Source organism: Diplotaxodon limnothrissa, linkage group LG4, assembly GCF_057381915.1.
Source record: "Diplotaxodon limnothrissa isolate DT_005_m linkage group LG4, D_limnothrissa_male_GT1.1, whole genome shotgun sequence".
In the NCBI taxonomy this organism is placed as follows: Eukaryota; Metazoa; Chordata; class Actinopteri; order Cichliformes; family Cichlidae; genus Diplotaxodon; species Diplotaxodon limnothrissa.
In genome coordinates, this window is record NC_140599.1 from 19,924,135 (window position 1) to 20,032,973 (window position 108,839).

General features: G+C 41.7%; 5 protein-coding genes across 10 annotated transcripts in view; 3 read left to right on the forward strand and 2 right to left on the reverse strand.

Annotated features, from left to right (window-relative positions):
- The window catches only part of proza (protein Z, vitamin K-dependent plasma glycoprotein a), a 6,545-nt gene extending 2,940 nt beyond the window's left edge, over positions 1-3,605 (forward strand). The window contains exons 7-9 of the mRNA XM_085352420.1: positions 1,014-1,129; positions 1,240-1,357; positions 2,654-3,605. Coding sequence (XP_085208546.1) covers positions 1,014-1,129; positions 1,240-1,357; positions 2,654-3,186 — 767 coding nt within the window. The 3' untranslated portion in view covers positions 3,187-3,605. The remainder of the gene's footprint in view (positions 1-1,013; positions 1,130-1,239; positions 1,358-2,653) is intronic.
- Positions 3,606-21,217: 17,612 nt separating this feature from the next.
- On the forward strand, positions 21,218-38,284 carry gprc5ba (G protein-coupled receptor, class C, group 5, member Ba). 3 transcript variants are annotated; one of them, XM_085351604.1, is made up of 4 exons: positions 21,218-22,046; positions 30,450-31,469; positions 31,688-31,809; positions 34,869-38,284. In XM_085351604.1, the coding sequence occupies exons 2-4, from the start codon at positions 30,452-30,454 to the stop codon at positions 34,911-34,913; spliced, it is 1,185 nt and encodes a 394-aa protein (XP_085207730.1). In that variant the 5' UTR covers positions 21,218-22,046; positions 30,450-30,451; the 3' UTR covers positions 34,914-38,284. The 3 variants fall into 3 exon arrangements, with proteins under 3 accessions (XP_085207730.1, XP_085207729.1, XP_085207728.1); XM_085351603.1 differs by lacking the exon at positions 34,869-38,284 and adding an exon at positions 24,407-24,485 and having other exon boundaries at positions 31,688-32,754; XM_085351602.1 differs by lacking the exon at positions 34,869-38,284 and having other exon boundaries at positions 31,688-32,754.
- A 2,678-nt stretch (positions 38,285-40,962) lies between these two features.
- On the reverse strand, positions 40,963-56,282 carry iqck (IQ motif containing K). The gene is given in 10 exon segments (XM_085351878.1): positions 40,963-41,104; positions 41,522-41,795; positions 47,302-47,413; positions 53,964-54,048; positions 54,675-54,752; positions 54,893-54,945; positions 55,418-55,515; positions 55,617-55,761; positions 56,075-56,157; positions 56,231-56,282. Coding segments are annotated over 10 exon segments (1,122 nt in total).
- A 1,661-nt stretch (positions 56,283-57,943) lies between these two features.
- On the reverse strand, positions 57,944-83,460 carry sun1b (Sad1 and UNC84 domain containing 1b). 3 transcript variants are annotated; one of them, XM_085351606.1, is made up of 23 exons: positions 83,229-83,460; positions 80,812-80,909; positions 70,014-70,220; positions 69,044-69,288; positions 67,615-67,887; positions 67,350-67,484; positions 66,786-66,914; positions 66,042-66,125; positions 65,252-65,362; positions 64,984-65,103; positions 64,788-64,881; positions 64,002-64,060; positions 63,298-63,488; positions 62,887-63,162; positions 62,698-62,790; positions 62,241-62,332; positions 61,993-62,137; positions 61,566-61,880; positions 61,334-61,418; positions 60,179-60,294; positions 59,906-60,073; positions 59,720-59,812; positions 57,944-59,610 (listed from the first exon to the last, which is right to left on the reverse strand). In XM_085351606.1, the coding sequence occupies exons 2-23, from the start codon at positions 80,886-80,888 to the stop codon at positions 59,494-59,496; spliced, it is 3,225 nt and encodes a 1,074-aa protein (XP_085207732.1). In that variant the 5' UTR covers positions 80,889-80,909; positions 83,229-83,460; the 3' UTR covers positions 57,944-59,493. The 3 variants fall into 3 exon arrangements, with proteins under 3 accessions (XP_085207732.1, XP_085207731.1, XP_085207733.1); XM_085351605.1 differs by lacking the exon at positions 83,229-83,460 and adding an exon at positions 81,313-81,373; XM_085351607.1 differs by lacking the exons at positions 66,786-66,914; positions 67,350-67,484; positions 83,229-83,460 and adding an exon at positions 81,313-81,373.
- A 9,725-nt stretch (positions 83,461-93,185) lies between these two features.
- On the forward strand, positions 93,186-101,864 carry ccp110 (centriolar coiled-coil protein 110). Of its 2 annotated transcripts, none has more exons than XM_085352422.1 (13): positions 93,186-93,350; positions 93,963-94,091; positions 96,456-97,617; positions 97,783-97,904; positions 98,196-98,373; positions 99,855-99,964; positions 100,352-100,468; positions 100,606-100,707; positions 100,787-100,903; positions 101,246-101,319; positions 101,402-101,467; positions 101,587-101,646; positions 101,789-101,864. In XM_085352422.1, the coding sequence occupies exons 1-13, from the start codon at positions 93,186-93,188 to the stop codon at positions 101,862-101,864; spliced, it is 2,478 nt and encodes an 825-aa protein (XP_085208548.1). The 2 variants fall into 2 exon arrangements, with proteins under 2 accessions (XP_085208548.1, XP_085208547.1); XM_085352421.1 differs by having other exon boundaries at positions 93,204-93,361; positions 93,929-94,091; positions 96,456-97,623.
- The last annotated feature ends 6,975 nt before the right edge of the window (positions 101,865-108,839 follow it).

Consider the following 108,839-nt stretch of genomic DNA (forward strand, 5'->3'; position numbering starts at 1 on the left):
TCCATTCTTTGCATCCAAAATCTCATTCTTTCTGTGACTACAAAGATTTTGTGGCCGTGTGTGAGGGCGAGAATGTAAATCAATCAACACTTAACTGTGACACTTGGCTCTCTCTTCAGATATACTCATTTTACTTTCACTGCTGAAACTGCACCAATGCATCTGTCAGTCTCCCCGCTCCACCCTTATGAACAAGACCCTGACATATTTGAACTCCCTCTCTCAGGTACCAGTTTTTCCCTGACCTGAAGTGGGAATCGTGGCCTCAGACTAGGAGGTGCTATCTGTCATTTTTGCTGCTTCACACTTGGCTGCTAACTGCCCCAGTGCGAGATGCATGTCACCTACTAATGAAGCCAGAAGAGAGGTGATGCTGAGGCCACCAAAGGGCAAGTGGTGGAGGCCACCCTCCACCACTTGGCTGTGTTTAGAAATTCTGTGACCATTTTTACACTGCATAAAAATGAGGTCACACCAGGGTACCGCAGTTGATTTAGCATCTCTGCTTAATCTGACAATCTGTCTTTGGGTTGTGGGAAGAGGCTGGAATACTGGGGAAAACCCACAGGGACAGTGAAAATATGCCAGCTTGACACAGCCTCCAACCAACCAGCATTGTTGCCTCAAAGCAACATTGCTGTTATTAGGTACTATGGAGGACCCCTACACCTCCATAGTGCCTCATGAAGAGCTGAATTTATTACAGCACAAGGGTTTGAAGTGAAAATGGCGTTTAGAGCAGGAAAAAACAGTTTTCTCTTAGAGGGCATAGACAAGAGACCCATCTGCCCATGTTTGTTTACTTTTTCAGTCATTTTTCTAACATTGTATCGCTTACATGATGCTGTCAAAGATATAATCAAGACACCCATCCAGCCAGCTCAGATGAAAAGAGGATTTCTGATATTTCCCCACAGACTGCTTTTGACTACAAAAACTATTGCTAGATATGCCCGTCGTACTTCAAAAATAATGTAGTCAAAGAAATAATCATAATCATCTCCTTCTGTCAGTCGAGTACCCCTGCGGTAAGGCGGTCCGTCTACAACAGTTGCAAGGCAAATTGTCCAGAATCAGCACCAGCAACCCTGAAGGAATTGCCTGTTTGTCATCAGAATGTCCGTGGCAGGTAGGAGGACACTTGTTAACATAAAGACACAATGATTTCAGTGTGTGGGTGTGCGTTTCTCAAAGGTATGAAAAAGAGATGCAGGGTCTTAACTGTCGTGCTGTTTGCAGGCTGTTCTGGTGAGTTCAGAGTCTGCAGGTTTCTGTAGCGGAGTCATACTGAAGGAGAACTTTGTCCTGACTACAGCTCAGTGTGCCAAAAAATACTCATCCTTCCAGGCGGTTGTTGGTGAGTAAACAAAGATTATACAAACACTGCAAGTAGGTAGTGATTGATATGTATTGTACATTTTATAATACACAATTAGTTTTCCATTGCCCCCCAAAAATGTAATCTAAAATAATAATAAAAAATGTACATAATATGTATACAAAATGTTTAAGTATAGATTCAAAAGGGGGGTGTTTGCATTTGTAATGATTTCCATCCTGTATGAAGGAAATCCATAACATATCCTCCTGAGAACCAGCCAATTAGTTTATGTCCTCTGTAATGGACATTTGTTTTCTGTCTTTATATCTTCAGACTCATTTAAGCTATCCTACTAAATCCTGATGTGTTAAATAGAGGACATCTTGGGCTTTCCATTGATATCTAATGTGTTTGGGTGACCTCTTTCAGCTCCAAAGAGGAAGGACATCACAAAAAAATTAAATCCAACGATTAATTTTCCCCTCGGTTCTCAGGAGGATAAATAATAACAGTACCATAGATGTTACTGTGTGTGGAGGGACCTATCCAAGCTTTCCTTTCAGATTCAGAACAAATTTGTCTCTTTTTTGGTTTATGTTACATGTCCACCTGTGATGATATATTATAATTTTTTAATGGCATGAAAACACATACATGTCAGCACATTGTATAGAAGCCAGCATGTGCCTTAAAATATAAATATTTAAGTGAAAAGTCTTTTCAGTCAGCAGACGCAGCACAGTTTAGGTTTATAACTGAAGAAAGCACAAGACTTCTGGAAACAGACTAATAAGATAAAGGTGGAGATAACTGGCCAGAATGCACAGCATTGTGTTTGGTGAAAACCAAACACAGCATATCAGCACAAACACTCACAGTAAAAACTGTAAAAACTGTTTTATTATCAAAGACCGACATTTATTTAGCTCACATTGTCTGCTCAGAACAAATAGCATTTACCTAAATAAACACAAATCCACAAATTGAAAAATTCTACCATTTTATAATCGTTGTTAAATAAAATTACAGAATAAATCGATCAAAAAAAGAAGTTTCCAAAATTGTCATTTTATAAATCATGAATATTACATCAGCAAATTAGTGTTTATTTAAATATGGTTTCTTTTGCTGTTTTAAAATGTAATAAAATAATTATAATCTAATAATTATAATAATAATAATAATAATAATAATAATCAAGCTATTAATATAATTATTGCAACAGCTCTGCACTGAACTCGAGCACAGAAGTGCAGTAAATCTTGTGCTGCATGCCGGTTTTTCGATTTTTAGAACTTTTAACATCATCGCCCTTCCTTATCTCCTGCACAGGTAAAGACAGCAGCAGTAATACTGACCAACAGACGCTGTATGTTAAAGTGATTCATGTCCACCCGCGCTATGTGGAAGGTCGCCCTGAAAACGACCTGGCTGTGATTGAGCTCCGCGACCGCATCATCTTTAAAAGACACATGATTGCTGCCTGTCTGCCAGAACGAGACTTTGCTGAGAGCGTTTTGATGGCAGGTGACTACACAACGGTGGTCACTGGCTGGAAGGAACCACAGCAGGGGTCTGCTTTCCAGGGCTCGCTCACTCTTAACACCCTGGTGTACAACAAGCTTCCCATGTGTCTGGAAACTCACGGAAACTTGATGACCAACAAGATGGGCTGCACTGCACCTCGTGAGAACGCCGGCTGCACCATGAGCTCCGGCAGCCCCCTGCTCACCCTGTACAGGGACGTGTTCTTCCTCACTGGTGTGGTGAGTCAGCCAACAGGGGCCGACTGCAGCAAAGGATACATCTTCCAGAAGGTGTCGCGCCACCTCGGCTGGCTGCGGCAAAGAATAGGTTCACGTTAGGAGCGGTAGTCAGAGAGCACACTGAGGTTATTGATCATGGAATAGGATAATACAGGTTAATAAATAATAAAACAGGGAAACTGAATATTTTCCTCCTTCTAACTTAGTCTCTTCTTTATCCTTGTCCTTGTGTATTTAAAAAATTTAAATAACTAACATAACATATATGCTGTCATCTCCGTTCCTCTTTGGTGTGTCTCGTTTATCCACAAGGTGGCTCTCTGGTTACATAAAGACAGAAGCTTTCATTACATGTATCCTACAACTACAGCAGAAACGGTGAGAGATGTGTGAATTATTCAGCATGTGTTTTGTGATGTGGACGTACCGTTTTAATAACCTCTGAGCGCTGTACTCGTTGACATGCACCTTATAAGACTATTACTCATCACTGTTGTATGAATGTAATAAAGTGTAACACCACACCTACTGTCAGCGTTGTCATTGTGGTTATAAGAGGTTATAATTATTTCAGAACTTTACATATAAAGCTTGAGATGTGTCATAGTTTGTGGGAGATCATCAAACACAAGAACGTGGGCATTACTATTAATGTCAAATGAATATACACGACTGTGCAAAAGTCTTGGGCTGATCCCTGTTTCTTTATTATTCTTCAGCACAGTCTGAACTCTCTTAGGCTGTTTCTTCTAATTTCTTTAAGGAGTGTTCAGGAATAGGTCTCCAGGTTTCTTGAAGAACATTCAAAGCTCTTCTTTGGATGTTTGATTCCTTTTGTTCCTCTATCTGTCAAGAAGATAGCAGTAATGTTGAGGTCCAGGTTCTGTGGAAGCCAATCCATGACTGATAGTGTTTCAGTGTATGTTTTTTCCATCCAGTTATGCTTTTTACAGCATTGGCAGTGTATTTGGGGTCATTGTCATGTTTAAAAAGGAAATTGTTCCCAATCAGATACTTTCCAGATGGATGCATGATCGTACTTTTCTGTGTTCATACCGGTAATTCCATCAATTTTGACAAAATCTCCAACAAATGCAGTTCCAAACTATGACAAAGTCTCCGATGTTTTACAGATGGCTGTAGATACTCACTGTTCTATCTCTGTCCTGACTTTCTCTGTACAAATTGACCAAAAATGTCTAATTTGGATTAATCACACCATAAGACTTGTTGCCACTCATTTACAGTCCAGTTCTCCCCACTTCCCTTTCCTAAGTATCGCTGCTGGAGAGCCATCCTTGCATTGAGACCAACTGAAGGGCCAGATCCATCTCTCAGGTCCTGTTCATGCTTGGACAACTCCTAGGTCAGTGTTAAGAAACACTCCTCTGAAAATTATCAGGTACAACAAGTGTACTGAAAATCTGTAAAAAAGCAGCCAATGTCCAAAGAAAAACTTTGGAAGACCTTCAGAAAGCCTGGAGGATTGTTGCTCTGGCTCCTTGGGAGTAAAATATAAAGAAATGACGGGTGGCTCAAGACTTTTGCCCATTACTCTGTAATACATCAACAACAGCAAAGAATCTAAAATTACGAACTAATACTTAAAATATAATTCTGCCACACCAACCACATTTCCACCACGTTTCATATTGAAGCTCTGTGATGCTGTGCTTTGAACACATCTTTAAATCGGCATGCTAACACGGTAACAGCATGCTGTTTATCATGTAGAACCAAGACTGACATGTTAATTCAGCATATTAGCATAGTATTTGCTCATTAGCACTACCCACTCTGGCTGATGGGGGTATCATTAGTTTTGTGGCCATTTGGTTAGAAGCCAAAGTGTCATCAGGGTCATCGTCTTCATGGTCTGATGAAGAGCAGGTGTGCAAGTGGCTTCTTGCGGTATGCGAGCTTTCAGCCCAACACCTTTTCTGTTTTTTAAACATTAAAGTTGGCAATACAGAAACGCTCAAAATAACAACCACTGCAGCCTGAATTACTTTACTTTGATCAGTGATCAGCACACTATCTCAGAAAACTACTTGACTACATTTATGACGTCAGATCAAGACTTTTAGTTTCGTTATGAGGGATGATTTACACATTCGCTCGACAACCAAAAGGTCTCTGGATCGAATCCAGCTGGAGATGCAAATCTCTGTTGGGGTTACATCATGAAGGGGATCTGGTGTAAAAACTCATGTTGACCTAGGAGACAAGAGGAGAGCTGAAAGTATCTCATTCTTATAAAGAGGAATCATTACCTGTCTGTGTTTGTAGCAGGGGAAAACAAGGCGCACATGTGGTCAGGTTGCTTGTCCATCACAGGCTGACAGACAACCACAGAGCTGTGTGTATGGTTGTCTGTCAGCCTGTGATGGACTAGCATTGCTGGCTGGTGGACCACAGCCCGTTCAGAATCAGCTTGCCTTTGGACTTTAGTTAGGAAGCCAAAGTCCCTGGAGAGAAACCAAGCGTGGGAAGGGCACAAAAACATGCATGCTCTGCAAACAACATACAAACAACCAGATTAGCTATTTAATGCACTACTGTGCCATCCTCAGGGCAGAAGCTCCTCGGGAAGGGAGGAGTGAAGTGCAACATATTATACTGCTAAAACAGCTCCCAGTCCACACACAGAGTCACCATCTTCCACCATCCGCCATCTGCAAATAAATAAAAAATGCACAAGTCACATTAACTGTATGAAAAACAACCTGACAAGCAAAACCAAAATCAAAAGCTCAGAAAGTAGTGAGATTTCAAGACGTGATCTTCCCACAAAATAGCAGGATGTTTAGAAAATTAATTTCTCTAAAGTAAAATATTTAATGGGATCGTGAGGCAAAATTAAAAGTATGTTTGAGAACAAGTACAAAGTCTTGAAGCTGACAGACTTGAGGGAATCAGGGCAGTTATTTTATACGTAAACTAATTTACAGGCATGTTGGTTTGTGTTTAAATATGACGCTTTGGGGTGTGAGTTAAAGCGTTAAATTTGCAGTTTGCATAATTTACATACCACAGTAGCGGACTATTGACAATCTGACAATCTAAACGTCTAATATACCCCTTTCCCCCCACTTAGACAATATTAGCTTACCCTCGCTGTCACATACCCCTGTGTTGTCTGGCAACATTTTCCCACAGAGCCTCTCCCTCTACAGTCTTCTCACAGCCTCCCTGGTGAACAAGGCCAGGCCCATGTCACAGAGGCAGAGAAAAGGAGAGGCAGAAGAATGGCCAAGAGAGAGGGTAGGAGACGCCACATAACAACAAAAACCTGGCCTGCCACTTTTGATTGGAAGCTTGAAAAGGACAGCTCGGAAAGCTGGGGCCCACGTTGGCTGTTGCTATGGCACTCACCTAGGAGATGGCTCCTTGCTCCCAAAAATGGCAGCGCTCCTTTTGCTGGGCCATCCAGCGGAGATTCATGTGAGCAGAGCTCCTTCCTTCCTGAGTCTGGTCCCGCTCTCTCGTTCTGACAGTTCCGTTTATGTGATCGAGCTCACAGAGCCGTTCAAAAACACACACCGAGCAAGGTGTAGGCTAAGGAGTGCAGCTCTCCTCTGAGCTGCAGAACTGTGAAATGTATCAGTTACATATCAAACAGTCTCTGCATCTTACCCCGAGAATAAAACCTCAAATCTGAGCAAATGGGGAGACGAGGACGTGATGGGAATGCTGAGAGGGAGGAAGATGTTTGAGAAGTAAAGTGCTGAGGTGCAGAAATGGAGAAGGACGCAAAGATGAAGAGCAGCAGATGAAGAGATTTGCTGTGTTGATACAGAAGAGATGACTGCTATTGTGCTGATGGATTGATGGACTTAAAGTATATTAGATATGAATGAAACATTAACAGGGTTGTTATTACTTAGGGAAGCTTTTACTCTACACAAATCAAATGTTACTTTTATTGGACAGGTTTGCTGTGCACTGTTATTCAGACTACACTGTGTCAGTGGTGTGTGTTTGCATCTGGCCAGGGTACTAAATCAGTAACACCCCCAAACCCAAAGAGCATTTGCATGCTGTGACCCCAAATCCTTGCTAGTGTGTGCAAGAACATGCATGTAAGTATGCATAACACATGGATGCCTTTCTTGGGGATGGGGGGTCGACATCAAATGACAGACTTTAGGAAGGATTATCTGTCTGTGTGGTGTCTGATCCACACATGGGGGGTTAGCATTATGTCTGCACACTGAAAGCAGATTGACTGTGTTAAAATCTGATGGGCTTTGCATGCAATCTGTAAAGGCATCCCTGTGATCTCGTCCAATAATCCCCCACCCCAAAATCCATGTCCCCAATCTTTTCTCACTTCAGGACTTCACACATATGGAGAACTCTCCAGTCAGATTGGGTGAAAAAAAGGAAAAGAAAAACAAAAGCTTTCCCCCTCCACCCAACCCCGCCCCTAACCTACCCCTATGCAAACTCATCCGCACGCCAAACACAGTAGCTTCTACTTCATTGGGTAATTGTGCAGAAGAGTGGAGGTAACGTGAGACCTCGAGAGGTTACAGCAAGGGCTGAAAGAAGTGTTTGAAAGAGAAAATATGAGACAGGCTGTAGACTTTTATATAACTCTGCAGCAGTCTCCCTGATATCAGCTCAGCTGTTTGTGTACAGCCACGCTAGTGCTTCTGTGAGGCTGTTTGTGCTAAATACATCAGCGTGTTCACAGTGACTATAATGAGGGTATAATGCTTACTATGTTTACCATCATGCTCGCATGCTAACATATGCTGAACAGAAGAAATGCTACAATTATATAGTTACTAGGGGTGCAACAATACTCGTATCGATATTGAACTGTTCGATACAGTGCTTTCGGTTCGGTACGCATATGTATCGAACAATACAAAATTTGTAATTTATTTTATCAACTTTCCTTCTGACGATGCTGTCTGTGTTGAGCGCTCAGTGAATCTGCGTTCGACTACTAGGCCTAGGCTGCACTGTCGAGCGCAGATCCACTGAGCGTTCAACACAGACAGCATCGTCAGAAGGAAGAGCGCAGGGCAAGCTAGCAAGACAGAAGTTAAGCTCTCCTTGCAACATGGCAAATTGAACCTCCCCCACCCTCATTCAGATCTGGCGTTTGGAATTATTTTGGTTTTCATGTGACATATGACCCTGAAGGTAAGCGCGTCATGGACTAAAGTAAAACAGTATGTTGGATGTGCCACGCAATGCTCAATTACATGGGTGGGAACTAGTGTGTTAGCGCAGTTAGCTCATAAACGTGTTGGCTGTCTAGCCCCACGCAGGGGTAGCTCGTTAACGGAGATTTGCCGTGTTGTGGCGTTAACGTCATTTCAACGAGATTAACGCTGACAGCACTAGTGGGAACACAACCAATATGACTGCACATTTACGCCGACATCATCCTAGTGCAAAGACAAAAACAACAAGCATGCATACTACAAACTTTACCCGAGTCATTTAGACAGCCGTTAGCACATGATTCTCCTTATGGGAACCTGATATGTTTAATATTGTGGCGAGCTCAGACAAGGAGGAGACGGAGGTGTTGTTTGGTCTTGCTTCCCGTGAGCTAGCCAGGGAGCACAGCCGTTTATTGACATCTGCAGAAGAACACTGCCGCTAGCTAACTGCTCAGCGCAACCGCACAGCAACAACAACACACAGAACGCCCTCTGACCCCGGAAGGACACACCGTCGCAGCGAGAAGGCGTCACCCGTCACTATGGCAACATAAACAAAACATAACTGTACAAACAGAACCCCGAACAGCCCTGACCCGCTACATAGCCCCCACCTAAGGGGTCAGTCGTCCCCGACGACCCCATTACCCCACACAAAGTCCTGCAAATGTCCAGGTGCCTTCTTTTGGCGCACCGGCCGGTCACGACCGGCGGGGGAAAAGTCACTCGGGTCAGAACATGGGGTGCCACCATCATCCCACTTCTGACACCAATGTGGCGAGCTCAGACAACGAGATGGAGGTGTCGTTTGGTCTTGCTTCCCGTAAGCTAGCCAGGGAGCACAGCCGTTTATTGACATCTGCAGAAGAACACTGCCGCTAGCTAACTGCTCAGCGCGGCAACCGCACAGCAACAACAACAACAACACACAGGGCGCCCTCTGACCCCGGAAGGACACACCGTCGCAGCGAGAGGGCGTCACCCGTCACTATGGCAACATAAACAAAACATAACTGTACAAACAGAACCCCGAACAGCCCTGGCCCGCTACAATATGCTGCTGAGAATATAGCCCAGAAGAAGCGTATAGTATAGCTTTTATTTTGGAAAGAGCCATTTCTCTGTAATAAACTCTCTTTTCCAAAGATGAGTGATTCCTCAATCAGATGCAGGTGTTACCGCGCCAGATCCGCGGCCCCGAACCGTAGTAAGGAAACCTCTGGCAGTTACTTGAAGGTTCCGTAACTGACTCGTAGCCGGCAACAGCTTACTATACAGGTCAACTCCGCAAGCAAAAAGATCGAAGGAGGCGTAGGAAACTGCTTCACCGAACTTTATTTCTTCTCTAAGGCACGAACACCGCGTACAGTGGGCTGAAACAGTTTACTCACAGCGAGCATCGCCGACACAACTCTGGCTGTCGAGGGAGTTATTATAACAACAACAATCTTTATTTATAGAGCACATTTAAAAGCCTTGGGCATACCAAAGTGCTTTACATAAAACAATAAAAGGTTCAAACATTGATAACGGATAAAAAAAATAAATAAATAACGAGTTATGTTCATAGATAAAAGCTACCAATAAGAATGACTACAGCACATGGGTAATAGCAAGATAAAAGCTGTACCACCATAATAAAAGACACCAATAGAAAGATAGGAGGGAATTAATACAAGAGGTCAATAGGTCACAGCAACCAAACAAACAAACAAACAAACAAACAAACAAACCAGCAATTAAAAGGTGGAGAAGGCAAGTTTAAAAAGATATGTTTTAAGCTGTGATTTAAAAGAATGAATAGAATCAGATGCCCGGATGCCAATCGGGAGATTGTTCCACAGCACAGGTGCAACAAGAGCAAACGATCGATCACCTCTAGTCTTAAGTCGAGATCTGGGCTGAGCCAGCAGTAACTGTGACGATGACCTTAAAGCCCTAGCAGGAGCATAAGGGTTTAAAAGGTCCTTAAGGTAGCTGGGTGCAGTGTTGTTAGTAATTTTAAAAGTAAACAACAAAATTTTAAATTGAATACGATATTTGACAGGCAACCAGTGCAGATCGGCAAGGACAGGAGTAATGTGGGCAAACTTGCTGGTTTTGGTTAGAATGCGAGCTGCAGCATTCTGAACTGTCTGTAATCTCTGTAAAAGGGAAGAGTGGAGACCACAATAAAGTGAATTACAATAGTCTAGCCTCGACGTTACAAAGGCGTGGATGAGCTTTTCGAGATCTTTATGCGGGATATAGCGCCTAGCCTTAGAGATAAGACGAAGCTGGTAAAAACTAGATCTGACAACAGCAGACACTTGTTTGTCAAGTGAAAAGGAGCTGTCAAATAAGACACCCAGATTCCTGACAGTATCAGAGAGAGAACAACTAAGAAAACCAAAGGCATCCCGGAGTTTGGCACGAAGGGCATTACTACCAAAAATCATAATCTCGGTTTTCTTCTCATTAAGGATAAGAGAATTCGACAACAACCACTTCTTGGCCTCAGACATGCATTCTCGGAGGCTATTCAGAGACAGAGCAAGATCGTCGTTTAGCTCAAAATAGAGCTGGATATCATCTGCATAATAGTGATAAGCAATATGGTATTTCTCAAAGATGGCACTTAAAGGAAGCAAGTATAATGAGAAAAGGGTAGGGCCCAGCACAGATCCCTGGGGGACACCACAGCAAACAGGTACAGCCGAGGAAGAGGATGTAGCCAGATGTACCGTAGAGAGCCGATTGGAGAGATAGGATTTAAACCAATCCAGGGCAGCGCCCTTGATGCCTACAGTGTGCTCAAGTCTCGCTAATAAGATATTATGGTCAACCATGTCAAATGCCGATGATAGATCCAAAAGCACTAAGACTGAGGGGCGTCCATTGTCAGCCATTAGTAGGAGATCATTGAAAACACGAAGCAATGCTGATTCTGTGCTGTGATGTTGTTTGAAGGCCGATTGAAATTTATCATTTATATTATTCTCATCAAGGTAGGTCTGCAGTTGGAGCAGAACCACCTTCTCAAGTATTTTAGCCAGAAAGGGAAGCTTAGAAATTGGCCTAAAATTGGCAAAATCACTAAGCTCAAGGTTCCTTTTTTTTAGAACAGGTTGGATTATGGCATGCTTGAGAGCTGAAGGTACATAGCCAGAAAGCAAGGAGAAGTTCAATATGGACAATAAACAAGGTCCAATTACACTGAAACAATCCTTAACAATACGGGATGGGAGAGCATCATGTACACAGTTAGTATTGTTCAGTTTATCAATTAGACGCTTCAGAGTGGAGAGAGAAACGGGTTCAAATTGATAAAAAGTGGCCGAACAATCAGGAGTAGACATACAATCAGTCACCAGAGGAAGAGTAGATCTAAGGGATAAAACTTTATCTAAAAAATAGTTTGAGAATTTTCCACAAAGACCCGGGGAAGACAGCAGTGGCATAGAGGGACGGGGGTTCACCACAGAGTTAAAATTTTTAAATAGAATTCGTGGATTATCACCATTAGTGGTAATAATTTTAGAGAGAAAAGCCGCTTTAGCCGTTCTGGCAGCAGTTTGGAACTTCGAGCGGCTAATACGTAAAATATCATAAGAAGACTGAAGTCTATCACTCCTCCACTTCCTCTCATCACGCCGACATATACGTCGTAGGGCACGAACAGAATCATTTAACCAGCATTGTGAGAAAGTTCTAGGGCGTTTCATTTTGATGGGTGCAACAATGTTAAGAATCGAGGAACAGGTGGTAAAAAGAGTATTAGTAGAGTTCTCAAGTGTGTGTGGGGAAGAACAATCCAGCATACTAAATGGGGAGTTAACAAAAGACGTAGTAAAGTTGACCACAGTATTGGCATTAATAGTGCGCGTAGGATAAAGAGGAGAGTTTAGGTATTGTCCAGTATCACCCAGGTCTACATCGAAGATGACCGGGGAATGATCAGAGAGACCAGTATTCCTGATTTCCTTAATGCAAATGTCCACATTGAATGAAAAAACCAAATCAAGGGTGTGGCCTTGAACATGGGTAGGCTCATTCACCCACTGAATAAGATTAAAAGAATCAGTCAGCACAAGAAAGTCTTTAGCCAATTGGTCATTCATACAGCAGACATGAATGTTAAAATCTCCAGAAACAATAACAGAATCATATTTAAAAAGAACGGATCCCAAAAAATCAGCAAATTCAGAGATAAACATCTTATGATATTTAGGCGGACGATAGACCACGACACACAAAGTGGTCCGAGAGCCCGTCAGTTCCAATAGCTGAACTTCAAAACTGGAATAGGTTGGAGAGGATAGCAGCCGTGCATCATGTTTATTATTGAAAACCGAGGCTAAGCCACCACCTCTACCAGTTAGCCTAGGTGAGCTAAAGAAGGCACAGTCAGGAGGTAGAAGCTCAGAGAAGGGGATGAACTCACCCGGAGAAGTCCAGGTCTCCGTTAGAAATAGGACATCCAGTCCCGAGGTGCGAAAAAAGTCATTTAGGAGGAAGGCCTTATTTGAAAGAGACCTGACATTAAATAAGGCCATCCGAATCCGGGGGGCCAGGACCTTTGTAGTAGCCCGTCGCAAGGAGCAAAGGTTGTTATGTTGAACACCGCGGCCAGGCGGTGTTATCCAAAATCGGGCAGAGTGGTAAGCCACTGGGCGAGCAGGGTAGGTTTGAAGGCCGACGGAGCAAATCCAACGGTGGGTTAGCAATCTAGCCGCAGAGTGGCTGCTGAGATAGTGGAAGAAACAGGATAGCTCACGGCTTGTAGAAGGGAAGTCCATAGCCATGGCTCTGATATAAGCCTTAACGCGGACACGGACGCCGCTCCTCCTACCCCGTTTCCTGAAGCGTTTCCTACGGAGCATGGGAAGAGGAGGATAGGTCACATAGGTAGGGGAGACAGGCATCAGGGGGATAGCGGCACCGGCGGTCCCAAGGCAGTCAGGTCGTTGAGAACAGGAAAACCGAAGATTCAGGAGCGTGTCTCTGTCATAAGTTATTAGTGTACAATCACCTAGAGAACATAAAACCAAAGATAAAACAACGAGAAGTACAACGCCAAGGCGAAGACGTGGTCGGAGACGGTCAGCCATGCACACCGGCGCCATCTTGCTTCCACGTATATTCCTTTTATTTATTTTCTTTTCGTCTCTTCTGTAGCTAACCGTTACTTTTTCCCCTTCTCCGCTCTCTCTCTTCACACACACACCAGGCAGTCCCGCTACACACATCCCGAATACATTTTCCATCAGGTTTCATCCTTAAAGGGCCATGCCTGTAACACAGGGCTTGCAAAATCGCTAGCCCGACGTCCCGGGGCTAGCGATTTTTCCAGTCGGGCTACCAAAATCTATCTCTGCCCTGCCCGTCGGGCTATTGTAGGAAGGAAAAATATATGTCAATGCTTTTGCATTCTTTCGGAAATGTAGCTGGGTAATTATGTCATTGCATCGGTGAGCCACTGTCAATATGTGACATATTGAAATCGCGTTTGAATTTGCGCTTGTTTTTTGCTTTCACTTTGCAAATGTCCAGGTGCCTTCTTTTGGCGCACCGGCCGGTCACGACCGGCGGGGGAAAAGTCACTCGGGTCAGAACATGGGGTGCCACCATCATCCCACTTCTGACACCAATGTGGCGAGCTCAGACAACGAGGAGATGGAGGTGTCGTTTGGTCTTGCTTCCCGTGAGCTAGCCAGGGAGCACAGCCGTTTATTGACATCTGCAGAAGAACACTGCCGCTAGCTAACTGCTCAGCGCGGCAACAGCACAGCAACAACAACAACAACACACAGGGCGCCCTCTGACCCCGGAAGGACACACTGTCGCAGCGAGAGGGCGTCACTCGTCACTATGGCAACATAAACAAAACATAACTGTACAAACAGAACCCCGAACAGCCCTGACCCACTACATAGCCCCCCACCTAAGGGGTCAGTCGTCCCCGACGACCCCATTGCCCCACACAAAGTCCTGCAAATGTCCAGGTGCCTTCTTTTGGCGCACCGGCCGGTCACGACCCGCGGGGGAAAAGTCACTCGGGTCAGAACATGGGGTGCCACCATCATCCCACTTCTGACACCAATGTGGCGAGTTCAGACAAGGAGGAGACGGAGGTGTCGTTTGGTCTTGCTTCCCGTGAGCTAGCCAGGGAGCACAGCCGTTTATTGACATCTGCAGAAGAACACTGCCGCTAGCTAACTGCTCAGCGCGGCAACAGCACAGCAACAACAACAACAACACACAGAACGCCCTCTGACCCCGGAAGGACACACCGTCGCAGCGAGAGGGCGTCACTCGTCACTATGGCAACATAAACAAAACATAACTGTACAAACAGAACCCCGAACAGCCCTGACCCGCTACAATATGCTGCTGAGAATATAGCCCAGAAGAAGCGTATAGTATAGCTTTTATGGGAAACTGCCAAAAACTGGAATTCCTGCAATGGCCACACGAGGCTGGATCCAAAACTAAAGAATCATGTTAAAAATGGTCATATTTACAACAGAAATTAACATATCCAGGCACCCATCCATTTTTGTTAACTTCTTATCCAATCCATGTTAATCAGTTTAACTTCAGCGGCACACTAAATGATTTTGGTCACTAGAACTAATTATCCCAGTCACAACATTTGAATTATGGTTACATTTTAACATTTTGGAGCTGCTACAAGTTTATCTAGGCTTGTAGATATGCCTAGTTAAGGATGTGATTGCCTTGATTGACAAGTGGGTGTGATTTTATTTTGTTGACTATATTCGGTTGCACTAAAAACATTCAAGAGGTCTGCTGTTCAGCTTTTTCCAGTAAGTGTTTTTTTTTTTTATATTTTTTGTTCTTTTTTTCCCAGCTGTCTGAAGGCTTCAACATAGAGTAATGCCATAATGACAATATCCATCGTTTATATACAGTCTCTAGATAAACTGTAAACTACCATAAACTAAATAGAAACACTAAGAGTCAATTAACAAACTTTTCCGTTCTTATCATTTTGCTAACATTGTCAGATATGTGGGATAAACATGGAGCACAGCTGGGGAGGATGGCAGCATTGCAAGTTTTGTATTGTTTTCATTGTTTTCAGACTGCATGGGTCAACATGCCAAACAAGCACACTCATTTATAGAATACCTCATTCAGCAGCCATTTCCATTGTACCACATATCACACACATACATTACAATATGAATTATTTTTAACATATAAGAGGTAAAAATGTTCAATTCTGTAAACTACTCACAACATCAGACCACCATCCTTTAGTCCCTGTGTGCAGCAAATTCATTGACAGCACTGATCAAAGTCCTGGCAGTTTTCTCCTCCTGCTATATTCTCTCCTTCCTCTTTTGAGCACTACTTTATTTTTTTCTACTTTTTTACTACTCTGTGTTATTTCTGATAATAAAAGATCATCAACTTTAGGACACACCTACAAAAAACCAAACAAATTAAGACAAGATCTTAATGAATTTGACAGCACCGGCAACGTTTCTATATTTGCTTTTCTTTTGTCTACTCCCGTGGGCTTCCTGTAGTTGCAGGTCTTCTGAAACCAGACCCAGTCCTTGAAACAGGCTTTAAAAACAATATGTCACTTTCAGCATGTGGGCGCAGTGACTGTGGATGATAGAGGAGGAAAGGTAAATCCTGGAGCTGCCTTTATTCCCCTGACCTCACCCTGACCTTGCAAAGGTTAAACCATAAAGCCACTGAGAAACCCGAGGAGCTGAAAGAAAGATCTCCAAAGCTCACTGGGTGAAAACGAGCACACAAAAGTCCCTGTTGTGGTCTTTGAAGAGGTCAGATAAGAAGAGGTGTGTGTGTGTCTTTGTTCAGAGTATCCTGATATACTGTATTGTTTTAAGATGACATGACTAGTTGACATATAGATGATCTTTGCCATTAATCCTCTTTCTTCGGGGCAAGGTTACCTCAGAAGGCCATGACCTCTCAGGTTTAAGGAGGGTTTATGTCAATGTGGTGGACAGATAGGTCTGGATTATGTGCAGAATGTACAACCTTTGGTGATGTAGTTTGCAATTTGCTTAAAGTTAAGGCTATGATGAGAGCAGTATTTAAAAAATAAATAAATAAAGGAGGGGCTGAGATATCTTAATATTTATTCCAAAGTATTGGTTGAATATGAGTGATGTAATCCAACTGTTAAAAACCTGTCTTTACAAGGTGCAAAAACCACCCTTCTACAGCAGGCATTCTGTTGAACGTACACATTACAGGAACACTTTTTAATCAGAGTATAGCATCAAGCCAGCTAATCTTCTGGGATATTGATCTGGTTAGTTAAGAAGCAGAGGGGGTTGTTAATCAGTTTCAGCTGCTTTGGGGTTAATGAAATTAGCAACAGGTGCACTAGAGGAGCAACAATGACACGACGCCCAAATCAAGAATGGTTTTACAGGTGGAGGCCACTGATATTTTCTCACTGCTCGTGCTTTCTGGCTGTTTCTTCACTAGTATTGCATTTGGAGGTTGTACAGATAGTCCAACTCTTCCACCATGCTGCATTGATTAAGTGCCATTGTCAGAAGGTTTGCTGTGTTTCCCGGCACAGTCTCGAGAGCGTGGAGCTAGGAAACATTGTGTTGCCTGTAACATCAGTTTTGTGGTTGGTCGGTGATGGTCTGGGAGGCTTATTCATGTCATGATGCACAGACTGCAACAGGCATACTGCAACAGGCATTTGAAGGATGAAGTCCTTGGACCCGGTGTGCAGTGGGTCCTGGGTTCCTCGTGGTGCATAATAACACCCGGTCTCATGCTGCAATAAAAGTTTGGCAAAACAGACTAGCCTGCCTCATCCAGCAAGGTTTTTTTTCCTACTAAGGTCCGATGTGTTTTCAGGGTGTTCCTTTAATGTTTTTGAGTATATTTTTTGTTAGAAGCATTCAAGGCCAACTCCAAGGATTGGGTGTAGTTATACAGATAAACCAGAGGAGCAAAACTGTAACAAAACGACACAATATAGATCAACTTCAACATTTCACCTTCTGTTTAGAAGTTGTAGCTGTCGCATTGAAATGTAATTATTATGTGATTGCAATGTTGAAAAATTTGGTGTTTAATCTGGATTCATGTTGTGTTGTCGCCACCTACTGGTGGGCCTGAGTGTGGCGCTTTGTGGTGCGCATGCTTTGGGGTGAGGCTCAATTAAGAGCACGTGTCACCAGAGACTGAAGGCTCGAGCCACAAAGAGAATGCTGGCCTGTGTAAAGGGTGGAAATATAGAAAATATGGACTACAATTGCTCATGAATGTTCAGTAGAAAGGCGCACACGGTATGTTGGTGCATTTACTTTGTGTGTATGTTTTATTTGAGTTGTAATTTTTGTTCTGCTGATGTAATATCCGTGTTTTTCATTGATCATTTCACCATAGTTTTTCACGGTGTTTGCTGGTGAAAAGAAGATTAAAATACTGGCTGAACATCAGTTGGAGCATGGCCCTTTATTCTACTTCGAACATGAAAAACCTTCAGGAGCAGTTACAGAAGTTATTGAATAAAACCTCATAGATATTTGTAAATATACACAATGTAAGAGTTCAGCCAAGGTTTTTTCCTCACCAGACACCCCGCCTAGCACACTTCACATCCTTTGTCCCTGTTTGATATTTTTCAGCCAGTTTAAAATAAGAAGTGAGGCTGGAAACAAAGTGTTCTTTAAAATTAGACTCTTCCCGCTAATTTTGGACACCTGCATCCTGCCATAGTTAATACATCCTGTGTGGTCATGGACTCTCATTCTGACGCTCGTCACTGGAAACAGATGCAACACATGTTCTGTATGTCAGCCACCCTGCTGTCACTGTGAGGCTTATTGTGTGCAACCCAGCGGGGCCTTGACAAGGCAAAGCAATCTCTGACCAGCATGCAGGCACTGTAACATACTGTATATGCGATATAATGAGCAAACCAATAGGAATTATGACCGACACAAGGAGGATTATAACTCAGAGTCAGAGCCAAAGTTAGTCTAACTGCCTGTCAGTAATGTTATATCAGAGCACGATTGAGACTCACACTGATCCAGAGTTGCCTTGTCACCTTCTATGAATACTTAAGCAGGAATTTTCCACTGGGTGCTTTCATCTGAGCCTCACTGTAGATGTAACTGCACCTATTCTGTTACAGTCTTTGCTTAATTTATTCAGCAAGTTGTAGATCGAGACTGCGTTTGAAAAAGAGCGACTATAAAGCCTGCACAACATAACGTCAAGACAAATTACTCAGACAAAGCACTCACTGTACAACATCAATCACAAACTCAAAGAGATTCAAGGACCTACATACATAACGCAAAAGAATTAACCTAAACTCTTATAATTAGGTGCTATGGTTATCACCTCAACTGAAAAAAAGATGATAAATAAGTAAATCAGCAACATATAAACCACAACAATTTGAGTTTATTACATATAACAAATATAATAAATAGACCAAAATCAGGAAATTTAGTTTTTGGTTTGAATTTGTTTGAAATGTTGTGTCACATTTGACCTCTGACCTCTCCTTCAAGGTCAACAGTTGGATCTGAAGGGGAAAGTGACAATAATGCTATATAGAGCTATTTAAAACTATGTTTCTTACTGCTATTGTTTGTATTGTGAATATATGAGTATACAGGGAACGATATATGGGGATTCTAAATATCACGTTACTTATGACCTCTGACCTCTTCTTCAAGGTCAAATTAGGTCAAACTTTCATAAAATGCATTTTATCTTTAAAATTTGTCAGGGATTCTAAATATTGTGTCATAGTGTGCATCCGTATCATGTGACATTTGACCTCTGACTTCACTTTTACATTTCATATCTGCCTTTCCTTCAAACTGACCCCAAAATGTGTTATATCTTTAAAAAAGTATTGTCAACAGAAACTACTACTTAGGACTTACTAATATTATATAAAAAGCTCAAGTTATTCATGTATTCATGTTCTTATTTATCTACTTATCATACAAATCAATTCCTATTATCTGTTACCCTTTCAGCTGCAACGCCCTAACGCAATCAGCTATCATCTAATGATAATCTTAGTGCACACAACAGGAGGTGCCTCCCTACGCTCCTTATAGCCTTCCTGTTGCTCCCAAAGACTCTCAGCAGTTCCCAGATTATCTTACAGTACTCTAATGAAACTATGTTTAATTTTAGAGTGACAGACAGGTTTATCCCTTGGACTTTTTAGCCTACCACAATTAACGAATTCCTTGGGATCTCCGGTTTTGGCTTGGCAACAAGTTGCCAGAAGATTAGTCACGTACATAATTAGTCCCTGTGAGAATAAATCTAAATAGCTGCCGTTTGTGTTGAATAAATAAAAGACTTCTAGCGTGTTAACTACTTAATTTCGGAGTTGATGATAAGTTGATTTCATTCCACATATTTCTGAGGCTGACACGACAGAGGTATCAGTCTTCTCAGCACTCTCTTTTGTGTTTATGAACTCTGCGGCTCAAAATGGTGGCCTAATTACCCATCCCAGCTCCACACTCAGGAATTACATGGTAATAAACCTCTTAATTGGACTATTACTCTAACCAGATAAGGTATTCACATCGGGATGTTCTTTAAAATCCATTTCTTGTGATTAACTAGGTGTGATTATATAACGATTTCCCTGCCTGTTCGCAGTTGTCCATAAAAACGATGAGAATAAAGATGAAATTGATGTTGTCTGCGGATACCGGAGTGAGAGGACCGTTAATCTTCTCATTCCTTCTGTTTTGAGCTGTGACCCCCTTCCTCTTCCTCCACCCCCTCTTCCCATGCTGTCACTCTCCCAGCCTGCACCTGTCAGATTAGTCTCATATCCTCAGCTGCTACTCCATGTGATACGCCTCCTTACTGCCCAGAGCCTGCATGTCATTTTACTTTGCATGTATTTATGAGTCGGAGTGCATGTGAAAGGAAAAGCGGGGAAAAGGGGGAGATAGACCAGATAGAGGCCAGTCCCATGGAAAATGTATAAAATGTGAGTGTTGCTGGTTGTTTTTGCTTCCCAGTTTCTTCCTCGTGGTGCAGCAGGATTTGGCTTAGTACCATTAACATGCAGAAGCCAAAATTTAGATGAACACCGCCCCCCAAATTGCTGGATTACCTGCAATCTAATAAAACTAAACCTTTCTCTGTGAACGGATATTTTGCACCAGCTCCACACTGCAAGCATTACCGTCACCTGGTCAGACGTGTTAGGCTGCTTTTGGGGGTAGAATGTTTGTAAAATGGAAATCCTTCCCCATGACTCGCATCTTGCAACACTAATAAAACAGGGAATCCAAGACGAGGATGAGATGGTAGGAGCCAGTGGGGGTGTTCCACCAGTCCAAGCCTCCCTGGAAGATGGACTGGAGCAGCTGAGACAACAAGCATGTGATGTGAGCGAGAAATAATAATCACCACAATTTGTTACCGTCAAGATCCCCAAGATAACAAAAGGAATCCCGGAAAGTGGATCGTGTAACTGTAAAAATAAGAGTCACAAAAAAACGGTCCACGAGAACAGAAGTCGGAGAGATTTAAAAGTAGTTATTATATAGGGCTTTTCTACTCTACAAGGAGCACTCGGAGCACTTCGTAAAGCATGCCTCATTTTTACATTTCAATCTGCTTTGATGAATAAATTGAAGAGCAACTTAGGGTTCAAATATCTTTCCCTAGGATACTTTATGGCATGCAATCCCCCAACCTCCCAATTGGTAGATAACCCGGGATACCTAACGAGCTATAGCCATCAACCTAAATGCCATTTCATTCGTCATCCACGTTATTAAGCGTGTTTATTACTACTATTTATTACCTCTATTGGAATAGAGGACATTAGCTTGAGAACTTTATTCTGAAAGGCACAGTCGGAAACGCATTGGATAAGTTGACGTTGCATTGGTGTGTTTTCTGTGAGCTCGGAACAGTGCCGCACCAGCTGGATGTGACAGAGTTGCATGTAGAGGGTCCAATCTGTGCTCACAGGCTGAAACAGTGACAGAGATCTTAGGTGGAGTGGAGTGTGCGCGTGCACGCGCTCGAGTCTCGTCGTGCAGCGAGCTAATAAAGCGTGCACGTGTCAGTGATCAATTAATCTGTCACGGTTACAGTGAACGAGGACAGAGACGGCGGGGACTGTGGCGGCTGTGGAGAGCTGTCACTTTCTCTGTGCGCGTAGAAGGATTATCATTACGCACGTTATGCGGAGCGCAGCTTCGGTGATGCGCTGAGTCGGGAGAGGTGCAGCGGGGAGCAGCGAGAGTCAGCCCGGACATTCAGCGGCATAATCAGCGCAGTAACTGGAAGAGGGGGGATCCGTGTTGTTATGGGCATCGCAGGATTCCGACCGGCCGTCTGTTTTATTTATTCCGGTGAACACTCCGACGTTGGTGCCGAATCAAAGTCAAATATGCGCACTGCTGAACAAAGGATTTAAAGGGAAAACGATAAAGAATCTCTTAAATATTTCAACCCTTAAACCCGGTTTGTCTCATCCTCTCTCTTGTTTTTGGACTTCCATTCATGCACATTCTGCCGCTGAGGAAAACAGACACGGGCTGAATAACCGGGTACCTCTGGTGTGGAACCAGGAGCAGGAGGAATCCTCTGGTCTTATCTCATAAGGGTCCATGTGGATGGAGAGAGAATACGCAAACCCAGCGAGCGGAGCTCATTACGAAATGTGACATTTTTATTGTGTTTCCCATCAAACCTGACAACTGTGCACCCGTCTTCATCCTCGAACATCTTTAATTTACGTCGTTCAAGGTACGTGCTGCTCACCATGTCGCCTACAGATACTGATTTTTTAAGGGGAAAGGGGGGGGGGGGGGGCAGGGGGAGTTATCCTTGTGGAAATGTGTACGCACGACATTTACTGAGGGCTGTTTGGCTGAATACCCTACAGGGAATCACTGTTTATTTGAATGCACCTGCGTCTGTACTGTATTAAGGCCGATTTTTTTTAAAGGGGGGTTTATCAGCTGAGAAGGAAGTTGCATCACTGACAGCCGTAGAAAAAAAGGCGATGCACCAAATGCAGGTGTGGGGAGCAGAGGGCAAACATGGGTTGAGCATTTTTGCAGAAATGTATATTCATGCACGATGCTCAGCTCATACTGTCTCGAGCTTAAGGCAAATTAGGTAAAAACTAAAGAAAATGACTGAAGCAGTTCGACTGGTGAGACATTTGAGGTTTTTTTCTCACGAGGATAGAAACGCTGCTCTCTTTTAGTGGCAGCGACTCCATTTTCATCCCACAACACACTGGGATATTTTGGGAGTGTCAATCACTCCGCCGTGCTTTAGTTCGGAGGTTAGATGTCATTCTTTTATTTTTGGAATCACACACACATTCCCCCCACCCCCAGGATAACAATGGCCTTACTTCTGGTCCCTCAAACAAACACACTCTTCTGGAAGCCCCCAGGGATCCTCCCATGTGGTCGTATTGTTAAGAGAGAGGGGGATGCTGAAAAAAGGAAAAGAAGAAAAGGGCATTCTCTGAATTTGTGTTTGCATTAAGCTGCTTCTTTGGCCAGCTAAAACACAGGGGTGTCCCTTTTAGTAGACTTGAACCTCTCATGCTGGCCTTGCAGACAGGACACAGTGCCCTGGATGTCTAACTTGACAAGAAATCACACTTAAATGACCTCTTGAGCCCAATTAGAAAAAGGATCTTTGCATGGAAACTGATGCCAGTTTATGGATTACCCTCCTTATTGATCAGTAGATAGATGATACGCGAGCTCTGAGCGCAGGATTGTGTACCGAGTAAGCTCACTGGCCTGTTTTGGAGTGCTTTGTTTTCTATCATTAATCAATATTCAGCAGGCTGAAGCTGTTTATTGTCAGACTGTGAATTCATGAGTTACTTAGCATCCTCTTGGGGAAAAATAAAGCTACAGTTTGTCCTCTGGGAGGACGCCATATGTGCCGTGTTCAGATGATTGTAAACGTGTATGTGTGTTTGTGTGTGTAGCTTCATGTACACATGAAGCAGCTGACTGTATAAAATGGGGTATTTTTGTCACTTACATGGGAACTCCTTGCTTCTCCTTTTATATGTGTATTTGTGATCATGCACCTCCCACCCTTTCCAACATACACACACACACACACACCCACACACGCTCCAGGCAAGAGCCTCGCTCCAATTCTTCCTCCGCATATCCGGCTGTTCCTTCTTCCTCTTGCCTCTCTGATCACTATCACGCTCTCTAACCAAATCTGATCTCCCTGGGCCCCTGTGACCACCCCCACCCTCCAACCCCAGCCTCCTTCATCTCCACCCCGGGTCCCATCAAGTTATCTATAATGGATGCAGCTCATTCGTGTCACACGGAAGCAGAACACGTGACACCAGATGTCCGTGGCTCTAGTTTCAGGGTACACTTTGGGGTTTGGCATGCCTTCACATCTGACCCGTCACCTCACGCTTGTTGTTATTGTCGGAGGGAGAGAGACAAGATAGTCAAGGGAGGGGAGTAAGGGTTGAGAATAAACACTGGCGCTCTTAATTGCCAAGTCAATTAGCATATGGTCTCGCTGCGAGTCCAGTCACATGGTAATGAGGCCTAATTAGGGTGGCCAGGGATGTCTGAAGAGTCTTGGGAGAATACTTACACTGTCAGATTCTTCAGTATGGCACCCAAGAGCTTGGTGTGGCAAATGTATCACGTCTTTTCAGGCTCTTCTTTCAGGTTTTTTTTTATTCCTAAACCTGTTTATATATGTTGTCTTTGAGGGTTTTTTTCCCCCTTAACTTTGCCTTTCCAACTTCTTCCCACTGTTTTAGCACCCACATGTACATCACAGTGCAATAACACATCACTTCCCTCATTTTTCTCTTTAAATTTCCATTGTTTTGTCTGTTGCTACCAGCTGGATTATGATCGAGCTCACAAATGTCACAAGACTGTTGACAAACACAGTCAGATCAGATGATGGAATTCACTTTTGGCTATTTTATGTGAAGTAGGAGGTTGGATGCTTTCCAGCAAATCCATTCCCTCGCATTTGTTTATGATAAACCTTCATCAAAAAAATGGCGTCATGAATGGGTAACAGTTGACCGGCTACGACAAAAATCTTGTCGGAATAATGAAGAAAGCGTGCTGTACTTGCAGGATCAAAGCTGCTGTAGATGTCTCCAATCCATGCACAGGAAACTCTAGGATGTCTGCTGCTGTGTCGCTGGGATCTCAGGTCTGTTTATTTCAGCAGCCTTGCAGGAAGTACAAAACTTGGAAGTATAGAAATATATATTCGTGCATGAGACTCAGCATATAAATTGGCCACATATTGGCGGTTTTCATCATTGAATGTCTGTGACTCTGATTAAATGCACTGGTAGAGAGGTTGTCTCTGGTCATCTTGTCAAAGTGTTCTCAAGAGAGAAAGAAGACTCGTCGCTATAGGAAATAAAACCAAGTCCAGCCAAGCCAAGTTTAATTTAAAACCCTCTCAGATCCTCTAAAACTGGTTGATGAAAACTGGAAGGAAGAAGATGTTCGAGCCAGCCCTCTCACTCAGAACGTCTTCATCTGTAGACCATGTACAGTCTTAATATACTTTTACACTACAGCACTAGGTCCTTAGAAAGAATAGAATAAAACTAACTCTTATATTAACTGGTTATAATGTACTTCATTTAATAACTGAAAAAGTTACAGGAATAAACACCTGTTATTCAAATGGTCAGTATTTTAAGTAATTTATAGATTTTTGTCAATGCACTATCCTGACTTTATTTGTTTTTTTGGTTTTTTTTTGCTTGTCAGCTAGTTATTATGTAGCAAAGATTTTTATATAAACAACATTATCATTATTTTTAAAAAAGGCCCTGAAAGGATCTAATTGCAACCTTCATAATATTCTATAAGGATGAATCAGTGGAGAGGGACAAACACGAGTTGCTCTTTCAGACCAGGCTTTCATTCCTGAAGCCACTGCAGGCCTGGGTTCATATTATATATATAACCCCAGCTAATAATGTAAACGTATGCAGTGTTATAAGAAAAGGTGGATAATGCTGGCGTCATTGAGCGGTGTCACCAGCAAGCAGATGGCAGGACAAGACGTGCAGTTGACCCGCTCACCTCAACAGCTGGATCCATGCGTTTCCAGATGTATACCTATGCATTTAAGCCCTCGTACAGACACAGATTCATCCCCATTCAGATTCAAATTCTCGGCATAAGACTCAAAAAATGACAATTACTGCGGGTTGTCAAATCGTAATAATCCTCCCAATTATCACAAGGGTAATTAGAAAGCATCTGCTCGTGAGCTACGTCTGATAATTGTTGGAGCTTGTAATTGTACAGGACAGCTTGTTTCTACCCCCCACCCCCATCCCCCTCCCACCCCCATCCCTGCCTATCCAGCCTGGGGCAGATCTGAATGACTGCAGTGCTGCACATTTGCACTCTCATGCTTGTATTCCTGTTGCGTTTTAACAGCAGCGCTGTAAGGAATTGCATGCTGCATTCTTTCCACAATCAGTGTTGTGTCACAATGTGTTGCCTTCTCACACACACACACACACACACACACACACACACACACACACACACACACACACACACACACCCATAGTAAATGCCACCAAGCTGGATGTTGCGTGAACATAATGCCAGTATGTTTATGCGAAAGCAACACATGTAACACTGCTAGATGGGAAATGAAGGGGACTAAGATGGACCTCTGGTTGCCAGCAGGCTTCTTGGCACTGAGGAAGATGAAGCCTGAGAAACAGCAGCCATGCAGCAGAACTGGCAGGAGCTGGATCCTTCCCTCAGTTACATAAGATACACAGTGAAAATAAAAGGAAAGGAAAGCAGGGGGGATGAGGAGGTGGAGTAGGAAGGCGCGAGGGGGCACAAGCAGAAAAGGGGAAATGATGCCAAAATGGAAGCAAGACGGTGCATTAGGGATTAGACACTGGGTAGCAAAAGAGGGGGACTAGTCGAGGTGTACGAGGCGCATCTTTCACAGCACGTCTTTTTTTTTTTTTTTTTTTTTTTACTATTTAATTTGTAAAAATGTGTATACACACACACACACACACACACACACACACACACACACACACACACACACGTAGGAAAATATTTAGTATACACATCCAGAAATGCATACACTATTATATATTGTACATATATTTATTAGTTTCAGGTTGGCCATTCTTGTATTTTGCTCGTTTGTGTTGTTGTGTTTGCACATCTCTGTTGCTTGTGGGGCTCGCACACAAGAATTTCACTCGCATGTGCTGTGCCAGTGTGCCTGCACATGTGATGTGACAATAAAAGTGATTTGATTTGATTTGACGTCTTCAAATACAGCAAGTCGAGGCCGCTCTGGCTGCTCTGGAGGAGCGGTGGCATTGAAAATCCAACAGAATAGAGGATTTTTTTTTAAATGGAGGGGAGGGCAGAGATGGCTGCGTGATGAGTGACAGAGAGAGAAACACGTCTAGAGAGCGAGGGGAGGGCGAGACGGCGGCTACATCCTCTGTGCTGCACAAACCAAAAGGCCAGACAGTTTCGCTTCTAAAACCACTCGTGTAAAGCTGAAGTAAAAAAGAGGTGTCTGTAGGTGTGCGGCATATTCTGCGTAGCATTTTGCACATACACGTCTCGCTGCTTGTGCATGTGTGCAGCCATTCTCTCTGCGCATCCTTCAGCTTTGCAGCTTACCGGTCTGCCAAGCCACTCAAAAAGCAGCCAGAGCAACCATCTGTGTGAGAGGGGGGTGACGAGATGGCGAGCGAGTCAAAAAGTCACGAGTGTGCAGGCCACAAGCTCCAGTCCCTCCGTGTCCTGTTGTGATGTGCACTTATCTCGAGTGCAAAGCGTTAATGTCCCAGTAATTACAACGTGACAAAGGATGTGTGGAAGAAAGACAAAAAGAAGGAGGAGGAGCAGGCTGCTTGGCTTTTTGAGGATGAGCGAGTGAGGTTTTAATTCCTTGGCTGCTCTCCCTTGTTCTTGTAGTTTAGTGACGGAGCATAAAAAGCGGGATGATGTTAGGAGGAAACATGAGTGTTTTTGTGCATTGAGGCGTGCATGATAATGTCAGGTGTTTTTGTATGCACAAAAAGATCCAGCTCTGGATTTTTATGTGTGTGTGTTTTGGTGAGTCATTCCTCTGTAAGCACTGATTGATGTTAATATAGACCAATAATAACCAGCGGCTAAGAGCTGCTGCAGCAAGGAAGGAAGGATGGGATGAGACAACAGGAAATAACAAGCAGGAAATGAGGGAGCAAAGAATTTTATTAATGAGGAGGCATGAAGAAGAATTTTGGAGAGTGTAAATCTCTGAAGGATACATGAAAGGGCTCGAAACACATGAATATGCACAACGCACATATATATATATGCACACATCTTTCACTGTTATGCCCTCAGGGGAGGGGGGGGGGGGGGGGTGAGAAATAAATAATGCTATTTCGCAAACTTGTAAACAACTGCTCTCTTAAAAAATCCATCTTAAATGTATATGAGGAAAGAAACATCAAAAGCTTGTAAATAAATGGATGGTCCAACTATGCAGGCAGGGCGAGAAGGAAGGTCTGGAGAAGAATTATAAAGCAGTACATATTGTGTTTTTCAGTTTCTTATAGAAGATTAATAATCCTTTTTTTTTTTTTTTTACATCTTTATGACCTTTTTTGTGGCAAAATAGGTTTGAACATGGGTGTTATTGGTCTTTTTTAAATGATGTGTAAGCAATCTTAGCTACAGTTTATAATATAATTCAAAGATGTAGAGAATCTGGAGAAATCTCTTTCTGCAAAGGACAAGACAGAAAACTAAAACAGTGGTGACCTTTAGGGCCTCAGCCTGTACTTCATTAAACTTAAACTGCAGTACTAAAAATCACTGCATGGGCAGTAAATATATTTTCTATGTGATGTAAAACTGTACCATTAGAAAAAAAGACCTTGACTAGTGGGTGCTGGTACAACTCACCAAGCAAACCGCATGCCATAGGGCTACTGCTCTTTTTCTCTCTGTCTCAGCTTTAGAGACAGAGTGTCTGTCTGTCCCCCCACCCCCATCAAGACCTTGATTAACCACTGGCTCCTCACTGAAGAGAGACCACTTGGTTTGTTATCAGCACACAGTTCAAAAGTCAGCATCCTTGATGGTATGGAGGTACATTAGTGCACATGTCACGGGTGACCTGCACACCTAAGAAGACACTGTTAAGACTAAGTGACATATGACGTCCACCCATCCATGTCCAAACACATTCTGCGTGTGTTAGAACAACACGGCTGCATAGGAGAAAAAAGAGCGCAGGCAGTTAGCCTGACCCATCCTACAGTCCAGATCTGTAATGCACTGAATTAATTTGGAGCAACACAAGAACTGTTAAGTCTCAGATGATTTATTTGTATTAATACAGCATTTAAATTATTTCAAATCTGCTTGTTTTTATTGAGATTTTAGAGCACGTCCAATGTTGCGCTCTAAGCTGTGACAAACATGTGAGCAGTCAATTTGAGCTTATCTACACATCCAGCCATTATGAAGCAACTTAATCATTAGTTTAGAGTCAACCTGCTATATTTAAATCTACTGTTGAGTGTCCTTTTGTCAAAGGAGAGTTAGAATGAGCTCTTGTTAGAAGCTAAAAGTAAATGGCACCGGTAAAGTGGCAGACAGACATCTGAACAATGAGCTGAAAGTCAATATAGAGCAGCAGAGAGCTGCAGGACTCCATGGGAATATGAGCGATGGTTTTTATTTAATGCAATGTTGTTAAAAAATATTGATTGTAGCTGGTTGCCTCTTTACTGTCATACCTTACAGGAAAGTCAAAATGTCACAAAGACAGTACAGCCCAAAGTGGGGCTACACTGCTACTTATTGACTAGACTTCCAAATGTCTTGAGTCTATTTCTCTCTTCTTCCAGTCTGCTCTATTTAATAACTGGTGTGTTTAAACCTAGTACTCTCCTCTATCGCCCCAACCATATGACTCATCCCAACTTACTTGATATAGAGAGACAGAGGACATGAAGCTGAAAATATCCAGTGTTCACTATGTGGTATGCAAACACTGTCTATTCGTGGACACAGCGAGACGTTCGTGGCGGACTCGCACTGTGACTAAAGTTCTCTGAAATAAACAATCCAACGTGCAGCTGTAAGCATGGAGAGGATAGAAAAGAGCAGTGTGCATGAGCCAGCCTGGAAAGAATGCCCGAAAGCTTAGTGACAGCAGCCTGGCAGGAAGATATGTTTGTGCGCGCGGTGTTGTGGCGCCTTTAAATACAGATCAACCTCCCATAAAACACACAGCTTTGTCAGGTGAAACGACAGCGCTGATCATCCCAGCAAAGCCCACAATGAAATGAAAGCTTGTGTATTTTTATGTGTGTTTGTGTGGCTGACAACTGTGATGAATAAAGGAAAAGGGAGACTGAGACGGCATTGATTTTGCAGAGTGCTTATGTGGGTTTTTTTGTTTTTTGTTTTTCCCCTCACTGGGACACTTTTCTCAAAAGTACACAAATGTTTGTACTTGTGCTCGAGGTTCTGTTGCTGTTGTCTACAATAGATTGTCGCTAGGTGCCCTTAGATGCCTGATAGTGAGCCAAACTGAGTGTACAGTAGTTCCTTTCTCTGTTTCTCTTGTTTTTTTTCATAAAAATATGCATGATGCTGCAGCTCCCCTGTCTGCACTCCAAAGGCTAGTGTGCTGGATAAGACTAGACAAATCACACCCCAAAAACTCTGTTGTTGTGTAGGTAGGTTGTGTAGGGCTCTTTTGTATTTTTCATTGCATGGGAGGGTTGCTGTTTTTATTTGAAGCCATTTACCTCAGAAATGAACCCTTTAAAAAACTTCTAAAAGGTTCAAAAAAGGTCTGGCTAAAGGCTATTATTGGTGAAACAGGACGTGTGTGTGTTAGAAAGGCTTCAGTCATTCACCCTGCACGAACTACTGTCTTTTGTTCCCTCTCTAAAACACAGCAGTGGCCGATTGTCTTTATTGTCACACAAAGGAATGATTGCTGTGGGAGTGACTGCTCAGCTCTACAGCTTTGCAAATGTTATTGACCAGAATGACTTACTGACTTTCTCTCCCCTACTTTTCTCCACTCTCCCTCATTGCCCCTTACCTCTGCATCATCTCGCTATCTGTCTTCTCTCAGAGATGGCGTTCCCACCAGTTCTCCTCCTGCTGCTGCTGACTGTTGCTCACTGTGCCAACAGCGAGCCAGAGCCGCTCCCTAGAGGCTGTGGCTGGGGCCTTGTGCGTCCGTACACCCTCCTCTGTGACCTGGACTCCATATGGGGGGTGGCCGTTGAATCTGTGGCTGCCGGTGGGGTGCTGGCTGCCATCTTGCTCGCCCTAGTCCTGCTGTGCCGTTTACGCCACATCAGTGAGGGCGAGAAGCGCAGCGGCGTGGGACCTATCCTCCTTCTGCTTCTCGGTATCCTTGGCTTGTTCGGCCTGAGCTTTGCTTACCTGATTGAGCGGGATGAGTCACTGTGTCTTCTTCGCAGGGCCCTATGGGGTCTCCTTTTTGCTGTTTGCTTCTCCTGCTTGCTGGTTCAGGGCGTCCGCCTGCGCAGGCTTGGCAGGGAGCGTCGCAGCCCTGGTGGCTGTGCCTTAACCGGCCTGGCACTGGGTTTGAGTGCCGTACAGGGCATCATTGCTGCAGAGTGGCTGCTTCTGACCGTGCTGAGGGAAGGAAAAGCTGCCTGTCAGTATCTTCCTCTGGACTTCGCACTGGCATGCAGCTACGTGCTAGCCCTCCTACTAGCTGCGCTGACCGCAGCCTCCCTGGCCCTGTGTGGCAAGACACGTCAGTGGCGCTGCAGTGCCATCTGGCTGCTGGTCACCTGCCTGATGTCACTGCTGCTGTGGGTGGCCTGGGTGGGCTTCTATCTGTATGGAAACAACTGGCTCGGCAGGTCCCCAGAGTGGGATGACCCAGCGCTGGCTATTGCTTTGGTTGCTCAGGGCTGGCTGCTGCTGATCTTCCATGCCATTCCCGAATCTCACGTCTGCCTGAGACCCCCACCCCAACCCACTGCCCCGGATTATTTCGACACATCCCAGAACTCAACGCGGATGAGGGAGACGAGCTTCGACGATGACACCCCTCTATCTCACAGGCAGTTTGTGGAGAACCAGGGCTATGGATATAATGACGAGAACACTGCAGGTACAGCACAATCTGATACTTTTGAGCAAACAGGCGTAATTTAGCTTTGTAGGAGGAATGTAGGCCAAAGTGACTAATGCAACTCTTGGACACATTTGTATGCTTGGCTAGTAATAACTGCAGGAGGACATTTCTGCAAGTGTTTCTTTGGTTCCTCCAGACAGTAAGCCGAGTGGTGAGTCAGGGTGAGTAATCTCTGTCCGTCTCTTCCACGCCAGGCTTGAGGAGCGGTGGCGGTGCCGGGCAGCACAGCAGCAACACCGGTGCCAGGCCAAGCGCTCCTTTCCGCAGCAACGTCTACCAGCCCACCGAGATGACCATGATCCTGAACGGGGGAGCGGTGAGTACATCCTCCCAGTCACAGGTACACGCCGCTTACACGCCGCTCTCTCATTCGACCACGCCGACAAGACTGCATGCACATTTGTGCGTTCTGGACCATACGTCATTGCACAAGAATGAGGGAGAGGTGTGAGAGTGTGTGCGTGCGTACTCAGTTTGTGTTTGGAAACTCTCAAGCGACTGTGTTTGTTCCACGTGCATGGACGGATTTGTCACAAATGGTCACTCATCTGACATTGATCTGTGTAAGGGTGATTGTGAGGAAGCTTCTGCTTCTTATTCTGCTGTCTGTGTAAAAATATAATACCAATTGTCCCCTTAATGATGCCACCGTCAGGTGACCCAGCAAGATTCATTGTGCAGGATGAATGGTCACCATGGCTGGTGCAGGTAAACTGCTTTCCAGCCACTGTGCTATGAATTAAGCAAACCCAACAACACCTAGCATATTACAGGAGTCTAAAAAGCTGAAACGACACTCTGCTGACAGAGATAATTTGTAGTCACTATTCCTAGAAATTGCAGCTGGGCGTGCTGATCGAGCTGACAAAGGGAACGGAGAGGCGTCTCCTTAAGCTGCTTTGCATAAAATATCACTAGTCTGCATGAACGGTGTTGTTGTGCACCCCCATTAAAGGCAGGCAGCGTTTATTTGTACAGCCGGCTCAGGGCGCTCTGAAGGAACCGATTTGCAGAAAGCATGAAATAAAGAACCTTTAACAGCAGTTTTAAAGGATACTAAAACAAATACGAGCACAAAGAATTAAATAGAAAACTGCAGGATTGTATTGCAAGGTTGATAATGGTCTAAGTACAGTTTGACATTTTAGGAGACTGGCACATTCCCCATCTTACAGCAAGTAAAACAGGAAAATCAATACCCCTCCATTCTTTACAGTAAATATCAATCATCTGCCAGGCTGAAAGTGGAAACATGGAAACATTTAGCCTTTTTTAATACATTAAATCAGTCTTTGTACTAAATTAATAAGCTCCTGCTTAAACCCACATATTTACACTTAACATAAGTGTAACTTTAGCTAAAGTGCAAGCTAAGTTGCATTGGCTAAATGTGAAGGTGGCCTGTGCTGGAGGTAAAGCTTTATTTCTAATTCTCTCTGTGTGATGAGTCATGTTCGCCCATTTGTCACTGCAGCACTATTTTTGTATAAAGCCTCACTTTCAGATCCACTCCACTTTCTGTTAAGTTACTCCAATGATAAAAACACAGCACTTTCCAAAACCCTTTATTCCTAAATAAGAGTTTTATTGTGAACCATCTGAAGGAGTAGGCAACCATATGTGACGACATCTGGCTGGTATTAATGGATGACAAACCGAAATGGATCAGAATCAACAAATTAAACACGACAAAAAGCAACAATATGATTGTACCGTTGGATTTTTTTTTTTTTTTTAATTGGAATGCACATTTTATGACAGGCACTTTGTTTTTTTCCCGGAGGCTGGTCATTATTGGAGACCAGGCTATTAACTGACCACAGTGCATTTGGGGAAATATAATAGCTGCTATAATTGGATTCGTGTGGCTTTAAAATTTAATAGCAATACAATAATATGAGCCATTATTTTCCATCAATAAAAACATTATACTTTTTGACGGATAAATATTGCATTTGTTCCCTTACGGCAGAGAGCAGTATCATTTACTGCAGTATCTTTGTTAACACTTTCCACAATGACGTCCCCTGTTTCCTTAATGACTAGTTCTGACACCTCAGGATAGATCACTAAAGATGTGGTTTCACAACCATTAGAACAGTTTCTGGGGGGGTTTAAGGGTAGCTGCACAAGCTAACTTCTTCTGATGCGCACCTACTCATTTTGTTCTACAAGCAGGCCTGAAAGATGTTCATAAAAGAGCTTCAAAGGTTACTCCTAGTAGGTTTTCAAAGGGTGAAGAGTTAAATAGCATTTTTATAGGGAATATTAATTATGCATTTACAAGAAAAAGAAATGCAGTTTTTAGCTTTTCTGGAGCCCTGAATACAGCCTGCAGGTTTTCCACTCAGGTTTCAGGGTACAGCTAGTCTCTGGCTACGTCCACACTAATGCGTTTTCGTTTGAAAATGCATAGTTTTCTCTCCGTTTTGGCCTCCCGTCCACACTGAGATGGCGTTTTCCCCAAGGAAAAACGCAGCGTTTTCCCCAAGGAAAAACGCAGCGTTTTCCCCAAGGAAAAACGCAGCATTTTCAAAACCCTCTCAAAAATGCATACATTTCAAAATGGAGCTGTCCTGTTGCAGTGTGGACACTCAAAAACGATGAGCGGAGTGCATTATACAGCAGTTGTTTTGTTTGCTCTCAATTTTGACAGCCCTAAAACAGATTAATATCGGTCTGTACATGCTCCAAATAGCTTTTCTTCAAATTCTTTAATTCTCACTCGCTTGGCAACTTTGTACTTTTGTGTTACTCGCAGCAACAACTCCACCTCATTGTTAGTCCATTTAAAAAACTCGGTGCTTTTCCTCGACATTTTGCCGCGACGTTTCAACGAGCCCGAAAGTAAATAAACGGCAGACAGAAACGAGGCAGGCCGAATCTTCTTGCGTTTCATGCATGTGCAGTACTGGAACGTTAGAGTTTTCTGCCGTTTCAATGTGGACGCACAACTCTGTGAAAACGACTGAAAACGCTAGTGTGGACGCGGAGCGTTTTCAGACGAAAACGCCGTTTTCAAATCTATCCGGGCTAGTGTGGACGTAGTCTCTGTGTCACCTGAGAGGTCAATAACAGGGCAAAAAAGCCAAAGTAGCTTCAATTCTGTGAATGGCATAAGATATTTGCAATTTACCTGGATTGTGGCAGCTCGATAGCCTGAAGAGAGAATTCATATAGACTGGTTTTAGTGTGTAAATACATCTGCAATGGCAAAAACATAGGCATTTTGTTTTAAAACACAGAGAGGTGTCCACATAAAGTGTGAATGGAACGTATGCAGACCCTGTAACCATGTGAATTAACATGCATGTCTAAAAATGAGATGCTTTCTCGACTGCTGACGGTTAACAAACGTAACTTTTTCACCTACAGGTGCCCTCTGCCCCTCCTACCTACACGGGGAGGCAGCTGTGGTGAGCGAGAGGTTTGGAAAGAGGCTGTGTGATTTAAAAAGGAAAAAAAAAGGACGAGATGAAGAGGGTGAGGAGGGAGAATGAGGGGGGTCCAGGACGAAGGGCCCACCTCCCTGTCTGGCTGGACTGGACTAAAAGCACGGATGCCTACATCGACCTTTCACTCTGTGTACAGACTTTAACACTGACTGTGTGCCAATCAACTACTGTTTGAGTGTGTGTGAGATTCAGAGAGAGCAGGATATGGAGGACAGAGCTGAAGGTTTTCTAGAAGAGTGGAAATATGAAAGAAAGTAGCAAAAAAAGAAAAGAAAAAGACTGATCTGAAAATGCCGACATGCAGTATTCCTTTTTAGGTATCATTATCTCCTGTGACACTACAACATTGTAGGCATCCCTGAAAACTGTGAAATAGATTGCTTTTTCCTGCTCACTCTCTCTTTCTGTCAGGCAGGATGTCTTTTCTGCAGCTCCACACAATGAAGGCGTTCGAGTGGAAACATTTGGCTCTGTCCTCCATCCCTCCACACCGTAGGTGTAGACAGAGCACATGGGCAAACTGTACAAGTTGAGCAGAGCCCTCCTAAAATAACCCTGCCTCTGTAGGTGTGAATGTACAGCATATAAGAGGAAAGTGTGTGTGTGTATGTGTGTGGTCCCTATAACACTCCAGCAAACCTTTCCTCTCCAGACTGTTACCCCCCACCCGACAACTCTCAACACCCCAGACCTGTCTCCTCCCTCTCTCTCACCTCTGTTAGGGTTAGGGTTGCGATCAGAACCATCTGTGAATAAAACACATAACTCTTCTCACCTTCCGCCATCCTCCCACCTGCATGGACACTTTGCAAACACAAACTCTGAAGCCTGAACTGTGACTGGAAAGGAAGTTTCCCCAATGACCACAGCTGCACCTGAACAGCGCTGCCCACAAACCGCTTTTAGATGTACGATAAAGCAGAGCGGATTATGATTGGACAAAGGGAACGTCAGTCATGACCGGGCGAGGGGGGGGGAGAGGCGCCGCTTAATGAATCGAGGTCAGACAGCTGTACGCACCCACATCTCCAGAGCCACTGGCGTTTTGAAGCAGCCAGGAGAAACTGTCACTTTATATCAGCAAGAAACGGAGCGAGGAAATGAAATGGTCTCCCGTTCTCGGTTCCTGTATTTGTGTTTGTGTGTGCGTACGTGAGTGTTGTGATTTCACGAGTGTCGACAGGGGAGAAAAAAAAAAATCTAAGTCCAGGTACATTTCTGGTGCTAAATATTCCTCGACCCTCCAGTGAGGCACGGAACTACAAAAACAACACTTATATTGATACAGTAGTCAAGCTGTGAGTGACAAGACTATATTTAGAGCTGTGGCTGGTGTTTGGAGATATCCTAGAGCCTCAGAAAGATCAGATTAACAGTGCAAGGTAGAAAGAGGGGGATCAAATGGAAAAGGAGGAGGAGGAGGGTGGCGGTGAGTAGGAATGAGATAGCACGAGACGGCCCCAAAGGGAAGTCTGTGTGACAGTGAAATCTCTGAGACTTCCTTCACTCAGCCTCCAATCTGTATGAGAAAATGGCTCCCACGTCTGTACGTTTGTATCCATGTTCCTCTTCTCTATGTCGTTGTCTTCATTTCTGTTTTCTTTTTTTCTGGTGGAGCGTCTCTTCCTCCTCCTCCTCCTTCCTCTCCTCCTCCAGACTCTTTCTGTGGACAGCTATAGCTCAAGTCTCTGTGCCAAGAAGGACTCTTGTTTCACTGGAGTCTCTGTTTCACGCCCTTTCCCTTCATCATGGCACCAGCTCTCTCTTTCACCCGAGGAGCTGTGTACATAGTAGTGCTGTAAAGCTTTGCTTGCTTGTTTACCTTTTTTTCCCTTTTTTTTAAACTGTAGGCTGAGTTTAGATATCAGTGATTCATTGGAGAACTGACTGACCACTGCAAACTGATTTTATCTTCTTTTTTTAACTGGTTTGCTTTGTGTTTATACATTTGCCTGTTTGTTACATTATGCTTGTATTTTTTAAACTATAGCATTTTGGAAATGTTTCGCCAACACTAGATGTGCTTTTATTTTATTTTATTTCATTTTGAATTTTTTTGTTTGTTTGTTTGATTAAGGAAAAAATGTGAGTTGTCAATTATCAGGATTTATGTTGGTTGTACCTCCCACACTTTGCTGTTACGGGGATGCAAACGTGATTATGTTCAAATTTTCAAAAAGACAACAATGCCTATTGATAATTTTGCCACTTCATGCAGTAAATCATGACTTAGTCTGTGATATATTAGGGATAGCTATAAAAAAAAAAAAGAAAATGCAAAGCAGGCAGGGCTCAAGCCCACCAATAGTCAGTGCGCTGGCCCCTGATCTTACTAAGAAAAGACAAGGGGTCAATCCTTGACTACTGCTGTATGTTTATGTCTTACACACTGGCTATTCTAAAATAGGACTGCTACTTGCAGGCCAGCTTCATGCCCAAAGACAGCTTGTCCTGTTATACCAGGCTCTGTTTGGGCAGGCCTGGTCTGAAACAGGCTACAAGCCTCATATCCATGCAAGAAGAACTGTCCTCAGGGTTTTAGATGGTCAGCAGCAAAGAAACAAAGCTCCTGAGTATCAGCACTCAGAGCTGAGGGGGAGGGAGGTTTCAATTCTTGTGATGTTTTCACTCTATGTGGAGTACATAAAAAAAAAAAGAATAACATGATGTGACTTTGTAGACTTTGCACTCGTCAACTACCTATCTGTGCATGCTTATCACCATTTCTACATATATGACCTTTCTCAGACCTACTTTTGAATACTAACTATTTATGTAAAAGGTCATGTGGCAACAATCATACTTTCAGTGTATATCAGATGACACACTTAATGTCTGTGCGAGCTGGTTCTTGAGAAACAAAGGGAAATGGTCCAAAGCAGTATGATTCCCCAAAAGGAACAAAATGCCATCATCACTGGACCTAATAATAACTTCCTCTGTTAGTTTAAAGAGTTGAGGGTAAAAAAAAAAGTACAAAAAAAGGAGAATCGTCCGACTGATATTGTCTATGTTTAAAATCAAATAGACTGTGGTGAGATTTTGCACACAACTTCTATGTTAAGTTTGTCGTCCCTGGGTAGCCCATTTGAAAACCCTTACTCCCTGGGGTTGACATGTCCTTGCCTGTACTCTCCTGATTTGTCTTGCCTTCAGACTGCTCCAGTGGGGCAGCTGACAGGGGTAATATTGGTTTTCACAGCTATGACTGTGCAGTGACGCAGCATGCCTATGTATAGAACTTGATTCCCCTGGTTAGAAAAAGACAAAAAAAAAACCCCAACAGTTAACTCTCTTGTTTCTGTAACCAATTCAGGACAAAAAAAGTTAAATAAAGGTGTCATATTTGTAGTTAACTTTTAATTGGATGTTGTGTTTTTTTCCTGATGACACATGGTAACAATAACAGCCAGGTATTATGGAAGAATAAAAAACTGCATGTGCTTTTCCCATTTTTGTCAAACCTTCGCAACGTTTCTGTCCATACAGATAAACCATTGAGTCATTGAATGTTTTTGCTTCTCATTCTGTAACCTAAAGCAGTTGGTTAGCCTAGCTTAGCTTAGCACAAACATGCGCAAAAAGGATGAAACCATTAGCCTGAACAAAAACGTATTCATGTGAAGTAATTTAATGAGATGCAACATGTTCAATTGTAAGCTTTAAGCATGTTTTTTGTTACCTTTGAACATGGACAGGCTAGCATAAAGAATTAGCATAGTCTTTATGCTAATTAGGCTAATAGGCATACAGATTCCATCTTTAACAGATAAACTACCCAATCAGACTCTTGACAAAAAATGTTCACTAATATCTGTAGCAAATTCTTGAATCACCCCTTGAATTCTTTACATTTTGCTTCCAGGAAGCTACTTTCTTGTAATATTTTAAAATTGTCTTGAGCAATAATTCTCCAAGTTCTTCTTTGGACACTGGTTGCTTTTTCACTCATTTAGTCCAGTCCTTGTACCTAACCATTTTCAGAGGAATTTTTTTGTTGTTGTTTGTTTTTGTTTGTTAAGCTACTTAACTCAACCTACAAGTAATTAAGCATTACAAAAGGCACCTAACTCAAAGGATGAACCAGAGGTTTGTCTATACATAACAGACAACTTCACAAAGAATTCTTTTACAATTTCTTTAGGCATCTTTAGGCACTTTGTTACTATTGCAAAAACACATAATTAGTTTAAATTTCTTTACTTGAATCTAGAAAAAAATTGCAAAGACAACACAGTTTGACTGGCATAAAATATTATTTCTCAACCAACAAGATGACTTACAAAGAGCTGTTAGCTGAACATTTGGCATATCCCAGTAGTTTGCAGTGTGTCCTCAAAAAAATGAGAAAACTGGAGTGGATAGGAAAAAATCCAGCAAATACCTCCCATGTGAGCAATGCATCTGACCCTTGATCCATCTACCATTCACCAAAGCCTCATCAGAAAAATAAAGTTCCATCAGATTTTGAGCTACAATGCAATGCTATGTGGAAAGCATCTGATTGGCAGCAGCTACATTTTTTAGCATGACAATGATCCCAAACACAATGCCAGTGCAGTAAAACCATACAAATAGAAAAGCATTGTGGAACACAGTCCGTCATGGATTAGCCTCTCCAGAACAACTTTGTTGAAGCAGTGTGGGGTCATCTTCACATCTTCAATGTGTTGAAAAATAAAGGGGGTTTTATAAAACACTGACTTTCATGCTCACCCCTATCCTGCACAGATTTCAATAAAATCATATAATCTACTTCCCATTTTCCCAGCAAAATATAAAGAAATGAGGGATGGCTCAAGTCTTTTGCACAGTATTGCATTTTCATAAATGCCTACTTTGTCCTTTGATGATAAAGATGGAAATATGAGTCTGTAGTTTAACTTTGGGCTACATGTTCTGGGTATTTGTCTGTCTGACATAGGCTTCTTTAATACATTCAGTGCATTCATAAGATCTTTTTGTTTTTACATTTTAAATGTGTAAACAAAGTTTTAACTAACACATCAGCCTGGAATCACAACCCAGAACCAGTTGTTATTTGTCTATGCTCTGACAGCTTGATGCCGACACTACCTTCTGCTGCTGTGTGATCGGGTTTCAGTTGGGTACAGTTCTGCCAGACTTCATGGAGCTGGCTCCTCTATCAGATGTCCCCAGAATTAAATGGGCCGTTTTATCTCCTCACCCAGTGGCAGCTGTCTTCCAGGCATCCACATACCTGCAAAGGGAGATACATGACCCTCCCCATGACTCACTCTGAGGTGGTATGCTTCACTTGGTCAAGAAGCAGTTCATCATGAAACAGAAGATCAACCATCAGTACCCTCTCAGGTACGCTGGGTTTGTGGCGAGATGGAAAAATGCCAGGAGTGCACTTTATTCTTTCACTTTAATTGACACCCATAGTCAAGAGAAAACAGCTATAACCCGGACAGTCTTACAGGAAGAAGAACTGTAGAGTCACTTGAGCAGCAGTCTTTTAATTTTTGCAAATCAAATTTCATGATTTCTGAGGCTGATTCAAGATAAATATTTGAATGCCAACAGCTAGTAAAAACAAACAGCTGAAGGTGGCAGACTCAATGGGGATGATGCAAAATGTGCGCCTATTCGACACATTAGGCAGAAGACCAAAACAGCAGTAGGAAAATACTCCTACTAAGTAAGAATAAACAAAAGTTAAATACACCTCATACATCTATTTTTATGGCGTTATTTCATGTTGTGCGTGTAATGAGTAGCCAAGCCATCCCATGTTTCTGTGGCAGAAATGTTAAGTGACTTACTGATTAACAGGGTTTTATTTTTTAATCTCCTCAGCTGTGTTATTATATAACTATACATATATATGCACATATTCTCATATGTATTGTTATACAGGGCAAATTTACTTTAACCCTTTAATGTAATAAAAATCTAAGCATAATATTAGAGATTATTGTTTTTTTGTCAGATAGTTGCCAAATACAAACCAGTGATCTAAGTGATGTTTTTCCAATTCTCTTTTATTCTCAGCTGTCTGACATGTCATTTCCTTTCCTGATAAACAGGATATAAAGCGGTGTGCCGTGTGCCGAGCCACCTTTGACTCTGGCCTCAATTTCTGGCTTGAATGGAAATGCTATGACCTCTTTTGTGGAGTGATGTCTATTGCTAAGGAAAGAGGAAAGGACAGATCAAGGAAATATGGTTATCTTCCACTGAGCTGTCATCCAGAGGTGCGGAGAGAGAAATTATGACGCCCGTTACAAGAGGTTTCACTCCTGACAGTATAATATGTGAACCGTGCTATATGGTGTTCATTGGCTGGGTGAGACTCGTGAAGGGAAGTGATCCATCAAAAAGGCAATGAAAGCAATAAACTAATTAGACACGGATCTCAGACCATAAATCCTGGCCTGGCCATATCAAATTGGTTACAGGCATCTTTTTTATTCTTTTCTTTTTTTTCCTTAAACAGGGCTTGTTTGACTGATCACTTTAGGTCAATTTGACATCAGCCTAACAGAGTTTAATAGTGTTTAAACAGCAGAAAAAAAGCTTTTACACAAGGCTAATGATTCCAGTTACCAAGTCCCACCAGGGTAGCTCAGGTTGTGAGTTCCTAGTAACGATGGAGACCCTGCGATTAGTTTGTTGGACACAGACAGGAAATTAGTCAGACATGTAGAGGCTACTTCTTCCTTGACGTGCAGGCTGGGTCTGAGCCACTCACCAGGCTGTGGGCTCATATGGGTGGTGGGTGTGTGGACCGCGGTGCTCTGGGGAGTGGGGGAAACCACCTGGATGGACACATTGTTTCCAGGCTGGGGGCTTTCTGGAAGATCTGTCATAGCCGAACCCACTGGAGACAAACAAGAGATGTTCGGATATGTTTTCCAGGCAAAAAAGATCCTTACAATCTTTTAGGAATTTGACAGATTAGCTCATTTAAATAACAGGTTAAAAAATCTTGAATGTGTTAGCCTTTAAAGAATTTAGCAGAATTATCTGTTCCTTGCATAAAGGTTTTAATGATATCAAGCGAGTTCTTTTCAAGTGCAGTTTTTTAAGCAGAATAACTTGAAAAATTATGAACAGAACACGACTGAGACAAGTGCTGACACTTTCTCACTTTCACAGCTACAACGCTACTCTGGTTGCCTCTGCTGCTGCTATTGTTGTTATCAGTCAGTAAAGAGTGACAGCTTTGACACTGTTAAAGTAAGCATATCTATGAAAAACAAAAGCCGGTATCACTTTATAACAAATAATGCTATGAAGCATTATTAACGTATTAGTAAGGTATGTGTAGTTGCTTAATTTATCATTTATATAGCATTACTACTCTTCAGTATGCCATTTATAAATATAGATATATCATTATGACTAAAATTAGGATAATTACTAGCAGTGATAGCTGTACACAGTGTAAGAGTAACAGATGGATAAACACATCTGTATTTATAAATGTCAAACTAAGGAGGACTAATGATATATAAATGATGAATTAAGCACTCGCTAATACCTTACTAATGCCTAATAGTATGACATTATTATCAAGTGCTACCCAAGAGGCTGTCATGGAGTGCAAATTACGGTATCGTTTGCCCCTCACTCCAACCGGTCATGGCAGATGGCCACCCCTCCCTGAGCCTGGTTCTTCCTGTTAAAAGGGAGTTTTTCCTTCCCACTGTCACCAAAGAGCCTGCACATAGAGGATCATATGATTGTTGGGGTTTTCTCTGTAGTATTATTGTAGGGTCTACCTTACAATATAAAGTGCTTTGAGGTGCTTTGAGGTGACACTGTGATTCGGTGCTGTATAAATAAAATGGAATTGAATTGAACTGTTTTATTTACAAGCTAATTATTGAAAAAGTGTGATGGAATTGCGGTTTGGAAAAAAAATAACTTTTTTTTTTTTTTTAAGATTTCAAAATGCATCCGTACATATAGAGAATCCAAATATGCAGTGATGGAGCCCTTCAGTATTTTTTTTGTTTTATCATCTGAGAATCATTTCCCTGATTCAGATCCCATGACTTATCTTTTAAAAAGCTGTAGTTTGGCATGGCGGGTGAAGAAAACCAAACCAAACAAAACAAAACAAGGGAGAAGGCCAAAACAATTAACAGATTTCTGTTGCTACTTCATTTCATGTTGATCTATTCAAAACAATGTCACCAACCACGTGATGTCACAAGCTGTTTTAACAGGGCTTAAACTGACGGTAAACAAGCACCAGTCAAGGACAGTCGAGGTGATTCATGAACTGCTGAGAGCTGCACCTGTCTAGTGCGATGTGACCTTTTGACATATCAGTGTGTGCATGTTCTTTGCTCTTTGCCTCATTGTTTTTCTCTCCATCTCTGACTAATTCTGATTTCAGACTATGAAGCGGCAGAGGAGGTATTGTACGCCGGCTTTCTCGGGTCAAATGAGATGAGCACAGCTGTTGTGGGACTTACAGTTGGAAGGGGAGCTTCCCTAAATTATTTCTCGCTCTCTTTTTAACTCTGCAAGTGCACCAAACATGGGTCATTTATGTGTCACAGTGCAGGAAGGCGACTTCTATAACATCCAAAAAACAAAAACAGAAGAAGCCGGCAAACAAACTGCAACTTCTGTCACTTTCTGTCTTTTTTGTTCTCTCCTATTTTCATCCATTGTAGACTCAGTTGAAAAGGTTGGAAAATGGTTTCCATGCAGGCCGACAGTCTGGACAGACGCTCATGCACTCTCTTACGCATGCACACCCATCCCCAGGCCCCCAGCTAGAATGTCAGGTCAGCAGTAGCAGCAGCGGCGGCGGTTAGCAGTGGCAGTGTGGCATGGCTGTCACACGCCCGTGGAAGAATGTTCGTCGGCCGCAGAGAGCGCCTTTGTTGTGTGGAATGCGTCTGTGGAAACAACCTGTGCTCATGATGCCACTGTTCTTTGTTTCTGAGCGACAAAAACTGAAACACTACCATGACTAGCGTTATTAGAGGGTGTGTGTGTTTATCATGACACACCGCCACACCCCCGTCAGATGGGCTGAAGCACGCCTCAGTGTATGAATGCTCCTGTATCTGGGTTAAATGCGAAGAGCAGAATAGATTAAATATAGATGTAATTGCTTCTTGAGGGTTTCTTTTTTAAAAACTATTTTCATATATTATTATCATATATTATTATTTTACAAAGCTTACATCTGGCGGTTATTTTTATCCTCCCATCTATAAAAAGTTCACCACAAAGTGCAGTAAATTATCAGGCAATTACACAGATTAGAGCACCAAACAGAGTAAAATGTAGAGATTGTAATTATTTATGGATTCATTCAAGAAGACAATTCCCAGTATTGCTCCAAACAGTGTGATGTTGACACACATCCATCCCTATTTATTTGTGGGTAGAAGATGAGTGTTGCCTCGTTGAATATATCAGTTCCCTAAGGGGGAGACAATACGACAACATTACTGTTGAGCTGTCTGCTGTAAGCACGGTGTAATCGGATTTCTTTCCTTCTGTGTCATTAGTCCTATTGTGCATGTAGGAGTTGCACCTTCTGTATCCTTATTAACTAAATGTTTGAAATCATTTACGTGGACCCGCTGGAAAAGTAGACAGCTGCAACAATGCAAAGTAGAGAGAAGCTTCTTTTAGTCATCTTTTGTTCTTTGCCATGTGTTTTGATTTTTCTGTCCACTTGCTAACTTGTTGTGATGCACCATGATGGTACAGCGTTCCAGTAGGCGCGTGGAAAAATAAATACAATGTCCCTAAAAAAAGACCAAGAATCTACCCCCGCTAGCTGCACAAAGACAGACAACTATTCGCACACATTCAATCTGGAAGTGCCAATTAACCTAACTGCACTAAGTGTGTATGTCTTTGAGTGTGGGAATAAGCTAGAGTACCCAGAGATAACCCACAAAGACACAGGCAGAACATGCAACTCTGCATGCAACACCCCAACCAGATTGCAGATTCAAACCAAGAACCTTTTTGCTGTGAGGCTAGAATTCTGATCATTGTGCCACCATTGCTGCTCTGCTGTTTGATGCATATTCAAAAAAATGTGACTTGATTTGCATTTTTAGTAACTTCTGGAATCAGCAGGGGCAGGATGCACCTAAAGGTGTTTTTAGCTATGCTCACATTCTGAAGAAGATGAAGCGAGGACAGCAAAAGCTACACATGGATGATGGTGCATTTAGTGGTCTGCCCCCAGTTGTTTGTAAGAAAGGTCTGGGTCTGCACTGCAGGCAGGCCGTGTTTCTTCTACTACAGTGCTGGCACAGTGCTGTTATAGAGGCAGTATGTGGTTTGGCATTGTTTTGCTGAAATATGCAATGGGAGAATGTGTTGCTCTAAAACCTGTATATACCGTTTAGTATTGATGGTGCCTTTCCAAATGTGCCAGCTGTCAATTCCATACACACTGATGGGACCCCCATGCCATCAGAGATGCAGGTTTTTGAACTTAGCACTGGTCTTAAGCCGGGTGGTCCCTCTCATCTTTAGTTCACGGGATGCGCCATGTTCCAAAATAAATGTCCAATTTCAGTTTGTCTGACCACAGAGCAGTTTTCCATTTTTTCTCAGTCCATTTTAAATGAGCTTTGGTCCAAAGATGACAGCAGCATTGTTGGGTCATGTTCATATGTGGCTTCCTTTTTTTGATGATGGAGCTTTAATGTTTCTTTCATGTCCATCAAAGAATCATGCCTGTTTTTAATGCCTGGGTGACCTGAAGATCACAGGCATCCAATGCTGGTTTTCAGCCTTGTCCCTTGTACACGGAGATTTCTCTTGATTGAAGTCTTTACAATTTTACATTTAGGAACATTATTCTAAAATTGGTCCACAATTTGTAGAAACAGTTTTTGGTAAACCTCTGCCCAACTTTACTTCTGAGAACCTCTGCCTCTCTAATATGTTCTTTTTAGACCCACTCCTGTTACTGACCTGCTGCCAATTAACCTAATTAGTTGCAAAATGTTCCTCCAGCTGTTTTTGTTTAGCACAGCTTCCTTTTCCAGTCTTTTTTCCCCAACATCGCCAATTTTTTAAGATGTGTTGCTGTCATGAAATTCAAAATGAGCTAAGATTTACTTAAAATGGTACATGTTATACCTCATAGGAATGTTAGTAGGTTACTCTGCAACCATCCTGACATTTCAGTCTATGTCCTGTCAAAAAAAATACAGCATTAAAATTTGAAATAAACACTCGACCATATCATCTATTTAAAATGACTTTTTGATAAAGGAGTTGTTGTTTGAGTCCACTGTATACTCAGTTTGTTTTGGTATCAAATTAGGTATCTGTATTGGTATTGTGGCATCCTCATTGGTGACTATATCAGTGAATTCAGCTCAGTATGCTAATTTGTACAAAGCACAAAGATGATAAGAATTTCATTATACTAGCCAAAGGTATCAAGGGTATGGTGATGTTAGAAGAAAAAAGTTGGAGGTTCTCCAAAGTTCTTTGGCTTCTTATGAAGCCCCCACAGAAAATCCTGTTTGTGTGCTTTTTTTTTTTTCTCTATTCTTTATTAGTACAAATAAATTTCTTTTGCTGAACTTTGCAACAGTCGTGTTTTTTTCCCTGCAAGCCTACTTGGATTTAAGAAAGTGCATGTACAGTGTACCACTCTGTTCTTATGCAAGCTTCCAAAGACAACGTGTAGTCATCATCCTTTAACTCTAATGCTTGTCAGTCACAGTGGACATGGGTCTGCATTCTCAGCTGCTCTTCCCTGTCCTTCATATGTGCACAGTGCACACATAGACACACACACTCGCCACAGGCAAAGACGTACACATCACTTTACCCTCGTCTCAGACTTCATCCCCTTCCCCTCTACACTCTGTTACTCCGCTCTTTCCACACATGAATCCCCCCCCCCCATCATCTGCCGTCGCTGTCACACAAGCATAGCCTGAGCCCTCAAGACATTTTCTTTCTCTTTTTCATTTGCAATCTTCTCTCTCAATTACTTACTTTCTCCCCATGTCTGCTTCTCTTTCTCCGTCACTGCCCTCATTCTCTCTGTGTGTCACCGCTCCCAGAATCCTCGTCTTTCAGCTTTAAAAATCAAAGCCCTGTTGGCGTGAATATCTCTGCAGCCGTTTATATGTGTGAAACTCTATTTGTGCACAGGCTGACACACCGCACTGTATGCGTATTTATTTTTGTAAATCTGAATATTGTATGGACTGATTTCTATGCAGTCTAGTACCTTTGTATGAATATCAGCAGCTTTTGTCAGGCACTGAAGAGAATTTGATAGTAGTAGATATAATGCTACTAGCAAGCCTGAGGGCTGGCATTCAGTGATATCATGTGAGTGTGTGTGTAAGCGTATGTGGGCTTACCTCGTCTCTCTTGTTTCGCCCAGAACTGCTTGACAGTTTTGCCAATGTCACGGGTCTCTCTCAGTTTTTTCTGCCACTGGCGCATCTCCTGAACATCTGGCTGTGCCCTGATCTATAACAATCACAGGACACGTGCAAAGGGCGCACATGCATAAATTCACATGAGCAAACATCATCAATAACTTAATTGAGCCACAAGCTAATCAGTGTTAGTAAGCTGTTAGGACTGTTTAAAGAAGGTTATTTAGAAAGTCTGTTACAGTATATGCTTTAGTTACTAACATTAAGAACATTTCCAGGGAGGGTTAAGTAAATAAATGTTCTTTTTAAATGATTATTTCATTTATTATTGGAAAAAAATATCCAAACCTACCTGAATTTTTGTGAAAAAGTCACTCCTTAAACTAGTTGTGCCACACTTGGCAGCAAGAACTACAGTCACACTTTTGCGATAACTGGCAAAGAGTCTTTTTCACTGTGGAGGAATTTTGGCCCACTTTTCTTTACGGAATTGTTTTAATTCAGCCAAATTGGAGGGTTTTTATGAACGGCCTGTTTAAAGTCATGCCAAAGCATCTCAATCAGATTCAACTCTGGACGTTGACTAGGCCACTCCGGACATTCTACTTCAGGATTTTCTGGTACAGAGCAGAATTCATGGCTCCATCAATTGTGCCAAAACCTGCTTATGTAAGCCATTTGGTCAGATCTCCATGCAAATATGTGGTCCAGTAATACTGATTGCACTGTGGTTGAAACACATACTGCAACTTACACATCTTGCCTACACCATGCTGCAAAAATAAATGAAAACAATAAGCCAAGCAAGTGATAAAATCCTATTTCCTATTTTAAATTTAATTAATTAATTAATTTTAATGCATTTTAAAATGTTAGGCCTTACTATGAGGTTAATGAAGAGCTTCTAAGGATTCACAGGAACCCTGATTCAGCCTAATCCAGGCTGTATGAATTATGCTTCTGTTCTTGGATGAAACTACTGCAGCTGTTGTGTTTGGTTTTGTGTGTGTGTGTGTGTGTGTGTGTGTGTGTGTGTATGTGGGCTGCAGGACTTCCTGAAAGATTACCGAGCAAGTTTGATGTTGCAAATGTGAATAAAATATCTGTAAAGGGCTTCACCTCCTGTTCATATTTATCCCTCCTCCTTCTATTCTTCTCCCACTAACTAGTCCTCCTACTCCTCCTTTTTCTTTCCTCTATGCTCTTTGTACTCAACTATCTCTGACAGGCTTCTTTCTTCCCTGGGTGGTAGATCTCTCCTCAGATACTGTCTTTCATACTAACACATTACTCTCCCTTGATTCCCCAACACATCAGTATTTCTTCCCTCTCCATCCACCTCTCTTCACTCTGAATTCTCTCCCACCTCTCTTCTCACCAGTCTCCTTTCACTCTGCTCCATTCAACCCCAACTTTCTCCTAAGTGCCTGGTTATGTGGCAACAAAAGTGTTGCTATTGTACAAAAGTGGGTCTGTTATATAAGCCTGGTGATAGGTTTAGGAATGGGTAAAACTAGAGCGCTCCAATAGTTCATTCACGGGGTGTCACAGTGCTGCAGCAGCCTCTCTGCTGATGGGAGCAAACCATAGAAATGGAAATGAGGGGTGAGGGTCAGAGGGAGGATGGGTGGTTAAGTCTGTTGTGTTTGCTCACCATCGCTTGTGTGCTTTATTTGTGTCTGTGTGCCATTTCTTCTCTGTCACTCTTCACTGATGTCCTCCATAAATCTTGTATTCTCCCTTTCTGCTTCTGATGCTGTCAGCTTCTCCGAAATGATGGAAATGGAGCAAAAATCAAAGTCAGTTCTTGGAAAGCTGACTTTATGAATACACTAGCTTTCTGCAGGATGCTGACAGCTTGTGTATGACAGCAGGAGACAAAGGGCTGAGTTGTATGTGTGTGTGTGTGTGTGTGTGCGCCTGAGTTTTCTGAAGCCTGTCTGTGTGCATCAGGCACAGCTGATTTGCAGGGCTAAGTTATTTTGACCCTGGGCACGAAGCCTGGTTAAGAATGTTGACGTTTTACTTGTACTGCGTGTTAGAATATATGCATCTCAACTTCATCGTTTTTCACAGTTATTTATACTCATTTGAATTCTTAGTGAAACTTCGCTAACGCATTATCTTCTTGATATAATCATACGTGCTGATGCACTGCTCACGTGGCAGAGCCTGGTTTTGTGTGCATGTGACTCAGTCCTCTCATGCTGTATGTTTGCATGAAGGCTGGGATTAGAGTGATTAGAAAAATTACCGAGACACTGCAAGGGCCACTGTTATCACACACCACATTATCCACAATTGCATACAACATTATGGTGTGCACGCACACGTTGCAGTCTCGTAACTCAGCCTTTCAAGCTGCATTCCTTTCCAGTGTAAAGCTGACTGTGAGACTGAGCTCCTCACCCGGGGAAGTGGCTGCACGACCAAGTGCAGAAAGACACAGCCACAGTCTGCTTTATTTTCCCTTCACACTCCACCCATCCATCATCTTTGTGTTCACCACAGCTTCCTTCAAGGCTTAACCAGCCCAGTGACCTGTGGCCTGTATTCATGCCCCTGTAGACTGAGTCACAATAAGCAGTTGCACTGCCACCCTACTGTCCTAAAGGTAAAAAAATACTTACATTTAAATAAGAACTAAGACAAATGTAGGCACAGATAAATGCACAAGTGAAAATATGAGACATCAGCCCATTTACAGGAGGGTAAGCAAGGACCAAGCCTGAGACATATCTTCTGCATGAGTGTCACTGCACGTGGTACATCAAATTGACTTAACAGCGAACCACATTTAAAACCATTCATCTATTGCTGCCCTTGGACCATTGAACTGGAATCATAGACCTACTTCTACTGTTGACTATGCAGTACTCTGGGGAGGGGCAAGTGTGTGTGTGTTGTGTTGTGTGTGTGTGTGTGTGTGTGTGTGTGTGTGTGTGTGTGTGTGTGTGTGTGTGTGTGTGTGTGTGTGTGTGTGTGTGTGTGTTTCTTTCAACCAGCTCTATTCGTTTATGTCAGGAGGAATACAACTCAGCAAGTGCCCCATTTCTTAATATCTGAAGCTGCAGTACAAGAAGGAAGGAAAGGTCTATTAAAAGGCCTATGAGAAAGAAAGCCGATGAAACCCAAGATTTTTGCTATTCTGTTGAATTAATTCTACTTATGTGGTGCCAATTTACAACAACAGTCACCTCAAAGCACTTTGTATAAAAATGTCAAGACCCAAGAGAGAAATAGAGAGAAAACACTTTTGAAAAGTAGCACTCCATTTTCACAAGCAGAGACCTCAGGCAGAACCAGGCTCAGGAAGTGGCAGCCATCGACCACGACCAGCTGCCGGCTGGGGATAGAGGTGACAGATAGGAGAGGAAAAGTAGAGTAGGAAAAACGACACATTCTGGAAGCAGACAAAAATTAATGCATGAGGAATGTAAAAAAAGGGAGTATCAGTGAGAAAAAAGATGTATGAGCCTTTTAAAAAAGTTTTTAAGATGACATCATCAAACATTGTTGAAACATGCACAAGAAAGAACGTTTTTCACTGTTTGGTTGCAAAGTTGTATAAAGCCTACTATATGTCATATACGTGGTACAGTGTATACACTGCATAATGACACCAACGCTGTCTTGGACTGGACAAAGCTAGAAGTATTCTGGCTGGTTGCAGCTAACTAACTAACTGCCTTACATCACCCTTCACTAGAAAACATCAAGTTTACTTTTTACATTTTAGCCATTCTAAGTGTCACAAAACCAGATTTATCCAGGAGGTGCACATTGGGTAACAGGATAGGGCTGGCAATTAGTTAGCCAATGAATGCCGAATTTCACGGTCAGCTCTGGCCAATGCTTATCACATCTGGTTTCAAAACAACAAAATCATGACAATGAAAACACTTCGAAGTTTCAAAATAGGACAGGTGATGTCACGGTGGCTACATCCTTGTTTTATACTGTGTGTGGTTGTATCAGACTTTTCATCTACCAAACTCTCCAGTGGAAATCAACTGATGGTATTTGTTTCAAGTTTTCACTACAGAAAAAGGACCCTCCCCCTCCCCCCAAAAAACTGACTTAGGTTTGATTTTTTTTTTTCCAGTCAGATAAAAGGTGCGCTGCAGCTGAGATAAGGCCAGCCACATAAATAAATCTGCAACTGGAGCCAGTGGAAATGGCAGTGATGATGATAAAGGGCAAAGCTACCAGACCACAACCCACTAATATTGACAGTCTAATTGCAATGGGAATTTATTACACTACAGCCACACTACTCTAGCTCAGCTGAATAATCCTGAGAAGTCTTAGTGATCAGAGGAGACTGTGTATGTGTCCATGCTTGCACATCAGTGTGCATTAGAGTAGCAGGCATGGATGAATGGATTATAGTTAGGTTAAGGTACACAGTGTAAAGAAGATTATATAATATGTTTAGACCTAGGAGCTCTTAACAGTTATACGTGAGTGAAACAAAAGACAAACGCACTGTCTGGGTCATGAGTTTGCATCTGTGTCTATGTGTGTTTGTGTGTGCGTCTGTGTGCGCTCCAGCACTGCTCTGCTTCAGCCCTCAGCGTTTTGATGAAAGAGATTAATAATAGAGGGATAAAATTCCACTCTACAAAAATACTCTCATGCCCCTTCCTAGTCTTCAGTCTGTCTGTCTTTCTTACCAGAACACTCACTCACGCACACACACACACACACACCCTCTGCAGTCAGCGCTGCGTCAAGCTGGTTATATAACGGCCGAGGGTGTAAGTGTGAGGGGGGGAATGGGGTGCGTGTGGAGGCAGATGGGGGTGAAGTGAACAGAGTGCACTGATCTTATACTGACTATATATTACAGGAAAATCCCACAATCCTATTATGCTCTAATAAACTATCCTCAAGCACATAAAATCAGACAGAGAGGCAGATTTGAGTGAAACATTCCTTGGAATTCTTTACTTAGAAATTAGATTTGTGAGCTACGACATCTTGATTGCACGCTGGTGTAAGAATAATTCTGTAATAGTTATGTTTAATGATCCCAGTAGAAGTTTAACAAGGCACTGGTGCTTTACAGTTCACTCGGTTTGTGCTGACGTGCTCGTCCCTCCTCTGCTGCCCACTCCGCTGTTAACTGCCGTTTTTCTCAAGTCAAGGTGAGAGCAGTCGAAACACACTACAGTGCCTGTCAGGACCAAACAAAAATTCTGCTCCGCTCCATGTAGCCTAAATAAGTCATGATCCTAGAGGCGTCTTCCAAGAGGCCAACGCTCAGCTGCAGACCCTGATTGTGCTGCATCTCTCTCCCTTTTCCCACCCCCTAGAAGAACTGCATCTTCCTACTCTGACACCACTTTGCAACATCAGCTCGCCTCTTTCCTCCCGTTTGCCATCCATGCGAAAGTGTTCCAAACATAGACCAACCATCATCCTTCCTCATAATCCTCCCATTCCCTCACTCTGTCTCTACCCACTCTCTCTCTCTCTTTCCCTGAATCCCTTGGGGTGTTCAGCTGCAGTCCTATCAGTGGCCCTGCTGAACCTCTTATTTCAGGGTAAACATACAGCAAGGAGTGACAGACAGCTGGCTCACTGCTGCCACCACATGTGGGCAGAGATCAATTATATTTTGTTGTTCATGGAGAAAATAAAAAAGGCAAATAAGAGGGAGTGCTGCCCTCTGCTGGTGCCCCAGCAGTTCACGACACACATTCGATCCATCTTTTTTTATGCCCGCATCCACACTTTTATCTTCAGGCCCACATGTGCAAGAACATTTTCAAATCATTCAAATGTAATGCAATTGTCCACGTCGGTGCAGCTGGCATCTTTTCCTCTCAGTGGTTTGTGCAGCCACACTAAGGCTGAATCCTCCCACAAGCACTTCGGATAAGAAACGCACAAAAGAAGAGGTTCTGTCAAGACAAACAAAACATGACCCTTGCTTATCCTTACACCACAGGAGCTGGCGTTTATCTGTGTGTGTGTGCGTGCGTGCGTGTGTGTGAGGGAGAAAGAGTGACAGAGAGAGATGCTGCTGTTTGCCTCTGGAAGTGTCTGTGCATATCTATTTATATCACAGCACAGAGTGCTTCAGACCACAACACCCACACAGGAGGGATTTAAAGCCTGGCATCACTGATGACATAATCAAGCTGCTGAATGAAACTGCAGCCCCTGTGGAAGAGGGGGCTCTTTAAGGGGATGGGATTATACAACAAGACTGACAACAACAAGACTGTTGGCCGATGCACGCTTAGCGGGAGCCTATTGTAGCCTAACAGACACGCACACACACAGGGTCGCTGTGCTCTTGTGGGATGATTGCCGGACTCCTACACACTTTCTTCTTCAAAATGTTATCTTATGTCCACACTGTGAATTCTTTGATGAGTTTGTGAAGTTGGTCAAGGAGGCAAAGTTAAAGTTGTGTGTCAGTGAAATGTAAAATGCATCCAAGACTATGCAATGCAACCTCTTCATTCCATAAAACGTCCCTCAGTTCTTAAAGTTTAGGTTTCCTGTTTATTTTTTCACACTTTTTGGTGCTTTTCAGACCTGTCATTCTGCAAACCCCAGCCCTTTTTATAAATGTTGGGACAGAAAGCCTGTAAAAAGCACTCAGCTTCCAGTCATGTCCAACATACCTTGTATCCTCTCCAGAAAGCCTGGATGAGCAGAGCAGCCTCGCACTCAGTGAGCCGCAGAAACAGAGGAGTGGGCGGCCTGGGACTGGAGGATGGAAGGAAATGGAAAAGAAAGAGTGATGAGACAAGAAAGGAGAGCGTACATGGAGTTTGTGTGTGTGTGTGTCATAGCTTATAGTTGCTTTGTGCTATAAACCATAGATGTCAAACATATTTTACATCGTGGGCCCATTACATCCCACTTTGATTTTAAAGTGGGCCAAACCAGTGAAACGTGGTGTTGTAAGATTGGCCATGGGGGAGCTCTTTATCATGCTGCAAAACGTTGGAAGATAGAATTAAAAGTCCTAAATTTATGCTCACCTTCACATTTTCTAGAATTGCCCATTGGGCCAGATTGAAGTCTTTGGAGGGCTGATTCTGGCCCTCGGGCCTTATGTTGGACACCTCTGCTACAGACACTGGATTAAAAACTGTACACTGTATGTTTTTGTACAATAACTTCAGTACATGTTGTGAAAATTTCACGTTATTTTACAAATACTAAAGCTAAGAATATTCCCTTGAAATGTTTATTCTATTTTAGTCAGTTTTGCAACTCCTAGCATTTTTATTTTATTCTCGTTTACTAAAATGTTTTTTCACACCCAGTTTTAGTTTTGTCTTTGTTAGCTATAATAACCATGGTGTGCAAACTGAAGAGATACTCACTGCATCCCAAGCCAGTCCTTGACAAAGGGGATGTCATGAAAGCTCACTGGTTCCTGTCCACTCCTGCGAGGGTTATGGCTGAGGAAGGATGAAAAACGTGAAACGTGCAGTGTTTCACATACACAGCACTTTCAATGTGACATCAGAGAGAATCTATGTGGTGAGGTGAGGGTAGTACTACAGAGTGCAGAGTGAGGTGTGTGTAGGAGGACTCTTACTTGTAGAGCCACTCAGTCAGAAAGTCACATGGGTTAAACGCTGTTATTTTCCTCTGAAATAAAAAAGAGACTGCCCTATATTCAGCATCTCCCTTGACTATAAAGCAGCAAAATGTACAAGCGTTAAAACAACAAAGCTCCCATTTTGGTGTCTGTAAGCACTGAATTGTTTTTTAGATCCCTCTACTGGCTAATTATTCCTGTACAGCATTTAAATTGATCAGACTACCGCCCAATGTCAGGTTCATGGCACAGATGCACTAAACTAATTACTCTTAAATATTAAAATATTATTGTTGTTATCCGTGAACTTTCAAATTTACCATTTTCCTAAAGGAAAGCAGAAAAAAAACCAATAAAATTAATTATTAGCTTTTGATTAAGATGTCAAATTATGGTTATTTACTTCCTGAACAGAAAAAAAAAAAAATATTTTAGTGGTTGATTTTTATCCTTGATTAATTTCTGATTTCTCAGAGGTCCAATTGTAGGATTACAATTGATTTTTATTAAAGACACTTAGACCTTAAAGCAGCCATTTTTCTGGGCTTCTCTTAGCAAAGCCTCCAGTCCAGGTACCAACACTGGAAACACTTTCTTCTCCAAGAAACGCGTGACAGGATCTGACACAAGCACAACATTTTAAAGACAGAATTATAATGATGGCAAATATGTATTAATACTTACAGTTTCACATTACAGGGAGAGCAGCTATGTATCTTACTTTCAGGGACTTGGGGAAAAGGTGTAGTTTCAGCAGTTGGGGGGCGATTCTGCCGTGAAGGATGAGGTCCTTCTAATGCAGAGTATCCAGGGAGAGCACAGCAAACATCGGGCTCAAAGTCTCTGAGAAGATCATCCATAAGTACCTAACCAAAGCAATCATTCAACTTTCATGAACAATTTAGACTTCAAAAATAGTTTAAAAAAATAATTTATTTTATAGTTTTCTGTTATAAACCATATAAAAATGGAGGAGCTATTTTGCACTTCAAGCAATATTTATAAATCCCCATCAGTTAGGTTCACATTTTCACATGTATGTGTTAGGGTTTTGCGCATGACGGAGAATGCATTTGAATACCCAGCTGGCCCAGTTATCTCAAACGAGGCTGACACAGGATCCAGATTAAATCCCACAGATTTGTATTTTCACACATCACGTCGTCTGTGTGTACTTACGCTGTGCCGGGAGAGCTGGGTGCTCACAGAGCTGGCCTCTGTCCACGCAGGGCTGGGACCGCTGTGCTGTTCGGCCTCAAACTCTACAAAGACACAGTGAACACGTGAACCTTTGTTTTTCTGTTTCACCACAGGGACAAACAGATCAGGCCGTACCTTCACACATTTTCTGCAAAAATTATTTCTTAGTACAGATGATCTCTGCCATTATCTATGTTAACTCAAGCGGTTGCCATGGAGTCACCGGTAGGTGTGCTCACGTGACTTCCGGTGTAAACAAGTCCGACACAGCGAAAATATACTGAAACGATGCAATGCATAGAAAATAAACCGAGTCGGGGAGGGGGGTTGGCCCTAAAATGCTACTGCTGCTTTTGTGGTTCTCATATCTTTGTTTTAAACTTTCAGCTGTTGCAAAATTAGGAAAATGACTTCTAGTTTCCATGTAACCACTGGAGGGCAGCAGATAACTACATACATGTATCGATCATATAACTCTTAGATTAATGATAGGAGTTAAGGAGAAATAATCCTATAAAGGAGTATTTACCTAACAATACTGCGAGACTCAGAAAGAAATAGTTCAGCAAAGACACACTGAATAATGGCAGTCACTAAAGAGTATGCCGTGTTTTTTTAGTTTGTTTCCTAACAATAATAAAGGAGTCAACGTGCGTAAAAAAAAGAAGAAGACTGTTTTTGAATAATAAAGTACTATGCAAGTTTTGAGAGACCACTCATTTCTATAAATCTTGCTTCCAAGGAGACAGGCTTTCTTGTACAGGTTATCAGAAAGTCTTTCAAAGCTTTTCTTTAGACACTGGCTGCTTTTTCACTAAACACAGACCTATGATTCATTCACAACCCTAACTCCAGGGATGAACCAGAGCTGTGCCTACAGTTGATTCTAAAAAAATGCCAAAGATAACACAGCTTAGCATTTTTGCACCAGCAAGGTGACTCCCAAAGAGCAACTGGCCAAAACTTTCTATCTGTAAAATACAGATAGTATTTGGGGTCAGTTTCAGCCAATGATGTTGAAGATCTTGTCAAAACTGATGGAATTATGAATGCAGAAAAGTACAATCCGATTTTGATCTACAATGCAATACCATCTGGAAAAAACTTGGCAGCAGCTTCATTTTTCAGCATGACAATGATCCAGAACACACTGCCAATGCAGTACAAGCGTACTTGGATGGACAAAAAAACCCCAAAAAAACAAAGACACACAATGAAACACTATCAGTCATGGATTGGCCTCCCCAGAGCCCAGAGGTCAACATTATTGAAGCAGTGTGGGATCATGTCAATAGATAACAGAACAAAAGGCAGCCAACATCCAAAGAAAAGCTTTGAATGTCCTTAAAGAAGCCTGGAGAATTATTCCTGAAGACTGATTAAACAAAATTACAAGAAACCTTGGCTCAGAGAGATCAGGTGGTCATACCAAATATTGACGTTCAAGCTCATTAGAACTGTGCAAACTCTGTTTTTGCCTCATACTCTATTTTTGCATTTCATGCATTTCTAATTTTCCTCTTAAAATATGAAGAGATGAGCAGTAAAGACTTTTGTACGTGATTATATATGCCTCAAAAGTATTAAGGTAAAACACATGCATATTATTTTTGGTTAACTCAGAATTACTCAGGCCTGTTGATCCTCAGATTTTTGCTTGTAGATGCTCCTGCTAAATGATGATGTAAAAGATCAAACAAACAACAACATATTCACTTAACCGTTTCCGCTGTGAATATAAATGAGGAAAAGTTAGAGCTCATCATAGTAATTTTTAGCCATGATGTATTTATTTCTTCAAAATTAAAGTCTTTATTGGAATATAATCCAAAGCAGTTAAGTCATCTCATGACTGAACAAAAATAGCCATTTATCTTTAAAAAAACAAAACAAACAAACAAACAAACAAACAAACAAAAGAACTAAGATGGTTCCAAAATGCACTGAACAGCTTTTAACAAAATATACATTGCAGGAAGTCTTACCTTGCAGCCACTAATTGACTTGTTAATAAATAAGATTGTGAACAAAAGTCTTTTTTTTTTCCTTTTTACACATAACAATTTAGACTTTCCCGTATTTTGAACCAAAATTGATGAGAGAACCCTTAATTTTAAAGAAATTGTGAAGACCCGTGCCACAAACATTTGTCTAACAAGTTCTTGCAGAGCACCCTCTAAAATGAACACCCCCAAAAATCAAATCAAAGAAGTAAAACACCACGAGTAACAGAAGAAATAATAGTAGTACAATTATAATGACAGGATGTTGGTTTTTTATAAAGCAACACTGATAAAAGGAGATATTATAAAGGATCAGCTATCAACAATAAAATATACAGATTACATTCCTTCAGGGTTTTCAGAATAGTGGGAGCTCATGTGAGGAGGACGATTAACTGAGCTAGAGGGAGACAGTGAACCTCTTCTTGATAGAAGCAGAACAGAAAAAGCGAAATTATTGACAGGAGTAGTTCAACATTGGTAATTTCATGGTGTAAAAACTACGAGTCTCTACATAATGAGACGTATAGTGAGTATCCTCCTAATACTTTAGTCACATAGAGCTCAGGTCAGTGGTTTTATAATGTTGCTGTGTAGTTAAAGGAAACTTGCATCAAAGCCGCCGCTTCAGAAAACATTCAGCGCTTATCCATAGGCAGCATGTTCAGTTCCAAAATAAAAGTCTTAGTTATGGCTATATGGAAGCATGAAGCCAAGATTAGAATGTAGTGGATATAACGCGTCGAGTGCAGACCTGCAGACTGCCCAAAACAGTTCTGTAGGAGTCACTGTGGAGACATGACAACAAATTGAAGTGACATGCCTGGATATCATCTCAGGCAAAGGTGCAGTGGTCTTCATCCTGAAAATAGTACTCTGATGTGAAACATTAAAAAATAAAAGTTAAACAGAGATAAGAAGAAAAATCAGACAGATACGGTGTGTGAAGAATTGGTGGAGATGAGTCTGTAACCCCGCCCCCCTCCTTATGTCAAGCATCCACCTTCTTGTCGAAGGTGTTGAGGAGGGACTGGTGGGTTTGTTGGCTCCCGCGAGCCTTGGTGCCCTCAGGGGTGGGGGCTGATTCAGTGCAAGAGGCCTTGAAAAGGGTAGCAGTGGGACTTAGCTTCTTCTGTGGTTCAAATTCTCCCAATCTTTAACAGTCTTCATCCAAACTTTCCTGTGATTCTTTCAAAATTACGCAAAAAACTACGTTCATGACTCGGTCTGAGCACAATGCTTTAAACAATCCACATCTTCTTTGCTTTTCATACAAAAACATCCACAAACTTCCTGCAGAGTCCCTTCAGTTTTACGGGTTTAAGTCAGTGAGAGCTATGTACAGATGGGGTGGTGCATCATATATAAGTGAGTATGGTTGTGGTGGTGGTTGGTTCAGTGAGGTCTAGGTTCTCCGTGGACTCTGAAGCGGTACAGGCAGGTGTATTCGGGGTGACCCCAGTTGGACAACACCCTCACTTCGATTATCTGGAACGTCTTGTCATTCTCCTCCTGAGGGGAAAAAAAGTGGAAGATTTCAGGAACTGCTGACAAACATTGAGGTGATTATTATTACTATTTTTACATTTCTAATCATGTTAAGAAGTGCCTCTAAAGTTACCATAACCGGGAAGATCTGCAGTGACTCCCCATCGTCCTGGTATGTGTAGTGTCCCAGCAGCTTTCCCTCTTCTTGGTACTCATCATCTAGACCCTGAACACAAACAAGCAGCCTGTGATCACCTGGGATGTTTGCTTTAGAGTAGAAGGTGTCTCATTACATGGTTTTCGTTGGTGTGTTTCTTACAAAGACGGTGAAGTTGCGTGGGGCGCTGGTGATGTTTCCAGTTGGGGAGAGGGTCTTGGGGATGTGCTCCACAGCAAAGGATGTGGGCAGGATCCTCAGGGACAGCCGGATCACCAGATAGCCCTGAGAGCCTTTAAACGCCCAGCAGTTTCCAGGATACACATCAGGCTAGTGGAGGAGTGAGAGAGACTGGCTTTTAGATCAGCAGATTCTATCTATTTACTGGTTATATTTGGTGCAACGCAACTTTATTCAGCTCATGGCGAGGCTCACCTGAATGACAACACGTGGAGACTGGGAGAAGTACCAGAGTGGCAGGCCAAACAGACTCATGAGGGCCGTCTTGGTTTCGTAGGTCTCAGAGCAGCGGGTACTGAGGATGCTGCCACCTTAACACACACACACACAGACACACAATCAGAAATTATACTAAACCGGAAGTTTTCGTTCTCAAGTCCACAAAAAAAATCATTAATATTAAAATACACCATACACAGTGCTGTGAAAAACCTAAACCTTTCCAAACCTTGCTGTCAGTTCCTAACAGTTTTCAGACAGCGTGGAGCTTATTGCAATGAAAATTTTACTTTTAAAAAAATGTCTTGCTACTTTGCTTTAAGGCAAACTAGTGGTAGCGGTAACAATTATTTCAGACATGTCTGAGCTCATTTATGGAACTGATCCCAACCTAATATACTGGCATGTTGCAATCCTGGGTAAAAAAAACAAAACGAGATGCCAGTCATGCACATTAAGGAGGCAATGTGTGGCGAGACAACAGGATGAATTTATTGCAGCAATCACCAGCAAACTGTGATGCTCTCTGCAAACTAGTTGCCCGGGGGAACTCTCCAACCACTGATGTTACGTGAACTTTAAATCTTTGCACAGTGTGTGAGCCCTATAGTTAAAGTTGAGGACTGCGACTCAGTCTTGGCGATACCGCTTTTAACAGTTAGAACATCAACACAACACCAGGACTGCTTTTACTGATCGCCATTACTTCTATGCAACTAGAGCATTACAATTAAATAATGTGCATTTTTCTTCTATGAAAGTGTTACAATGTTTCAGTGCACACACACGCTGAAGTCACCGGCCCATATAGGTCAACACTCTGCTTAGTGGCACATTTCACAATGGAGATTTTGGCATTAATACCCTGGTGTCCTTGAGCTTGCTAATGCCTGCACTCGTATTGCATAAGAGACGTGTTGCAATTAAATATAATGTGATTTATGCAGCATTCAGATTTTACAGTGTACTTTACCTTGCAACCTAAAGTTTTTATAAGAGTAGTCATGTACCAAACATCAGTTTGTTGATACATTACTGCACAGACGTGAGTTATGTAATAACCAGCCTGATGAGCCGCACTGGCTTAGCTACTGACTTGTGTAAAGAATGGAAAGATTTCCTCCTTCTTACCTCCAGACTCCAGGGCATAGTCCACCTGGCCTGTCCGATCCTGGGAGTAGAGCTTCAGAGCATTCTGCACAATCAGCTTCACTTGCTAATAAGAAGCAGAGATAAAAATGACATGTGAGCCTAAAAAAACAAAACAAAAAAACCATTGCAAAGTAACAGTCTTCAAGACTGAGCTCAACTAGGATTATGTAAATGCAACTGATGATGCTGATGGTAAGTGTGCACACATTACCTCTTCTGTCAGTCCCTCGGCAGCAGAAGCGTGCCGGACAGTTCCGGTTACTGTCTGAACAATGCTCTTGGCTTTGGACTCAGCCTCAACCACCGTCTGGGTCCTGCTGACCTCCAGCTGCTGGGATATGTTTCTCAGGATGCTAAGCTCCAGTGAGGCCAGAGAAGCCTGCAGGTCAGGCGTGCTCACGTAGCGCTGGGACAGCCAGTGGATCAGAGACTCGGGCACCTTGCCCTGCTCCTCTCCGGAAGCACCAACACCAAAGAACAGAGCCTGCAACTCCTTACGCAGCTGAGAGGACACCTGGGCTGATATCTGGGAGCGGGACGGGGACAATTTTAAAAACTCATACAAGAGGATTCACAGAACAAGCAGGCTAAGCTTTTATTGTCTTACAAAGCCAAACAAAAGTCAATATTTGACTTACAGTGTCTTGCAGCGTGTCCAGCTGCTCACACCTGCCCTTGCATCCTGCAACGCCCTGCAGGTCCTGTCTGATTTTACTCAGCTCTACCTCAAGTCTCTGTACTTCTGTTAGCAGAGCGTCATGGTCCTCCTGCTTCACGCCCACACTGATCGGGAGACAGAAACTCAAAATGTAAACAGCACAAACAACAAAATAAAGGGAAAAAAGTGGACTGTAAGGTTTATTTATTCTCCTTTTTTTTCTTGTACCTCACAGGAGCCGTGTCTGCAGCTGAAGTGACAGCTTCTTTCTCTCTTTTCTTCTTCTCATGTTCATACTGCTGCTGCTTCTGCTGCACCTCCTGCCGCACACATATAAAACAGTTATGGAAGCAGTGAAGAAAATATAAAAACAGGAGGATTCGGTTAGCATATTTAAAAAACTGCAAGTGACAAGATACATACTGGATACTATTTTTTCAAGGAGGACATGTGATTTTGTCCTGTTGGCTTTCACAGTGAGAAAGTGCAAGTTTAAATATTTCACGTTGCACCACTGTTCCCTTTATACAGACTTAACACCAGGGCTGCATTCTTACCAGCTTGGCTGTCTAACCCATTTTTCCAACACTATACAAATATTATAGTATTTTAACTGTTTGGCACTTAGTGTTTAATGCTCTTTTATAAGTTCTCAGTGGCAAAGCAGCAAACCTGCAGTACATACCTCAGTCTTGGCAGACAGAGCTTTGAGCAGTAACTCTAAATCAGCCAGTCGTGCTGCCTGACTCTCTTGCTGTTGTTTTTGCAGCTCTGCACCCTGCAAAAAAATAAAATGAAAAAATGTAACTCTTGTAACTCTGTTCTTGAGCTTTCAGCACTAACTTGCGTTTTTGGCACTGTGTCATCCACCTACCTGCGCTCTCTGTGTGTTCTCCTGCTCCAGCTCTCCTCGCAGCACACCGATTCTCTGGTCCAGCAAGGAGGCCACCCACAGTCCTAGGCTGTCCCTGTCAGTCTGCGTATGGAGCTGCTCCCTCAGGGTGCTGTAGAGACCCAAAATGTTATCATGGCGCTGCTCCTGCTTCTGGTTACCCTGCTGGACTCGCTCCCAAAGCAGGGCTAGCTGACGCTCGACGCGTTCAAGACGCTCCATGTCCACACTGGAGACTGCCACAGGGGGAAGGACTGGCTGAGGAGGGAAATAAATCAATGAACATCAATCAGTGATTATAATCATGTTGTAGTGACATGTGTGTATGTATGTATATATATATATATATATATATATATATATATATATATATATATATTCATTCTCCCTTACCGATACTTGTGAGACTGGGGTGGCTGGGGTCTGCTCCATGGGAGCCTCTGGTGCAGGGCCAGGTACAGAGGCAGGAACTGGTACCAAGTTTGACAAGAAGGTGAAGGGTGACGCAGGACGCCACTCTGTTAGGTTTATGGCTGGCAGGTAGGCAAACAGGGCAGCAGTGGACGGACCCCACAACCACAAAGCTGCACACAAATCACAGATAACACTGTTAAATCTTATTCAACACACTGATATGAGCCTAAACCCTACAGAGTCAACATATCAACATTGTGGATACAAAATAGTCCAAATTGTGGGTCATGTGTATAATACAAGGCATGAGATATTTGAATATTCACATTTATAAGTGAAGCTGCAAGACTACAGTGTCTAAATATTTCCTTCCCTCATTTACAGAAGCAGCAGTAAGCAAGCCCATCGTGATGACAATGTAAGGGCTAAGCCATGTACACTAAGGAGTATTTCAGCAAGTAAACAAAGGATTAATAAAATGTGCTTGTGATTTACCGTTATGTGAGTAGAGCTTGTGTGAGCAGAGCTCAACCACAGCACAGCCCTGAAAAGGCTGACCTGAATCTGCTACTTGATTTGTCCCACACTCTGGGGATGCGTGCTGGTTATAACATCTACCGCCACACGATCACTTTTTCTATATGTGCTCGCTAAATAGGTTAGATATTTGATAAGGCACTCACCAAGGAGAAGCAAAAGGGGCAAAAGCAACAACAGGAGCTTCCAGAGTTTGGGAAGGCATCTGAAACACAGAACATACATACATCAGAGCAACGCACAACTGACAGGAGGACATGTGGCATGAATGCAAAATCCCCAGGTAATAACTCAATATGTTCTCACAGCTCAGGAAATGTGGCTTTATGAGAACTGCAAATGTCTTACTCAGTGCAGTCACTACTGCTTGAAGATTATGAGCTGTGGTCACTCGATGGGAGTGAAAATAACAACATAATAACCTAACTTGGCTTTAGAGAGTTCATAGAGTTTGTTAACAGAACTTCCAGCACTTTCAATTAGATATGCAACGTGTATCTGCACTGCTGAGGAAAGCCTAGGATAAAGTTGTCACATACTTAATTGCTAGTGGAGGTCAGACCTGATCGTACTCACTATAATGATTCTCAGTTGAGCCTGACAGCTCTTTGTTTGACCAAACTGTGTACACAGCAGTTACAGGGCATCATTAGCATTTATCTGGTGTCTTGTTTCTGGCTGCATGATGAAAGTCCAGTGTTCACTCTCTTTTAACACCGTGTTTGGCCTCTACTACCTCCTGATGAAAATAAGTTCACCTTTAGCAGCTAAAATGCAGAAATCCATCCCATTATATTATTGCACAGTTTTATCTTAGAAAAATCAAATGTAGATATTTTAGTATTTTGAAAGCTGTTCAACAGATTAAATGTTAAACTCTGTTCTATTCCTTGCGAGATTCTGAAAGACAGCTGAGGAAGGACGACTCTTACCGGGTTAGAAAGAAGACGTTGAGCAGAGACATGAGAGACACCAGCTGGTACCATCCTGTTGCAAGAAACCACAGAAGTCCTTTGCCTGCCTTCACTGTTGAGAAAGAAAAATACAAAACACACAGAATGAGAGGGCAAGAAAGAAGTAGAGAATGAACATTTCTAAAAAGATGAAATAAAAACAAGAGCTACTGACCTGGAGCCGCCAGGAGCATCCAGAACAGTGAGAGCACCCTTTGTGCTGCCGTCCCTACACCTGAACCTAAAGCTTTGCCTGCTCTCATCACACAGTAACCTGGCTGGAGGAGGCAGTGACCTGCAAAACAGGGTAAAAGAGGGAAATGTTTAATTCACTAAACTCAGCTAAAGCAATAAACTGATCGAGCTGCAACTGAATGATCAAAACATACATGTTCCTGTAAATTTATACGGTGTGATCAACAATAAGAGAAGTGCTGGTTAACCTGCATAAACTAGGACGCTCCACAGTGCCCCCGCCAGTCGGCGGGACCTAGACGACTGTTTGAGGAGGACGGTGTGTGTCTCAGAGACCTGCTTCCCTTTACAGTCATCACCTGTGTAAGCCCAAATGATGGACAGCAGGCACGCAGAATGAACAGAAAAAAAGCATGTGTGAATGAAATCATACAAAAAAAAAGAAAGAAACGCAGTCGGGCAAATTATCAAAGCAAAGCAAATTAAAATAAAGAAAATGAAAAACAAATTATATTATAATTTTTTAAAAAGCCATGAGCATGCATATTCTATATAACTCTGCAATGCATGAGATGCTGCACCATGCAAAGCTGCGTTTCCTGACATAAAGGTCGTCTCTAATTATTTAAGAATTTATTCAGACTCAGAAGAACAACTGAAAATGGTATTTGTCATATTTGTTTCTTTTATTCTTAATTTTAAAGACCATTGTGAAATCCAGCAGCTACTTCACCTATTACTAGTCTAAAACAAGATGCTTTTCAACCAGTAATTTGCTTTATTTCTTGGACCATGGTCAGTCGTGTGACGTTTTTGTGTAAACTGATGGCTCGACATTAGTCTGAGGCACACATTTAAGACAAAGAAACATCTGCAGGTCACGTCGGTCAACGGGCTTCAGACCAGCTAAATCAGTTCACACAACCTTTGCTCGCTGATCTAGACACAGGTCACGCATATCATTAACTCTGTCAATCATGCTACGTGTGAGAAAATGAGCACATGCATGTGTGTGAGTGTGTGTGAGTGCCTGCTTACACAGGGAGCCATTGAGATTAAGATGTGACGCATCTTCAGTAACCAGATCCTTCACATTCATGCTTCCACAGTAGCTCGAGTGAGCTGCAATATACACACAGGGCATGTATTAGCAATATTATCAGTTGTGTGAGAAAGTTATGATGAAAAGGAAGGCGGAGTGTGAGGATGGCAAAATGCACGCCACTAATGTGACGATGAGGAGTCCTCGTGAAGGAAATGAAGAGCAGTAGATAGAAGAGTGAGGAGAAAACACATGTAGTGAAAAGGTCACAGTTGATAAAGTTCTGCAGCTGTGAAAAAAAACAGCTTAGATCAGCAGCAGAGTTGGAAATAAATTTTTTTTGCTAATTAAAACTTTTGATTGCACATTGATAAAGTGGCTGGAGTCAAAGAGCCTTGTTAGTTCTGCTTGACCAGCCACATACTCGACACTTGACAATCAGGCGATGGTTGTTTTGATTTTAATTTTGTGTTTAGTTTACTTCCTCCTTCAGAAACAGAAGCCAAAAGTGTGAAAGTGAAGGTTGAGACATAAACACATGAGGAAGAGATTCTTGAACGTCAAAAAAAAATCTCCATTTGAGGCGCCTTTCTCCTTAAACAAACAAAACAGTAAGAGCTGAAGAAGGAAGGAAGTGATAAAAAAGAAATTATAACAGGAAAGTTTATTAACACAAGAGCAGGTGAAGATGTCAGGAGCTGCGACCTTTAACCTTTGCCCTTAGTAGTAACAGTGGGTACCTTGTCCTTCATATCCATTAGCCCCATGGCCCATCATCCTGTGGAGAGTGGTCTGCTTTAATAGCCACAGTTGGGATAAACTTGAGGACGTCGCTTGTCTCACCGAGTCCGAAAACGATGTCAAGGCACCTGGTGACACACCGGTCCGCATTCTTAGTGTTAGTCAAAAATGCACACACTCAACAAAAAGCTACAGATAAATATTGGTGATAAGACGAGGAAGAAGTGACATTAATGATAGAGGAGTTTCCCCAAAGATGCACTTGGATAAAAACAAAACAGGAAGCTATGGAAAGAGTCCAGCAAGAGGAAAAGGTAATAAGGTTACACATGAAACACAAAGAGAGTGAGACAGAGTGATGGTGACAGGGCTGGTGAGGTAGAAATCACGAGGTTTCAAATTAGCTGCACACATCTCTAAAAGCTCCTGGAGTCAGTTCTCTCTCAAGATCACCAAGAGTCTCACTCTGAGCGGCTCAGGAAGTTGGGACAAACGATGAGAGAGGAAAATGTGGAAATGACGGGAAAAGAATGAAGAACAAAAGAATGTCTCTTTTTGTGTACCTTTTCCTGTTTGGCTCTTGGCCCTTGAACCCAGCCAGACCACACTGTTGAAGAGCACAGTGACTAAGGACACTATGGGGGCCAAGGCTTGTTTGCTGTAGCGTATACACGTGTTAGACATGGAAGCCAGGACACCTGTAGAGAAACACCACTACTGATTACATTCTCATCATTTCACAACTTAGTGAAAACATGCATTTAACCTCCCAGCTCAGTTATCCAAGCAATAAAAACAATGGCTGTATTTAAGTATGACATTTCTCACCCGTCTTGTTCCTTCGACTCCTGTCTCTGCTGTAAATACTGGTGAAAGGTGATGATGTTGACGAGAGGGCATCGGTGGAAGGTTCGGCAGCTTGAAATGTTGACGACGATGATGACGATAATAATGACGATGCGGACTGTGTGACAAAGGAGTCCGTCTTCTGAGAGTGTACAGAGCAGTCTCTGCAAATGTAGCCATTGGAGAGCGCGGCGTGGGACTTTGACGTACTGGCATCGCCGTTGACACTTGATAAACTGTGGCTGGGAGTCTGCCCTGTAGGAGGAGAGCGTGTTCACATGTTTATGAATCATTCATTAACAAACACAAAGGAAACCATTAAACTACTAGCTACATATTCTTTTCCTGGTGTTAAAGTAGTTGACTGCACACAGCAACATTAAAAACCTACTGTAGCAGAATAAGGATTAAGATCTTTTACTCTCTCTTGCAAGATTGCATAAATCTGCAGTAAGTGTGCTGGAGTACACTGCTGTTAAGATACATTTTTTGGTATGGAGTTCTGGAAAAGTCCTCTTAAAACAAAAAACAGGTCTCTCCAGATTACAGGCTTTTGCGCCCCTCAGACTCAGTGATAGTCAACAGTGAATATCTGAAGCTTCCGCGAGCATTAATGATAATGTCTGAAAGTGATTTTACGTCAGATGTCTGAGTGGAAATGATCAGTCAGAGAGAAAGTTAGAAGCAACAGAATGTCTCCTGTTATTCTCTCGCACAGTAAGCGGCCTCCATCTGGATGCTTTAGCTCGCTGAACGATAGAAAGGAAGTTAGAAATGTGCCTCACTCTGTGAGAGACGTTTTTGTAGAAAAATGAAATTTGAAACGATACCATCCACAGATCTGTGTGCAGCTGCTTTTGAGGGAGTTTCAGGGGATCTCAGGTGCCCACGTGGAGCATGTAAACATGTTCACATTCAAAAATAAAACTGATACTCAAATGTCTGAATTAAGTAAAAAAATTAATAAAACAAACAAACAAAAAACCCTGCAATTACCCAAACATAAATATTTGTTTTATATATTCTCATTTGTGTTGTAATAACATATCTTTTACTTGACTGAACATTTTGTTTTACCATTACTCCGCCTCATTTTCTCAACCAACTCAGCAGTTTCACTTCATCCTGTCGTATCTCCACTCCTGAGCAATTATTCTGGGTATGCAAGATTATCTAATATAGGGTCAACAAAGAGCAGTTACCCAAGATAAGCCTCAAATTCTTTTTGATAGAGTCTTTAGGAACTTAAAAAAAAAATAACATCTGTCATTTTATTTTTTCAGAGAGGAAGTTCAGTTGTATATTCTGCCCTGTGGAATCAAATAAAATGCTTAATTAAAGGAGATTTTTCAGAAGTATTCTCTTTCGCGATTGAGTCTTTATTGTTATGTAGCTATTTATTCCAACTTACCCCAGTGTCCATCCACACAAGTTGTTGTTGTGGTAGTGACAGTGCGTTGCCTCAGATGGGGCTGCTCCACGATGGCTGTGATCTGAGCAGCATCAGACGCTGTGCTGCTTTGCTGCAAGCTGCTGCTGCTGTTAATGGGGGTACTAGCAGCTGAGAAGGCGAGGGTTTTCCTTGGTGTGGCGGCCTGGCTCAGGGATAAAGACAGGGAGTTGGAACTGGACTGTTGCTTTCTGCTCCGCAGCGTCCTGTGTTAGCAGAGAGGGGAAACAGAGCTGTGAGTTTGGTAATTGCGTGGGAATAAAGAAGTCAAAAAGTGCTGCAGAACAAAATAAAACTATAAATACCCAGCAATAATCACAAGAGACATACAATAGAAAATTAAAACACAGCAAACAGCAATACAAAACTGCATTAGAAAACAAATTAAATACAGATAATAAAAATTACATGATAAGAAAAGTCCACAGAATCAGCTTAATGTAGATGGAGTGGCAGACTATTCTGAAGCTAAGCCATGAGACACAAATCAGTCTGTGTTGGTATTCAGAATGACCAAACGTAAATAAACAACATAAATAAAGCCACGATCGCCACGCTCAAGAGTTGTGTGTTCGTCTTGTAATCGGAAGGTTGCCGGTTCGAGCCCCAGCTCGGACAGTCTCGGTCGTTGTGTCCTTGGACAAGACACTTCACCTACCGCCTACTGGTGTTGGCCAGAGGGGCAGATGGCACGATATGGCAGCCTCGCCTCTGTCAGTCTGCCCTCAGGGCAGCTGTGGCTACAACTGTAGCTGCCTTCACCAGTGTGTGAATGTGAGAGTGAATGAATAGTGGCATTGTAAAGTGCTTTGAGGGGTCCCGAAAAGCGCTATATAAATGCAATCCATTATTATTATTAAAATTCTTCTTTTACTCTTTGGTAAGTTAAATGTTAGAGTCAAAGAGGAAAAGTGCCCATTGCTGGTCTCACCGTGTCTCTCTCCTGGTGCTGGTGTAGCTGCTGCTGCTGCTGCTGCTGCTGTGGTGGTTCTGGGAGTAATCAGCCAGGTTCTCGTTTCCATAGTGACTGGCACTGGTCTGGAGACGCAGGCTCCGTCGTGACATCCTGGGCGACTCGTACACAGGAGCTATCTGGTGCTCTTTCTCAAACTCTAACGCTGCTGTTGAATAGCTGGAGCTGAGAGTGAGAGCGGACAGAGAAAAGCAGGAAGAACAGAAAGAGCGGGAATGTTAGAAAATTGGGAAGGAAAACAAAACTGTTCTGTGAAAGAAGGCACTGCATGACAGTTAATTACAAAGAGGGCGTTTCTTTTATCCACTGCATGGGAATCCTTTTGGAGACAAACAAGCCTCGAGAGTGCCTTTATGCTTCAAATCAATACTGAATGGGGATATCCTGCCTTTTTACTCATGTCTGTCCCTCAGTTAGTCAACTTAGAGACACTTTTTAAAAAAACAAAAAACAAACCCAGTCCTTTTTACAGAGCTGTGATGCTTTTGTTCCCTGCAACTGGCAGAGCTCCTGACAGGAAGTGACTCACTCACCACGGAGAGAGAAATATAAGAACAGGCACAGAGTGTCTCTGAAAGTAAAATTAGACAAACAAACCCAGTAAACATCCAAAGTATGCGAGAAGGCTAAACACGAGACTCTTACTCCCCTCCCTGTAAAACCAACTGAAAGTCAGAACACACTATGAATGTTGTTTGCCGTGCTTCGCTGTGACTCACAGGGCCACACCCACCTGGAAGAGTAGGCACTAAGCCAGGACAACATTCAAACAACTGCAGACTACACTGGAACACTATGGAACTTGCTAATGCCTCTGGGCTGGTGCGAAAAGAAAATACCTTAAAGTACAACTGTTCCATCTTTCTCTGTAATAGTAGAGGCACTAATGCTTTACAAGCACCACAAACATGACTGTAGGGTCTGAATGACTCATCAAGGAACTCGATTATAACAAAACCCTCAGTGCAAAGTTTTTGCTACATCTAAAGAAGCGCTGGTGTACTGGACTGGACTCATTTCAAGGCTTTAATAACAATATTTTTAAAATTTGCATTAACATAAAATATTTGTTTAGGCATTTAAGAAAATGTTTCCTTCTAAAAAAAATCTCATTTTAATATGACACATATGAAATGAAAGGTTTTTTTTTTGACAGAATTTACAGTATTCAAAAGGCGTCTCTTTTAAATATTTATTATTGCTGATTAATGAGACAAAAGCATTTTATTCCTCCTTTAATTTATGAAATAATCTATTAAATATTAGATTCCAGCACGATCTGTAAAGTCTGTCCACAAGTGGGGAGGGTGGAGCTCTGGACTGAGCCTCTCAATGGAGGACGGGGAATAAACTTCCTGTTACACTTCAACAAGGAAACTCTGTAAATGTGTAAACACGAGTTTTATGGCCTGTCCATATCTCTTGCAGAGCACACGCGGCATATGATTTCAGAGGAGACTGACCAAGCCAGCAGTATGTGCATGCATTTGTGCACGTTTATATCTTATGCAGGTTGCTCTGTGTCCCTCCCTCGGTCTCTAAAACCCAGAGGATTACACACTCCCACTGAGAGCCAATTAAGTGCTTTTGTCCTCACTCTGCCTCTCGCCTGCTGATCCAACTGGCCCTTCTTTGAACACATGACCACCGGGGCAGTATCCTGCTGATCTGAAATTAACCTATCTTCTAATGCAAAGCATATACACAGGATTGGTAGCAAGGAGAGGTTTCTGTAAAACACCAAAAAGTAAAAAAAATGTTACAAATCTTTCAAAGCAAAATAGGTTTTAAAATGCTATAATGAGCACTGTCATTAGTGCACTAATTAGTAGGAGGCAAGAGTAAAATTTGAGTAAAATCCAAACTAGAATCAAAAGTTGGAAACATTTTTGTCTCAAATCATTGTCCACTTATGCCTACAGCACTGATATCCCTGAATAAGCATCTGTGCTGTGAAAATGACCAAACAACAGACCCAACAGAGCTTCAGTAGAGACTATAAGGACTCTGCTGGACACTGTCTAAACAAAGGCCTGAGAAAATAGTGCGTACCGTAACACAGGCAGGCTAAATATCAAAATAACAATCAGTTTTCCATCACACCTGCACCTCTTTTTATCTTATTCAAATTTTAAATTTAAATATTGGGAAACAGCTGCGTGGCAGTCGAGCATTTGCCTTTCCAAATCAACTGCGAGTCCCAAACTCTGACAATTCTCTTTTTTAAAGTGATCCAAAAATGACCGAAAGGAGTTAATCCAGTGATTCCGGTCCACAGCGAGAATGTCTGAATGCCACACTTCAACAGCTGCAACATGGAGTGGATAAAATGTAATAACTGTTGCTTCCAGGTTACATTCTTATCAAAACACAACTTCATTCCTATTTATACAAGAACTCACGCACACACAGAAGTGTGTTTTTCATACCAAAGCATAATGATTCAGGTTTGATTAGTAACGTTTCTGTGGGGTGTGGAAGCAAGTGTTACAGGGCAGATCAGGGTGTGTGCACGAGGAAACTGTCTGCATAGCCTACAGCCAGGTAGAAGCTTCCTAATAACCTTCTGTTCTACCTGGAAACCCCATGTGGGCATATTTTAACAGAACAAACACCATTTGGGTTTTTATAAAAACAAAGCTTTTACCTCCAAACAGAGCTGGTTACCACCCCCTCCTTTAGCAAATTTAAAAAAAGTTTAAAAACAAGCGATTCGTTTCATCGGGTATCCAAATTCATCCATGTGCCGCTCTCTCCCAGGCGGCTTCCACGGCCCACATCCGTGACAAAAATAGAGATGGACACAGCAAAGGAGACAAAGATGAAGAGCCATGCAGTACATTACAGAGAGAAGACACTTCCATCCTGACATTCAGCTTCCTGGAATCTCTCCTTACATAAGACTAAAGCTTTATCTTCCCACACTCAGTGGGCGCAGCCAAACTTTCTTACAGCGCACAACTGCACATCCAATCTGATCAGACTGGAATCTACATTTAACCAGCTTAAGTTTGCCTTGTTGTTACTTTGGACATTTGTTATGCAGTCGAGCCGTTTATATTTGTTATAGATTACTAAAGCTCAGCCTTCAATCAAGTAAAAATCACAAAATATATATTTTATGTCATGACATTCATTCATCCGGGTGTAAATGTAGCTGGGTGAGTCTGTTTACTATGCATGATCAGTGCAAGGAACTTACAGCTCATACAGGAAGCATTCGTCCATGGGACGAAAGACAGGTCTCCACTGATCCCACTTAATAAAATAATCAACTGAAACAGAAAACCAATTGTTTTTTTAGGGTTTTTGTTTTCTTTTATGACAGTGCAGAAATCGCAGAAGCTGCCAAAATAACTCAGGAAATTGTCACTTCTGGTTTCATCTTCATCTATCCAGTGATATATGATCCCGCCACACCAACAGAAAAAAAGTTACTCCTGTGACATCACCACAGGTGAGTCTACACCCCCAGTGCTAGAATTTGTTTCCCATCTCTAAATAGCCTCCCACATGAAGCCTGCTTTGCGTAGTGTATGCAAAAGTATGAAATCTCATCATACAAAATACAAAAGGAGACACTTTGTTGACACCAAGCAAATAAAATGAGCATATCCATTCAGTTATTATAAAAATAATAATTCCGAATACTGGAATGAATACATAAAGTCATTTTTGTGATCAAGCATCATGCATTCACATACAGCAAGTAAATGTCTGTAAGTAAATGTGGCCATCTTCACTACTAAAGAAGTTATGAGGGCTCAGAAATGCTGGCAGCAAATAAAAAAATGACATAAATAAAACCCCAAAACGTATAAACCCATTAAAAGCCCCATGTCACTTGGCTCATGTGAACCCAGCCCAATTTTTACTCTTTAAGTGTGCGTGTGTGTGTGTGTGTGTGTGTGTGTGTGTGTGTGTGTGTGTGTGTGGGGGGGGGGGGGGGGGGGGGGAGATATGTGCATTCACATCATTTATGTTAATGAGAGTGTGGGGAGTGAGTTGGAGGGTGGGGTGGGCTGCTTTTAACTATGTAAGGCACTTTGTGCTACATTTTTTGTATGAAAAGTGCTTTATAAATAAAGATTGATTGATGTTCTCCAAGGGCCTTTAATCTGGAAAATATTGATACCATCAAAGTCAAATTTTGCATGGTTTCATTAAAAACACTAAAAACTTATTGCACAAAAAAGAAAAAAAAAAGATCAGCTGGGAGGCACTAATTAGTTTTTTCCCTTCGTTTTTCATTAACCTTGTTTAAAGTCCAGCAATGAATGATTTAGCCCACCTTGTTTAAGGGACATATGTGAACAGATGTAAGCTAAGGGCTAAAAGTTGTATTATACTGTAACGTTTGTCTAGTTCCTTTATCACTTTTTAACTTCTTTATAGTTTTTTTGAGCCTTTATAGGAACGGTTAGCTTGTAAGACATTAAAACTAGGGCTGGGCCATATTATACCGTTCACGGTAATACCGGTATAATGTTAGGCAACGATAGGAAAATGAAATATCGCGATAGAATGGGAGTAAAACGCGCATGCGCAGTGCCTTTGTTTTCATACGCACATGGCCGATTGTTGAGTGAAACAGATGAACCAGAATTGGTTTGTAAAAATGGTGCAACTTCCGTGATGTGGAACTGGTTTGGTGTTTGTCCGTCAGATACACAACAAAGCACATTTTTTTGCAGAACATGCAAGCGGCCGTTGTCATTGTCATATTTGTCGGACTAAGATGCTCTTAAATCTGGGAGTAATCTGGGTCCTAAACTCCGTATTCTTCAGGTCAAACAACACTGCAGCATCACTTAGAGTTAAAACCTGTCTAAATTCTTTCATCTTTAATAAAACGATCAGCATTGCTGCTTTACCAGGTGTAACTATAAAGTTTAACTTCCAGGCATCCATGAAAACAAAAGTTATTACATTTAACGGAGTTAGAAGTTAGCAGGAAGCTAGCGGAAGTTAGCTCGCTAGTTTCGCTAGTTACCTAAGCATGATATTGCATGTTCTGACCGAGAGATTTCTGAAAAAAATCAAACGTACAGCTCTGCTATCACTTCCAACATAAATGAAGACAGGAAACTAAACAGCAGTGACGTTTGTAGGGTTACTGAAGTTGGGCTAGCTGGTATATAATGATGTGCTACGTGATCGCTAGCGATACAGCTATGTTAGCATAACATAAACAGTGAAGCTGGAGGACGAACACTAACACTTTTCCACTTATAAAAGTTAACGTGAAGGTTCTTCATGGTTAGAGACAAATGCAATCGCATGGCAGGATGCTGTAAACGGACCAAACTTCAGTCAGGAGAACAACTGAGATAATCCATCCACAATACGAGGTTAGTCATTAATATACTGCAACAACATGGGAATAGAACAGCTGCCAGAGAATTCAACATTAATGAATCAATGGTACAGAAGTGGAGGAAGCAAGAAGAATGAGTTTAATAAAGTTTGATTTATCTGACTGCTTTGTTTCGCTTAATGTGCCTTATAATCCCGTGCACCTTATGGTCCGAAAAATGCGTACTGCACACTGCAGTTTAATGTTGCAAAGCACCTATTTTTAACTTCAGTGGATATTATACATGGTTATGCTCAGGATATGTCAGCCCATTTCTACTGGAAATGCCTTTTGGTTAAACTTTCAGCAAGGAATTTGCATTTGCACTGTTACATTTTTATAAAGCTTTAATGTACATAAAAACCAGCTTCTTGTTTAAGTGAAAATAAATGGAAGGTTGTCTTTTTGCGCTAGTAATGTTGTGGAGTTGTATTTTGTCTCGCATCAATTATATCGTCGGTTATATCGTTACCGCAAATTTTCAAATATATATCGTGATAAATATTTTTGGCCATATCGCCCTGCTCTAATTAAAACTATAAAAATGTAACAGTTGTAGTTTTTTAAAAGTAAAAGAAAAATGTCATTTTTACCAATGGCATTCAGACCTCAAAGATATCTCAGTTTCATCTGCAGGAGAAAATGTGAACACAGCATAAAAGAGATCAAAGCAATTGTGATAAGTGCAGAAAAAAAAAAAACAGTTAAACACAGCAGGAAGTCAGCTGAAGTCTGCTGCAATATGTCCAGTTAGTAAGAACCCTGCCCCATGATGGCTACCATTTGCACCCTCTGTCTAACACTAACACACACACACACACACACACACACACACACACACACACACACACACAAATCTTCAACAGAGGTTATAAAAACCATTTGGGTTGTAAATCTCAGTGTGGAAACCACAGTTGTGGCTGCAATGCTTTGTCAAAAGCTTGCCAGGAGGTTTATACACCAACACACACGCACAATAATAAGAGGGGCATGCTGACCTGATTTAAACTTTCAGAAAAATGAAAAGTCCTAGTTAAAGTCGTCCAAACAAATATTTTGTTAGTTGCCCAGTGCACACCTGAATGTCTTAAGTACTGTCCTACCACGTAAAAGAACCATTTACATAGAACATCACTTTCGAAAGGAAAAAGGTGGATTCAGACATCAGATTTTCTAATTGAATTTGTCCAATTTCCATCCGCAATCTCATAAATCAAAATTTCTTTGGCTGGCACTTTAATCTAATCACAGCTAAACATTACATCTCTTGTAAACAACACAAAATGTGTTATATGGGAATGCTGCAAGCCCAAGAAAATTGAACCTACTGCAAGTTCTACTACTGAATGTTCATGGGTTATTAGATTGGTGCCAACAGCAAACTATTTTAGAGACTTGGGATGCAGTTATTTGGCTGACGCTCGTTTCTATTTCGTTTCCATTATTCAAATCTCCTCCCTGTGATATTACAGGATTGTGTTGATTGTGTTTAAATTGTATTCCTCTCAGTTTTTTCAGTTGGAAATTCAGTTGTGCGAGCCTTCGAAAGGCTGTGGGGAGAATATGAAATCAGAGCACAATTGTAGCCCCCTCTGTCTTCCTGTTTTGTTCAACTGAGCCCTTTAAGTGCCAAGGCCTATAGTTACCAGAATCCAGGATCTGAGAGTCTTCAAATTTCCATCCAAATATGTTTGGGTGGGTTGGATTTGGCACTGAGATTAGGATCATTTGAGCCCACCCACAGACAGTACCTCCCTCTGCCCTGCTGTGTGGTGTCCTTTTCCTATCCGTGCTATAACACCACAGTGTGCCAATTTATGTTGCTGTTGCTGCCACAGAGACCGTCCTAAACAAATCTCTGGCTGGAGAGAGACTCATCAGAAGCAGAAGCTAGATATTTACCACGTCCACAGACAGATGCTGTGATGCAAAAACACAATACAGGCCAGAAACAGAAGTGCTTCTTTTATGCAGAATCAAATTCATCACGCACTTAAGATTTAAGGTTCAAATTTCTACTTTTATTCGTTTAAAGAAACAGAAATGTTTGGATAACACTCACAAGAAAAGAGGAAAGCTAACTCTTAAACTCTTAAAAATCCAGCTGCTGTCATTTACTTGGCACTTGTGAAGCAGTGCATGTAGTTAAAAAAAAAACAAAAAAAACAGACCACATGTCAAAACAACTGCAGCAGCACGGTGAGCAACAACTGTCCAGCTTACTCTCAGTGCACTCAGCCCCACCCTATTCATGTTGTATTCCTGAACCTGGTCTTGCAGAGCATGACTAGCAGGCACAAATCTGATGAGAAAATGTGCTTTGTATGTTCTTGCAGATTTATGTTTGCATCAATTTGCTTAACCAAATTAATAATAATAAAAAAAATCTGTTTAAATCTGTATTTAAAAAAATGTTTCCATGGCTAGAAGGCTGAGTTTCTATCTGTTATTGTCACATTTATTTATTTATTTTTCATCGCTTATGTGTAGCTAATGTTTGCAGATAGCACTATATAGTATCAGAGTACTCAATCAAGCCTGCTGCTTACGGTTTACACACTTCAACCATCACTTGATGGAGAAAAAGCCCCCAAACAGAAGCCCCAGCCCTACTGACCTACTTCCACTTCTATAAAATATGGAGGGTCTCTAAGAGTCAACACTTACAAACACACCTGCTTTCAGTGCATTTTTCTGGAGGTGGTGCAACTAAATTCTCAGTCACAGCCTGTAAAGTGCAATTGTTCTTGTTTGCCATTTATCAAGTCAAAAGGCTGAAAAATGTGCAAAAAAAATCTATGATGTTAAACCTTCAAGCTTAGAATATGCAGTTATCTGAAAAGGCTTCAGAAATAACAAAGAGGACTGAGTCTACATCACTATTCCTGGGCTAGTCACATAAATATCACCCAACTCTAAACAATATTTCAAGAGAAGACATAACACAAAGTCTGTGGTGTTTTGTACTTCAGCCTTGTTCACACATGCAAAAGCTGTTTTTTTTTTAAGCTTACCTTTACCGTTTTCCCTCTTCTCAACAGTTTTAGGACACTGAATATGGACCTTTTAAAAAGTCCTTCAGCTGTGGTTTTGGTTTGCTGTGTCACTCCTAACAGCATGCTCTAAGCTTCAATTGTATTTTTGCATTTTTATATGGATGGAGGGTTTTTCTGTTTGTTTTTTGAACAAATGTTTGTTTACATTTTTTAATATTGATGACAGCAGGAAAACCCTGGTTAAACTCTCCAGGAAGTTGATTCTGATCATCTAAAACAGTGTCAAAAAGAATGGAACCAATTTTCTGAGGTATCATAATCAGGATTACGGAGCATGAATCAAAGTATCCTGGTTTAGAACATAAAAGAAAAGACTATTGAGAAGTCTCTTTTTACTGGACTGAGGCTCACTCTACATTGTAGCAGCTGTGTAGGCACTGGGGAATTCCCCAACTTAAACCTTGTCTGGTGATAAATTAGATTTGCACGAGCATTTCTCTCATTGGGAGCACATACAGTATTACTCAGACTGCTGGGTCCATGTTGTAACAGTCTCTTCCTGGTAAGAGGGAAGCCCCTTCCTCTAGCACTATCAACTGCTACAAAACTTGTCTCTGCTCTTTTGAGTTTTGACAACAGATGGGCCAACGGTTTCTGTCACCTGACCCTGTCCCTCTCTGTGCTATTCTCTTGCATTCACTGTAGACCATGCACACTCAAACACACACACACACACACACACACATTGAACACATGAGGGGCTATTTGCAAGCGCCAACATTTAGTGCCTCTGAGCTGCAGTAGACACAGGCTAATAAAAACAACAGATCAGTCAACTAGCTAGTCAAGCAGCATAAACTGTTAGCCTAATCCTGAGATCACGGGCACGGCTTTGACTGGGAGGTTCATTAATAGCTCCCCAGCTGACTGCATTCAAAGGAACATGATTAGCGTGTTTGAGCCCTTCAAGTCTACCTTGCAGACTTGGGTGAGGAGTCAAACAAGCTTTTGTACATTCTTCTTATTTGGCCTCAGTCTAGAGACTGTGACTCATGAGACTTATTACTAGGAAAGGATTTCACACAACTTGAAAACACACCCTGTGTGCCACAATCCCGACCTGAAATCTGAAGAATGTTAATATTTTGTCATTTTCATTATAATACAGCATCAGAGATTACTTGCTACTCTAAAAGCTTAACGTAAAAAACATCTAGTCAGCCAACTACCACTGTCCATAAATACCAATCCCACCTGCTGACACATCAAATACATAATGAAAACAACACAACTTAGTGTGACACACATTTACTGAAGCTGCTGTTGACTTTGTCTTGCTGGCTGGGAAAGAGCACATGGATCTGCTTAGTGCACTTCTCACCATGTGATTTGCATTTCTGCAAGAGAAGCTGTAAACCAAATGAGGGGTCTTTGTTCGAACATGACTTTTTACAAGACTCTCTCATACTCTCATATTCAATTGAGAAGCTCCTAAAAGTCATGCAATCACTCTCCCATTGCCTAAAGCGAGGAAAGGCACAATGAAGTTACAATTTCTTGCTCTGCAAATGCTCCTCTGTTCTGAAAGCAATGAGTCGTAGATTCCTCCACATACCTTACTGATGTAATGTCAACCACGCCCAAGCCAGGATGACTGACAAGAAACAAGGTGTGGAAGAGGACCACGATGGGAGAGGCTGGTGTTACATGCATGCACACGTATGGACAGCATCCTCTCCGACAATAAATTCAAAACACCACGACTTCTTCTCTTTTCTTCTAAAAATCATTGAAAAGTTTTAAACTGCCACGCTGATTTTGCAATATAGCGAAAAGTGCGTACAGACAAGACAATATATTTCTGCGCAAGGCTTCTCAACTGCTCACCAAGCACGAAATGCACAACTGAACTGTGAGGCTGACTCATCAAAACCACAACCAGATGATATTTTTACAGCCACAGATTTACTAAAACCTCAAGTTCAAGCACAGAAATGTACTGAGGAGCAAATACACTTAACAATCTCATGCTGTTCTTATAAATGAAGGCATTTCTATTTTAAATGAAAAGCAAATCATGTGCATATTCTCAACTTTCAAACAGCTGAGGGACAGATGGATATTTTCAGTAAGGAAATAAAATCGGATAAAATGCAAGTCATAACCAAGTAGACAGAAAAATTATTACATGAGAATTAGAGTTTGACTTCAAGCATATTCTGTTCATGGACTAGAGCAAACAGAAGAGAGAGTATTTGGACAACTCTGATTAAAATGCACCAGTAGGATCTCAGCAGCCACAAATGACATGCAAGGTGTGAATGAAATGCTGTGGGCCTGAATGTTTGATGCTGCAGCAAGAGTACCGCAGCGAGTCTACGGCAGCGCAGCGCTGAAGTCTCACCTGAGAGAGTAAGTATAGCCGGTGTTCTCTGGAGCACACTGTGGTGGCGTGTATGTGTGCAGCTGGGAAAAATCCATGTTCAGACTTCTTTGTTTAGACTGCAAGAGTTAGGATTCAAGGCAAAGGACTATTTTAGCCAAGGACAACAAGAACAGACCAACTTCACAGACACACAAAACAAAATGCAAAACGCTTTGTTCAGTTTGTCTCTGGCAGAAATGATGAGCTCGAGTTGCGCCACAGCTTAACTGCATTTCGAGTACAGATTCAGAACTGCATCTACATTTTATAAAATAACACAGCACTAGCAAATTTCCTGCCTCTTCCCAAATCAATTCAAGCTCCATTCACTGGGCTGTTCTCCAAGAAAACACAACCGCCAGTAAGTGCTGTGCTGCACAGCCATGTGCAGGCAAGACCCTAATGAGAGCTGCTGGACATTCCTTTTCCTCTGAAAAACAATACTACTGTGTTTCTGCCTGTGGTTGAGAGTTGGCCAACCTCTTCCTCCATGCTGGCTCACGCTGGTAGATGACAGAAGCTACGGACACCAGTGAAGCTGTAGCGAATGACTCGTCTCTTCTCCTCCGGACACAAAGAAAACAAGCAGCTGATCGAAAAGGCTGGTAGAGACAGGCCAAAGAATGACGATCCTCTTCCCCTTTGTAATAGGAGGACTCCTCACCAGCACAGCTACAGCTACAGTGAGCACTTGAGTAAGCTGAGTATTATGAAACCCAGTAAAACACAAAGGGGTGGGGCTGATTTATAAGGCAATGGGCGGGAAGTCTAAAGCCAAACGGCTGGTCTTCTTAGTGAAACCTGCATTGTGTGAACTGCTGAACAAATACTTCGTTCCACATGCTCACAGTTGAAAGTTTCTCAGGTTAACCAAGGTAAGATTAATGCATTCCAACACAGCAGTTCTGCAAATATTCCTACTTTGGTGAACAGTTTGAAGAGTTGTGTATTGTTGCGAGCATGTCAATATTAAAGTGGACCCAATGTGTCCGTAGCTTAGATTTGCATTATCATGCAGAATTCAAATACTGGGCTGTGATGAAAAGCTGCAGTCCATCCACGGCCTGAAACAAGCCATCTTAGCTCCATTTTTAAGCCTGCTTTCCGTCAATGGCCTCACACTTGCATACGAAAGGTATGACTGGCAAGTGGGTGGGACTGCTGAGTGTCCCTGATTGCTGTAGTAGGGATATGCACTCTAAATGATATCATACAGAGCCAAGGGTAGAAAAAGCTGCCTGCAACAGAGCATTTAAGCAAGCTGAAGAGTGAGATTTTGGCTCAAATGGATCACTTCCACGACCTCACCACACAAAGCTACATGCAGAGTATAAGGTGCCTCAGACAGCTTTAAATGAGATAACTGATGCAATAACAGTGTCCGATTGGAGGTTTCTGGCCACAACAGAGCAACTATTCTAGATGGCATTCTGTGCATGTGGCAGTCTGACTCAAACTTCTGTTCAACAACTCAAAGACAGAGCAGCAGAATAAAACAGATGGCCAAACTCTCAACACCATAATCTTAATCATGATTTCAAATCCACATCCAAGTCTCCAAGCCGAAAAGCGGGATAAAAGGAAACAAATTCCCAAAAGCCAAGGGGACTACTTAAATTCAGCCAGGATTAGTTTTGGGTTGTTGTTTTTTTTCTTTCTTTCCTTTTTTGCAACATGTCAGCACTGCGCTGAATCATGACGCAGGCGCTGAATGTGGACACTCCGAAATTAAATAATAATCTCCCCTACGGTGCATTAATCCACCAAGAGACAAGCTGAACAGTAACAAGAGAAACAAACACATGCAACACAGTGACACCTTTACACCTTTCCCACAGTACTATCGCACATCTCCCTTTTTATTTTTTTGCTGCCTCCTTTACGCAAACTGTGTGCGACGAACAGCGCAAACAGCTGAGTCCTGTGACTGCTCCAGCTACTGTCAAAACACAGTAATACACTAACACTGTTTACAGCACATGTGTACTCCTGTTCTAACTGTATTGCGCTCAGGCCCGATGACATATCAGCCCCGTTACATTCGTGCTAAATTTAGAAGCTGGATGTATTTAGACAGCGCGGTCACTGACTTACAGGCTTGTGCAACGACGCGCTAATCACACTGCTCATCGTGCAGGTCAACTTGAGATTTATCTGTAAAAACAACACGCATTTACTGATCACTACTAACCACTGAGAACGCGTCTAACGTTTGATACTGTCGCAGATGTAATAAAACGACCGTAGAAAATCAGGCCTAAAATTGCGCACACTGTCAAAACTGTTGGCAAAGGAGCGCAGCGAAGATCCGAATTTAAAAAAAAAAAATGCAAACACACTGTCACTAAAAACAGTTTCTACATTAATATGATTTTCAAAGCAGCTGGTCAACTTGCCCGCGTTGTTAGGCTCCATTTATGCTGTTATTCTTTAAGAGCGTAATCCAAATGAGTAAGATCCACACAGTACTATCAGGGAACATGCGCAAACTTCTGCCAGCATCCCGACGCGCGGAACCCCCAAAAGGCTTATTTATGACTGCGGATCCACAAATCCTTCAACGCTATTTTCTCACAGAAATACGCCAAAGTTTACAAGTGGCGAGAGACTGCTGTGCTAGTGCACAACAAGCAGATTTCCAAAATGGCTTCCCGGGCGTAACAAAGCCAGAAGGATCGCTGCTGAGCTGATCCTCCCACTCCCAGACCATCCATTGTCGGCCAGAGCGCACACTTTAAATCTATTGGAGGAAAAGCGGCGTTGCAACGGCATCTGCTGAGCCACTGCTCGGTGTTCCGTGCACTGACGGAGATCACGCTTTTGTTTCAACTAGAAATCCCTGCATGACACCTGCCGCTTAAAGGAAGCTCGATCCATTCATGACAGCGCTGCTGAGGCTCTCTTTATAATAATTTTGTAATATGAAATATTAAATAAGAAAAATAAGACTCGCTCATTTTCACTGACCTCCATATAAGTTATTGTTTAACATTTTATTCCACCACTTGTATTTTTTGCTCCATGTGAAGGGTGAAAGAGTGGAGATGAGCAGGTGACAAGGGGGGGGGGGGGGGGGGGGGGGGGGGGGGAATAGCCAATCCTGACGAGGCTGGTGAAGGAAGTGAGAAAATGCGGATCTTAACGATTATATTTAAAAGCACCAGACTTTTGAGAAGCCCCGTCTTTTTTTATGCACCATTAACAAACTTGTGAAGGGAAAGGGAAACGCTGGCACTTGCTGCTGTGCTGTTACTACAAACCCTCTAAAGCAGGATTACACCAAAGTTATTAAGGTGTTTTTGTGCATTCAGTCATGTTGAAACAGCACAATGACTAATGCCAACACAAAAAAGTGTTAGTCTGGAAATGATTAAGTGCATAAAGTCACTGCTTATAACAGCCTGCATGTCTGCACGGGTTTTCTATTCAGGATATTTCACCCTGACTAAAAGAAAGAGTCGGTATGGTTGCATATCTGGAGCTGAATTTATCTAATCTATCTATCATTTACACAAACCAATACTATCAAGTGAAGGTCCACTGGTAGCTTGCCTCATAGGCGTAATAAAGACAGTGTGGAAATGCATGACACTTGTAGATGTATGGAAGCAAATAAACTCGTTAAAATACTCATAACTAAACAAAATAACCCAACCACCAGCTTGTAAAGCAAATCCCACACTTTCTACATGCAAAAATCAAAGATCAGCCATTTTTATTACTTTATTGAGCCTCGTGAAGCTCAGTGCTTCACAAGTCTCATGCAGTAAAGAGTTAAAGTGAAAGGGTGTGGCTCATTTTAGGCACAAGAATAAGAGAAGTGAGAATATGGCAAGAAAACCTACAAACAAGTTGTAGGTTTTCAGAGACATAAGCTTCATCACTACCAATACAGTCACTCACACTGCCAAATCAAACAATCCACTTTACAATCAAATCCGGATCATGAGTACCGTATTTCCCGGACTACAAAGCGCACCTGAATATTAGCCGCACAAGCTAAAATCAGGGGAAAATCCTGTTTTGTACATACATTAGCCGCACCTGACTAAAAGCCGCAGGTGTTTCAATATTGACTTATCATATGTAAGAGAATATGCACAAAGCGAATTGTCAGGAAAGAGATGGCTGTTTGGAGACACACCCCTTTTATTAATATTTTGAAAATCAAGTTATGGGTACATATTTGCACATGTGCTGTGCTTCATAAATGAGTAACAAATGTAGTACATAACAGTAACCTACAGCACACCAGAAAAATAGATTCGGACTACCTTTTAGGCTCAGGTGCAGTGACACGGCTTTAACAAGAAGAAAAGTCAGTCATTCACCACCATCTTCCTGCGTACTAAAACCACCAAAGTCCTCTTCTCCAGTGTCGGAAACGAACAGGCTCAGGATGGCTTCGTCATCCACTCTCAGCTTCTTTCCTTCGTTGTCACTTTCAAAACCAAAGATAATCCTCATTGTCATTGTCAGTGTCGGAGTCGAACACCCTCTGAAGGGCCGTGGCGGTGTCCTCTTCATCATGCAGCAGTCCAGCCCTTCGAAATCCGTTGGTGATCGTGGATGTTTGCACACTTTTCCACGCTGTCAGAATCCACCGGTAGAGTTGAGCACAACTTGCTTTTCGCAAGTTTATCGCCGCTCATCATCCACGACTCCAGCTGAACGCGTAGGGCTACTTTGAAGTTTGTTTTTCGCGCTACTTGTACGGCACTATGTTGCCTGGCGGATGGACATGTGACCAACATACCACTCTTGAACCCCGATCCTTCCGCCAGGCAACGTAGTGCCGTACAACAGCGGAACAAACAAAACAAATCGTCTTACGATATCACAAAAATCATGGACAATCCATAGAAAAGCCGCACCTGACTAAAAGCCGCAGGGTTCAAAGCTTGTGCAAAAAGTAGCGGCTTATAGCCCGACAATTACGGTAATTACACTGCTAAGAACCTTGTTACCGTTTAATGCAGCATGCGGCAAAGAGAGGAAATAAAACACAGCCCAATTCACAGCAAAATGGAAAGGTTACTGTAAGGGGGATTCCTACAAAGAGTCAGGTTTGCACGATATATACTGTAGGTTCTCAATTTGTATAAGACAAATATCCCCAACCCAACCCCCCTTCAAAAAAAATGAACAGGTGCATATATATATATATATATATATATATATATATATATATATATATATACACACACACACACACACATACATACACACACACACACACACCAACCATTATAATTATTATATAACCCTATATATATAATATATAACCCTATTCCTCTGTGGGGCAACCTGCATATGGCCAATAAAGCATTCATTCATTCATTCATAATGTTTGTTAAATAAGTTTTACTCTTCTCAGAGTTGTTCAGAGCCATACTGAGGATTTTGTGTTTCAACATGCCCTAGAATTATTATGTTCCTGTATGAAGCCACCGAAGTTTCCAATCATGTCCAACAGGAGTCTGGGTTAGATAAGAGAAACAGTAGACATAAAGCTAAATACTATACTGTGCAAAAAGAGGGGATTTTGCACCATAATCACTTTTACCTTTGATTTTTTAAAACTAAAACCTACCTGTATAATGCATGTTTTGGAAGCTAGTGGCACTTATCATTCAACATCATAGTCTTATCTCTGCAGACGATAAGCTGAAAGAGAAAGCTCCCACAGAGGCATATCAGACACCTAAAATCTCTATCCCATTCTGAACAGGCGTGCTTTAGAGAGGCACCATCTGCTGGACAGTCTGCTGCACAGCAACAGTGTATTCACCTTATGGGAGCTTTCGATACGATCTAATTGTAAGTTTTAGCGTCAAGGGCGACAAAAGGTGGGCTCAAGAACTAAGGAGCAAGCCCACTCACTTCCGGTTTCATCATTAAATATTAATGATTAATTACTATGTCTCGTGCAAGTGCGTTTGAGATCAGGAAATAGAAAACAAAACTTGTAGAAAATGTGAGTGTGGAGGACCCATGAGCAAGTCAGAAGTGGTTGTCGTAAAATAAAAGGGGTTCGACAAAAAAAAAAAGAAAAAAAAAAGAAAACAAAGTCCGAGTGTCTGGCCACTTCCTACGAAAACGGAAGTGTACACTTGTCAAGTCTCTCGCTTCTTCACGTGGATCCTTTTTGCTCTGCTAAAGGTTTGTGGAAGTGTTGGTTTAACTACGCCTGCGTGGAAAGCTCCTGATAATATGCAGTTGGTCTGTGTTCAGTTCACGGACCAACTGCCCACAATCACCATTGTGGAAAGAAAAGAAGAAGTTAGCCTCGCTTGTCCTGATGTGAGCCTCTATAATAGTCAGTCGTGCCCACAGGCGTCATTTACAGTGCATACATTATTTGTATTATTATTTTTCTTTTACGACTAAATATTTCCCACCAGTAAAATTCTCCACAACGCAAAACACCAGATGGATGCAACACGGAAGCAAGTTTAATACTAGAGATCATCTGTGTAGCTTCCCATGAGAGCTGAGAACAGCACGCCTAAAAGCAGCACACATCATTCGCAGGGCAGAGTGTACTCACATGCTGAGAGTGACTGCGGGTTACTGACGGTAAACTCGTGGATGGTCTATTCATGCAGCCGGCTTACAGCTTTCACAGTTGTACCTTCACATTCCCGAAAAGAGGACCCAGCTCTAACGTTCGCCTTTCCCGCACACGGTCACTTTTTCCGTTGCAGCACGCGCGTCACCACCGTCACTCCATATATGGTAAAAATGACCATATACGGGAGCCAGCTCGACCGCCCATTCAATGGGCGGTTGAAAATAGCGTCACTTAGTGGCCACGTGCGTGGATAAGAAAGTTAAAGCTGTAACATTTGCCCTGTTTAGTTTAAAGGAATTCGCTTGTCAAGCAACTTACTGAGTAACTTATTAACAAAATCGGTGCTTAATACTAACTTTTTCAAGGTGAAGTGTTAGTGATACAATTGCTTATTTAATCTAAACTGTACAACAGATAACATAAAAAAGGGGACACATTTTGGTCCATTAATTTTTATATTTACTTTTAAATACTGATGAACATTAATCCACAATCTCTCTCTGTGGTCTTCCTCGTTTCTAGCTCCATAGTCAACATCCTTTGTCCTGAATATATCAGATATATCAGTATATATCATATCTGATATATGCTGATCAGATATATCACATATAGTATCTATCTATCTATCTATCTATCTATCTATCTATCTATCTATCTATCTATCTATCTATCTATCTATCTATCTATCTATCTATCTATCTATGTGTGTGTGTGTGTGTGTGTGTGTGTGTAGATAGATAGCTAGATAGATATAGATATATCAGTGTGCAGTAGCTTTTAATCAGACTGTGCAGTGCTCTATGCTCTGTCTTACTATTAACATTCAACCATTGTACTATGCAGTATTCCATCTTGCTGCATACACACACACACACACACACACACACACACACACACACACACACACACACACACACACACACACACACACACATATATATTGTAAAGTGTACATTTGTCTCCACTGAGGTATAGTATTACTCATATAGGTTATTTTTTTTATTCCTGCTCTATTCATTTTGCTGCTGTAATAACAGGAATTTCCCAACCATGGGACAAATTCGCTTATCTTATCTTCATTTCTAATCCTGTCTCTGGGTGCAAAGACTTATAATTAGCATTGTCTATCAGTGTTGAAACAAATTTTTTAATAGAGTTTAATTTACTCTTTTTGTTGTAAAAAAAACCCATGAATGATGATGAAAACATGAATAGCAAATGATCAATGAACAAATGCACCCACCCCACACCTGTTATTAAAAGTACTGTACCTCTTAATTCATCTTTTGACATTTAATATTGCATGCATTTATCAAGCCTATGCTAAACTGTGTTCTTCACAGACCCCTATCCAGAGCAGAGTGAAGACTCCGGGCAATATTTTTAGAAAAGGAAAACCTGAAAAACAAGACACCTGTCACTTGTGGAATGGTGGTGATGTGATCCCATTGTCTCTAAGATCACGTGACAACATTTTATGAAAGGGAAGACAGCTGGGTGCAGTTGACTTCTTCTTGTCTGTTTCATAGTGTGCAGATAGCTGCTACAGTGTTCACAGTTTACATGTTTGGTGTACAGTCACCATGAAAATTGCTATTTTTGTGCTGTTTGTGTGCCTTCTTCTTCCTGTGCAGCCTGAAGAGATAGATCACTGTAAGTAAACACTACAGTCACCTTGGTTTCCTCAGTCATCAGATAATATGTAGTTCGGTTTCTGCTGAAGAGTGCCTCTGTTAACTGTTCTATTATTAACAGACACCTACTGTGAGACTTGTTTAACAGTGGCACAAGGTATGTTGGACAATAAATCATTATGGCTAAGAGCTTTTTTATTAATGGTTTCTGATAACCCAGTAGCACAATCTAACAAATGGGATAGCCAGGAATACAAATAGAAAACAAAAGACAAAAGAAAAGGGGAAAGCAAGTCACAGTCTATAAATACCTTACAGAGCTTGAGAAATCCATCAAGGAAGCCCCAGTTAAGAGCAGAAACACGGTTGTTAAACGCCTCATCAGTGGGGCGTTGTGTGAGAAACCTCTGCCTCACAGTCACCATGTCTCTAAGGACAAACTGACATCAGCCTGCAGACACTTGTTAGGTAAGGTAACATCAGATATGTCAAGTAATTTATCTTGTATTCAAGAACTTATTCTGGATTTGCCATTCAGAGTCTCACCGTGGCCAGTTCTATGAAGCGCTGGTGAACAAAGAGCCGAAGAATCTGGATATAGCTCTGTGTTATGAGCACTCCAACTCATGTGTGGGGGTTAAACGCCAGACTTTTGAGGTAAGCTGTCAGTGAGCGAGTAGCCAGTTGTGAAACGTGAACTTCGTGTTTTTCAAGTACACAAATTTGCTCTTAACATTTTGCTTTTGTGGCAGGATTCTAAAGGCGCTTTTACTGAAAGTGACATTGATGCTTTACTTCGGGACAACAAGGAAAATGTTCGCATTGCTCAGCCGATACATTCAGGTTCCCCTGTGCACACAGGAGATGAACTCTGAGAATTTCAGCATCATTTACTGTTTACTACTGTAAATTCTGGACATCAGTAAAATAAATAAATCACTAAAAAAACATAAACCAATAATTTTGTCTTTAAATTATACCTTATGCTGTGTTGAGTTGTTACTTTTCTAAAGAATTTATTCAGCCTCAGATAAGGAGTGTATATTCATTAATGAACAAATTATATAAAATTGATAAAGGGGAAGTTTATATTTCAAGCCTTGGGAAGCCCTCACTTTTCTCTGACAGAAATAGGAACTTCCAAAGTGCATCTGAAGTGATTTAGCCTGTTTTCCTATGTCTTTATTAAGATAATACGAGGTCTGTTGCCTGCTGGAAAATGAATCTATTCTTTGCCATTTGCAGTCACCTGTTTACAATAGGAATTCTAAAACATTTTTAAGGTGCTCCCACTTGTCTTCATTCTTTTCTTCTTTATTATTCTTCGGGATGTTACTAACCATTAAAACAACAACAATTTCTAATGCACTTCTTTCAGAAAATTCATAGAAAAATGCAAAACTCCAAAAAATAAAAAATAAAAGTGGGACACAAAGGAAGACATAAGGATGTATTATTGCACTATAAGCAATTTCATCACAAGTGTGCAGATTCAATATCTTCTTCAGAAAAGTAGTTTGCCTTTTGGACACCAAAAATCCAGGCCAGGCAAATACAACCACAACAATTAAGAAATTCAGAAATTCAAGGTATTAACAATAAGTAATAGTAAAAACAAACCACAGCTGTGTGCAAATCACACCCATATAATATCAGCTGTGTTACCTTGGGATGGTTGTAACTAAGGTGGCTCAGGTAAACTACTAACCGGAAGGTTGGTGGTTCGATCCCAGTCTGCTCCATGCCAAATATCCTTGGGCAAATACTAACATCATGGTGCTCTCTGATGCATCTATTGGAGGTGTGAATGTCTGATATGAAGCACTTAGGAACAGCATAGAAAAAAGTGCTTGTGTGAATGTACAAGTTGCTCAGATAGAGTAAAAAAGCGCTATAAGAACCAGTCCATTTACAAGGTATAAAAGTCCTCTGGGCACACGATACATACAAAAGTGGTACCCTGTACTTCTGTCATGATGTTAGCAAGGTGTCTTCACGATGAAGAAGGTGTGACACATTGCTAAGGATACATCACCCCTTATTCACCACTCAGGACTCCCAAAGGTGAATCGTACTGTGTTGTAGCTGACCTCAAATCTTTCTGTCCATGTTTGTAATCCTACTCAGTTTGTTCTTGTTAACTACAGACAGTGAAAAATACCATGCAATAAAACAAGAAGTTAGAATGCTCTCTGCAAAAAAACAAACAAAAAAGAAAAAGAAAAAAAGAACCAGCGTATGTCTGTCTCAAACTCCTCTTGAAGTATAATCATTGTAATCTAGCTTTTGAATCCTGCCAGTTTTTCTTCAGTCACTGTCCCTAAGTACTTGTATTCTTTTACGTCCTCAGTACAGTCACCGCTAACTGCCATCTGTTGATCAAGGACTCAACTCATCTGATGATTTTGCTGTTTACCTTTAGCTATGACAACCTATGCACTGACCTTTGCAGTCTTACAGTTTTTAATGCATGTGTAACATCGATAAACATGTTTCATTTTATGTGGTTTGGAGGACAGTGTATTCTGTGTAATACACACAACAGAGCATCTTCTTTGCTCCCACCCCCTTTATATGCGCATAATTGGTTGTAAAATGTGAGAAATTTGTTGTACACATTACTAGAAGGCGCACCTGTTTTGTCACTTCATATTTAGTGGTTGTCTTGCAGAAGAGAACGATTAAAATAGGACTTAAATTACATAAATTCATTAATTCATAAAGTTTCAGACTACAAAACGCTGCACAATGTACAGTAAGGAGAGTGGTACATAAATTACATTATTTTCCCCCAAGATCATCCAGTTTTTTTTAATACTTGGCACATTAAATAATTCATCTAATCACTCATAACAATAAATAAATAAATTACATACATTATAAAATTTTAAACTGAGATTTGTTTAACACAGTAGAGAATAGCTGCAAGCAGATCATATTAATGATATTTATGTAGACTCATTTGCCAAGAACTCGTTATCCTCTTGAGCACTATTAACTCGAGGCTATGAGCAGATAACAACATAGTAAAACAAAGAGCGTGTGATAAAGTAGCCCTGCTAGGATATAGCCTAATTCTATTGCATTCACTGAGAAATGAAGGGGAAAAGAGGGCAGGTGGCATTGAGCTTATTGGAACGAGAGCCTTTGACTTGCTCGGGGGGATCAGATTGGAACGTGGCCCGCGTGCTGTTGCTAGGAGGCGCTGTTGGAGCCCGGAAGAGTTGAGCATGGTGATGAAGACGATCGAACCGAGATTGAGGAGAGAGACGTGAGTCTCACCGATAAAGCCTCCAGTTTGTGTTTCCCTGCGACATCTGTCCGTGTCTGACAGTCCCTGCTGGAAGACAGGAGGGCGATATTAGTGTTTCTCCACTGAGTAGGTAAGAATAAGCGCCGGGTATCCGCTGTCATTCTGAAGAGGGTATCTGCACTAAGACGTCTTTTTTAGCTTCCAAAGACAGCAAAACTGGATAATGCTTAAATATTAACATAAAAGCTGCCGAAGTTAAGCTTTCTCTGTAATACCAGATACACAAAGAAAACGATCCCCACCTCTGCTCTGCCGGATGGAAGAACAAGCGTGGATTGGCTAGTGTAATTAGGCGTCTGAAGACCAGCAGCAGCATCATTAGGACCTGCTGGTTGAATTCAAACCTATCCAATAGATTAGATATGCTGCATAGAGCCAGTAACACTCACGCTTATTTCAAAGGCACATTGTTTTAATTGAATCCACACAGGAGCTGTCTGCTTACGCAAACGCCCTACCTGTCTGTGAGTAGTCTGCAGACTACTGTCATTTGCTGACAGACATTTCAGAAATAGAAACAGTATTGATCAGACACACGAGTCCCTTTTGCATTTCCACAAAACATGGAAATGGAAGACAGGCACCAGCAATGTATGACAGAAAGCAAAGGAATGGCAGGAATGTGATGAGTGTGATAAAATCACAGAGGACAGACAGACTGGCTATTGTTGTAGGTGATTTGTCACATTTACCCACATGGTTTCGGCTCGTCGGTCAAACCCCAGTGTAGTGCAGCCTCACACGGACCCTCCCTTTTAATCTCTCGCTCTCCATTTAATTTAACAGCTCGGCCACGAGGCTACATGGTGTGTGTGTCCTACTCAGAGTGTGGATGTGCGGGTGTCCAGAGATGGAAAGCTATGAGGAGTTCTGTCTGCGGAGTCTGGCATTATTGCAGGAGGAGGGGAAATTCAAGAAGACTACATGCGAGCCATCATGTTCCCTGAAGGCTCGCTCTGTCATCCACTTCTATGGAAGAGCTGCGCTTTCACCTCTGGTAAGGAAGAGATAGACAGGCTTGGAAGCCCATGCTAAATGGATTACACAAGATGTAGATGCATGTGAGAGTTCACAGTTTAAACTGAATGAAACATCTGTTTGTGAGCAAATCTGATGAATGAATATATGAACTGCTTTATGACAACAGAGCTTCTCACAGCAGACTTTTTGGCTTGCCATAAAACTGTAAAATGCATTCCATTTAGGTAAACTTACTCGTGCATCCATTTCATTTACTGCTAAGACAAGCCAAAGCCTCTGCTGTGGGAACAGCCTGTTAGGTCAGCAGCTGGCAAAGGGAAACAGTGCGAACGTGGAACATCAGGGCTGTTTGATGTTTGTTAGAAAAATCCATTCGCTTGTGATTGCTGACTAAATAAGTTTGCAGGAAGAGTCCAGCATCAGTCTCTCTTCCATCCAGAAGAAGATACACAAAATATACTGGAAGAAGGCTGAATTCTTCCAGTATATTTCTCATCTGTAATAACATTTTTAGGTACAAAGTGAAAAACTGTGCCTCTTTCAGCTGAATAAACATGCGTATTTTTGAAAATTAAATGCTGAAAAACAAACAACAAAAGCCGCAACCGAATGTATTTTCATTTTCCAGCTGAATGCAGAGCAGTGGAACGAGATGTGTGGCTACAGACAGAAGGCGGTCCAACTGGAAGTGGACAGACAGAACCAGCAGAGGAACAAGCTTTTGGCCAGGATTCAGGGCATACTGGATCAGGCTCAGGTCAGTTGCACACTATGGTCACAGGTCTGGGTGTCATCTGGTCGGGTGAGAGGCCTATTTAGGATAAGATCAAAACATGCTTTGTGAGTACAAACCCAATACCACACTTTGTCAAATGTAAATGAAGTTCTACCATTTTAAGCAAAAAAGGAGATTATTTAGATTTTGATGGCAGTAACAAGTCTCAAAAACTGTGAGAGGGCCATGTTTACCACTCTGTAATGTTGTATTATACGCAGCATGCATATTGTCATATTTTCCGGAAACATAAAGTGCCATTCCATCTATACGCAGATGGCTGCCAGCTCTACTTACCTTTTAGTCATTCTGATAGTCTCCCAACTCGACCTCTGCTTGACTGCCTTACTGATGTCAAAGCATGGATGGCAAAAAACATTTTAAATTTTAATGATCTGAAGACAGAAGCAATTTTATTTGGCCCAAATCGTTCTTCTCATACTCTGGATGTTGATCTTGCAGCTTTGACTTCCCAACTAAAGAGTTCGATCACAAAACTCAGAGTTAAAATTGATTCTGCACTTACCTTTGATGACCATGTAAACGGGGTGGTAAAATCAGCATTTCATCACCTCAGACGTTTATCAAAGGTTAAGCCCTTTCTTTCCCAGCGTGACTTGGAAGGTGTTATTCATGCCTTTATTACCTCACGTTTAGATTATTGTAATTCTCTTTTAATAGGGGTTGGGCAGGGCACTTTGTCACACCTGCAATTAGTGCAAAATGCTGCGGCACGATTTTTAACTGGCAGAAGAAAATTTGATCACATCACTCCGATTTTGGCCTCTTTACACTGGCTTCCAATTGAATTCAGGATCCGTTTTAAAGTCCATTTATTGGTTTTTAAATCTCTAAATGGTCTGGCACCTGTTTATTTGTCTGACTTGTTGAAGCCCCACGTCCCCACTCGTTCCCTTCGGTCAGCTGAGCAGTCGCTGCTTTCGGTCCCAAAGTCACGGCTGAAACTTAGAGGAGGCCGAGCGTTCTCTGTTGCTGCGCCCATGCTTTGGAATAACCTTCCTCTCCATATTAGACAGGCTACATCAGTGCCAGTTTTTAAGTCTTTATTAAAAACCTATTTTTATTCCCTGGCTTTTAACTCTGTGGGTAACTGATATTCTTTTTATTTTTTTTATTGCTATGTCTGGTTTTATTACTATGTGCATATTAGTATTGTACAGCACTTTGGTCTACCAGGTGTGTTTTTAAAGTGCTATATAAATAAATAAATGATGATGATGATGATGATTGTCTTGCTAAAATATGCAAGAAATATGCAAGACCTTCCCCCAAAATACATAGATAGGAGTGTGTGTTGCTGTAAGAACTGCATACACCATCAGAGATGCAGGCTTTTGAACTGAGTGCTGATAACAAGCCAGATGGTCTCTTGCCTCTTTAGTCCAGGTGTGGCGTCCATGTTTTCCAAGAAGAATTTCAATATGTCTGACCACAGAATTGTTTTCCACTTTGCCTCAGTCTATTTTAAATGATCATGTCCATATAAAGCTTCTTCTTTATATACAAGAACTTCAACCTGCTTTTCTGGAAACCTTCCTCTAAACCTTTTAATGTTATTAGTTGTGGTCCCATGTCCCACCTTGTTTTTAGGTGTGGTGCTGCTATCAAATTCAAATTTAGCTAATATTTTTGATTAAATAGTAAATATATTTGATATGTTTTCCATGTTCTGTTGGCAATGACATATATGAAAATCATTGCATTCTGTTGTATTTATCTTTTACCATCATTCCAACTTTCATGGAATTGGGGTTGTATAATGTTATGTAGGCACTCTGAAAAAGTGCTGGACTCTCGTGCTAATATTATTATGCTGACATCGCGTCCTGCTTTTACTGAATGTAAATAGTTTTGGGGCTTTTGACCTATAGTATATATTAAATAGGTTTGTGTGCCAGTCCCATAATGGAGCGCACAAAGTAAATTACAGTCTGTCCTGTTGTCTCTGGTGACATACTCAGAGTTGAATACAGGTTATCTGGCCTAACATTTTCCCCAGTGTGCCGTGCTATTTTTTACCTGATGACGTGTTTTCATAACAGCTCAAGATTCAAAGCAGTATTGTTCATTTACTCAGTGTCAGATTTGCTCTACTTTCGTAATTCCCAGTCTTTGAACAAATGTGATCTAAAGATTTTGTCTGTTATCGTTCACAATGGAACAACCAAAACTCAAGCATGTAATCACATTTTCATTAAAAAACTAACATCAACAAATAAGCTAATTATTTACAGACCATAATTATCACTTGATTTGCCTGTATGCTGAGCTTACATGCGTTTTAATGAAATTCTTTGGTGAAATACTGCTTTTTATGTTTCACAGGTGCTTAAAGTACCAGATGAAGAGGTTGACAAGTTGCCAGTTTCTAAATCTGCAACAGTCAACGGCTACACTCTGGTCACTGACTCACCTGGGCTCCCCAAAGATGCTGCATTTGGGGTTCAGACAAATAGTCATCGTGCTGCTCCATGCTCTGAGATTCCTGTGCTTAATGATTATAAGGCAGTGGAGGAAGTGAAGGTGGATGCCCAAGAGAAGAGTGAGGAGGAGGAAGAAGAGGATGAGGAAGAGGACATTAGTTTGGACAGCCTTCTTAAGAGATCAAGGGAGTATGTGAAGAAAGAGCAGAGTCAGCAGGGATCAAAAGCTGTCCGCGCAATGACCCAGTCTCCCCCACCTGAGACTGACTCTGTCAGTGAAGAGAAGAGCTGCAGCCCTGTGACGGACACAGGCATTCAGTTTGGATTCAGTCTGCACCACAGCCCTGTCGGCCCGCCTCAAATCCAGCATCAAGTGCTGCGTGACCCTAGTCCTCAAAAGTCCATCTGCCTCTCACCTAGTCTACCAGAACCATTTTCTTGTCTCCCCAATCCAGAGACCAGCATAAGTCCTCGTCCACAGAGACGCAAACCACGCCCAGTTTCCACAGGCAACATCCATTTTTCATTTCCCATCGGCCCAGCAGACCTTATCGCTCGAAGCCCAGGACGGTCAGAGGAAGCCATTGGTGTGGCAGACTGGGGAGATGCTTCAATGTCTCCATCTCACTGGAGCTCAGTGGGAATAGAGGGCGTCAGCCAGAGTGGCATTCGTCGATCCAGCCACTGTGGAACCAGTCCAGTGAAGGAGAACTGTAACCCTGTCAGTGCCTCGGTGCCCAGCTCAATGGGTGATCACCTGGCTGCAGGTTTTCGCCGGCGCTGCCACACTATGGACAGCCAGCTGCATACCTACCATTCTGGAGCGGAGCGCATAGACCGCAGCCAGGAACGCCTCCCTCGCTTCATGGCAGGAGTTACACTGTTTGCTCCCAGTCGGCGCACACCTGCAGCCCCTTTAAACCAGTCGTATGATGTAGAGAATCCTTCACTGCCTCTGCTGAGGCCCTGTGTGACTCCTGCAGACGAATCTCCGGGGCCAAACAATGGCAGGAAAACACCGACTGTCCTCAGACATGCAGCTGAAGCACAGGCCCGCAAGACAGGTGAGTGCCTTTGATGTAAGCTATTTATTTTTTTTATGTTTACAACTGTGTAAGTCCCACTGAGATTTCTGATTCCCACATTTATATATTTTATGTTAAGTGAGTAAAACTTTGACATGGTAAAAGACAACTGATTTATTTGTATGCATTTGTGCTTATTAACAGATGAGACCCAGTGGCGAGCGCAGGCTCTGGAGGACATGCAAAGACGTCTTGAGAAGGAGCATGCTTTGCAGATGTCTCTGCTCCTCGCTGAGCAGGAGAAAGAGCAACAGCGCCTCCACCTGGTCAGCACATGGAATTTAACATGACCATTTTATATAGAAGTAGATCAGAAAAAAAGTGTTCTTTTTTTAAATGACCATGAAAAGCTACACCAAAACCTAATGTTTAACTACAATGCCAAACTTTATTTTCTTTATTTTATTTTGCTTTCTTTGTGTGTGTGTGTGTGTGTGTGTGTGTGTGTGTGTGTGTGTGTGTGTGTGTGTGTACATCTGAGTTTTATATGCCTTTTTAAAAAGATTATGAGCAGAGCATTAGTGAAATACAAATAATGTTGTGTGCGGTGTGTTTAGGAGCTTGAGGAGACAGAGAGAAGGCTGAAGGAGCAGGGGTCTGTACGTCCTCTAAGTGCAGATGCTTGTGGCTGGAATCGTAGGTCTGTGAACGACTGCCATCCTATCATGAGCCCCTCGTGCCCGGGACTAAGTCCTGTCCACACACCATCAGAACGATCACCTGGACACAGTATAGGTATCGTTTTAATAAACTTCTGTGCTCAGGATTGTAAAAAGTGTTTACAAAAGACACATGAATGTCATGGTTCATTTTCACCCACCCCTTGCTGAAACAAAATGTTTAGATTATAATTGTTAAAAGTTATCTGCATTAAGCTAAGGTTAGCTCAAATTCAGTACATTGACATATTAGATGAAGTAAATTAGGAGAATATTTAAACTGATGAAGTGCATAGAGGCACTTGACATGTTTGAAAAACTGTCATCCTAAAATGAGCCATTGTTGAGATATAGAGCACATCTATACAAACAATTAATATGCTGAACCCTGTATGCAACAGCTAAAATTACAAGATGGAGAAGCTGAATTAAATATGAAAGTCACTGTGCAAGTCTTTGCCACTGTGTGCAGCAAAGCACGCAACCACTGTGTGAGGTTGCGTTGCGGTCACTTCTGAGCTGATGAGCAGGCTACACATTATCAGAGCAGGAGCTGGCTGAGAACGCATCAGAGGGAGGCAAACAGAGCTATGGTAACTCGAGCATGTAGCTATCTGAGAGTTCAGTTTCTTCCTCACACCTCAGATGCGCAGCAGTGTTTTTGCATCTAGATTCATGTGTGTAGAGCGTTCATCAGCATCATGTTTTTGCTTATTTGCTTTGTTGGGTTGAAAAATAACTAAATAAACTTGTGATCATACTTATGGATCACCATGGCGCATACCATTGGCCATGTGAGTTATTTATGCAGAGGAAAAAAGTGAGTGTGAATGTGCCTGACGTCGCTGTGTGTGAGTGCGCTGTGTAAAAGTAATTGTCTCCAACTATGAGAGGTGATTCTGCAGGTCACCAGCTATCGTTGTGGGGAAAAAAAGAAAAAGGCAGTAATGAGAATAATGAAAATGTCTTAGTTTTATCACTTTTAGGTGAAAAGCAGACCTGGATCAATTTTCCACATGCAGCGGTCGGAAGAAAATTATAGGTTAATATCATTGGAAGTGATCAGGCCAAGTTTCTGGCTGAATTGCTTACAGCGTCATGTGTCCCTCAACCTAACAGTTACTACCATAGGCTACCAGAAAAAGGGTGGTGAAATGACCTTTTAAATGAACCAGAACTGTCCCTTAATTATATACAAGACAGTAAGAGACATAATTGTTTTTATTAATATAAGGATGGTGTTTTCCTCACTAAACTGGAAGTGCATTTTGTTGTTAGAGCTTTTGTTTTTCATACAAACAGCATTTCACACATCAGCACAAATATAGCTCAGAGGTGAAGTCAGGGAGTAGAGAAACAGATCAGATACACTGACTACTCGCTGAAGAACAACAGTGATTACTTTTTAATGTTTTCGGTCATTGTTATTGTCTGTTATTTGCTTTCTAAATTCTGTGTCCTATAATATCAGAAAAAAATAAAATGCTAGTGTTTGTTGATGAGATATGCTGCTCGTTTCAGCTGCGTCTTTAAAATATCTACTGTTTCTTTCTCCAGGTTTGCCCAGTCCTGTCCCTTCTAGTGCATCCTCTCCATGTCTTCAGCCTCCTCTTTATCTGTGGGGTTCCACGTGGGGGGCTAACAAACCTCGGGCCAGGCAAAGTCTGGTGTGTAAACACTGCAAAACAGGAATAGCATTGGCAGCCAAATCCAAACTTCAGCACACTGGCTGAGCTCATTACACCTTTAAGTACATGTAGTATATATACTGTAAAGTGTATATAATAAGTGTATATAAATCTGATGTATATTGTAAGTACCATTGTTTCTTTTACTCTGTTACATCCATAACGCTCTGAACTGTTGTAAGTCTTCAAAGCAAATACCAAATAGAAGCTAAAAGTCTTCTTGGTATGCAGTCTTGCAGCAACCTTTTATTGTAATTGAGTCTATTTTTTGTCCATTAAATCAGAAAACGTGTATGTATGTGAAGACTGATATCATTTATCTTAATATCTCACATTTTCTCCATGTTCTTCATTACTTTCTCCCAGGTTCTGACAGCTGATCAGCAGAAAGCATTTTGCAGAATTGGTGCTATCACTCGCGGCTTCCTCACACGCAGACTGCTTAAAACGGAGAAAGTCAAACACCTCCGCCAAACCATCATGGTGAGTTCCATTTCATACCTTCATACACAATAAAAGAGTTACAGGAGTGTAAGGAAGTTTCATTTTAGATTATGACGTTAGTGACTGAGTGTGTCTAACTGTGCACTTTCTCTCTGTATTTATATGTGTGCCTTAAGGATACGCAGGAGTTCATCCGTTCATTTCAAACTGAAGCTCTACAGAAGAGAAGCGCCTACACTGCACAAGATCTCGCCCTGCAGGAGAGAGTTAGAGCCCAGGTATGACTGTGTACTAAACCTCTATAGCCAGCAGAGGGCCATCTTTATTCATGTTTCTCCTTGTTTGTTGTTCCCTCAGTTACGTGCAGCCCTGTATGACATCCATGACATCTTCTATGAAATGCCTTTGGAGGATCGCTTAGCATTACTGCAGCAGGACAGAGAGCTCCGTGTGGAGAGGAAGCTACGAGACATGGTAACATGAACACAGTCAAGTAAATAATCAAGTATCCAGATTTAATCAAGAGAAGGTGATCGTTATTGTCACTGAAAATATCCCTCTGTCCTTCTAGAGCCTATAAACTAAGCTTTAGTTTGTTCAAACACTGGAGAAAGTTTTATGAAGCCATGCATTCTGTGTCTGGAAAGGTTCATCCAGACACTCGTGGCTTATCTTGTTGTTATTAATGCATTGTTTGTAATATAGCACCTTCTCACAAAAGCAATTGTAAGAAATTGGTTTGTGACTGTCTTTGACTTTTTCAGTATTCTGAGTTGTTTTTTTTTAATAAACTATAAACTACATTCACTCCAACAGGAGAAAGCCAAGTGTCCCAAAGAGAGAGTGGCTCTTTCTGCTGCCACACAGAGGTCTCTGGACAGGAAAAAGAAGTAAGACAAGAAATGAAAACACGTGTTTTACGTTCATGCTGTTGAGATCCAGTGATCAGTGGTGTATCTGGTGCTTCTTTAGGGTTGGTGAATCTCCAGCACAGACTAGGAAGATGCAGCAGAAGCCAAAAAGCCCCACTACCAACAGGTGTGAGACACAGCTGTGGGATTTTATTACTTTTTAATTCATTTTGTGTTTCCCTCGATGTAATTTCTAGATTTTTGTCCCCAGACGTTGTTTAGATAAATTCATTATTCCTTTCCTAGAGTCTTGAAGCCAAGCCAAGGACAAAATGCCTCTGTCCCAGGACAGCTTAACCGTCAGGGGTGAGTCTGTACTGGTACAGATTGTAAAACACTTTTTATAAAACACCAATTGCCTGAATCGCATATTCATGAAAACAGCAGTCTTCAGACACACCCTGCTTTTGACGTATTTAAAGTCACCACAGTGACTTTTTTCTCTTAGGAGCTGGTACAGAAAGACCCCAGAGGAGAGGGTGAAGCGCACAGAGAACCTGAAGAAGCAACACTCGCTGGGCTAATTCATGACACAACATGCCCCGACCTGTGAACTTGAATATTTAGTATTTTAATACAAACCTTGTACCACTGAACTTTAGTCAGCGCTGCTAACCACATGATTGTCCTTCAGTTAGCTTTGGAAATTCACATGAATGTATTCACACACAAAAACACGATCACAGCGCTGTTGGTTTCTGTTGGTCACTGTTGCTACTCGCCGAAATACTTAGTTTCAACAGCTGATTGTTATGATGAAGAAAAGAATAAGTAGCTGTAGTTAAATGTAAGCCACAAGAAGCTCAATTGAAAACACGTAAAAACATTTCTGTGCCTGAGTACTCTGCCTTTGTTGTCTGTCATGTTTTAGCATGCATATATTTAATATCAAGTGCTTATAGCTGTAAGTTGCACACAGACAGTCACATAATGTAGTTGTTCTGAAAATACAATATTTTAATGTATATGATTTATTCCTTCAAGGGCTTTAATTACCAGTTCGTGCATTGTTTTGTTCTTTATGCTGAGTGTATTATAAAATGTATAGTACTCTGAGTCTGACTCTGAGTCGTATCAGGGTGTTTTAGTATTTGGTTTAAATGCCTAATGAAACGGAAAAAAGATAAATATCTGTGTTTACACTCTGGCATGCTGTTACATTAATGTAGCTTCACACGACCACAGATGCACAGCCGGCATTCAGTGTGGACTTTGTTTCAGAAATGACTGAAGAAAAATAAATTTACAAGACCAAGAAACAATATAAGACATTTTAATGAAATAGTATTTCTGAAATATTGTGTGAACTGATGCGTTCACTGCAGCACCACGCTGACTTCATATTTGTGCACTTGTAGCATTCAGCATTGATGTTTTTCTCCCACATTGCTGTGTGTGTCTTTTAAAGGATGATTTATTTCATTTAAAATGTCAGATTGTCTTTTTTCTTCAATGTCCAGAATAAAATCTGAAATTATTTAAATTTTCATGGAATTTAATTCATGATACAGTTAAATTATAACCTAGCTAAACTAAGCTAACTATAACTTAGCCATAAGTTTTTGACATGAGCTTCTTTTCTGTTGTTTGCTTTACCGATGTTTCATGACCCAGTAAATACGTTCAGCATGGTTTCAAACAAGGATCCTACTTAGATATTTAATTCTGGCCCATGATAAGGTAATAAAGCCAAATATTAAAAGTGGTCATGTTTATTTTTCATAAATCTCTAAAAATAATTTACTGTATTTACACATCCTTTTTTTGATGAAATTGACTATATTTTAATCTACTCTGAATACCACCACAAATCCAGAGTGAAGAAGGAGACCAAACAGATTTTTCTAGGCATATTTACAGCAATAAGACTTTAATTATAATAATTTTTATGTTGCAGGATACAAACATTCTTGAGCAAATCAATCTGTATTATATTCAACAGACTTGCACACATTCCAACATTAAACAGAATAAGTCTCATCATTCATTACACAATAAAATGTGGTAATATGAAGCTTTGTGATCCATTTTCTCTGTAATAGTAATCTGTGTCAGGATGCAGCTAAACCATATTCATCTAGTTGGCCTGGATTTTTAGCCTGCATGCAAAAAATGTTTTTATGTCACAATAACATGAATTTCATTTCGAAAAGAGGCACAACTGCTATATATTATAAATACATGGTGAATACAAAGTTTAAAAAAGGCAAGCTTGTGGCTGTTTACAAATAATTGCATAATCTACAGTACGTGTCTCCTCTATATGCAAAAAATACGTAATAGTAATGAGTGATATAATCCTACATTGTGATATAATCCTACATTGTGATATAATCCTACATTGCGCTGACTACATTATCTCCACACTGTCACACCAAAAGAAAACGTAAGCCACAGATCTCGCACACATTTGAACAAAATGGCTCCAAACTGCTTTAAAAAAGTTAAATATGCGTAATTTTTCTAAGATTGTGCAAGAAATTTTGTTTTTCATTTCTTCTACTGTCATCAACATAAATAAAGGTTTTTAGTTTCCTGTAGTTAAAACAGCCATTTGCCATGACAGACAGCGACATAGCTGTGCTGGAACTAGAATACCTCTCATATGAGTTTGGTAAAGACACCAGCCGACCATCCACATATATGCATTTACACCTAACATCTTTCAAGAAGAAGGCTTTGAGTCAGTTTTCACTTCCACAAAGATATTCTGTGATGCACTGTCAGGAATCATCTAGCTGCCCTCTGCATCATCCATCCATCCGTCCGTCCGTCCATCTTTTTTCACTTATGCGGGGCCGGGTCGTGGGGTCAGCAGCCCAAGCAGAGAAGACCAGACCTTCCTCTCCCCAGCCACCTCCTCCAGCTTGTCTGTGGTAAGACCAAGGCGTACCCAGGCTAGCCAAGAGATACAATCTCTCCAGCGTGTCCTGGATCTGTCCCGGGGCCTCCTCCTGGTGGGACATGCTCAGAACACACCTCACCCAGACTTGCACACATCCTTGTAAGATGCCCGAACCACATCATCTGGCTCCTTTCAAGGTGAGCCCCTCCTGGAAGGGAGAGGCCAGCCACCCTTCGGAGGAAGCTTATTTCCGCCTCTGGTATCCACAGTTTTGTTCTTCAGTCATAAGCCACAGCTTGTGACCATAGGTGAGGGTAGCGACATGGATCGACCGTTTGAGAGAAATTGAGAACTTCGCTTTTACACTTAGGAATAAAATTATTAAATAAAGTTGTCATGGTGATTGTTATGTACACATTGCAATTCTGCTCATTAATTAGTTGGCACTCTGTGTAATGAGGGTTGTTGGGAAATCAGTTTTACCCCAGTTCTTTTTATTCCTCGAGCATCCAGAGATGGCACCGGACTCAGTAGTCATTTTCACAAAATCTTTATTCATCTTCATTTAAGCATGCACTTCTAGAAGGGAAGACGAGGCCGGTGTCCCTCTCCAAAATCTTCACTCCTTTGTCTGTGAAACACAGTTTTATAGAAGCGACCCCATCATAACCCCCCCCCACGGTGGGCCGCAAACTCTGTGTCTGTCTATGTGCACGAGCACATGAATGCCTACATGTGCGCGTTCCCTAGTGTCTATGTGAGTGCTCGTGTGTGACTGTGTGCACATGAGTGATTGTGCGTGACAGTTAAAACACTGTGGGTGTAGGTAACTCCCTAGAAGTCATAAAACCCCTCTCACTTCCAGACCACAGGTATCCAGTTACAATGTTGAGACCCCCCCCCCCCCCCCCCCAATACATCCTCTGGGGAATTTCCACTCAGCATTAACTCTTCTCTGTTTTACTGTCACAGCTCAAGTGGGGGAGGGGTACAATCTACTCCTAAGTTCACGACACAATCAGCCTTTACTATATTGAGGGCAGTGTCAGTGTCTCTACAACAGTTCTACATTCTATGATAACACATTTCTAAACTCTAAATCAGCTAAATATTCTACAGGGTCAAAAGCATCAATTCAGTGCTAAGCTTGAATTGAATTATTGAGACTGACATAATGAGGGATTTGCAAACATGCAAAAATTCTGGGCCAAGCGAGTCTGAACAGAATGTCCGGACTTAGATAATAATAAGAATCAATAGGCAGCGAATTGCCAGCTAATATTAATACAGCAAGGCTAGAGAGCGAGGTGTTTTTCTTTCTCTATTTTGTTTCTAGGAAAAGGAGCAGATGCAGACAAGGTCAGATGTGGATAGAGTGGGGGAGAAGATCCACTCGGGAGACAGCAGAACCGGACACGTTGTTTCCCAGAAGAAGTAGTCATAATAACACTTGTTTTTGTTGTGGTATAAAATTGTAATACCTGCTTACAGGCTCATCATTTTTGTGAAGCAGACCTCTGGTTCACATTGAGGTCTAGCATGCTGAAACTTCAAGTGCTGAAATTAATTTAATCTTTTAAAAGACCGTTTCTCTTTCTTTAAGGAAGCAGAGGAGAAAGACTAACTCCAATACACTCAGCTCTCTCTTCACCAAGATGGATTGGTACAGCTTCTGCATCACTGCAGCCGCAGCACCAATCCGTCTGTCAGTCTCCCGCTCCCCTCTCCTATCACTCGCAAACAAGATACTTAAATTCCTCCACTTGGGCCAAGAACTTGTCCCTGATCTGGAGTGGGCACTCCACCCTTTTCCAGCTGAGGACCATGGCCTCAGATTTGGAGGTGCTGCTTCTTATTCCCACCACTTCACAGTCAGCTGCAAACTGTTCCAGTGTGAGCTGGAGGCCATCACTTGATGAAGCCAACAGAACCACATCATCTGCGAAAAGCAGAGATGAGGTGCTGAGACCATCCAAGTGAAAGTCTTCCATCACTTGGCTACGACTAGAAATTCTGTCCATAAAAATTCCGAACAGAATCGGTGACAAAGGGCAGCCCTCGTGGAGTCCCTCATCCACCGGAAACAAGTCTGATTTATTCCTGGCTATGTGGACCAAGCTCTTGCAACAGTTCTACAGTATAAAGATTGAATGGCCCGTAGCAATGGGCCAGACACCCCATACTCCCGAAGCACCTCCCACAGGACACTCTGAGGGACATAGTCGAATGCCTTCTCCAGGTCCACAAAACACATGTAGACTGGTTGGGCAAACTCCTATGGATCCTCCTCAAATATCATTAGTTGGATAATTCTGTTAATTTATGTTGATTTGAAGAAATGTTAAAAATAGGTTTCCAGCAACATTGTGTGATGAAATTGTGCAAAGAGTATCTCAGTTATCATAGTTTTTGAAGGAAAGATTTAAAAATTATTTGAAATGACAGTTGTTGTGTCATCTTTGGAGTTGCTTTACACAACAAGTAAACTGGAGTTTATTTTGTTGATGATGTAGTCATCATCTGCCTTAGATTGGCCTCTCGCCCAATGGTAGCTGCTATAGGTTTCTGAAACCCTTGATAAAGATAAGCGTCAGAGGATGGACATAGTTATCATTAACTGATTAGGCCTGTGGTAAAAAGGCTGCTTCTCTGATAGACGACAGAAGAACTCGTGATGAAGTGAAAAGCCTACTTACTCTAAAGTGAGAGGCCATTCCTGTCTGAAAGGTTTACAAGATAAATCTTAAGGGTCAAGAGATGATTAGTTTTTCTTAACTGGCTTGGCACATTTGTCCAAATATTTTTAGCTCCCTCAACTGTTCATCAATGCAGTAAAACACCATGTTTAACCACAAAAAGACTCCAACTTAAATAAGCAATGTTTTCATGTCAAATAATAAGTAATTGTCACAAAAACAAGAGGCTAATCTAAGACTATGTAAAACATCATAAATAAAATATAATAAGGACAAAAATAAAATACTGATATACAGAAAATGTCCTTAGTTTTAGATTGTAGAGTAATTTTTGGGTAGTGTTTAAAACTACAGTAGTGTGAAAACGTATTTGTCCCCGACCTGATTTTCTTTTTTTTTTCTTGTATGTTTGTCACATTTTAATGTTTCAAATCCTCAAACGGGGGATTTAGGAAGGAACGCTGGTTTGAATGGGGAGTCGAGGAGGGCATTTACGTGAAAAAGCAAAGATCATCTCTGAATCGAGGAGGGGGTATAAGGGTACATCTTTCGCCATCTAACAATGCTGTGATTGTAGACATTCCCAAAGTCTGTGATTGGTACTCAAGGCAACTAATCAATGGTCATGACAATTTGCATATTAATGATCAAGAAACTGACCTCGCAGTCCATTGTTTATTCAGTGGGCTAGTTTCAGTCCTTGTGCAATGTGCTGTTTATAAGGTTGGAGAAACCTGCAGTCAGCTGAGACTGAAGAAGTCACTTGGATAAGGATGTTTCTCCCTCTGACGCTACGTCCAGATGAACAGAATCAACCTTTTGGGACCTTCATTTAGAAACTCCATTTTGTCTTTACTAGTATTATTTTTGTTTGATTTTTAAATTTGTTTGCTGTTCTGAAACACTGAAGTATGACAAACACAAAAATAGGAAATCAGGAAAGGAGTAAACACTTTTTCACACCACTGTATGTTTGTCACGCAATGCAATCAATTTTTTGGTGATTTTAGGGTAAAAAGATCTGGGTTAAAAACAAATTTCCTATCTAATGATTACAATAAATATTTGCTTGCACGTAAGATTTATTGAACAGTATACAATATCAAATACATGCATTCTTTTAGAATCAGTACAGATAAGGAAGCAAGAAAACTAAATGATATACTAGCTGCATCACAGTGTGCTGGATTAATTAACATTTAAATGCTCTATGCAACAATCTCAGTTTGGTTCATCTTTTTCTTCAACAACTGCATGGTCACTTAAAATTATGAGATATAAATATCTTTGTATCACCAGTGTAATAAAGGAAGCACCTTAGTACCTTTTTGTAATGACATTACTAAGGTTACAGGAAACATGACAGTAAATGCTAAACGTGAATGAACTGTTACAGGAAGAAATAAAGTATGGTGGGTGGAAGAAACACGAGAGAATTACTGAAGACAAAAATCAAAACAGGAATTTAACAATATGCACAGAAGTAATTAAAATTTTAAACATTTAACGTAACAAAAAATAACAAAGAAACAACCTGAACCTAAACTCAGACTGTAATATATTCACCAATAATTCCAAACCCAGAAAAAGCTAAATGGCAGGGAGATGACAGAAGTAGCTGATGATTTCCTGCAGCTTTACTTAGAGCCATTTCTCACTATTTGTCATGTACACATATTGTATAACTGCAACAAACAAGTATTTGTCATTAGAACTGTGATGTAAGATTGGTACCTTTTCAGTGCTGGATGAGGCTCAATGTTTAACTGATAAACACTTACATTAAAATAAATGTTCCCATCCCAATGAACCAACAGTATACACGTCAACTTAAAACATTAAATTATGATATTTAAAACAAGCAAAAAAATCAAAATGCTTTTGGAAACTGTAATCTCAGACTCTTACAATTAAAACCATAAATCTCAGGTTTGAATGGAGAATGCATTACATGTCTT

What these genes read in the sequence shown, in the direction of transcription:
- ccp110 (XM_085352421.1), top strand. Translation starts at nt 93,204, where the DNA reads ATGGAAAGCTATGAGGAGTTCTGTCTGCGGAGTCTGGCATTATTGCAG. An exon ending in AGCAACAGCGCCTCCACCTG is followed by an intron (nt 97,905 to 98,195) that starts GTCAGCACATGG and finishes CGGTGTGTTTAG; the next exon opens with GAGCTTGAGGAGACAGAGAG. An exon ending in GGACAGCTTAACCGTCAGGG is followed by an intron (nt 101,647 to 101,788) that starts GTGAGTCTGTAC and finishes TTTTTCTCTTAG; the next exon opens with GAGCTGGTACAGAAAGACCC.
- gprc5ba (XM_085351603.1), top strand. Translation starts at nt 30,452, where the DNA reads ATGGCGTTCCCACCAGTTCTCCTCCTGCTGCTGCTGACTGTTGCTCAC. An exon ending in TAATGACGAGAACACTGCAG is followed by an intron (nt 31,470 to 31,687) that starts GTACAGCACAAT and finishes CTTCCACGCCAG; the next exon opens with GCTTGAGGAGCGGTGGCGGT.
- sun1b (XM_085351605.1), bottom strand. An exon ending in CCCCAGTCTCACAAGTATCG is followed by an intron (nt 63,163 to 63,297) that starts GTAAGGGAGAAT and finishes TTCCCTCCTCAG; the next exon opens with CCAGTCCTTCCCCCTGTGGC. An exon ending in TGGACACGCTGCAAGACACT is followed by an intron (nt 61,881 to 61,992) that starts GTAAGTCAAATA and finishes TCCCGCTCCCAG; the next exon opens with ATATCAGCCCAGGTGTCCTC.